The 144179-nt window shown below is 35.7% G+C and overlaps 1 protein-coding gene across 4 annotated transcripts; it reads right to left on the bottom strand.

Moving 5' to 3' along the window:
* Positions 1-5257: 5257 nt before the first annotated feature.
* Positions 5258-102086, bottom strand: LOC129940229 (microtubule-associated protein futsch). 4 transcript variants are annotated; one of them, XM_056048487.1, is made up of 8 exons: positions 101293-102086; positions 95486-96530; positions 53970-54068; positions 33070-33242; positions 32783-33005; positions 32558-32716; positions 12833-32488; positions 5258-9602 (listed from the first exon to the last, which is right to left on the bottom strand). In XM_056048487.1, the coding sequence occupies exons 2-8, from the start codon at positions 96063-96065 to the stop codon at positions 9433-9435; spliced, it is 21060 nt and encodes a 7019-aa protein (XP_055904462.1). In that variant the 5' UTR covers positions 96066-96530; positions 101293-102086; the 3' UTR covers positions 5258-9432. The 4 variants fall into 4 exon arrangements, with proteins under 4 accessions (XP_055904462.1, XP_055904465.1, XP_055904463.1 ...); XM_056048490.1 differs by lacking the exon at positions 101293-102086 and adding an exon at positions 98082-98833; XM_056048488.1 differs by lacking the exon at positions 101293-102086 and adding an exon at positions 97809-98833.
* Between the last annotated feature and the right edge of the window lie 42093 nt (positions 102087-144179).

The raw sequence follows: 144179 nt of genomic DNA on the forward strand, positions 1-144179 counted from the left end.
TTGAAAGTTAACACAGTTTTCAACTGAAGAAATTTGGGAATATAGTTTCAAATCATCTGCGAACATCAAACAATTAGAGAATTGCAGACAGTTCGGAATGTCATTGACAAAAAGATTAAAAAGGCGGGGTCCCAAATGACTTCCCTGAGGCAGTCCTGATAAGACTTCAATAAAAAAGGTTTGATTGCCTTCGATTTTAACAATCTGTTTTCGATTTGACGAATAAGATTCTAACCATTTAAGAAAACCGAATCTGAATCCCATCCTCCCCAACTTTCTTAATAGAAGTCTATGATGGACTCTATCGAACGCTTTCACAAAATCCGTGTACGAAACATCGACCTGCATTCTTTTTTCCAAAGCAGATAAACAAAAAGTTGTAAATAGACAGAATTTATCACCACTATGTAACATATTAAGTTTACTGACCTTGTGAAAGTGTTGAACTTAAAACTAACTTTTATTGATCATTTTGCCTATATTATTAAAGAGGCTAACGAGACTGGTTTTATTCAAAAATTTTCTCGATAATTTCGTGATCCTAATGTTTTTAAAACTCTTTATTTATCATTCGCAAGATCTACGTATCTTATTATGATTGTGTTGTATGGGAGTCGTATTATGCGATTTAATTAAATTGATTGAAGTCCTTTCAACAAAGATTTATGAATGATTTACGATAGTCGAATCGAATTCGACATCCATAATGTACATAGATAAGATGTAAGTTTTAAGATTTTTAATTGCTTTGTTATTATTTTAAGAAATATTTACAGTTAGTATTAACGAAATAAATAAATAAATTTGTCCTTTGGACCTTTCGTCCTTTCGCTGGCCTGGTTTAGTCAAGTCAAAACCGAAATAAGTTCAAGCAAGCCAGAAAGGCCTGCAACGCCCATATTCGACGGACCAAATTTTTACTTGACCAAAAATTATGGCAAAAAATACTGCAATGTCCCAAAGGCAGTAAAAAGTAATTTTTGGTCATTTGTAAAAAATATGAGGAATTCTTCCTCTTCCTCGGTTCCTACGCTCGTTGTGAATGACACTCCATTTGTTAGCTCTTTAGAGAAAGCAAATCTCTTTGCCAGGCAGTTCGCCGTTAATTCTACTCTGTTAGTGATTCTATGGGACCAATCTGTGTGGCAAGAGTCCTTAGAGATCTAAATATATATAAATCCGCTGCTCCGGATGGTATCACCGCTATTGTTCTGAAGAGGTGTTCTTCAACGCTGGCAAAACCACTGCGTAAGCTTTTTCATCTGTCCAACTCCTCAGGTCTCGTTCCAAACGGATGGAAAACCGCATTTGTCCAGCCTATTCCCAAAAAAGGCGAATCTTCCTCACCGTCTAATTATCGACCGATTGCACTTACGTCCCTTCTTTCCAAGGTCATGGAGACGCTGATTAATTATCAGCTCAAGAAATATCTTGAAGATCGAAAGTTTCTTAATGACCGCCAGTATGGCTTTCGTAGCAATAGGTCCACTGGTGATCTCATGGCTCATCTCACCGAACAGTGGAGCAAATCTTTACATAGTTTTGGAGAAAGTAAGATTATTGCACTTGATATTTCAAAAGCATTTGATAGGGTTTGGCATCAGGCTCTCTTAAGATGTAAGAAGTTTTTCTCTCCTTCTGATCTGGCTGTTATTTACAAGACTTACATACGTCCAAAGCTTGAGTATAACTACCATATCTGGGCTGGTGCTCCTGCAACTTGAATAGTATTGAACGTAGAGCATTTAGATTGATTGGTGATATTACCATCATAAGATCATTTACGTCACTTGAACATCGTCGAAATATATATGTATGTCAAAAAAAGATTTACTGTAGTTTTCCTTAAAACATTCATTTTATTTAACAAAAAACATTACTTTATCTATTGACGTAAATAAAAGATTTGCTATCAAATGAAATTTTGGTCAAAAAAGTACAGTGGTAACAATAATTGTTTTTGCTATTCAAAAAGTATAAGTTGCTTTCTTTTACATAGCTAGATGACTTACCTTTAAAACTGACTTAATAAATCATTAATTCTTTTTCATGGGAGATATTTATAGGTAAAGAGATTTTTTATATATTTTTATATATATATATTTTTTATATGAGCAGAGTTTTTATTTAACTTTTATTTACCGTTAAACAAAAAAATCACAAATTACTCGTAAATACTTTTTCATTTACAAATTTAAGGAACATAGTTTTTGATGTACTTACATTCAATAACAATAAACTTAACAATACAAAAATTAAATAACATATGATATCTATGAATATATTTTACTTTCCAATAGTTTACATTCTTTCAATTTGTCGTTTAGTTATCGTCATCAGAATAAAAACTATCTTCTTCTTCTTCGATATCATCATCAATAATTATTTCTCGACAGATATAGGTGTAGCATCTCCTATGAACCAAAGCGGTTCTATTATGTCGCCTTTGCCTAACCAACCACACGCATTGGGATTTAATTGACTGCATTGAGGTTCAGTAGCATTTTGCCACATGGAATTGACGTAAATCATCCTTAGAATTTTTTGTTTTAAAGATATCCAGCATGGTGGTAACATACTGGAATGCAGTGCGGAACCTAGTGTTGTTAAAAATATCTCAAAGTTTTAAGTTTATGGATATTTCCAAGCAAAATAATTAAAATGTCAGTATCCGACGATTTTATCATTACTTTTGAGTTGTTTGATAATTTACTTAAATGATAGACAATTCTCGTATCGGCTTCCTCGTGGTGACATAAATAGTCCTTTTCAAGAGTCTTAACAATATTATTGTTCGAACATGTAAATGAGAAACACTGGTCTTCAAAAGTTAGGAACAGCTTCTTATTCCCTAAATGCGAGCAGATACTACTACTTTCATAGTGACTACATAAAAATACAACTAAAGCTTTTTGAATTTTTTGTTACGCAAATGTTTTAAAAAGTCATTTGGCCTTATTTGTGATGGTCCAAGAATTGTGTAGTTTGCACTGATTTCGTGGCGGTTATTCGCTCGACATCTTTGATTGATGGAGTAAAGTAACGATCAAATATCAAGTGGATATGAGTAGCACTGGTGTTGCAAATTGTTTTTAAAAATAAGCTCAGATAGTTTGTCAAACCTCTGAGGTAAAGAAGGCCCTAAATGATGCAGGAGATAAAACCTATCTATGAAATCAACATCAACGTTAGAAGGAGGATTAGATACATGGAAGGAACGTAATTTCTTTGCAAGTATTGACTTATCTGTCTTCAGCATTTCTCCCGTACAATGGCACAATGAAGGTGGTACTGGTGATAATGGTGATAATGAAAGACAGTACTCCATGTCAATTTTCTTTTCTAAAGCAATAGCAAGCAATCTTCCAAATATATCACGCTCCATTTTCACCAAAACGTTCTTAGTACCATTTTTTGCTTTTAAGTGTTTTTTTTTTCAAACACTCCGAAGCAAAATTTTGTATGTTTATTCTTTTGATGGGTTTTTCAAATCTTTCGGGATTTTTATTACAATCAGCTATGAACTCATGTTTTTTCGCTTCTCCCATTTGGTTTAAATTTAAGAGGAAATTCATTGCCTCTTCCGAAACAGCCCTTTCTGTAACTACGTTAAATAAACTTTTTTCGTCTACCGATTTATCGAATGGATTGATGTTATTTTTGAAATTTGAAATTATGTTCTCTAAGGTTTTTCTGTCAGTTAAAATCCTAAAACTTTCGAGTTCATGAACTGTGTCATCGTTTTTAGTTGAATTTATTTCGCCAAGCATAGTTGATTTTATTTTTGTTCGCAGACTATGACTTAAAGCCTTACGCTGGCGCGCATAAATGGAGTTTGTAAAATGGCTCATACCAGTTAAAGAACTTGCAGCATCTGCATTTATCGTCTGCTCAAGTGTCAAATCAACAGGTCTCCTTGAAATATTAGATTTAGTTATTTTTACACCAAAAGCTTGGAGAAAGCTTGATGATTATAAAGCTTTGCTTATCAATATCAGTTCGAACTTTATTAAATGTATGTTATATGGTATGTACCCACTCGTGATTAAAACTTTTAAAGAGAACTTTGAGAGGATTAACTTCATGTTGACCTTGGTGTTGATCAAACGTTATAGTCTTTGCTAAAAAACACATTTCTTATGTTTTTGGTAAATTAATGAGCATCACCGGATGTTTTTTACAGTGCGAGGAATGTATGCTTATATTTTAATATAAAAAATAGTCTTTTATTTACTTCAACAGATAAAGTAATGTTCTTGGTTAAATAAAATGTTTTAAGGAAAACTGCAGTAAATCTTTTTTTGACATACATACATAAATAGATTTTTTATAAATGTAAAACTATTTTATTAATTTTCTACAGGCTCTGAGCTTTAATTTGATATAAAATACATAAAATACAATAAAATTCGATGAACAAAGCCAGATAAATTATTAAGTTATAAGGCATTACATATTTGGTGGATTTTTTTTTATAACGGGGCTGCCGAGGAGTTCGGCCCAGTTAAGACATGGCAACCCTATATATTCATAATCAGTAGACTCAGACCTTTCATTTGATACCAAATTTAACCATTAACTGGATGGGCTAAGTCATGGTCGAAAAATACGCACCTTGAAATAGGGCTGCCAAGCGCTTCGGCCCACTTTTAGTTAGGCAACCCTATATATTTCGATCTATCTCGTCGAGCTTTATTGTTTGGCACTAGTTTCAGCCATTAACTAGATGGGCTAAGTCTTGGTGAAAAAAACGCACCGGAAGTGCCCCGGTTTAGACGTCTTCGGCCCAAAATCTGATAGGCAACCCTGGGGCATTATTTTTCTCTAGAGTATCTCTATTTAGTAAGAGGTATTAGATCCATTGAGAGAATGAGCTAAGTGATCTGACGGTCGCCTCTTGGACTATAATACTCGCGCTTCTAGGAATGCTAACCAATATACCCTCGAGACAACATCTTCGCTCGTACTGTCATGTACAGAGATTCGTTCTTTAGCCGTACTATGCGAATGTGGAATGCCTTGCCACACTCTGTCTTCCCCAGCTATTGCAATATTCAGGAATTCAAAACCAATGTGCACCGACATCTCCTTTCAACCCCTCTCTTCCTTTCCTAGTGCTCACACTGTGTCTACATAATAAGGGTAATATATCCCTTTTTAATCTGCGATTCACTTACCTACCGTACGCCGAAACCAGCCGTTCCATTACCTGTTGGACATTCTACTCAAAACTCGAAACAAAATCAAAGTAAAAATCATTTATATACGTTTTGTATATATAGTATATATATATTTAAATATATATATACATGTTTTCTTTATTTGGAGATAAGCTTTGTCTTCAAGAAAAAGCATTTAAAAATTTTACTTTTTCACATTTTCTTATGCTTTATAATACTTAATTTATTTTATGTACTTAGGGTAATAATTAATTGCAATAAGATATGAAAATAACAATTTCTCATCAATAAACTTCAAATATAATATGCAACGGAAAAAAAATGTAAACGTTATTTATTAATACGTTACTGGGCACTAGGTAATTGAATGAAAGGCAAATTCTGAATAATTCCTTTAAAATTTATTTCATAAACAAACAAACTCTGATGGTACTACCGTAAAAAGATTTTAAATAGTTTAAATAATATTTTTTTTTTCAAAACTTTTTATCATTATTATTTTGTTTAAATATATAAATATATTTTATCTCCCCTCAAAAAGTAGTACGTTAACAACAAATTTTTTTTTTAGTTTTTTTTTGTCTATACATATTAATATATTTTTTTTATAACCACTAATACATTGTTTTTTTTTTTTGTTCGTATAATTGTTTAATTTTCTTTTTTTAACCAATTACAATGTTTAAATAGTTTTTTTTTGTGAGTGCATTTGATTTTTTAAAATTTTTTATCCTGTTTGCCGTTAAGAAGTATGTAATGTATTTTTTTTTGATTCTACGAATAGATTCATTAATATTATGGTGAATCTCGATAAATGCTTTTAAAAACTTTAAATTGTCTGCTCTGCGCCATCATTCTTTTTTTTTATAACATATCATTAAATTGCATTAAATTAAAAAATATTTTCTTCAGCACTTGGTTTATTTCTTTTTGCGTACGTTATTATTTTTCATTTTGCTTAAAATATAGTATAATTAAATCACCATACAATTTAATGTATTTTTATTCTTTTTTTTTAAATTTTTTCAATAATTATATCAATCAAAAACTATCTACTATATTTTTATTTTCTTTTTGTTAGTTTCTTATTTCAAAAAACGTATAAAACAATTCGGTAAAAAATAGTTTTCTTTGTTCTTTTTCAAAAAAAAAGAAAATTTGAAAATTTGTTTTTATTCTTATTTTTTTTTTTAAATATTTTTATCTCGAAAGGTTGCTTTGTTGATCTTGTTTAACTTAAAAACATCTCACATTTTAATAAGAGAGCGATGTGTATAATGCTGCTAGATAAGTTCTGTAAAACATTTAACAACACCTCAAACAATATTATCACAAACAAATTTGTTATTATTTCTCGACTAATAAAAATAGTAAAATAGTAGCATGTTCGAAGCTTAGTTTTTACCAAAGAGGTTTAAACTAACTATCCCTGTCTTTGCCATTTTCGTTTGTTTCTAAACAGTTTAGTGAAATACTTATTTTATCACATGTTCTGTAAGTTTAAAATTGTATTTATATTAAAATTATAATTTGACAAAATAAACCAAAAGTTAATATTGGAAAACAAAAATTTACTTAAAATTTAATTGTGTCAGCTTTTAAAACATTTTCAAGTAAGAAGACAGTTGTTTAAGTTAGGAAGCTATAAAAATGTTAACAGAAAACAACAATAAGATTATTACATTTTTATGTTTTTAATTCCTCGGCATTGTTATCAAAGATTGTAGACTTTTCAAGACATTCCAATATTTAAAAAAAAACTAATTGTGTTTCAATAAAAGCAAGCCTAAGGCAAAGTATTGGTCACTTGGGTCAAGGCCAAATGGTCAAGCTAGACTTTAAAGTGGGTAAAGTAAAGTGGTACTAGTTGGACTATGCCCTAAAGTTCACGATTTCACAATGGATCTGAAAACGGTATGGAACGAGCGTACCTTGTCTTGTAGGACTTTCTTCTTTCGGAGTAATTCGAATGCAGTCCAACTAGTCCCACACCCTACCCTCTAAAGTTACATCTATCCTAACTTTCACATCTTTGAAAATTAGAACGTTTTTTTTTGAAAGTTTAAAAGATTCTGCCAAGGCGAGTTTATCAACAAAGTTGTCTACACAATTCATTTCATTTGCTGTAACCTTCCAAAATTAATCTAAAATTGTTGTTAAAAAATTGTTACAAAAACTTTTTTTTTAAAGTTTTCTAAATCAAAATTTTTAAACTATTAATTAATTGTGGACGGTGCACAATATTATGAGACATTTTTTGAGTAATGATTTGTCTTAAGAATATTTTTCTGAAAAGTGTGTGGATAAGTAGCTATATGTTTGAATTTGGAGAAAATGTATTTCCTAGTTTAAGTTTTTTTGTTTTTTTTTTTTTTAATTTTCTTTATAAAGGAATTTACTTCTTATATTACCTATTTTTTTCTTAAAGTTAATTTTCTTATAATTTAGTTCTATTGTAATGTTTTGTGTTTGTTTTTATTTTTATTTTTTTTGTTTTTTGTAAATATTTTATGGCGGACTGATGTTTTATATATTTTTTTTAAGATACAAAAAATTATAATAAAACTTAAATTGGTTAAAATAAAATAATTATATTGTAATTTGAATGACCTTTGCAGAACAGCTGCCATATCCAGTTAAACTTCCATTTGTTTCTTACTTTTCAAGCATTGAAGGTTATTATTTCATTTCTAACATCAACATTACACAAAAATACTTGAGTTATATGATTTTTAATTGTTTTGTTTTTAAACAAGTATAGTAATGAATTCATTTGATTTTTTTTAAATATTTTTAAAGATTTTTCTTTTGTTCAACATTACACAACATATAAATTACACATAGTTACAGTTATTTATACGCAAGTGTAACATATATAATTAATTAGTTTTTAATTATATTTTTATGTTTTTGTTTTAAATGTACATCGAACATTTATATTTTTGTAAATGCACACGATTATTTTTAAATTGTTTTTTGTTTATTTTTTTTTTCTTCCTAAACATGCTATTTTTTTCAATTACTTATTTAGTTCATAAATATTTCGAGTATTCTAATGTCATTGTTGACAGTTTACATTACGAATGTTCTAGCAAGATCGATCGGAAGTGGTATTAGAGACATGATTTATTAAAAAAAACAGGAAGTCCTGTCATTTCATAAAAGTCTATATCCTTTTTTACCAACAACATTGTATGTTTGAGTAGGCCAGTTGTCAGTTTTGACGTTTAAAATGTTTAAACTTCAAAGTCATAATGAATATTGTTGACAGCTTGTTGAATAACATTTAATATCAGTTATTGCTCATAAATCTTTGAAAAAAATATAATTGGAAAAATAAAAAAAAGAGTATATAAAATGAACTGTTACTTGTCAAGAATGTCCCTTTGTGTTTTTGTTTTACATGGCACTTTCCCATGGAAAAAAAAATTATAAATTTTTAAAAAAAAGACAACTTAATAAACATTGAAAGTTAAGTTTTATTGTGTTTTTTGATTTTTGTAATATATTTTTGTAGGTATACATTTTAGGCATTTAAAGTTATGCTACGCAAAAATAAAAACATAATATTATTATAAATAACTTAATTTAAGCTCCTTGGGACTTTCATTGCTTTGCTTCACAGAGGCACATCGATTATAGTTTGTAATGTGTTTTTTTATTTTTTTAACATTTTATTTTTAAATTTAATTTGCTGGGAGCAAGTATAACTTATTTTTGTATGTATATATAAATATATTATATAATAGGGAACTAGAAAATAAGGTAACATTCGTTTATAAAATACATAATCTCATCTTGGATTTGCAAAGCTAATGGACAATATAGCATTGTTCTTTTTTGTGTTTTTAGTTTTTTGTTTGTTTGTTTGCTTGTTTGTTTGTTTGTTTGTTTGTTTTTTTGTTTGTGACTATTGAGTTCCTTATTGCGATAGTGGATTGTAAAGACAGCTGGTGTACTTATTGAAAAAAAAGCAAATAATCACACCTAAAGACCGCCATTACTTGTATACATCTCGCATCCGGTTCAGCGTTGTTTGTACCGCAAAGTGAACATCATTTTCCTTTTCTCATGAATTTAGTTTTAATTTTGTTTAATTGCTTCGTTTTCTCGGATATTGTTTTTGTTAAGTTGTTTTCAATTTAAAATACAATATACTTGTAATTATTTATATGCAAACAACTAAAAGCAATTAATTGGTAAATTCTTGTGAGTCGATCCTAGGGGAAAATGCTATAAACATCCCCGTGGCCTAGAACTCCAAACGGTAGGCAGAGCATGATGTTTCGTGATCTTGAAGATTGATAGTGCATCTCGATGCAGATGGCGATAGATCGATGTGGTATTTAGCTAAGAGTTCTTCGTTTTCAGCTACCCAGTAGCCAAGAACGTCAGTATCGTAAGTTGGGATGATTGTAACCTCTGTGAAAAAAGAAGGCATTTAAATTAATATTTTAAATCAATTTAGATAAAGTAAAGAATGTCAAATGAAATTGTGTTTATTCAAACATTTAATTTTAGCTCTATACCTCTGTGTTATTTAATTAGCTAAAGCTTACAGACGATTGACTGATCTTTCAATTAAAAACTTTCTCAAACGCCTTAGGACCTTACCAATATTAAATTGCTTTATATATGTCAAGGCATCGTCGGGTTAAATTTTAGCAGCAACTATACAGGTTTAGGAGACATTAGAGACTTGAAGTGAAGGAAAGTTTCTGGTATCTGTTTGGGCAGCTGCCCAAAAATTGCCTTCCAATTGAGGCAACTTTATTAGAAAGTTGATTGTAAAGTTAGTAAAGACAAATTTTCCTAACTATCAAGTCAAGTCTGCAAATGAAAGCTGAAAGGTGGAATAATCGGGGAAAGCAGCCTGCACGACAACACTTCGGACAACGGACTCAGGCTCATAGATTTTGTTGCGGGGCAAAACGTTATAGTAGCCAGTACGCGTTTTCAATAGAGACCATAGAGGGCCATAGAGACATTTCAGGAACTATAAGGCAGATGAACGGTACAGTGCAGCCCATCTTACCACGTTTGACACATACTGGCATACCAATCGCTACTTGTAAACTGTTGCTAATGCAAGACGCTGTGAGGAGGGCAGGCACCAGGTGGAACAACATCACTACGTGTGATATCACATCTGGAAACACTGGATTTAAAACGTTCAAGGTGCTAACCTAACGCGTTTTCCACACCTCAAGATCCACAAGGGAAATTGGAGTTCTCCAGATCAATCTACCGTCAACCAGATTGACCCTATTGCAGTTGACGCCAGACCCGCTTCCAGCATCATAGATGTCCAAACTTTCCGAGGAGCTAACATCGACTAGGAACACTACCTCACTGTAGCCAAGGTAGCACTTCGGGTTTCCAGACCTAAAGCAAAACAGAGAGTTGCTGGGAGAAGGTACAACGTCGAACGGCTACAACCGCAAGAGATCGCCAAATCCTTCTCTGACCGAGTTACAAGTAACCTCTCTCGACGTTCTCTGCCGCCAACACAATGTATCGGGAACCAGTGGAAACATTGCCAAGATGCAATCAAAGAAGCCGCCTCTGAAGTCCTGGGTTTCAAGCAGCTATACCAACAAGGAATATCTGGTTTGATTAGGAATGTTGAAGCCAAATGCAGCCGAACAACAGGCACGCAAAGGGGTGCTGCATAGAAGGATGAGAGCTGCTCATGAGCTCTATGAGCAGAAGAGGCGAGAGGAACACCGACTTCTCAGAAGGAGAGAGAGTGAGAGCATGAAAAGCGTGCTGTCGAAGATTTTGAAAGGTTCAAAAGTAGGAATGAAGTTCGAAAGTTTTATGAGTAGGTGAAACGGAGTTCACAAGTCTATAAACCTAGACCCAAAGGCTGCAAAGACAAAAGTGGAAAAATCATAGTGGAACCGCAGTCAATTCTGAGGATATGGAAGGACCACTTCTGCAGGCTGTATAACGGCGATGAAAAACTGAAATCCGCTGTAAGGCAGGATGATCCATTCAACATAGACGACGAAAGCCAACAATCCCGTCCTCCAGATTTAGACGAGGTAAAGGTTGCTATATCTACGCTGAAGTATAATAAAGCGACTCGAGCAGATGGCTTCAATGCCGAGATCTTCAAAGAAGCTGGAGATAATTTTGTTAGGAGCATATACACCAACTTATCTGTAAGATATGGTCGGAAGAAAGCATGCCCGATGAATGAAAGCTCAGTATTGTTTGCCCGATCCCGAGAAAGGAGACCCTCTTAACTGCACCAACTATAGATGAATCAGTCTACTTAACATCGCCTATAAAATCTGCTCTGTCGTAATGTGTGAACGTCTTAATGTTCACGTCAACAACCTGATAGGTCCGAATCAGTGGGGTATTAGACCAAGAAAGTCTACAGTCAATCAAATATTCACATTACGGCAGATCCTGGAAAAACCCAAGAGCATCAAATCGATACCCACCAACTTTTCATCGATTTCAAGGCTTTATATAACAGTATCTACTGGGAGGGGCTGTATAGAGCTACGTCTAGATTTGGCATCCCTGTCGAACTCGTCCGTTTGTGCAGGATGACTATGGATGAGAATTCATGCTGCTCCATGAAGGTTGGAAACTACTTAACAAAACCTTTCGTTTCAAAAAATGTTTTAGACAAGGTGATGCGCTGTCATGGGATTTTTTTAACATTGAACTTGAAAGAAAAGTGCAGAACTCAAACGTCAACACTAGAGGCACTATCTTTGAAAAGTCTGTCAAATTACTAGCATAAGCTGATGACATTGACAGAATTGGAAGAACTCAGCGTGATGTCAATGGGGCTTATGTGAGTATTGAGGCCGAGGTGGCAAAAATAGGTTTAACGGTTAAGGAGTGCAAAACAAAGCACATGCTGTCATTAAGAAAGGACTTACCACACTGACGTCTTGGGCAAAACTTCACCATTGACAGACGTAAATTTAAGGACTTCGTCTACCTACGCTCCGCTATTAACGCAGAAAACAACATTAGCGCTGGAGCAAACAAAAAATAACTCTTTTTAACCGCTGTTTCTTTGGGCTAAATAAGTAATTGAGTAGCAAAGCCCTCTCTCGAGAGCCCAAGTGTCGCTATATAAGACCCTGACTATCCTTGTCCTGTTGTACGGTGCAGAAGCATGGACTATGACAAAATCATCTGGCATCGTTTCGAGAGAAAAGTATAGAAGAAGAGTGTAGGAGAAGATGGAGCGACGAGCTGCTCGGGCTGTACATCGACGTAGACTTAGCCAGAAGGGAAAAAGTCTAACGACTCAGAAAGCTGGGTCACGTAGAGCGCATAGAAACCAATGCTTCCGCCCAATTCACGACACAAAAAACATCAATAGTTGGGGTTTTTGACTGATATTTTGACATGAACTTGATTTAACAAGGCAATTGTCAGGGCATTGACAACTACTGCCAGACTACCAGAATTAAGGGTTATTCCCGAAGGTTTCCATTACGTTTTGCCCAAATGGATTTGGTTTTCGTCATGAAATCTTTAGAAACATTTCAAAAAAGTATCAGACACTAGAAGGTAGTTAGCTTATTGAAAATTTTAGCTAGATTACTGTAAGAGCGTTTTAAGTTGTTAAGTAATGTAAGTTCAATCTGAATATCAAAACGTTTATTAATACTTACCTAATTCTTTATCCTCCCATGTTTGTTTGGCCTCGAGCAGTGCGTTGTAAACCTCACGGCTAGGTTCAGTTCCAGAGAATACATAATATCGGGCGCGTACACGTTTAAAGAATTCCACATGTGAGTAATATGAGTTTCCATTGTGTGGAACGTATGTTAAGTCCACATACACAGGACTTGATTTTCTTGTTTTGCTTGGAGATTCTGATCGTTTTCTAAGGTTTTTCTCATTGTTAAGCTTTGTTTTTGCAGCCACCATACGTCGTTCTTTTTTAGGAGTGGTTCGAACGTCGTTTTCAGTTGGAATAGGCGCAGGTGATGGAAGACCAAGAGGTTTACCCCATTCTTTTAGAGGATCCTTGGGCTTCACATCGGATTGGTCTTTTTTCTCTTCATCTGTGCTGGAAGGTAATGTACCCTCGGCACCTTTTGGTTTTTGAATATCACCTAGCGGGAATTTGGGTTTAGAGATAGTCTCTTCGATTGTAGATTTCGATGGCGAGTATGAGTATTTTGCCGTAACGCTAGACATGACTTCAGCTCCACGCACTTGTCGGTGCTCTTCTAGGGCCTTTTCAAAATCAAGATCAGCTTCGTCAAGGAACTTGTGATCGCCGCTATGTCGAGCGAGCCAAGTTTGGCTGGCACCTTCACTACCTGATGATTGGCTAGCTGGGGAGTCTGTGAAGGTTCTGCTTACAATAGTTCGTGTCGTTTTGATTGGAATAGGATCTGATTTTTCAGTCACTGTTGAAGATGATGTTGTGAGTGGACCAAATGAATCTGGAAGGGCGCCGTAAAATGATGTGCTCATTGGGTCTACAATTTTGTGTGCCATTGAAATTGAAAGGGCAGACGAATGTTCTTCACTGCCGTATTGTGGCGGAATATCATCCTGGCTTTCGTCGATGTCCAAATCAGATTTTTTACTTATTCCTGAACTTGACCTTTGGAGATCGTAACTATGTGCCTGAGAAGAGGTGATACTTCTTGGCGATGGTGGAATTTCGTCATCACTATAAAGTCTTTCATCTTCGCTGCCAGGTGTTGAGCTACGGAACTCTGATCTCAACATAGCTAACTCCTTTGGCTGTAAAGGTACTTTGTCACTTTCACTAGTGGTTCTTGTTGTTGTGACGGTTACTTTCTCACCAGCAGGCTCACTGGTATCTGTTGTTGTAACAGTTTTTTCTTCGGTTACAATTTCTTTTCCATCGCTAGAAATTACTTTGGTAACGGTGGTGATGGTTGTTGTAATAACCTTTTCCGTGCTTCCACTTAATGATGATCTTTCTAGAGATGCCAGTTCAGATAATTCCGGAGCAGTAGTTCTTACATCGTCAATTGCTCTGAAAGAAGTTGTTGTGTGAATGTCGTCATTGGCGACTCTTGGAAACGGAGATGTTGGTTTGGGAGATGATTCAGGAGTTTCTGTTATTGATTCTCGGCCCGCTGGGGTGGGAATGGAACGACTTTCTGATGTTAAGGCACCTGGGCTTGATTTTCCAGAAACATCTCTTGGAGAGGATGGTACGGATACCCCGCATGTTTCGCCAAATTGCATTGCAGTAAGACTACTCTGCTGGACAGTATCCTTGTGTTCTGAAATGAAAGTGGATCTTATTCCTGGACTAACTGGTGCAGTTGGCGGTGTTTTTCGGTCTATGGCATCTTCTGGGGATGCATCTTCTTTAAGAATAGTACTGAATGTTGTTTTTTTATCAAATTCTTGACCCATTGACTTCTGAACAGTACGGTAGGTTTGCGTTTTAGTTTTTGAAAGTTTCGATAGCTCTTGGGTCATATCACTGAACGATTCTTCTTCTTCTAATGCATCAAAGGTTTGGCTCTCTTCTGAAGGCTTATAAATACTGGTCATCATAATTGTCGCAATGGATTTTGAACGATTCTCCTTAATATTCAAGATGTCATCATCATCGTCATCATATCCATCTTCATGATCACTTAGAGAACAGGTTTGACGACCTTCACTACTTTGACTTAGGGTTGATTCTCTGCGTGAAATATCCTTTGTATGTGAAAAAGTATCGGAATATTGTTCAGATGTTGATTGCTTTTTAGATATTTTTTCCCTATCATCAAATGCATCCATTTTCTTTGTAGTAACAGAAATGGCACTGCTGCTCGATAACACGGAATCGTCTTTTCTAATTACTCCCGATTTTGAGTATGAATCTGACTTGTGAATTGTTGTGGATGATTCTTGGGAGCCAGGCGCAACAAACACGGCTTGAGATCCTGAAGTTTGTTCACTTTTTACAACTTTCGATTGATTAACCGACGACGATGTTTCTTTTGACTTTGAAACAAGTGAACTTATCGTTGAGTCAATTTGCGAACTTAAAGATTCATGGAAAGCAACTGATGATTTGTCTTCTTTTGTGCACTTAGTGGTAGACAGTTGTTTTGTTGTCAATATTTCTTCAGTTCGAGAAGACTTCGATTCTGATATTTCTGAAGATTCTGATATATCTTCCTTGATGCTGGAAACAGAAGAAGACTTTTGGGTAGCAAATGCTTTTGAAGAAAATTCTTTCTCGCTAACACTAATAGTCTCTGAGGAAGTGCTTTTTACTCCTCTATCTTCAGCTTCAGAAAAGGAAATAGTTTTGGCTTGCTCTACAAAGTCAGCCTGTTCCATGGATGACAATTTTGTTTGAGCAGAAGTTAGTCTCAAAACATTTTCATCAGAAACATTCGTTTGTAAAATTTCTGATTTCTGTGTTTCTATTAACTGTGTGAATTCTTCCATACCTTTTCCACTCACGGCAGTTGTTTTGGTTTTCGTGGAAACTGCAAAACCACCATCAATTTGTTCATCAAATACTGATGTCTTGCTATGAGATTCAGTTGATGTTGCTGAAGACGTAGATTTAAAAGCTTCTTTATCAGCACTTGACTTACCTTCATCTAATTTATCAGATAAGGAAATGCTTGTTGTTGTTGTTGTAAATATTGTAGCTTCAGTAACATCCACTGATGAAACACTTTCAATTGGTTTAATAGGTGAAGTTTTTTCACTTATAACAGATTGGACTATGTGAGCTTCAACTTTTGATGTTGATTTAGTCAAATCTTTGTCGATACATACTACTTTCTCGTCTCGTGAAATTGTTTCTGTAATTTGCTGGTCTTTTCCAATTAAGGTGGAAACAGCTTTTGTAGTCGTTATAGACTCACGAACAATTTCTTGGTCTTGCTCGGTTGGTTCAGGTGAAAGCTTGCCAAGGTCTTGACTAGCAGATGAATCAGGTCTTTCGTCAAAGGTGCTTTCATCTCTGGTTAGGTCCTTTTCGCTTAAATTACTAATTGCTGATTCTCTTCTCAATTCAGATTGATAGTCAGCTACACTGCTTGCTGATTCTTTTCGGTCCAATGATGCCAGTATTGTTTGTCCTATTTGCATCTTTTCCGAAATTTCAATTTTGTCCTTTTCTTCAAGAGAAATAGGACCCGACTTAATATCTGGAGACGATTTTTCAGACTCTGACTTCAAAATTTGTTCATCAGTCTTGATATTAATTTCTAACTCCTTTGATTCGTCGGGAGAAACTTTTCCAGACAGAACATCAGGTGTTGAGCTGGGAGTGAATACAATAGACCCTTTTGGACATATTTCTATCTGTTCACCTCCATCCTCACTACTTGCTGTAACTAACATTCTTTGAACTGTGGCGGCATCTTCCTCTTTAGTTTTTAAAAGCTTTTTCTCCAATTCCTGTTCGTTGAAGTCAGGTATAATCTCAGTGATGGGTTTTTCGGATTTCAAAACTTCTGCCACATTGGCAACGATTTTAGCAACTTCTTCTTCCCTTGGTGAAACTGGACGCTGTGCTTGCAACACAGTTGTTATCTGGGAAGTATCTGAAGCTGTTTCCCTAGGCGGTGAAAATCGATGCTCCTCATCTTCCTCTTTAATATCATGCAATATAATTTCATCAAGACCAGGTGAATCAACAGTTGTGATATGTGTCTCTCGTAGTTCAGTATGGAAGCTCTTAACTTCGTAAGCAACCTTTAAAGCCTCTACAGTTTCGCACAATGTCTCTTGTTCAATTTGTTCTGTTACCTGCTTTACTTTTATATCACCTAAGGAACTATCTTTTTGAACGCTGGTAGCTGAATCCTCCGCTATTGTCTCGACTGTTACAGCCATTTGTTTCAGATCGTCACAAATGGAAGATGATATTTTAACGGCTTGTTGAATATCTGATTTCAAACACTCAACAACCTCTCCCAAAATTTCTCCAGAACCCAATTGTTTTTCAGTTAAAATAGTTGGCCCAACAACATCAATGGGCGACGAAACAGTTTCAAACTTCACATCCTTTTGATCTGCAATAAGAGAAGTTTTGTCAACAGTTTCTGGTTGTGGCTCAACAGATTCTGGCCTAGATGCTTCCTTGGATGGTGGTGCTGACTTGTCATCCTTTTGGCTTTCAACCGGAGAAGTTTTGTCAGTTGTTTCTGGTTGTGGCTCAACAGATTCTGGCCTAGATGCTTCCTTGGATGGTGGTGCCGACTTTTCATCCTTTGACTTTTGACTTATAACGGATTCCGGTCGAGATGCTTCCTTGGATGGTGGTGCTGACTTGTCATCCTTTTGGCTTTCAACCGGAGAAGTTTTGTCAGTTGTTTCTGGTTGTGGCTCAGCAGATTCTGGCCTAGATGCTTCCTTGGATGGTGGTGCCGACTTTTCATCCTTTTGACTTATAACGGATTCCGGTCGAGATGCTTCCTTGGATGGTGGTGCTGACTTGTCATCCTTTTGGATTTCAACCGGAGAAGTTTTGTCAGTTGTTTCTGGTTGTGGCTCAACAGATTCTGGCCTAGATGCTTCCTTGGATGGTGGTGCCGACTTTTCCTCCTTTTGACTTATAACGGATTCCGGTCGAGATGCTTCCTTGGATGGTGGTGCTGACTTGTCATCCTTTTGGCTTTCAACCGGAGAAGTTTTGTCAGTTGTTTCTGGTTGTGGCTCAACAGATTCTGGCCTAGATGCTTCCTTGGATGGTGGTGCTGACTTGTCATCCTTTTGGCTTTCAACCGGAGAAGTTTTGTCAGTTGTTTCTGGTTCCGGTCGAGATGCTTCCTTGGATTGTGGCTTGGCATCCTTTTGGCTTTCAACCGGAGAAGTTTTGTCAGCAGTTTCTGGTTGTGGCTCAACAGATTCTGGCCTTGATGCTTCCTTGGATGGTGGTGCCGACTTTTCATCCTTTTGACTTATAACGGATTCCGGTCGAGATGCTTCCTTGGATGGTGGTGCTGACTTGTCATCCTTTTGGCTTTCAACCGGAGAAGTTTTGTCAGCTGTTTCTGGTTGTGGCTCAACAGATTCTGGCTTAGAAGCTTCCTTGGATGGTGGTGCTGACTTGTCATCCTTTTGGCTTTCAACCACAGAAGCTTTTTCAGCTGTTTCTAGTTGTGGCTCAACAGATTCTGGCCTTGATGCTTCCTTGGGTGGTGGTGCCGACTTTTCATCCTTTTGACTTACAACGGATTCCGGTCGGGATGCTTCCTTGGATGGTGGTGCTGACTTGTCATCCTTTTGGCTTTCAACCCGAGAAGTTTTGTCAGTTGTTTCTGGTTGTGGCTCAGCAGATTCTGGCCTAGATGCTTCCTTGGATGGTGGTGCCGACTTTTCATCCTTTTGACTTATAACGGATTCCGGTCGAGATGCTTCCTTGGATGGTGGTGCTGACTTGTCATCCTTTTGGCTTTCAACCGGAGAAGTTTTGTCAGTTGTTTCTGGTTGTGGCTCAACAGATTCTGGCCTTGATGCTTCCTTGGATGGTGGTGCCGACTTTTCATCCTTTTGACTTACAACAGATTCCGGTCGGGATGCTTCCTTGGATGGTGGTGCTGACTTGTCATCCTTTTGGCTTTCAACCACAGAAGCTTTTTCAGCTGTTTCTAGTTGTGGCTCAACAGACTCTGGCCTTGATGCTTCCTTGGGTGGTGGTGCCGACTTTTCATCCTTTTGACTTACAACGGATTCCGGTCGGGATGCTTCCTTGGACGGTGGTGCTGACTTGTCATCCTTTTGGCTTTCAACCGGAGAAGTTTTGTCAGTTGTTTCTGGTTGTGGCTCAGCAGATTCTGGCCTAGATGCTTCCTTGGATGGTGGTGCCGACTTTTCATCCTTTTGACTTATAACGGATTCCGGTCGAGATGCTTCCTTGGATGGTGGTGCTGACTTGTCATCCTTTTGGCTTTCAACCGGAGAAGTTTTGTCAGTTGTTTCTGGTTGTGGCTCAACAGATTCTGGCCTTGATGCTTCCTTGGATGGTGGTGCCGACTTTTCATCCTTTTGACTTACAACAGATTCCGGTCGGGATGCTTCCTTGGATGGTGGTGCTGACTTGTCATCCTTTTGCCTTTCAACCACAGAAGCTTTTTCAGCTGTTTCTAGTTGTGGCTCAACAGACTCTGGCCTTGATGCTTCCTTGGATGGTGGTGCCGACTTTTCATCCTTTTGACTTACAACAGATTCCGGTCGGGATGCTTCCTTGGATGGTGGTGCTGACTTGTCATCCTTTTGGCTTTCAACCCGAGAAGTTTTGTCAGTTGTTTCTGGTTGTGGCTCAACAGGTTCTGGCCTAGATGCTTCCTTGGATGGTGGTGCTGACTTGTCATCCTTTTGGCTTTCAACCGGAGAAGTTTTGTCAGTTGTTTCTGGTTGTGGCTCAACAGATTCTGGCCTAGATGCTTCCTTGGATGGTGTTGCCGACTTTTCATCCTTTTGACTTATAACGGATTCCGGTCGAGATGCTTCCTTGGATGGTGGTTCTGCCTTGTCATCTTTTTGGCTTTCAACCGGAGTAGTTTTGTCAGTTGTTTCTGGTTGTGGCTCAACAGATTCTGGCCTTGATGCTTCTTTGGATGGTGGTGCTGACTTGTCATCCTTTTGGCTTTCAACCACAGAAGCTTTTTCAGCTGTTTCTAGTTGTGGCTCAACAGATTCTGGCCTAGATGCTTCCTTGGATGGTGTTGCCGACTTTTCATCCTTTTGACTTATAACGGATTCCGGTCGAGATGGTGGTTCTGCCTTGTCATCCTTTTGGCTTTCAACTACAGAAGCTTTTTCGGCTTTTTCTAGTTGTGGCTCAACAGATTCTGGCCTAGATGCTTCCTTGGATGGTGGTGCTGACTTGTCATCCTTTTGGCTTTCAACCACAGAAGCTTTTTCAGCTGTTTCTAGTTGTGGCTCAACAGATTCGGGCCTAGATGCTTCCTTGGATGGTGGTGCTGACTTGTCATCCTTTTGGCTTTCAACCACGAAAGCATTTTCAGCTGTTTCTAGTTGTGGCTCAACAGACTCTGGCCTTGATGCTTCCTTGGATGGTGGTGCTGACTTGTCATCCTTTTGGCTTTCAACCACAGAAGCTTTTTCAGCTGTTTCTAGTTGTGGCTCAACAGATTCTGGCCTTGATGCTTCCTTAAATGGTGGTGCCGACTTTTCATCCTTTTGACTTACAACAGATTCCGGTCGGGATGCTTCCTTGGATGGTGGTGCTGACTTGTCATCCTTTTGGCTTTCAACCACTGAAGCTTTTTGAGCTGTTTCTAGTTGTGGCTCAACAGATTCTGGCCTTGATGCTTCCTTGGATGGTGGTGCCGACTTTTCATCCTTTTGACTTACAACAGATTCCGGTCGGGATGCTTCCTTGGATGGTGGTGCTGACTTGTCATCCTTTTGGCTTTCAACCACAGAAGCTTTTTCAGTTGTTTCTGGTTGTGGCTCAACAGATTCTGGCCTAGATGCTTCATTGGATGGTGGTGCTGACTTGTCATCCTTTTGGCTTTCAACCACAGAAGCTTTTTCAGCTGTTTCTAGTTGTGGCTCAACAGATTCTGGCCTTGATGCTTCCTTGGATGGTGGTGCCGACTTTTCATCCTTTTGACTTACAACAGATTCCGGTCGGGATGCTTCCTTGGATGGTGGTGCTGACTTGTCATCCTTTTGGCTTTCAACCATAGAAGCTTTTTCAGCTGTTTCTAGTTGTGGCTCAACAGATTCTGGCCTTGATGCTTCCTTGGATGGTGGTGCCGACTTTTCATCCTTTTGACTTACAACAGATTCCGGTCGGGATGCTTCCTTGGATGGTGGTGCTGACTTGTCATCCTTTTGGCTTTCAACCACAGAAGCTTTTTCAGTTGTTTCTGGTTGTGGCTCAACAGATTCTGGCCTAAATGCTTCCTTGGATGGTGGTGCTGACTTGTCATCCTTTTGGCTTTCAACCACAGAAGCTTTTTCAGCTGTTTCTAATTGTGGCTCAACAGATTCTGGCCTTGATGCTTCCTTGGATTTTGGTGCCGACTTTTCATCCTTTTGACTTACAACAGATTCCGGTCGGGATGCTTCTTTGGATGGAGGTGCTGACATTTCATCTTTTTGACTTACAACTGATTCCGGTCGAGATACTTCCTTGGATGGTGGTGCTGACTTGTCATCCTTTTGGCTTTCAACCGGAGAAGTTTTGTCAGTTGTTTCAGGTTTTGGCTCAACAGATTCTGGCCTAGATGCTTCCTTGGATGGTGGTGCTGACTTTTCATCCTTTTGACTTACAACAGTTTCCGGTCGAGATGCTTCTTTGGATGGTGGCGCTGACTTGTCATCCTTTTGGCTTTCAACCGGAGAAGTTTTGTCAGCTGTTTCTGGTTGTGGCTCAACAGATTCTGGCCTAGATGCTTCCTTGGATGGTGGTGCTGACTTGTCATCCTTTTGGCTTTCAACCTGAGAAGTTTTGTCAGCTGTTTCTGATTGTGGTTCCACAGATTCTGGCCTAGATACTTCCTTGGATGGCGGTGCTGACTTGTCATCCCTTTGACTTACAACAGATTCCGGTCGAGATGCTTCCTTGGATTGCGATGCTGACTCGTCATCCTTTTGGCTTTCAACCACAGAAGCTTTTTCAGCTGTTTCTAGTTGTGGCTCAAAAGATTCTGGAAGGGATGCTTCTTTTGATGGCACTGCTGACTTATCATCTTTTTGACTTGCAACAGGAGAAGTTTTGTCGGCAGTTTCTGGTTGTAGCGGAGATGCTTCCTTTGATGGCGGTGTTGACTTTTCATCTTTTTGAGTTGCAACCGGAGAAGTTTTCTCAGCAGTTTCTGGTTGTGGTTCAACAGACTCTGGCCGAGATGCTTCTTTGGATGGTGGTTTTGACTTTTCATCCTTTTGACTTACAACAGGTGAAGTTTCGTCAGCAGTTTCTGGTTGTGGCTCAACAGATTCTGGCCGAGATACTTCTTTTGATGGTGGCGCTGACTTTTCATCCTTTTGACTTGCAAGAGGTGAAGTTTTGTCAGCAGTTTCTGGTTGTGGTTCGACATATGCTAGAAGGAATGCTTCTTTTGATGGTGGTGCTGACTTTTCATCTTTTTGACTTTCTACAGGTGAAGTTTTGTCAGCAGTTTCTGGTTGTGGTTCGACAGTTTCTGGTCGAGATGCTTCTTTTGATGTTGGTGCTGACTTTTCATCCTTTTTGCTTTCCACAAGATAAGTTTTGTCAGCTGGTTCTAAGTGTGGTTCGACAGATTCTGGCCGAGATGCTTCCTTTGATGGTGGTGCTGACTTTTCATCCTTTTGACTTGCAACAGGTGAAGTTTTGTCAGTAGTTTCTGGTTGTGGTGCGACAGATTCTGGTCGAGATGCTTCTTTTGATGGTTCTGTCTTTTCATCCTTTTTGCTTTCAACAGGAGAAGTTTTTTCTGCAGTTTCTGGTTGTGGCTCAACAGATTCTGGTCGAGATGCTTCTTTTGATGGTGGTGCTGACTTTTCATCCTTTTGACTTGTAACAGGAGAAGTTTTGTCAGCTGGTTCTAAGTGTGGTTCAACAGATTCTGGCCGAGATGCTTCTTTTGATGAAGGCGCTGACTTTTCATCCTTTTTGCTTTCCACAAGAGAAGTTTTGTCAGCTGGTTCTAAGTGTGGTTCGACAGATTCTGGCCGAGATGCTTCTTTTGATGGTGGTGCTGACTTTTCATCCTTTTGACTTGCAACAGGTGAAGTTTTGTCAGTAGTTTCTGCTTGTGTCTCAACAGATTCTTGTCGAGATGTTTCCTTGGATGGTGGTGCTGACTTTTCATCCTTTTGACTTGCAACAGGAGACATTTTGTCAGCTGGTTCTAAGTGTGGTTCAACAGATTCTGGCCGAGATGCTTCTTTTGATGGTGGCGCTGACTTTTCATCCTTTTGACTTGCAACAGGCGAAGTTTTGTCAGCAGTTTCAGGTTGTGGCTCAACAGATTCTGGCCGAGATGCTTCTTTTGATGAAGGCGCTGACTTTTCATCCTTTTGACTTGCAACAGGCGAAGTTTTGTCAGCAGTTTCAGGTTGTGGCTCAACAGATTCTGGCCGAGATGCTTCTTTTGATGAAGGCGCTGACTTTTCATCCTTTTTGCTTTCCACAGGAGAAGTTTTGTCAGCTGGTTCTAAGTGTGGTTCGACAGATTCTGGCCGAGATGCTTCTTTTGATGGTGGTGCTGACTTTTCATCCTTTTGACTTGCAACAGGAGAAGTTTTGTCAGCTGGTTCTAAGTGTGGTTCAACAGATTCTGGCCGAGATGCTTCTTTTGATGGTGGCGCTGACTTTTCATCCTTTTGACTTGCAACAGGTGAAGTTTTGTCAGCAGTTTCTGGTTGTGGTTTGACAGATTCAGTTTGAGATGCTTCTTTTGATGGTGCTGTCTTTTCATCCTTTTTGCTTTCAACAGAAGGTTTGTCAGCAGTTTCTGGTTGTGGCTCAACAGATTCTGGCCGAGATACATCTTTTGATGGTGGCGCTGACTTTTCATCCTTTTGACTTGCAACAGGCGAAGTTTTGTCAGCAGTTTCAGGTTGTGCTTCTACAGATTCTGGCCGAGATGCTTCTTTTGATGAAGGCGCTGACTTTTCATCCTTTTTGCTTTCCACAGGAGAAGTTTTGTCAGCTGGTTCTAAGTGTGGTTCGACAGATTCTGGTCGAGATGCTTCTTTTGATGGTGGTGCTGACTTTTCATCCTTTTGACTTGCAACAGGTGAAGTTTTGTCAGCAGTTTCTGCTTGTGGCTCAACAGATTCTGGCCGAGATACTTCTTTTGATGGTGGCGCTGACTTTTCATCCTTTTGACTTGAAACAGGAGAAGTTTTGTCAGCTGGTTCTAAGTGTGGTTCGACAGATTCTGGCCTAGATGCTTCCTTGGATGGTGGTGCCGACTTTTCATCCTTTTGACTTATAACGGATTCCGGTCGAGATGCTTCCTTGGATGGTGGTGCTGACTTGTCATCCTTTTGGCTTTCAACCGGAGAAGTTTTGTCAGTTGTTTCTGGTTGTGGCTCAACAGATTCTGGCCTTGATGCTTCCTTGGATGGTGGTGCTGGCTTTTCATCCTTTTGACTTGCAACAGGTGAAGTTTTGTCAGCAGTTTCTGGTTGTGGCTCAACAGATTCTCGTCGAGATGTTTCCTTGGATGGTGGTGCTGACTTGTCATCCTTTTGGCTTTCTACAGGTGAAGTTTTGTCAGAAGGTTCTGGATGTGGTTCGACAGATTCTGGTCGAGATGCTTCTTTTGATGGTGCTGTCTTTTCATCCTCTTTGCTTTCAACAGGAGAAGTTTTTTCTGCAGTTTCTGGTTGTGGCTCAACAGATTCTGGCCGAGATGCTTCTTTTGATGAAGGCGCTGACTTTTCATCCTTTTTGCTTTCCACAGGAGAAGTTTTGTCAGCTGGTTCCAAGTGTGAATCGACAGATTCTGGCCCGGATGTTTCTTTTGATGAAGGCGCTGACTTTTCATCCTTTTTGCTTTCCACAGAAGAAATTTTGTCAGCTGGTTCTAAGTGTGGTTCGACAGATTCTGGCCGAGATGCTTCTTTTGATGGTGGCGCTGACTTTTCATCCTTTTGACTTGCAACAGGTGAAGTTTTGTCAGCAGTTTCTAGTTGTGGTTCGTCAGATTCTGGTCGAGATGCCTCTGTTGATGGTGGCGCTATCTTTTCATCCTTTTTGCTTTCAACAGAAGAAGGTTTTTCTGCAGTTTCTGGTTGCGGCTCAACAGATTCTGGCCGAGATACTTCATTTGATGGTGGCGCTGACTTTTCATCCTTTTGACTTGCAACAGGTGAAGTTTTGTCAGTAGTTTCTGGTTGTGGCTCAACAGATTCTCGTCGAGATGTTTCTTTGAATGGTGGTGCTGAATTGTCATCCTTTTGGCTTTCTACAGGTGAAGTTTTGTCAGAAGGTTCTGGATGTGGTTCGACAGATTCTGGCCGAGATGCTTCTTTTGATGGTGGTGCTGACTCGTCATCCTTTTTGCTTTCAACAAGAGAAGTTTTGTCAGCTGGTTCTAAGTGTGGTTCCACAGATTCTGGCCGAGAAGCTTCTTTTGATGGTGGCGCTGACTTTTCATCCTTTTGACTTACAACAGGTGAAGTTTTGTCAGCAGTTTCTGGTTGTGGTTCGACAGATTCTGGTCGAGATGCTTCTTTTGATGGTGGCGCTGACTTTTCATCCTCAGGAGAAGTTTTGTCAGCTGGTTCTAAGTGTGGTTCCACAGATTCTGGCCGAGATGCTTCTTTTGATGGTGGCGCTGACTTTTCATCCTTTTTACTTGCAACAGGTGAAGTTTTGTCAGCAGTTTCTGGTTGTGGTTCGACAGATTCTGGTCGAGATGCTTCTTTTGATAGTGCTGTCTTTTCATCCTTTTTGCTTTCAACAGGAGAAGTTTTTTCTGCAGTTTCTGGTTGTGGTTCGACAGATTCTGGCCGAGATGCTTCTTTTGATGAAGGCGCTGACTTTTCATCCTTTTTGCTTTCCACAGGAGAAGCTTTGTCAGCTGGTTCTAAGTGTGGTTCGACAGATTCTGGCCTAGATGCTTCTTTTGATGGTGGCGCTGACTTTTCATCCTTTTGACTTGCAACAGGTGAAGTTTTGTCAGCAGTTTCTGGTTGTGGTTCGACAGATTCTGGTCGAGATGCTTCTTTTGATGGTGCTGTCTTTTCATCCTTTTTGCTTTCAACAGGAGAAGTTTTTTCTGCAGTTTCTGGTTGTGGCTCAACAGATTCTGGCCGAGTTGCTTCTTTTGATGGTGGTGCTGACTTTTCATCCTTTTGACTTGCAACAGGTGAAGTTTTGTCAGCAGTTTCTGGTTGTGGCTCAACAGATTCTGGCCGAGATACTTCTTTTGATGGTGGCGCTGACTTTTCATCCTTTTGACTTGCAACAGGCGAAGTTATGTCTGCAGTTTCAGGTTGCGGCTCAACAGATTCTGGCCGAGATGCTTCTTTTGATGGTGGCGCTGACTTTTCATCCTTTTGACTTGCAACAGGTGAAGTTTTGTCAGCAGTTTCTGCTTGTGGCTCAACAGATTCTGGCCGAGATACTTCTTTTGATGGTGGCGCTGACTTTTCATCCTTTTGACTTGAAACAGGAGAAGTTTTGTCAGCTGGTTCTAAGTGTGGTTCGACAGATTCTGGCCTAGATGCTTCTTTTGATGGTGGCGCTGACTTTTCATCCTTTTGACTTGCAACAGGTGAAGTTTTGTCAGCAGTTTCTGGTTGTGGTTCGACAGATTCTGGTCGAGATGCTTCTTTTGATGGTGCTGCCTTTTCATCCTTTTTGCTTTCAACAGGAGAAGTTTTTTCTGCAGTTTCTGGTTGTGGCTCAACAGATTCTGGCCGAGATGCTTCTTTTGATGGTGGTGCTGACTTTTCATCCTTTTGACTCGCAACAGGAGAAGTTTTGTCAGCTGGTTCTAAATGTGGTTCGACAGATTCTGGCCTAGATGCTTCTTTTGATGGTGGCGCTGACTTTTCATCCTTTTGACTTGCAACAGGTGAAGTTTTGTCAGCAGTTTCTGCTTGTGGCTCAACAGATTCTGGCCGAGATACTTCTTTTGATGGTGGCGCTGACTTTTCATCCTTTTGACTTGAAACAGGAGAAGTTTTGTCAGCTGGTTCTAAGTGTGGTTCGACAGATTCTGGCCTAGATGCTTCTTTTGATGGTGGCGCTGACTTTTCATCCTTTTGACTTGCAACAGGTGAAGTTTTGTCAGCAGTTTCTGGTTGTGGTTCGACAGATTCTGGTCCAGATGCTTCTTTTGATGGTGCTGCCTTTTCATCCTTTTTGCTTTCAACAGGAGAAGTTTTTTCTGCAGTTTCTGGTTGTGGCTCAACAGATTCTGGCCGAGATGCTTCTTTTGATGGTGGTGCTGACTTTTCATCCTTTTGACTCGCAACAGGAGAAGTTTTGTCAGCTGGTTCTAAATGTGGTTCGACAGATTCTGGCCTAGATGCTTCTTTTGATGGTGGCGCTGACTTTTCATCCTTTTGACTTGCAACAGGTGAAGTTTTGTCAGCAGTTTCTGGTTTTGGCTCAACAGATTCTGGTCGAGATACTTCTTTTGATGGTGGCGCTGACTTTTCATCCTTTTGACTTGCAACAGTTGAAGTTATGTCTGCAGTTTCAGGTTGCGGCTCAACAGATTCTGGTCGAGATGCTTCCTTGGATGGAGGTGCTGACTTGTCATCCTTTTGTCTTTCAACAGGAGAAGCTTTGTCAGCTGGTTCTATGTGCGGTTCGACAGATTCTGGCCGAGATGCTTCTTTTGATAGTGGCGCTGACTTTTCATTATTTTCACTTGCAACAGGTGAAGTTTTGTCTGCAGTTTCTGGTTGTGGCTCAACAGATTCTCGTCGAGATGCTTCCTTGGATGTTGGTGCTGACTTGTCATCCTTTTGGCTTTCGACAGGTGAAGTTTTGTCAGCAGTTTCTGGTTGTGGTTCGACAGATTCTGGCCGAGATGCTTCTTTTGATGGTGGTGCTGACTTGTCATCCTTTTGGCTTTCAACCGGGGAAGTTTTTTCAGCTGGTTCTAAGTGTGGTTCGACAGATACTGGACGAGATACTTCTTTTGATAGTGGCGCTGACTTTTCATCCTTTTGGGTTGCAACAGGTGAAGTTTTGTCTGCAGTTTCTGGCTGTGGCTCAACAGATTCTCGTCGAGATGCTTCCTTGGATGTTGGTGCTGACTTGTCATCCTTTTGGCTTTCGACAGGTGAAGTTTTGTCAGAGGTTTCTGGTTGTGGTTCGACAGATTCTGGCCGAGATGCTTCTTTTGATGGTGGTGCTGACTTGTCATCCTTTTGGCTTTCAACCGGGGAAGTTTTTTCAGCTGGTTCTAAGTGTGGTTCGACAGATACTGGACGAGATACTTCTTTTGATGGTGGCGCTGACTTTTCATCCTTTTGGATTGCAACAGGTGAAGTTTTTTCTGCAGTTTCTCTCTGCGGCTCAACAGATTCTCGTCGAGATGCTTCCTTGGATGGTGGTGCTGACTTGTCATCCTTTTGGCTTTCGACAGGTGAAGTTTTGTCAGAGGTTTCTGGTTGTGGTTCGACAGATTCTGGCCGAGATGCTTCTTTTGATGGTGGTGCTGACTTGTCATCCTTTTGGCTTTCAACAGGAGAAGTTTTGTCAGCTGGTTCTAAGTGTGGTTCAACAGATTCTGGCCGAGAAGCTTCTTTTGATGGTGGCGCTGACTTTTCATCCTTTTGACTTGCAACCGGGGAAGTTTTTTCAGCTGGTTCTAAGTGTGGTTCGACAGATACTGGACGAGATACTTCTTTTGATGGTGGCGCTGACTTTTCATCCTTTTGGATTGCAACAGGTGAAGTTTTTTCTGCAGTTTCTCTCTGTGGCTCAACAGATTCTCGTCGAGATGCTTCCTTGGATGGTGGTGCTGACTTGTCATCCTTTTGGCTTTCGACAGGTGAAGTTTTGTCAGAGGTTTCTGGTTGTAGTTCGACAGATTCTGGCCGAGATGCTTCTTTTGATGGTGGTGCTGACTTGTCATCCTTTTGGCTTTCAACAGGAGAAGTTTTGTCAGCTGGTTCTAAGTGTGGTTCGACAGATTCTGGCCGAGAAGCTTCTTTTGATGGTGGCGCTGACTTTTCATCCTTTTGACTTGCAACAGGTGAAGTTTTGTCAACAGTTTCTGGTTGTGGCTCAACAGATTCTCGTCGAGATGTTTCCTTGGATGGTGGTGCTGACTTTTCATCCTTTTGGCTTTTGACAGGTGAAGTTTTGTCAGAAGTTTCTTTTGATGGTGGTGCTGACTTGTCATCCTTTTGGCTTTCAACAAGAGAAGTTTTGTCAGCTGGTTCTAAGTGTGGTTCGACAGATTCTGGTCGAGATGCTTCTTTTGATGGTGGAACTGACTTTTCATCCCCTTTGCTTTCAACAGGAGAAGTTTTGTCAGCTTTTTTTAAATGTGGTTCGACAGATTCGAGCTCTGCATATTCCAGTTTTGGTTTGTGGGTTGTATCAGTAATTGATTCTAAACGTAGTAATTCTATTTCCTTTTCATTTTTCCGCGACTCAATTTGCAGTTCCTCTAGCAAACTCTTGCAAACAAGGTCTTCTTTTCCAGGAGCTTTCTTTTCATGTAAATTATTTTGAGTTTCTACTTCAATGGCTTCTTCAATTGTTTCTGGACTTTCGAGGGAAGTCGTGTCTTCTTTTTCCTTCAATTCTGTTACTTTCGCTCGAATTGCTGGTATATGCTCCGGCAATTCATCATCGGAGGTTATCTCACTTTTCTCCTTTTCGTCTGGACTAATTGCTTTCGTTATTTGTGACTCTTGTTTTTTAACAATATCTTCTAATTCAACAAGATCGGTCTTTACTTCTGTGGCTTTGACTTCACTTTTAACTTCAATTGTTACATCATCCTTTTTGTTCTTCTCTAGTTCATCAAATTCTACTTGCAGTTCTGTCTTTGCTTTGTCGGCACCAATTTTTAGCACATCTTTTTCATCTTTTAATTCTTCGTTTTCTTTTGATGTTGCTTCATTTCCTTCGTCTTCTTTTTCCTTCTCTTCTACTTCTTTTTCCTCTTTTGATGATAAAGGTTTATTGGTATCTTGGGATTCCTTATCATCATACACTCCGAAATCAGCTTCTTCATGCATGGGAAGATCAGCAACTTCGTCGGGAGTCTTAACAACGTCCCGCATAAGATTTTGTTGAGTCTCAAAAGTCATTTTAAGTGGAAGAACCCGTTCAGAAGCATTTGGTGTACCCTTAGTTGTCATAGGTTTCGGGTGAAAACGAACTGCTTCAACCTCTTTTGTTTCTTCTTTTATGTGCTTTTCTTCAATTACTAAATCCTCTTTTATCTCATCTAGTGGAATTCGTTCGTCCTCTGGCAACGTTGGAGCTGTTGTTGCTCCTGATTCAATTGTTGCAGAGAATTTTTCCTCAGGAAGACTTTCTTGCAAATTAATTTCTTTGCCGGCATCGTGCTCTTCAATAGGCTCATCTTTGGTATCGGATGTTTTCTTTGCACTGCTTATTTTTTCTTCTGGTGAAGGGGAAGACAGCTCCTCAGTCTTAATTACTGTTTCTTCATTCCGGGCTTTCACTATTTCTTTGGCAGAAGAAATTATCTCTTGGACCTCAGCTTTGAGATCAGTTTTTTCGGGAGTTGTCAATTTAGCTTTTTCCTCGATTGAATCAGGTTGAATGTCAGCGTCAGCGTCTTCTTCGGCTTCTTCTTCTTCATCAGCTTCTTGTTGTTGTTGTTGTTGTCTATTTCTTCTTTCTTCAGCTTCAGCCTTTGCAATTTCTGCTTCTATCTCCTCTTCAGCGCTCTTCTTACGTTTTTTCTCAGATTCCTGCGAATCTCGTTGATGTTTCTGGATTTCTTCTTCTTTAGTCATACTACTTTCTTGCTCGATGATTGAATCTTCTGTATATTGCTCAATTTCTTCTTTTTCGATTATGAGATACTCTTCATCTTCATCCGCTTCTGTTGTACTATCTTGTTTGGCAATTTCACGGCGATCTGATATCAGTTCAATTTTGCGTTTCTTTTCATCTCTACTGAAAACGGCTTCAATTTCTCGTACAACTTCTTGCTCTTCTTTTAGATCATCAAGTTCACGTTGCTTCGCAGCATCTAATTCTTGAGAAGTTACCAAATCTTGAATTTTCTTACCAGCTGGAACTTCATCTGCGCTTGGTGTGGAAACCAAGCTAGAATCAGTCGTACCACCTTTGTCTAATCGAGATTTCTTCAATTCTGTTCTTGGTTTCATAGCTTTAACTGGACTTCCTGGAGCTCTTTTAGTCGGTGAAGTTCCACGAGGACGCCTTGAAATTGGTTTTCTTTCGGTCTTTTTAGTTTCTTTTTTCTCACTCGTTGTAGTAGTTCTAGTTGTTTCCCTTTCTCTTCGTGTGGCCGATATTTTTGAAATATGTTGCTTGGATTCCAACACTTTACGGTTGTTTGCATCTTTCGCACTTTTCGCTGGTGTACTGCTAGGACTTGACTTAGCTACTCTTGAAACAACTCTTGGCTTAATTTCTTTTTCTTTTATTGGGTGTGAGGGCTTCGTTGTAATATCTTGCCTACGTGGAGTATGCGTTGGAGATACTTTTCTATCTTCTTTCTTAAATGCCTTCTTCTCCATCGATTTGGGAGGCTTGGTATCAATTCGTGACCGAATAACTGGCTTGACTTCAGCCCGTGGCTTTTCAGTTTTTGCTTTGGGTTTTGTTTTAATAATTTCTGGGGCTTCGTCTTTGGAAGCTGGTTCAGTTTGTTGTGGTTGTTGCTGTTGTGGCTTAACAATCATCACTTCCACTTTCTTTTCGGTAACTTCCTTGTTGTCTTGCTCATCTTTCTTTTCTTCATCTTTGTTCTCTTGGTCATGTTCCAATTCTTTAGAAACTTTATCGATTATTTTAATTTCTTCTTCTTTATCCATGACTTTTTCAATTTTACTTTCTATGGCTTCTATTGTCGTGTCTTTTATTTTATTGTCTTCATGTTGCTGGATAGTTGAAGTTGATTTAATTTTTGTTTCAATCACATTTGCATCTCGATCTAGTGATTTTGCAACTTTGGACGGAACAACTGGTTCGGCAATGCCCTTTTCTAATGGCCCGGATTTAAATACTCTACGAGTTGTAACCGTTTGTATAACAGGAGCAATTGATTTGGCAGTGCAAGTGGAGTATTTCATAAATTCCAGATGCTTCAGTTTTTCTAGACCTTCTTGAATCTTGTAATCAGGTGTGCTTCCTGGGAACAAAATTCTTGTTATTGTATCATCCGGATCAGCAGGCTGCCACACCAATAACGAACAAATTGATACAAGATTTTGGAGCGGAAATTGGAAATCTCTTGTATCCCTGGCAGCAAAAAGCTTCTGATCTCCGGCATTCCACTTTTGTAAAAAGTCCTTCACTTCTTTTGAGTCCCTAGACGGACTTATCACATACATATCTAATGTACCATGTCCCACTTTATGGTAGAGGTTGATTGGCTCTGAGTTGCGATAGCAAGTCTGTGGTTTTAAGTCTAAGGCTTTCACTCCGCTGACAAGGTTATGGCCACGTTCAAATAAATCTACTAGAAGCGGATCCTTATCCTTGTCACCATCAGGACTAGGTAAACTTTTGCGATCAGGAATATTGCAAAAGAAATGTCCAATTTGTGGATAGACATGCGATTCACGTTTACGTTCAATGACTGCCGCCATTCCATTGATATTGCTGTTGTTAATACGTGTCAAAAGAACAGCATCTAAACGGTCAAGATGGCGTGCGAAATCCCAAAAGCAAGCTTTTCTGTTAAAACCTCCATCGACTGCAAAAAAAAACAATAGTACAATTTAAGACTTATAGTTTCGACTTAAAATACAAAGGCCCAACGTACCTAACATATTAAATCCGTTTATGCCAAAGAGTGCCGCATCACCTTGACCTCCTGGAAAGACATATAGTGTTGGATGGGTAAATCGAATATTTCCCACTACATCTGAAGTTTGCAGTAACTCGCTTAAGGAAGCCGGACTCAGTAATGGGGCAAGATAGTCTAAAGAGAATGTTGTGTTTTAAACTTCTTCAATTTATGTATATCAACCTTTATAGTGTATCTTACCAATAAATGCATTTATACTCTCATTACTTGTGCTCAAGACATCATTTGGATTTATTCGAATCCTACACAGCCTTGCAAATGATTTGTCTGGTAAGGTATTCCACAGTCCATTATCGGCACAGTGAATGTTCATTGTGATTGTATCAGGATAGGCACGCAACACCCTTTGTACATCATGTTCCTGAAATGCTTCTGAAAAATCTGCTACTGAAAAGGTTCCGTCCTGTATAGAAAATTTGCTCATTATAAAACTTATATCCTTTTTTTGATCTTCTTTAAATCCATACCTGTAGTATCCAGGAACCATTGCCTGTAAATGTGTAGCCTGCATGGATTATATGCCTGTGCCTTGTAAAACTGCTCAATAAATTTCTCATGCATTGTATCAGAGTGTTGTATTGAGGGTGAATTAGTACTTCAGTGACTAGGTTTTCACTAGCGTACTGAATGAGTCTTTCGCCTGCGAATTAAAAAAACGTATATAATATTTCTTCCTCTTAAGAAGAAATCAGCGTTAGGTATTCAAAAAGTATATTTTTAATATGTTGTAACTTTTAGAAATATGAAACAACCCTGTTTCCAACAAAGACTTACAAAGATCCTTTTTACTTACTGATCTATTCATTCTTTTTAAAAGAACCTAAAGTCTTGAAAAAAAGTGTTTAAGAAACTAAATAATTTAGTTGACGCAAGAGCTCGTAGAGAACCAGGGCGAGTAGTGTCAAGAATTAAGGGGACCTACAGTTTTTGAACCGCATCTTCACGACTAATTTACGAATACACTTTTCATGTCAAGGATCGCATTACATGTCTTGCATAGAGTAAGCCATTAGATTTTCTTATCAGTTTTTCCTGCTTGGACACTAATATTTTACTTTTACAAAAACTCGAATTTTCGATTTAGTATTTTCTTCTGACGAAATTAGCACTCTTGTTCTAGAATCTAGATCAGAAATTACTAATATTGATAAATAGCACACCCACTTGGACATTTTTCTTGACTTAAGTAATACCTTACTGAACACAGTAATTTCTTTGATTGCTTATACAATTTTGACTTCAGAAGAGCTTATTTCCAGTTGTTGTCTAAGAATTAACCATTTCTGGAATTGCTGACACTTTGGCATTCTAATATTGACGAAGCAGTTTCAATTTTTTATAAGATCCTTAATAGTTGTTTAGAAAAAAATGTAACTTTAAAGATATCAGGAAATGCAAACTTTAGACACACTTGGTACACGAAAGAATTGCGTTTACTTCGTAACAAAAGAGATAACGCCTGGAAAACTTATCTTCAATCAAATTCTCTGTATATGTTGAATTCTTTAATGAATTCAAGTTTCTTACTAATTTTTATACGTGCACCTCTTTGAAAGAGAATCCTAAAAAATTTTGGAATTTTGTAAACTCGAAGAAAAGATGGCTTTCCAGTTAACTTCACTTACAAGAACCTTTCATTAAATAAAACTGTTGATATCTGTTACGCTTTCGTAACAAATTTCCGTGAGTCATTTGTCAATAGCTCTGAAGAAGTTGATGAAGTATATTTTCATAATCTTCAGTCCTTTTCGCAAACTAGCTATAGTGACATCCTTGTGGTACAGAGTACGGTCCTTGATCTTTTATCTGCGTTGAATGATGACTGTTTAGCCGGTCCAGATGGTATTCCCCCATAGTATTAAAAAAGTGTAGTAATGCCTTAGTTGAACCGCTTACGTTCTTATTTAAAGTTTCTCGAAAAACAGGCAAATTTTCAAGTATATCGAAGCTATCTTGCATTCCTAAATTGTTTGAACAAGTTGTTTGTATAAGTGTACATTTTTTTAGTAAAAATATCATTTGCAAACATCAACATGGTTTTGTGAAAAATAGATCAATCGTTACAAACCCCCTACATTCTCAAACATATGTACAAAAGCTTTAGAACAAGGTTATGAAGTTTACTGTCTATACACTGACTTTTTTAAAGCTTTTGACCAACTTAGCCACGGAATTATTGTATTCAAACTTAAAGCTCTTGGTTTTCCAACATTTTTCTTATCTTGGATCAAATCATATCTTGAAAGCAGATCCTATGAGGTAAAATTTAGAAACTGTCAACAACAAAAGGTTGCTCAATCTGGAGTTCCGCAGGTAAGCCATCTGGCCCTTTTCTGTTAATTCTGTCTATTAACGACGTATCGTCATGTCTACGCTCAATGGAAGTTCTCATTTTTGCCGATGACATGAACATTTTCAAGATAATAAAGTCAACCCAAGATCGTGTGCTATTACAAGTCGACATTGATAGTTTCACATTTTGGTGTGGCAAAAATAGCCTTAAACCTTTAAAATGCCAGACGATAACTTTTACTACATAACGGATCCTTAGTGTATTTGATTATTGAATATAACAGCAAAAACTCTGTCGCGTCTCCACATTTAAGGATTTAGGTGTTTATTTCTGTTCCAACTTAGAGTTTACACATCACATTAATTTTATTGTCAATCAGGCTTGGTTTTATAAAACTTTGGGCAAAGGAGTTCAATGATCCCTATGATACTCTTTCTTTGTACAATTGCCATGTTCATCCTCATCTAAACGTTCTCGTTTTATTTTTTGTTCTGTAATAGTTTAATGTTAATTATGTTTTGTATTTTGTGCCTGTGTTAGGCTATAATTGTATTATTTTTTACTAACAACTAACACATGATCTAATGATGAGCCTCTGATTGTAGTTTTTTTTAGCTTACTTTTTTCTGAAAATTCTTAAGCGTAAAAAGCCAACTCTTTAAAAAACATTCAAGTTAAGAAATGTCTCCAGAACAGTTTTTAAAATCTGGCGAATCATGGCTTCAGAAAGAGTTTCCATCCTTTCCATCGTTTTCCAGTGGCGATTTTTGGTGTTTGGAAATGGGAATCAGATGGAAGTGGAGGGCAACCGCGATATAAATAAGACTGTTAAGTAAATCCAAAAGCGAGTACTACCGATGTAGTGCTAACGTGCATAGTTATGGAGGGCACAACAGTCCGTTGAGAACTAGGGCCTAGTGACTTACAACACCCAACCATTCTTGTGTGCGAGTATTGTTGTCAGGTATGGAGGGGACCTAAGGTTTTAAACCGAATCCGAACAGCTTACTTGAGAAATCAGTTTTCATGACAAGAATTACTCTTGGATAATTTGTCAATTCCTCGCAAGAGGCAGTGCCCGTGAAAAACTTTAGATAGCATAGGCAGGGATTGAACCCAAGATCTTTCGCATGACAGTCCAACGCACTAACCATCGTGCTAAGGGTACTAAACATGCATATTTCATATCATATGTACTAACTCGAGAACTTCTTCTCACAGATATGCCGCTCAGCTTTTTTCGAGTTTGAAAAAGAAAATATTGAAACAATATAAAGAGAGTTCAACCGAATAGACAATGAAATTAACAACCTTGCAACTTCAAGCATAATTTTAAATTCGTACACCTTTCCCATATATAGGAACTATGTATATGGCAAGTTTTGCATTCGTACGAAATTTCGAACTCGAGATTTTAATCAAACATGATTTTACGATGGTAGAGAAGTCGAAAAAAGTGAGTCCCGCAATTCCTTCCATCTGTCCTGTCTGTCTGTCCACGCTCCTCCAGCCAAACCATTGGGTCGATTGAGTTCAAACTTAAAAGTTAAGGTTTTCAGTAGATTCGTGTTAGGCGTTTTTTACATTTGTTTTTAAGATCAAAACTAACAGTGGTCCAATTCGAACTCTCTCAAAAACGAACCGATAGATTTTATGTAAATTTTCTCTAAAATTTTATTTTTTAACTTGGCTTCTTTAGAAAAACATATTTTTGTATTGCTCCGGAAAGGTACCGCTCATAGAACCGTTTGTTAATTTTAATTTTCTCAGCAACTTATGAACCGATTTCAATCATTTTGTTTTTAAACGAACTCTTATATTGCTTTAACAATATTTGATTATCGAAAGTGCAATTTTGTTTTGTTTGGATTTAAAAAAATATTGTTTTTTTTTATTTGAATTCTATATCTCAAAAGCGGTTCAACATTTTTTTACGAAATTAAAATGTAAAGCGTATATTTAGTAGTGTAGTATTCAGGTGTATTACCTTGGTACCTTTGAATATATTATTTTAAAATATTATTCTTCAAGATTAAGGTTGTTTCACATATATTTTACTTGCCTTCGTTTATATTAAATAATAAATACTTAGTACAAGTTAAAGAAACGGCTAGAGAGTAAATGTATTTTCTATTAGAATCACTTGTTCAACGTTTACACATTATACCTGTATAGGTATTACGTACAACCTCTACAACAACTGCTCACGTGTTACTTCATCCAAAACGCACAAGATCCTCACTGAAAAATACACATGAATAGCAATTTCTTATACCCGCTCGTATGCTTCCTTCCTTATCATCATAACCATGTCTTCATCTATCTGCATAAAGCTGAGCACGCCAACGAACTATTCTTTATTCGTTTTAGACACCTACCTAACTACACAACTAATAGGCGATCGCTTTACTATTTAAACATACATGTTCTGCCTCTTTCTTATCTTCAGATAATTTATTTGCCATCTTAGTTCTTCTAATATGAAATTAAAATTAAGCTATCCAAAGGAAAAAGCTTTGAACGAACTAAATAGTTGAATACACAAACAATTGTTTTCGTTAAGTATGCTTACAAGTATTTTTCATTTCCGGGATGAGTTGTGGCTTGGGATGAAACTAGCTTACCGGCAAAAAGGGGTGTGTATTCGATAAGTTCAATCAAATACACAAACCATTCCCCTTAACATAATATTTTCCCAGTAATTCATATTTTTATTATAATAAAAAGTAAAGTTTTTTCAACAAATGCTGTGATGGAAAACATGTCTAGTTCATTTAGCTATATAGGCAAAGCTTCGCCTAAAGATATGAATAATCTTGATCTTATTCGTTTGGATTGCAAACTCTTCGCGGCGCTGGCATAATAGACGGTTTGCCAATGGCTATTGAACAGCTTTCGGAAGATGTCTTAGAAGCCCATCAAAAGGATAAGATAATTTTTCGAAGTGTGGTGGGTTTCCAGGAAAATGTCCCGCATCGCAACCAATACTGATATTTTGCATAAAATGTTGATATCCTCTGATTTTAAATAAATAAATAAATTTCGCCATTTTCCAATCCGAATTTATAACATTCTCGTACTACCACCTGAAGTAATGGAAATGACTTTTAATTAAATTGTAAATATTTCTTATATAAAAACTAATGTAAAAACACCAAATCAGAATTAAGTCCAGCTAATGACCATTAATGGAACACTGTGCGAACGGTCTAAAAGTGCTTTAGCTTTTTGTACTGTAACTGCAAGATGTTCAGCTTTTTTGGAATGAGTTTCAATGCTTTATATATGTAGTTCCATTTTCTATAATGGCGTTGTTTTTACTTGTCAGATACCTTAATATGACAGTTTCAAAAGTGACAGCTGCAAAAGTAACGAGCTATTGAAAACAAAAAATTCTAATTGGAAAAATCTAAAGTAACGACAAAATGTGCAAGATAAAATTTTTAATGTCTATATAAAATTTCTATTTCATGTTGTTCTTTTCCGGCCTTGTCTTGTCGACATTCTGCTCTTTTGTATAATTTGTCTTGGTTTTATTTTATTTTCAGTATAAGGTCATCTTCATTGTCAATGTTAATTCTAAAGAAAATAGTTGATATATAATTTTGAATACCTTGAAATCTTCATCTAAACAATATTTACTTATTCAAAGACTAAAACAAACATCGGAATCTATTGTTCTTCGTCGTATTTTTCGCCATAATTATTATTGACCGTCTTCTATTTGTTTCTTTTAAAATTTTCCTTCCTTAATTAATGAGCTGAGCTATCATCTCACTGCTTAGTTCCAATGCGAACAGAATATGTATAGAATTATATTTTCTGTTTTATTTAGCATTTTTAAGTAAACAGTATTTGTTAAAATTAATGAGACACCTGGTGTTTTTATTTCTTCTAAGAACTTCGTTGGTAAGTGACGTAAGGTTTTTAGTCATATTTGTAGTACAATCAGATATAAAGGCCTTAGTATATAAGATGTTCAAGACCTTCAAATTGTTTTGCTAATTTTTTACTTATTTAGTTCTCAGCTACTTTAATTTTTGGTATTCTACTAAAACGGTAATGAAAATCAGACATTTCTTGGTTTCGGTAAAGTTTTCAGTTTTGAATTGTTGTAGACTCATGTAATTCTTCCAACAACTGTTTAAAACATTGGAAAATGAGGCTTAGCACATTTTCGGCTTCCTGATTTTGTCAGTGTAAAAATAAATAAATTGGGTGGCGCAACAGTCCGTTGAGAACTAGGGCCTAGTGACTTACAACTCCCAACCATTTCTGTGTGCTAGGAGGGGACCTACGGTCTTAAACCGAATCCGAACGGCTAATTTGAGAAAGCACTTTTCATGACAAGAATTACTTTTGGAGAATTTGTTAATTCCTCGCAAGAGGCAGTACCAGCGAAAAAGACTAGATGACATAGGCTAGGCAGGGATGGAACCCAAGACCTCTAGGATGAGAGTCCAACGCACTACATGCTGTACTTAAAAAGACACGACCACTGCCGTAGTTTCCGAAACCAAAATGAAAGGGAAACTCTGATTCACTTTTTGTGTTTATGTTCGGTCTGGCCTTTTTTAGAATCTCAATTATCGTATGAGCAATTCCTAACGATTGTGATAAACTTTCCGAAATGAAAATCAAAGACCTGATTTCCTTTTTTGAACGTGAAGAAATTGTCCATATAAATCAGTTATAAAACATTCGTTTTCAACACATAGGTTAACCGAGCTTATGGCATCAAAACGACGCAGCGTTTTCCAGTGATAATTGAGTTGCACAGCAATGTCTACTTATGACTTCCATTTCCTTTGTTTGAAAAAATGTTTTCTATTGAAAAATCAAGTTTTAAAAGTGGCACCGAACACAAAAATGTGGTTTGGAACCTGGTTTTTCATTTGAATTGATTTCGGAATTCTCAAAATTAGTTTTTATTGAGATGATTATTTTGTGTTGGAAATGGTAGGTTAGGTTCAAGTGGCTGTCCGTAATAGAGAAGGGCACACTTGGGCCAATTAAATGGGTCATTATGATACTACATGAGTTTTGAGGCTTTCTTCTAAGCTCAATGAAACCAGTTTGAGTCCCTTACGAAATGTGAGAGGCTGACTGTGCTAATATGATTTAGCTCGTTAAGATCGTTATAGAAGAATTCTCCTAGGTAATACTTGGTTTTTTGAGCTAGTGCAGGGCATGTACAGATAAGGTGAAGAACTGTTTCCTCCTCTTCCTCATACACACAGCTTCTGTGAAAGTCATTTGAGAATACGCCTGTCCGAGTGGCGTGCTTTCCTAGTAGACAGTGCCCTGTTATTACCGCGCCGATTATCAAGCTTAAATGCGATCTGCTTATAGATAGCAAGCACCTTGAATCTGGAGCAGGCCAGATGGTTTTTATGACCTGATACAGGGTGATGATATTCCTCTGCATTAGCAATAGTTTACGTATGGCGATATGTATACCAATATTTGCCAAACGTGATAGAATGGGTTGTACTGTACCATTTCTGGCGAGTTCGTCTGGCTTAGAGTTTCCTGGAATGTCTCTATGGATGAATATTTAACTTTTGTGCCATATCCATTAGAGATGATCGACAGTTATGAACGATTAAAGATTCCAGAGATTTTATAGCGTCCTGACTATCTGAGCAAATACGGATATCAGATATTGATATCACGTTTTCTTTGATCAAGAACAAGACTTTTTTTTATCGTCAAAAGTTCCGCCTGGAACACGCTACAGTGATTGGAAAGGGAATGAGAGACTTAATTTCAGTTGTATAAAAGCGTACTAACTCGTCTTCCAGAAATGCCCTATCCTCCCAGAAAAATCTGGAAGGTATAGAAATCTGGAAGGTTCTTGACAAGAAATACTCTTGGAGAATTTTTCAATTCCTCGCAAGAGGCAGTACCCGTGAAAAGACTTTAAATGGCATAGGCAGGGATCGAACCCAAGACCTCTAGCATAACAGTCCAACGCACTTACCATCATGCCACGGGTACTGCGGTACGATCATCATTAAATTTTCACATGATTATTAGCAACACCCGTACCCGTAGTACCCGTGGCATGATGGTTAGTGCGTTGGACTGTCATGCAAGGGGCTTGGGTTCAACCCCTGCCTGTGCCATCTTAATTTAAAAAATTAATTTTCGCGGGTACTGCCTCTTGCGAGGAATTGACAATTTCTTCAAGAGTAATTCTTGTCATGAAAAAGTGCTTTCTCAAATTAGCCGTTCGGATTCGGCCTTAAATTGTAGGTCCCTTCCATTCCTGACAACAGTACTCGCACACAGGAATGGTTGAGAGTTGTAAGTCACTAGGCCCTGGTTCACAACGGACTGTTGCGCCACCCCATTTGATTTGATTGAAAAAATTCCCTTAAAAAATCCAAACTTTTTAAGGCTCTAAAGCCTAACTTTTATGAGTGACTGTACAAAGTTCACAATTGTACATATTTAACCATATAAGTCCTAGAAATACACACCTGAATGGAGCTCACACTGTTGATTCGCAGGATAGCAATAAATGTTTACATTTAAACAAAAGCATCTCCAGGACAGCGTATACAATCTTACACATATACATATAGTCATTCATAAGGATATGTTACGATTTGTCTTATAAATGATTTATTTTGTGCACATCATTAAAAAATGAATGTCTCCATTTGAACGCAAAAAGTGAGAAAAAAAAATAATCAAAGGAATTGCATTTCATGAACAAGTCAGGCATTCTTCATCTTCGTCAAGCCCGTCCCGCACTAGAGAGTTTTTGTTTTTGGTTTTTTTTGTTTTGTTTTGTTAGAACAAGGATGATAGACAATAGGATACAAAAATGTATGAGTATTCATTTGTTTTGCGTATTTTTGTTAGTTATGTATTGTTCAACACAGCTCTAGACAGAGATATATTTCAATGAGTTTGGGGGGGGGGGGGGGGGGATATGAAGAAAATACAAGAGAATGGATTCAAAAACATACATTTTGTCTGTGGTTTGAATGCAAGGAATTGTCAAACCCAACCGAAATTGGTAACAAGTCGAACACTTTATCACTTAGCTATTTTGCTCCTTTTGAATTGTCCTTAAACTATTAAAAAGTCTGGGACCTCTCAATTCCAATTATTGTTGAAAATTGGAAACTGCCGCATTCTTAAAATCAGTTGAAACTGAATAAGTCAACAGGTTCAGTAAAAAGGTGTTTCCATAGGGTTTTCCCATTAGAGATTTTATTTTGAAAAGTCCGCTATTTGGGCAGCTGTCATTTTTGAGGCTATCATGTTTTGTCATTTTAAAATTTAAAACTACGGATTTACTTTAAATGGAACGACAAACTCTTTAACAAAGCATTGAAATTGTTAAAATAAGTTAAAAATGGTTTTGAAATTAACTCTTATCTTGAAAATATTGTCCTAAATTTTGCTATATATATTTTCTACACATATCTATGAAGCTTCTTGTAATGTCATGGTCTTTCAAAGGCAAGTCTCTCATATTCTTTTAGCTTTTTACATGTCATCTTTAAATTTTCATAATACGAGTATATCTTCACGACAATTTGAAAAGAAATGTTTTTGAGAAGCAAAACAAAAACGTATTCGTTTCTATACACATCAGTATTCAGAAATATGACATATAGAGGCTATTGTTAAGCAAAAATAGCCGTTGTTATGGGTTTGATTGCCGACATATTGTTTTATTTTGCGTATGAAATATACAATTGTACAAATTCGTAAAACAAAACGAACGAAACAAAAAAAGAACATAAAACATGTCCTTTTCTTATTTATCGTAAGGTTTTAGTATTTTGAAAATTTCTCTACAAAAACAAAAGAATTCATTTTTATGTTACATTGTAACGGAGGAAAAGGTACATTATGTAATTTAAAGATGTAAGTAATCTATGAATATTTTAAGTGTTAAATGCGTAAGACCAATATCTTAAGTGAAACATATACAAACTTCAATTAAGCACCTACCATCATCATGTTTCGTTATATGAGCAAAAGTGAAAATATTGCCTTCAACGCCTCCAAAAAAACAGGCATTAACAACGTTAAGAAGTTTTGAAACCTATTTTCAAACTTCACGTAATCAAATCAGTCGAGTGCTTTGTTTAAAAAAGAAGTCTCTGTCGAAATGAAGCACCACCGCGGTTTCTGTAAACAAGTTCGTAAGATTGGCATGGTCGTAGTACAGTGTGTCAACTTGCCATCGATCTTAACAGTTCTACCACGTATTTCATGCACAAAGATCTCCAATTATTAGCTCTCGAGATCCAATTGACACGTCCATTCGCTTCTTTTTCGTTTCGAAGATTGAGAAGCTTGAATTTGACAAAGGTTTTGTGGGAATTGCGAAAAGACACCTTTTTTGAAGAGTCTCATTTTTGTTTTGCAACAAAAAAGAATTGCCGCATGGGGGACCTAGAAAACCCAAACTTCACTGTCAAGAAGCCACAGAGAGTAGGCGTTTGATGCGGTTTGTGGTGTGGCATCATTTAACCATTTCTCTTTAAAATGATGATGGTAACAAGGTTTTGGTGAACGGTGGTCGTTAAACAACCATGTCAACCTACATTCTTGTTCACTTGCTTAAAGAACAAAATTAGGGCGACTCTAGTTCATGTATAATAGCGATCCATACCACATAGCCCAAGAAACAATCGATCTCTTGCCCACTAAGTTCCCAAATCCTATTATTAGCAGTCTTGGCTGCCTCTTAGATAAAATTTTAACCCTTTGGACTATTTTTTACTAAAGCAATCCATTGGTGTAAGCCAAAATCTATAAAAGGTGTCCTAAGTAATGACGGTTCGTGAAAAAAATCATAGCAAACAAACCTAAATACGAAAAACGGATCTATTTACATAAACTGTCAGAAACTCAGTAGTCGAATAATAATTAAGCAAATTACTGAGCTGTAAAAAAATTGGCGCAGTCACGGTTATTTTGATAATAGACCGCTTTATTTTTGCAGAGATATTAGGTGCCTCAAAACCTTTGAGATCGTCACCAAATAGCGGTTGAAGACTTTTTTCAGTGAAAGGGATCACTTTAAATGCTTAAACGGTGGGGCAGCGCGTCTTTTAATTGAGAGTGATCTGGTCGTATACCAAGTTTCACGATACAGCACGAGCGAATGAAATTTGTAGATTAAACCGAGGCCGACTAGGGTATAGTTCTCTTCACTGATATAAGTTCAGGTTTCGTCTGCGCTCACCAGATGGACGTAAAAGAGTGTGGAGAAGATCAGGTGAGAGATTCAATTTGACCACAGTTTCCCAGCGATCAAATTTCTGGGAAGGTTACGTCATGGTGTGGGCAGGAATTTCCGTGCACGGAATAGTTGGGCTGTACATAGTGGAATGATCAATGAACTCCAATTATTATATCACCAACATTTTGGAAGAATATATGGCTCCTTTCGTACCATTTATTGTTAAAAATTTATGGCTGATTTAAGAAAATGCGAGACCTCACCTTGCCATGTGCGTTACGAACTACTTGGAAGAAGTAGAAATCGATGCGATGACTTGGTCTACCATCATAACGAACATGCATTCCATTAAACAAATTTGGGTTCTGCAGCACAAAATTATAAGGAAGCGCCCTGCTCTTCCCGATACACTTTGTAGGATGAGATCTGATCAAAATGAGGAGTAAGATAATTCGGAGGACGCGATTGGCAAAAACCTTATTCAAGGGATGCCGAGCCGAAGTGAAATAATGCTTTGATAGATGTTCACAACTAAGTGAACAAAAAATCATGAATTTTATGTTTTATTTAAGTTCTTCCTGTTCGTTTATTTTGCACATAAATTCATAAAATGTTAATAAACAATACTGAATTAAAAAAAAACGCTTTTTTTCATATTTGAAACTATTTTGAAATTTCAAGATACGCCACTTTTTTGTAACTCAGTGTAGAAGTCTCAGTAGTCATTTGTAATTATAAGTTTTGTAAATTGTAAATTTTAACAGTTAGCAAATTTACCTTTTTAACCAGACATTTAACTCCCAGTCGATTCCTTGATAAAGTTCCAAAACCAATTAATCTGATAAATAACTCTCGGTTTATATTTGAAACCATGTATTTAGAATATTTGGAACTTGACTTCCTAAAATTTCCTTAGAACTCTGTTTCAATTTGTTATTAAGTTTAAAGTTTGTAAAACAAACTTCTAACCATGAATTGACTATTTTCATAGAATTTGGTAAGATTTGATGACCAAATAACATTTATCTAATTTAAATGTTCGTAGACCGTTTAAAATTTGATGTATGAAACTATCTGTCGACATAATGTCCATAGGTAGTTCTCTCATGAAGTCTTAAGGTTCATTACTATCCACAAATAAAAGTCAATAAAACATTTCGATGCCAAAAATCATATTTTTTATCAGAAAACTGCGGCGAGCTGGACTTGGCCGCTACCACAAATGATTTTTCTAATTATATATTATTTTCATTGCTCATTCAAAATTCTGGTGGTATTACTTCAAATAAAAAAAATTTCTAAACCTAGTTGTAATTTCCTAGACCCCCAAATTTAAGAGCCTAATAAATCAAAGTTCTGTTTTAAACTGAGATCTTAAACAGGATTTTAATGCTCGAGAACTTGATGGAGATGAAATGAGTTAGAATTCAATAGTTCTAATTTTTAAACAAACTGAGTTTTAGAGATTAGAACTTTGTCAAGAAATTGGCCGTTAATAGCTTAAAATTTGTCTCCAACACGTAAAATTACCAAATTATATTTAACTGTTTGTTCTCTTTAAAAATTGAAGCTAAGAAGATTTGGTCGAGTAAGAAATTTTTCCCCAAAGAATATAAATTGACGCCCAATTTTAGAGATCCTATTATTAAGGGCTTAACAATTTACTAGTTAGCTTTTTTGATAAATATTTACCAATTTACTAAGTGATTCTTAAATGTTAAACCTTTCTTTTCGTTTTGATAACTAGAAAATTGATCATTGCCCTTTATTTAAAAACGTGCATCCAAACATGTCATGCCAGAGGTCTTTGGTTCAAATCCTGCCTGTGCCATCTAAAGTATTTTTCACGGGTACTGCCTCTTGCGAGGAATTGACAAATTCTATAAGAGTAGTTCTTGTCACGAAAAGTGCTTTCCCACCCAGGAATGGTTGAGAGGTTCTAGTTCTAGACGGACTGTTGCGCCACCTAATTACTTTATCCAAAAATGTCTAAACAGTAACAGCTCGTGAAAACAACGGACCTATTAATGTGAATTCTCAACTAATTACTATCCATTGCTCTTATAAAAAATATTTGAGCAAATGTCATAAGGATTTAGTAAAGTGCTACAAATTAAAGTAGCCATTCCATGATTTAAATATTAGTAAATAGTTAAGTAGTACCCGTGGCGTGGTGGTTAGTGTGTAGGGCTATCACGCCAGAGGTCTTGGGTTCAGTCCCTGCCTGTGCCACCTTAATAAAACAAAAACGTAACACGGGTACTGCCTATTGCTAGGAATTGGCAATTCTCCAAGAGTAAGTCTTATCATGAAAAGTGCAATCTCAAATTAACCGTTCGGATTTGGCTAAAAACTGTAGGTCCCCTCCATCCCTGACAACTTTACTCGCACATAAGAATGGTTGAGAGTTGTAAGTCCAAGTTCTCAATAGACTATTGCGCCACTTAATTTATTTTTTAAAATAGTTAAGAGATAGCTAAAAAGGCTTTAACACTTTACTAAATCGTTTAAATTTTTCGCCACTGACTTTAACTTATAACACTCTTGTTCCTCTTCTAATGATTCAATAAGCCACAGTATCGTGCTTCTGGCTGCCTCCAGCAAAGCAATTCTAAACATTTCGATTTAATCTATTATCTATTCTCGGAATATAAATATAATCCTTTTGTATAAAACCCTTTTCTACCGAATTTGTCTCCTTTTTACAATAGACTCTTTTTTTCCATTATTATATCATCGACTAAAAGGGTATAAGGCAATACATTTTCAAACCACTATGCCTACCGACAACAACAAAGGAAAAAAATTGAATTGGTCCCCAAAGCTAAAAGTTGAATTGCCATTGTAATACAATTGTCTATTACTTTCAGGACCGAGAGCAGCAGCCACAAACGCGGAACAAAACTATGAAATTGAATCCCGCCAACGGAAATGTGGGTTTATCCTTTTCAAGTAGGCTTTGCTGCGCAAATATTTGCCAGCTAATATGATTCCGTCGGATTCCTCCAGCCAGGACCACTTAACTCTCTTTACAACTATACCTACCGTACATATAGACAATATATGTACTTACTGTACGACATGACTATAATACTATTGTAGGATATTTAAAGGGATTTCGAGAAGACTTCTCCAAAGTGGTAATGGGGATTACATCTAAAGGTACATATAATAGTATATATGTACGAGTATGTGTGAAGGTAGTCATCGTATTCATTCCATTTGTTGAAGGTTTTGAAAATGGTGCCTATAGTTGGTTAAATTGCTTAGGTAGGTAGTTAAGTTATGCCTCTTATTGGAACGACTCTTAAAATGAGGACCATTGAATAGACAAAGTTGTTATATGGTAATGTTTTGAGATCTTCATCGTCTCGATTATATCTCTTAGATATTATTTTACATATTTAAGATTAAGTGAATGTATAATTTAGTTTAAACACATGTATAGAACTTATATATTCATGCCTAGCCTAAGTTGAACCTAACTGAAACAAAACACATTATAACCACATCGACAGTTTTCGGGTCACTTAGTTATATAAAATATTACTACGCTATAGTGTTTTAAATTTCTAAATAAAACGCAATATTTCGTTTCCTTTTGTAAGAAGAAGAAAATTCAACCTTTTTACCACATAATTTCTTTCCACGTCCTTTCATATTAATAATTAAACTCTAGAATTTATGTTAGTAGGTAAGGTACGTAGCTTAGTTAAAAGCTCCTTCGTATAGTACATATTTTTAAACGTTTGTTCGCTTCCTGAAGGGTCTTTCCTTACATTGTACACATACAATCGTATACAAACTTGCATATATCGCCATTTACAGTAGCTAAAATGTAGCTGATGCTTGCTTGAGTCTCTGTGAAATTAAAATCAAGTGCACTTTAAGAACTTTATTGCACTAGAGTACCCTAACATGTTAAACGTAATATATTCACATACAAAATGGTATACTCTCATATATAGAGCTTCATAAAAGAAAGGATAATGCATGAGGAATGAAATGAAAATGCACCACTGCTTCGAACTGTTTTGTACTTTTAGCTTTTAGTTCAAAGCATAACCTTATCATAAAACAAATTAATGATTAACTTACATTTAAAAAAATATCATTTCAAAGAAAACACTGGAAGACTTTGTTTAAATTTTGTAAAAGAGTATTTTTTTTTTTAATTAGGTAAATTCAGAAAAGGAAAATTAGAGCTTGGAAAAAATGACTACAGAATAATTCAATTGTAATTACTTGTAATTTAAGTCTTCATATACTTTTAGAATTACTTTGAAATGTAATTGAACAATTGAAACTAATAATTACATGTAATTAAAAAGTATCAAAGTAATGTTGAAATGAGCAGTAATGATTATTTATAGTAATCAATACACAAAGTGTCATTAAGGGTTTTTCAACTGACGCGGGTAGATTTTGGCGCCATTTTGTTTTGGTGACATCTGTCAAATCTTTTGTTTATTATTCAGTTGGTTATGCCAAATCATCATTTAACAGCACGTTCAAATGATAGAACTTTAATATCAGTCGACTCTTCAACGTTTGGTGGCCAAATTTGATGCGACTGGTTCAGTAAACAATCAGCCAACACCCATACCATGCCGAGGAGTCATTGAAAATTGGACCACTCGGATACGTCCACCTTTAGAAGCCGAGGCGGGCATTTGAATAATTTCATATTCCACACTTAATGGCATACATTTGCCTTTCAAATAAAAGAATAATTTTGTTAGTACCTCACACACAGCTTGTTTTATTCTATTTCAAAATCCACCCACGCTTATTGAAAAACCCGTTACCAGTAAGTGATTGAAATGAAAGTTGAAAAACTCTGCTAGTTGCTACGGGTTATTGCTTATAAGAACTTCTGTAGGTCTTTTATAAAACATTATTCCATTGTGTTTGATTTTTTGCCGAAAATTTAAAGTTTGTTGTTTTAAAAATCTATTTGAGTAGGATTGAGCTTCGCACTGCAAAATTTAACTAAAATTGTCTTAGGCTTGGAGAACAGTTATACAAATTAAGGATATAGTTTACAGGAATTTTTTAAATTTAAGAATAACGAACTTGGGTGTTTTGAATACAATTGAAAAGAAAGCTTTAAAAATGAAAGGCAATCGTTCTCTGACTAACACATTTGCTACATTTAAACACCACAGCAATGTCTAGGTTAGGTTAGGTTAAAGTGGCTGTATGGTCCAAAGTATGGTCCGTTGTGATACCACATGGATCAGTTGATCAGCTTAACTCGTCGAACCAATTGGAGCTCCGAATGAAGCGTAGGAGACAAATAATATCAGAATTATTTAGATCGCTGGTATCGTTGAAGTAGTAGTCTCCAAGGTGGGTTCTATGTCTTTATGATAAGGCAGGACATATGTGCAGTGCACAGAAGATGAGAGATTGTCTCCTCGTCGTTCATGCAACTCCTAGCAAAATCATTTGCAGGGGCTCCAAGTCGAATAGCATGCCTTCCTATCAAGCAGTGCCCAGTCAGGACACCTATAACGTAGCTAATGTGCAATATGCTCAGAGAGATTAATTGTTTTGAGCGCCTGGCGCGAAGATTAGGCCAAATTAGTTTAGTCGCTAAACAGGTGATGGTGTTATTCCACCTGAAGTTTGTTTTCTTTATGGTATCTTGCTTTAGCATGAGTTCACATGTAGCTAAGGGGATACCTATGCTAGCATTGTGAGCCAGCAGAGGTAAAGTTGTTCCGCTTTTTGCAAGTTCGTCAGCTTTGCAATTTCCTGGAATGTCTCTATGGCCCGGCACCCAGAAAAGGTGAATATTGAACGGTGTAGCCATCCCCGTAAGAGATGATCGACAATTAAGGGCTGTTAGTGAGTTAGTGGAAGCAGAGTCTAGGGACTTTAACGCTGCTTGACTATCCGAGAAGATGCGTATATCATTATAGTTGATATAACGTTTTTTCTAAGCCATTATAAAACTTCTTTTACAGCCAGGATTTCAGCTTGGATAGTTTATAGGATCATCGTTTAAAAATGATGTATTCTCCCAAGAAGACCTGGGAGGTATAGTCACTTTGAAGCTATAGTTATTAAACTGGGGATGGGGTACCTTTGGTATATTCAATATTACTGTTTATAGTTCTGAGCGAGTTCAAAATAGTGGTCTGGCCAATTCCATTATTGATCCACAGAAAGGAGGATTGAAGCCGTATGGCTGTATTGGCGGCCGTTTGCTTGCTGAAAATGTCCAGCGGTATTAGATGGAACAGAAAATCAAGTGAGGCGGAAGGGGTAGAGGGAAGTGCTCCTCCCATACACAGGCAGGCTGTTTGTTGGACTTTGCTGAGTTTATCGCGATTTGTCGCTATATCTAGCGCCGTCCACTATATCGCTACTCCATAAGTAAGGATCGGCCTTATGACCGAGAACAGCAAGGTCTAATGTCTATCATTGTTCTATCGATATTTTCAAAAAAAAACCTGCTCTAGTAAAATATCTAGTTAGTTTCCCCAAACAATTCAACCGTAATATCCGTAAGTCTTAGAAAGCTTATCAGTTCACCCTTGAGCCCGATTTTGGATGCTTGTAGTTTATTAGAGGATTTCTTTAGAGGATTTAACAGCACTTCACGAATGTAGAATGCTTTACCATAACGTGCAATGTTGTGAAGACATTAAAAACCAATGTGCATTATTATCTCCTTTTTAATCCTGTTGTCCTTTCCTAATAATCTTATAAGCGATTTCTTAATATTGGTTGACAAAATACTTATATTCGTGGGTTTTCTGATAAATATTGCTCAACAATGCAAATTCTTTCGTATAGCTCTTCATTTTTACTAGTTCTGAACTGTCAACTGTCCACTGTCACACTAAAACTAAATATATTAGGTGGCGCAACAGTTCTTAGAGAACCAGGGCCTAGTGACTTAAAACTCTAAACCATTCCTGTTTGAGAGTAATGTTATCAGGGATAGTGGGAACCTACAGTTTTAAGCCGAATCCGAACGGCTAATTTGAGAAAGCACTTTTCATGAAAAGATTTACTCATAGAGGATTTGTCAATTCCTAGCAATAGGCTGTACCCGTGAAAGAACTTAAGATTGCTCAGCCAGAGAATCCCAGACTTCTATGATAACAGAACCTTTGAAATAGATGACGAAGATTTGTAAGATTCGTTAAAAAAACCTTCAAAATATTGAATAACTGAGTTCAATGAAAAGTTTGTCAATATCTGTGTGTTTTCGAGTCTTAACAGCGTCAGCGCTAAGATTTCTCTTTATATCCACCGAAGTGAAATAGGCAATGCAATGTTATGTTTGCTATTTTCTTACAACAGGCGACTTACATAAAATTTCTCAACTAACAGCAAAAAAAAATAACTTAAATGATTTTAAAGACCTTGGATCTCCAGCTAGCACATTCTATTTTTTACCTTCTAAAACCCATTTAAATAAAATTGTACTAGAACTGTAGTAGAATATACCTTAAACCTGCTTCTTACTAAACGACCCGGCACCCAACAAAGGTGAATGTTAAATTGCTGCGGCATCTCTATAAGAGACGATCGACAATCGAGGGCCGTTTGAGCTTTGGTTGAGACACCTTCAAGAGATTTAATAGCAGCCTGACTGTTAGAGAAGATGCGGATATCAGAAGTTGATATCACGTTTTCTCATAGCCAGGTGAGAACCTCTTTAATCGCTAAAATTTCCGTTGGAAGACGCCAATAGGTTATGCGAGGTTGAAAACCCCATTTGCTTCCTATGGCTTTCTTGCAAAGGAAAAGAGCTACTGTAGCTTTTTTAACTCCTGAACTCCAAACTAATTTTTTGTCCAATATCAGACCAAGATATTTGGCTTCATCGGTAAAAAGTAGTGGTACACCTTTTATTGAAGGAGGTACAATTACGAGGTCTGTTTTTTGAGGATTAATACTAAGTCCGCAGTGGCCCATCTAGTGAGCATATTGAGTGCGTTTTGAAGGAGGTCTCTCAGTGTATTACAATGTTCTCCTATGACGGCGATAGTAACATCATCGGCCACTCTGTAGCCTTTCCTCTCAAGGAGAGGGGACAGAACACCACCTTGCGGAGTGCCTCTACCGACAGACCTTTTCGTACAAAATTCCCTAAACTTAGAATTGATGATCCTGCATTTAAGCATTAGAATAATCAACTCACAGAGTGAGTATTCGACGTTTAGGGTCGTCATAGCAGAAGTGATAGCGGATGTGTCAACGTTATTGAAAGCGCCCTCAAAATCCAGCAAGGCCACCATAGTATATTCCTTTTGCTTTAGGGAGTATTCGATAATTCTTACAAAGTGTGCAAGGCTGTTTCTACCGAAATGTCATCATAGTCAACCTCTTTTTTAGAAGAATGACGAACGCTTTCGAATGTCAGATGTCAGTACTTAAGTCATCTAACAGTGTCTGAAAGAAAATTGTTACGTGAAAATGTTTTAAAAGTAATCCAGGGGCCTATTTAAATTTTCAAAAAACTTGTACAAACTCGATACATTTAATGTTACAAAATGAACCTTGTGATAGTTCTTTTCTAAATCACCAAAAGTTCTAACTTACAAGTAAAAATATGTGACGTTTGAATTATTCGGGTTTCTTTTTCACCGAAGAATTTTTTAACAAATTTCCGCCTTGTTTTATATGTTTTGTATGTGGATCAAGACCTATGTAACTTTTGGTACAATTTTTTGTTTTGAAACAGTGTGTTAAATAGATTTTATACCTGGTGAAAATGAATGCCATCTTAAAAAATTGCTTTAATAAATTACAGATCAAAAAATTGTTCTTGTAAGTTGTACGGTTGGTGAAATAGGCCCAGGATTTTTTTTGTAGATGGAGTTGCAATATTTTAAATTTTCACTTTACTTACTTTTACTAACAAAACTTTTAATCTCTCTTACAATATCTGTCAACGGGTGGACCAATTTGTAAAAACTGACAGTTTTCGGTTTGAAAATACTTTTAGAAACGTCAGGGGCTTGTCAGCGAACAACCCCGAAAACACACAGTTTTTATTAAAAGGCATTTAGCTATTGCTATAGATAATCATCATTTGGCAAACATGTATTGTCAGAAAACTCATTTCAAGGCATTCAATTTCATTTCAACAGTTCTGAAGCTTGTGACAAAAATATGTAAGCCCTTTTATCAGCTTTACTCAAACGCAAATGTGTTCAATCACCTTATCGATATTTTGAGTGGAACTGCCTTCACAATTTTCTTGTTTGTAGGAAACAGGTATCAAAATCGGATATCGCTAAGCAAACAAGTAGCATGCTTCATATTCGATTGCTATTTATATACTGTACAATATTCATATAGCATCACAAATGGCGCATTTCTCAGAAGACGACGAACATTGATGATGATGATGATGCTGATGTTATATGTCCTTATTTTGTGCTATTTCAATTCATAACATCTACTAAAGCTACCTTGAATGAAATCTGACATGGTTTATCATATATACCTACATACATATATAGTCATATGTATTAACAAGGATTTATTGTAGACATAAACCTAAAAATACTGTCAAATATAATGGAATATAGTGCATGTAAATATGTATGTATGTATGTATATTTATTTTAGCCCCTTAACGTTCGTAAGTTGTTACTTTGTTTCTTTATTTATTTTTTTTTTTAATTTTTGTTGTGAAGCAAAGCTCGATATATAAGGTACTTGCACACGTTTTCGTCCTTGTTGCATCCACCTATAATATATCTACATACATATACATGCACGAGTATATATTGTAGAATATAGATATAGATGTATCTATGTACATCATGGTCGCTTTTGTATGTTGGAAAATCCAAACCAAAAATGTTGTTTCATTTTTCACTTACCGTGTCGAGCTTCCTCCCCCTCTGGGGCATGTTGTGTAATTGTATTGAGTTCATCCTCTAGGTCGACATGACAATCGGATACATCCCAAGAGAGAAATCCTGTAAAACAAATAAAAAAAAAACAATATTTTCTCATTTCACAATTTTATACATATACGAGTAGATATATAGATAAACATAATGTTTCAAAATAGAATGAGATGAAAACGAAAACGAAATGAAAGCTAAACATTTTCCACAAGAGGTACACAATCGCGTGAACAATTAAGCTGTTTATTTAAGCAGACGTGTTCTGATTGCTAATTAAAATGCTTCATCCCTTTTATTTGTTTTTGTTGTTGTTTCTTGTTTTCCTTTTGATCCTTCTTGCTGGCAGATGGATATTAAAATGTACATCATGCTGCATTTGAGGGATTTTAATTTTCGGATTTATTTTGATGGAAGAATTCCTCTTCAAGAAGACAAAACAAAAATCTGCTTTCCATCATATTGGTAGTATTGTTAATAATTAGGTAGTTGAACAATATATACACTGCACATACATAGGTAGGTATAACTTTTAATCTATATACTGTATCAAGGTTATCTATTTCTTCCTTTTTTTTCTTTATTTAATGTCATATAAATGTATGAAGCTATAATCAAACAAAATAAATGTCCAACCAACACTAAGCATTTGTCTAATCCAATTTAAACAGAATCCGGAAAGTGTGGCACAGAAAATAGAAAATAGAAAATTGCGTATACGCACTGGTGTACCATACCTATTTTTGTATCGACTATGAGGCTTCTTTTAATTTATGACTTTAGTTGTAAATACATTATGTACTTGAATATATGAACATACATAAATAAAGATAGACCATTTCGTTTTCTTTGGAAAAAATGGTTGTCAACTGGGTTTTAGATTTAAACTGAAATAGAAAAATGTATTGAAATACTCTCATATCCCGATAAAATAATATCATTATATTCGATAATTTGTTTATATAAAACCTTGCATAGTATAGATACATATGTACAAAGGACATTATACAAACACATTTGCTGATTATTTTAGTGAACAAAATAATTGGATAAGGCCCACGCTAATAACTTCACATTGGCGACTTTGAAGCTATTCAAATTTTGAATTTAATTAAGTTTACAAAGTATATTTTAGATATTGATTTGCAACGTAGAGGGTATGGAAATGTTTCCAAATATCAAACTAATTGCAATAACAATAGTATGTTGTATGTAACATTATTGAGCTACAAAAATAGGGACTTGAAAATGAACCTAATTAAATTTTTATTATAATATTGTTTCTTTCTAAACTTGCACCGTCACTTGTCCGAAAAGCTGGGGTCCCCATTTAGGTTAAATGTTGAGAAAATTTTACATCGTAACCATACTAAGTATTCGACCTTTTAAATAAGTGCACCTGACTCAATTTTACATGTTTTACATTCAGCATCGTTTTGGCCTAAAGGAGTAATAGTTCATGAATTTATAAATAAGTCGAACAACCCTTTTCGTCAGTATCAGACAAAGCTGAACGGTGCACATTGGTTTTGAATTTCTGAATATTGCAATAGCTGGGAAAGACAGAGTGTGGCAATGCATTCCACATTCGCATAGTACGGCTAAAGAACGAATCTCTGTACTTGACAGTACGACCGAAGTTGGGCTCGAGGGTATATTGATGAGCATTCCTAGAAGCGCGAGTATTACGGTTGAACTGTTTAAGGGGAGGAATGCAGCTGGCTATTTCTCTAGAGCATAAACCATTAAAATAACGGTAACACAGGGTGGGACAAGAAAAATTTCGACGATGTTCAAGTGACGTAAATGATCTTATGATGGTAATATCACCAATCAGTCTAAATGCTCTACGTTCAATACTGTCCAAGAGTCTTAAGTAAGTTGGAGAAGCACCAGCCCAGATATGGGAGTTATACTCAAGCTTTGGACGTATATAAGTCTTGTAAATAACACCCAGATCAGAAGGGGAGAAAAACTTCTTCCATCGCCTTAGAAAACCCAAACATCTTGCGGCATTTTTGGCGACATCGCGTATGTGATCGTTCCACAAAAGGTGGTTGGTGATACACATACCAAGAATATCGAGATGTTCAGTTTCCTCGATGCAAGTGCCATTTATAGATAATGGCAGGGGGTATATTTCGCTTTAACGATACAAGACAGCATTGCGTTTTCGAAGCATTAAATTCCACGCTGTTTTTAGTCCCCATTGAACAATGGTGTTTAGCTAGGAATTTAATGAGCTTATCATGTTTTGTCGTTGCAGTTCCACATCCGAAGAAGAGGGGTGTGAATCTAAAAACGAATATGAAAAGCTAAGAGTACTATCGTCAGCGAAACAATGTATTGGATTAGATGCTGCAGACAGGAGATCATTAATAACAATGAGAAAGAGTGTTGGAGATAGAACAGAGCCCTGGGGCATCCCAACATTTATTTTGTGGTTTTCAGACTTGAATCCATCCAGCTTAAAAAGATATTAATCTACTACCAAAACGTAAATGGACTACGGACAAAGACCAAAGGATAGGGGAATTCCAAAACACACCTTTTATGAATGTTGAGCATCTCTCGTGCAGAAGAAACTCATTTGATAACAGTACAAACTCGAATGGTAATTACTTAATCGATTTAATTGAGGATTTTGGGTTTTTGTCTTGACTGGAGTATCAAAAGGTGGTAATATAGGAAACTTTACTTTTATTAGCAGTCAAGGTTGCTCTGATATCAAGTATTGCCTAGCCAGTAAAAGATTTAAACGTTATTTCTGCTAACTATTCATCACATCTTCCCATTTGTGTCTCATGTGAGTTTAAATCAAAACTAATTAATTCTCAAGAACAAACCGATTCAAAATTGCGCTGGATTGGTAAAAAATATAATATTTATAGGCAACATTTGAATCAACATTCAATCGATCTTTCGCTATCGTTTGAGAATACAATCGATGAATCAACTAAGTCTATTATTACAACCATAAGGAAGTCACGTTACCTTTTATTTACATCGAAGAACTAGACACTCAGTTTTCAATGCCAAAACTACTTTTTGCCTTAGAAAAAATGAAAAAAAAACAAGGCTTCGGGTTTAGATGGCATCCGAGTCGAATTTTTGAAAAATGCCAGCTCACAATTCTCTTCTTACTTAACCGAGTGTTCAACAACGAAAAAATACCAAAGAATTTCAAAGAGTCATCCATTTTAGTGATCTATAAAAGGGGATCCTAATCTCCCCGAAAACTACAGAGGTATCTCTTTTCTCAATTCATTACGAAAACTGTTTACTCAGATGCTATATCTTAGACTTATACCTTGGGTTAAAACAAACAACAAAATAAGTTGTTTTCAGACTGGGTGCCGAGCTAACCTCTCTACAGTTGATCAAATTTTTACTCTAACTAATATCGCTAAACGTTTTTTGGATAAGGAAACTAATCTCTATGCTTTTTTTATAGATTATCAACACAATTTTTAAGAATATATGAGAAACGTCTTTCAAATACAACAGCGGTAGGTTCTAATGGAAGAATCTCTTCGCAGCAATTTAAGACGGGAGTCGGTGTCCCGCAAGGTTGCGTTTTGAGTCCTTTTATCTTCTCACTTTTTATTAACGAAATTGGATACAGTATTTCAGGGGGTGTATATTATGGAGATTTGCTTATTAAGGTGCTTTTGTAAGCGGATGACCTTGTCATTCTTACTGATAATCCGGTAACTCTATAGCTGCAAATTAACAAGCTTAAACAGTATTGTAACTTTTGGGATATTCAAATAAATACTTCAAAGTCGAAGATTATGGTTTTTAGATCTCATAATCCTAATGTCAGAAAGGACCGTTCTTGGAACCTTAATGGTGAAAGAATAGAGGTAGTTAAAAAATTTAAATTCTTAGGTTTTACAATAACACAAAATTTAAGCATGGGACCTATATAAAATATACAACATCAGTTGCGAAATCCGCCATTAACTGCATTTGGTTAAGTTTACAAGTATTTGATGCAACAATCAAAGGTTCACCCTGTTATACCAATGAAGATATATTTCTTCAAACGTGTATTTAAGGCCACTTTAAACACACCTTACTATACAATACATGTCGAATCTGGACTACTTCCAATTTTCTTAAAAACCTTAAGGGATGTGCGGATTATATTGTCAACGTTTTAAAGTGATTTTTGAGATTATTATAATCTTCAAAGAAAAGTACTCATAATTGCACTTCAGCGTTGTTACAAGCCATTCAAAGGTTGGCAAGTATTAGCTGCTAAATATAATACAACATTGGATTTAGCCTTGAATAACTTTGGTTCATGGAAGGATAAATTCTATGACTGCATATCAGTAGTTGACAAACAAATTCTTCAAAATTCTCTGAACCGTGCTAAAGAGTCCATGTTAAGAACTGTATACAGCTAACTGAATCATTGTTTGGCGGAAACCAATTATTTTCGAAAAGTGATTGGAAAGTTCTTATCTGCATTGTTACTGAAGCTATCGCTTACAGAAATAATTATGTAAACCTCTTTTAGAATCAATCTATTTTTTTGTTTTAGCTAAACTAAAAGCCCATCTTTCAGTTAATATTGAATCCCTTGATCTACCATTACTTTGGAACCTGAAGACGAAGTACTGGTTGTTGGTGATTTTAATTTACCCAATCTCAATTGGATTCAAATTGAAGACGATAACTTCAACGTTCCAATAAATGCGTCTTCTTCAAATGAGCTTTTATTATGTCTTCATTAGGTTTAAGTCAACTGAACGGTGTTAAGAACTGTTTTGGAAAAAACACTCGATCGGGTATTTTTCTCCAAAACCAAATATGCTCTGAAGCAGCTGTGATTTTTTCTGCTGTCAAAATTGTGGACGAAGATCGCCATTATCCTGAATGGCTTCACCTCATATGCTGTCTTATAACAACAAACTAGAATTCAACTTTAGTAGGTGTAATTTTTAAGACCTTTTTAACTTATTATCACTTATTTTGTAACTTAAATATTGATATGTGTAACATTTTTTATTTAACTGTTTTTGACTGTTTTTCCAAAACTATTCCATTTAAAAAGACTCGAAATAACTTGAGTGTTCTACCATGGTTTGATACTCACATTAAAAACTTAAAAAAAAAAACATGGAACAAAGCTTGGATAAAGAATAATCAAACAGGAACTGATGATGATTATAGGACGTTCATTATAATAAAACAACTTTTCACTGACTACTCGAACATCCTATATGATGACTACATTCGGAAAATTGAATTAAACCATAAAAGTAATTTTAATAAATATGTTTTTAGATCACAAAAATGAATATGAACCCCGATGTAATGGTTGGGCTCATCAGAACATGACCATTACACCTCGTCTTGACGCATATTTTCCCAAATAAATCGAGATTCCATATAATCCAAGATACATAGAGCAACTGGGAATTATATAGTTGCCAGGAAAAAACAATTCGACTGTTAACAGTCAAATATTTCTTAAAAGTTATCCTGACAATTTTTGAAAATTGCATGTGAGTACCCTAATTTAATGACTGATTCGACATCAAATAGACCCGAGAATAATTGCCAGCAAGTTTGCAAACTACTTCAAAGTTGCTTTTGTAGATTATAATACTATTAGTTTTCCTTACGCATCTACCACTGTTTTAATTGTCCCTAACTTCAATTCTATCAATTTCGTTATAAATAAAGATATTGTCCTCAATAGTATCCTACAACTTGACGAATGTTTTAGTCCCGACGCGACGGTGGTGTACCAACATCCATTTTGAAGAAATGTGAACACGTGTTTGAGTAACTCGCTGTTTCCTTTTATCTGGGAGATCTCCTTCATAATACCAGTACACAAAAAAGGTCCTAAAAACGAAATAATGAACTACTGAATTATTGCTAAACTATCTGTAATGCTTAAACTGTTTGAGTCAATCGTTTGTAGCGTCTTTTCTTTTCACTGTTAAAAAGAGTTAAACTACTAATCTGTTTCACTTTACGTCCTTCTGCTAAGATGTTTTTGAAACCCGTGAACAAGTAGATTGTATCATTACTGATTTCAGCAAGGCCTTTGACAAATTGTGTCATAAAACATAACTTTTAAAACTATCACAACAACAACTGTTTCATAAACTGGATCTCTTCATATTTGCAAGATAGACGTTATAGTGTTAAACTTCGTTATGAGTGTTCCAGTTCATTTGTTGTAAATTCTGGTGTCCCACAGAGTAGTCACCTTGGTCCTGTTCTATTTGTTTTATTTATAAATTACTTGGTTTCGATCATAAAAATAGTATTGTTATAATAGTAAACGGACAAATTTCATCAACATCAGTTCTTGGTAGTTTGAACTTTAGTGTTAGTCGCTCAAGTATAAGACTCCAGGAACCATTGAATGCTTATTTAAGCAGATCAAACTATGGTGTACATAGTCCCTTAAATTACTTAATTAAAATATTTAATAAATGTCACTCTTGTATTAATTCACCAAATGATAATATAAAAAGTATAAATTGCAAATTAATATTTTTTAACAGTCTAGTTTAAGTTTTTAGATTTAAAGTTTATATTAAAAGTAATAAGAATTGGTAACGAATTAAAAAAACAAGGATTAAGAGGTCCTAAATTCGAATCTCAACTTAAAACTTTCCTATCATATTTTTACCCGTGTTTTGTTGGAAAATCTATCCATAGTATAATAGGATTTTAAACGAATAACACTAAACAATATCCGCAGTATGAATACTACCAATAAAAGTTAAAGTAGAATCTTACTACGGATGGGTTTTTGACATTTATACGAGTCTCGAATGGATCTTATGTGATTTCGTTCTCAAATTTTGGTACGATTGATATTGCATTTGTATCTCGATGGCTGTGTTCGTTGAGTAGTTGTGCATTGGGAATTGTGTGTTTTCCATTGGGGAAACAAATCAATCTTATACTGCTTATATTATTTAGTTTTGTTAATGAAAATGGACTATTTAGCTTCAAGCTCGCTTCAACACCACATGTTAATGTAGTAGTCTATGAACAAACCCCCTTCTTGAAGTTTTTATTTTATGCCAAATTGTTTGGTCAAAACTTTGAAATCGAGCGCCAAGTGTGAAAGCATTCCTGGGATGAACTCATTCCCGCTGGCACTAGACTCGATCAATTCGAGCAAAAGCTGCTATTGTTAAATGAACTTTTTTTTAAGAATCTCAATTTCCAGATGTTTTCTTTCCATTTCTTCTCGAAAATTGTACATTTTATTAGTTTTGGTTAGTTTTTTTTTGCTGAATTTTTTTTTTATTATTATTCTGACAATTCTTCTTTCAGTTGTACCAATTCTTAAATACACAAATCTAGCTACTGCCGATGGGTTTTCTTGGAAATGTTCTACTCTACTATTTATAGAATGCCAAAAAAACACGCCCCTTAAATAATGCTAATTATAATCAAAGCCGGGGTCTTTAAGTTAAAAGTTAAAGTTTAAACTCAAAATATCTCGTAATAATAAATTGTTTAATGATTTTTAGAAGTAAAAATCTTATTTTTCTAGGTACAATTTAAATAATTTTAGTATCTTACTTAGTTTCTGGAAGTTCTAGTCTTTATTGGACTCTATATGTAGTTTTAAACAAACCTTGATTTCAATTCTTTTATAGTTTTGACAACTACATTATAAACTTAAAATAAAGTGCTGATTCCGAATCCAAACTTTTACTTTACTAGTTGCTCAAGTTTTGAAAGTACCCGTTTTCAACATAAGAGAACTCTTTAGACTTAAAACTTACTTTCAAACCTCTTTTTATGTTAAAAACCGGTTTATCATAAAGGGTTAAGTTTTTTCTTCAAATTTTTTAAAAATGGTGAAATCTAACAACTTAAGAAGATTTTACGAATATTATTTGAAATAATATAAATATTTCAACTGAACATTTAGTAAAAAGATTACAAATTTGGAAGACCATTACGTATTTTATTGAAGAAAAAATCTACGTTATAAATGTCTTCAAAAACCCTTATATACTCGTTTTTCGAATTTAAAAAAGTAATATTTCAAAAACTTGACTTGATACGAGTACATTTGTTTTGAAGTCGGAATTTCAATTAAGGCCATCAAAAACCATTGAAAAAACGCAATTTTTCAAACTCTTTTGAATTCTAATCTCTCGATTTCACGGACAATAATTATCCGATGATTGGTAAAGGGTAAAGAATTGATACTTTGGTCCACCCCCATCTTGAGTACATATCCCAGATATAAACTTCTTTTTAGGAGATTCACAAGAATAGGAAAGAGTCTGTTTCGCCTTAAAAGGGCTTTAAAATGGTTTGATCCTAACAGCATTCGTCCTTATGAACATAGGATAAAACTTCTTTAAAATCCAGGTACTAACCCAAAACAGGGTTAATAATGATTTTGGCTTTGTTCAAGAACTATTAACTGGTGTAATAAATGCATCACAATTAAGTAATAATTCTTTTGTAGAAGTTTTAACAACCATGTAGTTAATCACAAAACCCCTAGTCTAACAATAAATGCATGTTTTCTAACACCACATTTACTATCGCATGTCTCAGCCATTTACTCGCATGTCTAAACTTTTGAATATAAGCTCCAAACAGATCCGATATTAAAAAAAAAGAGAAATTAAGGAAAGACACATACAATTAACAGTAGCCATGAATTACATATTTAAGGACATTTAATCCATTAATCTTATCTTTAAAAAACCTAAAGGTGTTAAATTATGAGATCTTAGTGGCTGATTTTCATCACGAGAATTAACACGGTCAAAAAGCTCTTCTTGCAAAACATCATCATGTTGAAAACAAAAGCTACCCACATAAATAACTTCTAATTCCTGACTTAAAGAAAAAAACATTAATCAAAGCACGGAAGCGAAATCTAGTAACAGTTTATGGTCAAATCACAACACTCTCCCAGCCTGTGGCATAAAACAGAACAGAGAGTTGAGGACTTTTTTTGTAATCAGCTTTACCTGACAATTCTGCTTATAAATGTAGCTTCCGAGGCGAAAATGTGCTTGATCAAATTTTGAGGATCCTTAGCATCCAAGGTCTTATGCCAAATACGGTAATATGTCATTTGTGGACTGCCTTATTCCACATATTGAAATATGTGAGTTTTCGTCAACACCGCGGGCTATAGCAGCAATATTATTCTTAAGCAGCGCACATGTTTCCAATTCTTCACATCACTCTTCAATTTTTTCACCAATTTTTCTATCGCCGGATAAGTAGCAGCTGATTCAATTCTTTGAAATTCTTCTTTTTACAACTTCAATGGGTTGATGTATCGTTCGATTTTTATTTTCAAATGGTTTAATTTTTAGCTGTCAAATGTTATATTATCACAGTTTCAAAAGTGACAGCTTCCAAATAGCGGGTTTTTCAAAATGTTACCTCTTATTCGAAAACTCTTCATTTTAATATTTGTTTAGCTTCTTAAAGGCTGAATCACAAACACGCTTCAGCTTCGGCTTCGTCTTCGTTACGGTGGGCCTGCTTCGAGGTTGCTTTGAATGACAGTTCTATTATTTCATTCCTCCAAAGAGCAAATATTTTGATTGTTGACATTTTTTTACAGCTGTTGAGCTGTCAGATAAAGCAAATGTTCAGATAATTGAACTAGAGCTTCCGTTTGGAGTCACATAACGTTCTTTTCCTTACGATTGTCAAACGAAACGTGAGGTCGAAGCTCCATTGTGGTAGCATGCAATGAACTCCTATGGCTGAATTCGTAAACGTCAGGTGAAGCCGAAGCTGAAGCATGTTTGTGATTCAGCCATAAATATTAAAAAGCAAATTATTTCAAAAATCCTTATTTTAAGGAAATTGGTCAGTTTAATTTTTTAAATTTCAGAAATGTCTGTATTCGCAAGAAGCCGACCCATAGAATCCATCATGTGCATTGCGGCAACATATCCGTTGACATTGACGTTTGAAACGGATTGGAGTGCACCAATGGAAGCGTTGCATTGCGTTATTTTGACAGCTAAATTCAAATTACTTCAAACTACTAGGTCTGTTCAATTCCTTAAAGTATAAGTTGCCGCAACGGATGCGACAGATTCTATGGAGCGATCCCTTCAGAAATACAAACAGTCACTAATTTACCGTTCTTGTTGTCAAACTCTGACAGTAAAGTTTGTTTGTTTCTATTTTTCAAGTTTTATCCATTGCAAATTTTAAAAAGGAAGAGAAGAAATTCAAAGCTTATTTTATTGCTAGGAGATATTAAATAGTGAATTCTTCTTATATTTCAATTCTGAATGAGAAAATTCTTAGAAATCTTCAAAATATAATCTGGTCAAAAGATAGGAATGAAACTAAATAACACGTTTTCCAAAATGAACATAGTCAAATTAATTGTTGTTTTGAAAAGAAGCGTCTGTTTTAAATTTGAATAGTTCTCTAAGCTGAATAAATATAAACACACGACGAAGCTTCGAGGTCAGTTGAGTTTTGCTCAATTAATCTTATTTTCCCGAAATTAATGAAATCCTGCCAAGAAATTGTTATAAAATAGAGTTTCATTCATCATATTTTTTATAATCATACTAAAACACCAAAATGTATGTTTTTTGAAAATTACATTTGCATACAGGCTGCTAAATAATTGTCTTGAATATGAATGAAAGTCTCAACTTACTGTTTGCCTTCATTTAAATTTTCTATGCAAAATTGATCCAGTAGAGTCCATGAACACAAATCCTGAGAGAGATTCGTAAGTCCCTTCTTCATTTGTGTAGAACTGAATTATTAATATTTTTTTCGTATTCATCCTTAAATCAAAAAAATAAAAATGCAATAAGAAAAGATACATTGTCCGTTTCTCGTCTTGTTACCAGAGAGTGAATTTCGTTTTTCTGTGCGGATCCCAAAATGTTTGTTTTACTCGCAGATAATTTACGAACTTTATCGCCTTAATGTTAAGCATCATTATTTTGTTCTTATAGTCAATATAAATATCAAAGTATTGTGTATGGTTCGTAACTAAAGTACATCGTTTCAAAGCTACCCTACCGTCCTCAGAGTTCAAGAGAACAATGAAACGTATTACTTTATTTTATAAATGTCTCATTATACCGGTAACGATCCGGTATTTAACCTTTTTTGCTGCCAAAGTAGTTTCTATATCTCAGAGGAAAAATTAAATGTCTGTACGTAGCTCTTTGAGACTTGAGAGTTTTTCTGTATCAAAATATGGGAATTACGGTTGGGAGGTTTTTAATTTATGGATTAATTAAAAACGATGCAATGGTATCTTTAGTCAGCTAATTTTTAACAACAAATCAACATTCCCGCACGCATCAATAAAACTGTTTGGAATTAAAAAGTGCAATTAAATCTTCTATCATAGAATTTATTCATTCAATCTTTTTCTGCTTTACTCATATTTTGCCAGAGATTTTTTTCTAAATTAAAAATATATTTTGACTTTATAGAGTTGAAAATTTGCTATTGAAAATTTAAATCAGCTGAGAAAAAGACGAAGTAATGTATCAAAGGGTTTTCCAATAGGGATTTGACAACTTCGATTTTTGTTTAATAATACCCTGGTCTTACAGTTTCGAATATCGAAATGTTGGAGAAAAACAGAGCTGTGTAAAGCATTCCACATTCTCGATGTTCGGTAAAAAAAAGAATCTCTATACTTGATAATACGTCCGAAATTAAGCTGATGTGGTTTGAGGGGAGGAATGCAATGGCTAATTCACATAACCCTGTCTATAAAAATATCGGTAGAACAACGAAAGGCATGAAACATTGCGACGGTATTCGATTAACGTAATTCTTTTGGTTATATTATTATCGCCTATCATTTTCAAAGCTCTTTTTTGGATTCTGTCCAAAATGCTTGAATTTGTTTTAGAGGCACATGCCTTTGGGCGTTCTATATTCAAATCTTGGACGAAGGAAGGCCTTGTAAATTATAGGCAGATCAGAAGGGTTGACAAATTGCTTATTTTTTATAATAAGCGCACACTCAAGGGAATATTACTACCCTTAATTTGCAGAGATACAGTGTGAGCACTATTAAGAGGAGAGAGGGTTTGAAAGGAGATGTCGGTGCACATTGGTTTTGAATTCCTGAATATTGCAATGACTAGGAAAGACAGAGGTAGGTAAGGCATTCCACATTCGCGTGGTACGGTTAAAGAACGAATCTCCGTATTTGACAGTACGGCCGAAGTTGGACTCGAGGGTATACTAATGAGCATTCCTAGATGCGCGAGTATTACGGTCGAATTGTATAATGGGAGGAATGCAACTGGCTATTACTCGAAATCATAAACCGTAAAATAACGGTAAAAAAGGGTCAGAAAAGAAACCATACGACGATGTTCAAGCGAAGTAAATGAACTTATGATGATATTATCACCTATCAATTTAAATTCTCTGCGTTCAGTAAGGGTTTTTTAATCCCCATTAATTAATGCTATTTAGGTCGGAATTTTATGAGCTTATCATATTTTGTCGTTGAGTCTAGAAACCAATATGAAAAGCTAAGAGTACTATCGTCAGCGAAACAATGAATTGGATTGGAAATTGCAGACAATAGATTATTAATAAAAATGAGAAAGAGTGTTGGAGATAGAACAGAGCCTTGGGGCACACCAGCATTTATTTTGAGGTTTTCAGACTTGAATTCTTCCAATACTACTTGTATTGAACGATCCGAAAGGTAATTACTAATCCAATGAAGCAGGGACTCATGAAAACCGAAACCACGCATTTTCGATAAGAGAGCTTGATGCCAAACCCTCTCAAATGCTTTTGAAATATCAAGTGCAATAACCTTACTTTCTCCAAAACGATGTAAAAATTTGTTCCACTGTTCGGTGAGATGAGCCATGAAATTAGAAGTGGACTTATTGCTTCGAAAGCCGTACTGGCGGTCATTAAGAAGCTTTCGATCTTCAAAATATTTCTTGAGCTGATAATTATTCAGCGTTTCCATGAATTTAGAAAGAAGGGACGTAAGTGCAATCGGTCGGTAGTTAGAGGGTGAGGAAGATTCGCCTTTTTTGGGAATAGGCTGGACAAATGCCGTTTTCCATCCGCTAGGAACGAGACCTGAGGAGTAGGACAGATAAAAAAGCTTAAGTTGTGGTTTTTCCAGCGTTGAAGAACACCTCTTCAGAACAATAGCGGGGATACCAATCGGACCAGCGGATTTATGTGTGTTAAGATCTCTTAGGACTCTTGCCACAGTACGAGTGCGAAAAAAGATTGGTCCCATAGAATCACTAACAGGCGGAGTTATAACACTCACTGGTAGCGTAGAATTGGCGGCGAACTGCCTAGCAAAGAGATTAGCTTTCTCTAAAGAGCTAACAAAAGGAGTGTCATTGACAACGAGCGTAGGAACCGAAGAAGAGGAAGAATTTCTCATGTTTTTTACAAATAAACAAATTTTTACTGCCTTTGGGACATTGCAGTATTTTTTGCCGTAACTTTTGGCTATGTTAAAATTTGGTCCGTCGAATATGGGCGTTGCAGGCCTTCCTGGGTTGTTGGAACTTTTTCCGGCTTTCCTCAGTACCTACGGTTGGCTTTCTAGCAACGGAAACTTACCTCTTTGGCCCTAATAACCTTTTGACAGCTCGCATCAAACCATGCGTTTTCCTTAGGGCTGATACTTTTACTTTAAACCCTGTTCGAGGAGAATTTAACTTGCGATCATATCAGCCCTGGCGTCAACGTCACTATCTATTAAGCATAGTGACCAGTTAAAGATCCTGAAGTAATTATTGAGACCGTCCCAGTTGGCTTTCTCGTATTGCCAAACGGTTCTCTTAGGAGCTCTTTCTTTAACTGAACAGTTTTGACACGAGGAATTTGCTGATATTACACAATGGGCAGATGTGCATAGAGGAGATAGAACACTAATAGTGTACTTATTACGGTCAGACTTAAGAAACAAGAGTGTTTTCTGCTCGACCTTCAACGTCCGATATTCAGGTGGGCTCGTTGACCAGCTGAGTTAGGTGGCTCAACTCCATCTGGTATTATCTGGCCTGAATGTTGAAGCCATGAAGAATTGTGTACAGCGAAATCGCCGGTGACAATGATTTCAGTGCGAGGATAGGACGAAACAATTCTTTGGATGGAATCAGACAAAGCATCAAATTCACGAAAAGTTGATACTCTGTCTAAATTAGGGCTTTGATAAAGGAAGCAGTAGTGAATGATTTGGATGTGGCTGGCGGCGTAATTTGTCCGTACTGTTTTGAAAACGACGTTAGTGAGGATGTCAGCGTCAACAGCGAGCGTTACATAACGATGATAACTAATTTCTTATGGCCTCAATTGAACCTTATGGACCTAGACGACAGCAGGACGGCCCTACGTGCCACACAGCAAACGCCACGACATCTTAACATGACAGTTACCCGCCCTTATTGAAAAACCCTATAGATGGTTCCACAAGCCACACAGTACACTGTCAAATCGATTTATTAAAGAATAAATTTACTGAGCGTTTTATCTCAAAAAATGGAAAAGTTGATTATCCATCATGTTCGTGCGATTTAACGCCACTAGGAGACGTAAAGTCATTGCTTTATGCCAACAACCCGAAGACGTTGGATAGCTCAGAGCCAATATTAAACACGAACTAGAATGTTGCCGAGGGATTGAATGGTTGTCAAGTCATAATTGGAAATATTGTAAATTTAATTTGTTTATAATTTTTTTTTAAATTTGAAGAATTGACTTTATATTTTGTAGTAATTCCAGCTGTTTACAAATTAAAATTAAAAATTAAGTAAAACGTGTTAAAAAACTAATAAGTGACTTAAGATTCTTAAGTCAAAAATGAGAACTTTGCACAATTAATTCGAAATTCAGCCCGTAATTTCCTTTAACGAGGTATTGAAATTATAACTTTCAGCCCTCTTGCTTTTTGTATTTTCAATGGTTCCTCAAAGGTGCAGAAAAACAATGCATATGATGTTCATTTCGAAAACACGATATGATATTGACTTAGTTCATATTGACATGTGAAGTAGTAATCTCACAATGTAAGAATTGAAAAACGTTCTTCTTCAGTTTATTCTGCTAAAGAAAATTCAACCCCTAAAACGCTTCTGCAATATTTTTACCATGTATAAACAGAAAGCTTAAAACGCATGTTTTTTTTTAAAGTTCTTTAAAACCCTACAATCTAAAATCTTTTGCATGATTTCAAAACGAGTAATAGGGATATAATCTCTAAAGAAAAAGGAAATTGACAACTTTGCACCTCTAACATAAATTCCATCAGATAAAAGTACGTGTTTAAGTATACAGATGGCGTTATGTTCTACTTTTGTCAATAATCTTTTCAAATACAAGACTTCAATTCTACCCGCTTAGCTGAAGGTCTCTATAATAAAAGTGAAAAAATAATAATTCGTTATATTTGCAGGATTTGGGTCGAGTGATATTTGTAAAGGATCCCATCGATTCGTAATCCGTTAAAGGGTGAGAAAAATAAAAATGTTTATACTATATTCAAGCAGTCCACTTGAAACTCTGTCCATATTGATATGTTTCTTGTTGTTTTGTTTAAAGTTCACAACTGAACGAAATGTTACCAAAGAAGTTCACAAAAATTTAGCCTTAAAATTGAATTCAGCTCAAGATGCGTATAGATTCAATTACTTCCCAAAATATGATTTTGTTTTTGGTTTAGAACTGAGACGCTTTTTAGTTATTGTTTCGAGAGATTTTTTAAAAGTCCTTTCTGAATCTTTAGGTGTTATTTTCTGTAAATCTATATTTATTTGAAGTCGATATATCGAATGGTTTTTGAAATATGGGTTATGAAAATTGGTCCCTCAACGAACGGATCTATGAAAATTGGTCCCTCAACGAACGGACGTACGAACTAGTACACACGCAAACACCGACATTTCTCTAAAATCCTCCAATTTAGAATTTAGAGACTTTGAAACGTCAACATTTTCAATTCAACATATCAGATGGATTTCAATCACTTTCTACGGGAAGTTAATACTTTGTTTTTATAGGCACTAGTGGGAAGTTATTAGCCTCTTTTCTTTCATTAAATCGTTCCTTACTTTTCTTAAGTGTTTATTTAAAATTTCGTTAAAATTTAAAATTCTATAAACTTAAATTGGGAAAAAAACTTATAGTTCCTTGTATATAAATAAAAAGTATCTAAATGTTCGTACCTACAATGATTATCGTATACACACTATTTCACGTGCGTCGTCGTCGCCTCGCGTCGGCCGCGTCATACCAACTTTCAAAATAATTAAAATAATCTCATCTATTTGAAAACTCGTATAATGTTTTCCAACACAGTTGACACAGAGGTCTTGTTTTGCTTGGCATCACATGACATGACGTTATAAGACTGCAAAAAGAAATGCTATAGATATAAAGATACACTTTTATCATACACCACGAATTTATTTTAATTTTAAATTAAAATCCACAAAATGAAGGCCTCTCTCTTTTTTTTTTTGTTGCCTTCAAAGACGATGGAAAAAAAAGGAAATACATGTGAATATCAATATGTGTAGTTTTGTATATTTTTGTACGTATAGAATTTTTGAAATGTTCTGATATTGAAACAGGACCTTCGCAGGACTTGAAGGATATTTTAAATTCTCAATTTACATTTAAAAAAAAAACGAAGTGGAAAATGCCATACATTTATTAAAATTGCCTTTTTACGGAGTTTATCATTCGTGATTGATTTTAAAGTCTCATTTTATTGAGAGTGATTTCAAGTTCAATTTGGAATTTTGACTCCAAATTTTATATTAAAAATTATAAAATTCATTGCAATCGGATTTGAAAACAAGAATATGAACATTGAAAAGCGGCGGGTGCAAATGGTATTCCTGTTATTTGGCTAGCTCGTCAGCCCGTCCATTTCCCACGATACCACTATGGCCCGGAACCGAGATCAGTGTGACACCGAGGTTAATATTCAGGCTCTCAAGTTCATCGCGACATTGTTGGACCAATTTAGAAGAGGATGTGACGGAGTTAATAGCTTTGACAGCTACCTGACTGTCTGCGAAGATAGTCGCGTTTCGGTTTTGGTTAGGGCTTTGTTTAAGTATCTTACATGCCTCATTTATTGCCAGCAGTTTAGCCTGAAAAACGCTAACAAAGTCAGGAAGCCTAAAGGATTTAGTTACATTTAGGGACTCAGAAAAGATACCAGAACCAAGTATGCACTCCATCTTTGAACCGTCAGTAAAGATGGTTGTGTCGAAACCTATCGACACGATGTCATCCTGATGGCATGGGGAATATGGGAAAATAACCTTGAAACCCTTACTAACTAGTCAGTGTCTACCGAGATAATATCTGAGGGAATCAATTTCGTTGTGTTGCTGTGAACATAAGGTTTTGAGAACCAGCTGTTTGATTCCTTCAGCCTAATAGCGCTGCAAGAAACTATGTATTTAAAAAAAGGTCGACTGGTAGAAGATCCAAAATAACGTTTAAGGCGTTCGAGACGCTATAATCTTCCCGATACATAAAAAAGAACTATCGTGGAATTTCTTTTCTTAATTCGACTTATAAGATTTTCACAACCCTCTTACAGAAGAGACTCACAAGGTGCATTGCAGATCTGAACCTGTTTAAAGAGACTCAGGCGGGCTTTAGATCAGGGTACTCTACAATAGATAATATTTTCATTGTCTGGAGGCTAGCTGAAAGCTTTATTAAACAGGGAAGAAAATTGTATTCATTCTTTATTGACTTCAAAGCAGCATTCGACTCAATCAACTCAAGCATTCTACAAGCTATGTAGTCTGGGCTTGTCTCTGAAGTTCGGACGCGCTCTTGAAGAGCAGTATAGAGGAACAGGCTGCAGTGTGGAACGGAGCTGAGCTTTCCGATTTTTTCATAACCACCTCCGGAGTAAGACAGGAGTGTACATTGAGTCCCATCTTGTTTTCGCTCTTCAAAGATGACCTTGTAGATTATCTTCCAGGTGGTGTTGATTTAGCAGGATAGTAATTTTTGCGTATTCTCCAGAAACCATACAACTTATGATAAATAGAGTATACCACTACTGCTGTCTTTGGAACCTTACAGTCAATACTAAAAAATCTAAGGTGATGATCTTAAATAAAGGGGGTGGACTAATTGCATCGAATGAAAAGTTGAATTGCAACTTAGAAGATAAAGAATGTGTTAACGAATACAAATACCTAGGAGTAATTTTTTTAAGAAACCTGAATTTGGAGAAACATTTTAGTGAGAAAGTACAAGAGGCAAAAACTGTAAATAATATTTCATGGAAAAGATGTTTTATGAACGAAAACATAGCTCACAGTAGTAAATATAAGGTATTTGAAGCAGTTGTAGAAAGTATCCTTTTGTATGGCTCACAAGTATGGGGATGCAAAAATTTTCACACGGTGGAGAAACTCTTAACACATTATGTGAAGAGAACATTTCGTCTGCCAAAAAATTATCCAAATTAGGGGATTATGCTCGAAACCGGACTATGACCTCTTTTTAAAGACCCTAAAGATGAAAGCGGATTATCTCTTCCACGTTTACAGTATGAACTTACTAGTAATAAAAGCTGTAGAAGACCAAAATCACTGGTACAGTTAGTAGTCGAGTATCGCAGAACGATGAAAGTTAAATTTTAATTTAAATGTGGAAGATGTATCGCACAGTAAAGATCTTATGTACTAGGATATAGCAGCAGTAGATGAGAAGTGTAGACCAAAATATGCAGCTGAAGCAGTTGGGTCCTTGTTCAGAACAACTTACAGTAGGCTCAACCATAATCTCGCAGGAAGGAACTACTTCCAATGGTCAAGTTAGGAAGCGAACTACTCAACCTTAACTTCATACCGCACAGACCCTATTTACCACTGCAGTGTCCTATTTGTAATTTCGCAAAAAGAGAGAACGTCATACATTTCGTCGGAACGTGTCCTTCTTTAAGGGAAACTAGAAGAAATATTCTTGGAAGTGACTTTTTATCAGAGGTACAAGTTCTTAGTATGCTGAACGAGATGGATGTCTTCAAGCTCTTTAACTACTGCAAAGTTGCGTTAAGATATAGATCCAGAATTATGAATGACGACTCCTGACGCTTTAAATTTGCTAGTAATTTTTTTTGTCTCTCTGTTTTTTAAATTGGCCTTTTTAAAATGTTTGTAAAAATCAATTATCTGTCTATCTATCTTAATATAAAATTATTGTTTTTGCCACAAAAAACTTCTGTTTGTTAAAGAGGAATAATCTTCTCTCCTTTGAAACCTTATGGTAAATGAAATCCTAACTGGTCTACATTCAGTGGGTTTGAAAGTGATTGCCTATGCGGATGACGTTGCTATAGGTGTTTCATGAAAGCATCATAACACCTTAAAATAACTCTTACGAATTGTCTCAGATAGACTAATACTTTGAGCTGATGGGTGTGGACTGGTTTATAACCAACCGAAAACCTAATTAGTCCTTTTTTTGAAGAAATACAAAATTTCATTTGTGAAAGGAATCCAATTAAAGTTCTTAGACGGCCCTAAGCACCTACCTGAGTCTTATTTTAGACAAAAAGTTAAATTGGAAACGCAATTTACAAGGAAGAGTCAAAAAAGCTACTGTACTGCTCTTTTCTTGCAAAAAAGCTGTTGGTAATAAAAGGGGGACTTACAACCTCGAATCACCCACAGGCTATACACATTGGTAACCAGGCCGATTTTACAAAAAGCACTGATACCCTACTCCAGTGTTTTTCAAATAAAAGCCTTTTTAAAGGGGTCTCGAAGATTCTTACGAGGAATTCTAAAAAGTCGAGAAAATACTGCAGTTGAACAAACCAATGAAGTTAAAAAACGTTTATTAAGAAAAATGGTAAAGGAAATATTCATTTCTGTCAAAAAACAAAAAACAAAAATAACCTATGAGATATAATCCATCTTAAACATTTGTATCAAATTAATTAAAAGGTATCTTAATGCGAGGGTTGCGCTTGTTTTCAGAGATCGATTCCTCCCAACGTGGATCCGTTTTTGCTACATTGAGAATTAAATCGTTTTCCAAATTTAAGCGATTTCTTTCCTTAGTTTTAATTTTGACTATTGAGGCAAATGTCAATTCGCATATCCAGCATATGCTAATTTCCTTTTTAACCAAAAGGTGTCCAAATTGAAAGACTTAAATACCAATTGCAGCATTCCATCGGCAGATAGATCCAGTAGACTTTCTCGAGCTTCATTGCCAATTTTGTCTCCTTTACAACTGCATTTAAAAACTGATTAAAAATCCACCTTGGCCCAATATTCTTCGATATCTCTTCCATTGAAAAGTAATGACACATTTCTTCTTTCAACTTTTCTAACACCATTTTCATGCTAGGTATAAAATCCTTGATATTTATCTTACATCCGACTTCTTCAACAAAAGATTGTGTCGAGGAAAATGAATCTAATTGGTTTTGATTAAGAGACAATGACCAAAATTCAATTTTATTTGTAAAGTCATGGATTTCGTCGTTAGCAGTGATGACATTTTCATCCCGCCTTTGAAAACTTGTATTCAAGATATACAAGCAAAATAGTTGAAGATGTCAAAATTCGAGTTATCGAAGTTCGAGCTATCGAAGTTAAATTACACCTCTTGATATACTTAGCAAACAAATATCTGCAAGCTCTGCTATTCGCCTCAAAGCTTCGTCGCAGTGGATTAACAACAACATTAGCCACTCCGTAATTCTTAGGTATTCAGAATCAAATCAGCAATTCGACAGACACATCCAAATTTCTATACCTTCCAAAACTTTCTGAAAGGATAGGGCATTCCTGAAAGGCGAATTAGTTCACTTTTATACAGATAGATCAAAAACAAAAGAAGGGGTTGATGGAGGTGTGTACTCTAAATGAATTAAATTAAGTCTCTCTTTCCAACTTCCAAATCATTGTTGAGTGTTCCAGGTGAAACTTTTAGCGATAAAAAAGCTTTGTCCTGGCTTAAAGAAAACGTGATATAAACATCTGATATCCGTATTTTCTCAGATAGTCAGGGCGCTATCATATCTCTGGACTCTGTCTCTTCAAACTCTATAACAGTCCATAACTATCGATCATCTCTAATGGAGATATTACAACAGCTTAATATTGACCTTTGCTGGGTGCCGGGCCATTGAGATATTCCAGGAAATTGTAAGGCAGATGAACTTGCCGGGAAGGGTACAGTACAACCAATTCTACCACGGTTGACAATTGCTGGTGTCAAAACCTAGCACTTTTTAATAGGAAAGCACGACATGCGACTAGGCGTGTTCTCAAATGACTTCAGAAGCGGTACGGACCATTAAGAAGATGAAACAGTTCTTCACCTCCTCTGTACGTGCCCTACTCTAGCTCAAAAACGCAAGAATTACCTAGAAAAATTCTTCTACAACAATTTCAGTCATATTAACATAATCAGCCTCTCAAGTTTCGTAAGGGACTCAAACTGGTTTCTTAGAAAAAAAGCCTCAAGATTCATGTGGTATCACAAAAGGCCATTAAACCCGGCCTAAGTGTATTCTTTTTCATAATGAACAGCCACTTTAACCTAACCTTACCTAACCTAAAGAGAAATACAAGAACATTTAAAAATCTTTGATTCACTCAAGTCAGTTTTTAATTTCCATGGTAACGTCTGTGGAGAACTTGAGTACGTAACTCTTGTAAGAGAATTGAGAAAGTTCAAAAAACAAAACTTTTCGATGAAGATATTTGATCGAAGAAATAAATTGTAAAACTAACTTTGATATCCCAAAGTTACAAAACAAAGTGCTTGCTATTTGATATAAGAACCCTTGAATGTTGACGTTCATGCTTTTCGTTTATAGCTATTAAAGACAGTTTAGCCCCTCACAAAAAATGTCCTGATTTATTAAATCTGATCAAAATTCGTGCTCTTTAAAGAAATGTTTGGGAAGCTACATATAATTTATTGGATGAACTTATTTAAATTTATTATGGCCTTCGAAGCTATCATTGGTTTCCATTTTCGAACATTTTATTTCAAGATTTAAAAGTGATTAGCAAAGTTGAGTTGGAGAAATTGTTTACTACAAAAAATTCTTCATTTAAACCACAACTTTTCTTCTAGATCGTTTTTTAAATCGTTTTCAATGATCAGCTGATTTTTGAGTCACTAATTCGGAACGAAAGCTTTCCATTTGATTTTTATTTGCCACTTGTCAGTTTTACTTTCAAATATCATCTGGATCCTCAAATGCTTGATATTTATCATTGTTCAATGAAAGAAATTTTCAATGATAGCTATGTCAGCAAAATTTCAATGATTGGTTTCAATGATAGAAACCAATGAGCTATGGAAATGCGTTCCATTTTCCTTTAACTGTCACAACTCTTACCTCAAATACTTGATTCCAGTCGGAAAAGTTTTGTTCAATGATAGAAATTCTCAATAATAGCTACAATCGAACTGTAAACAAAATTTCAATGATTGGTTTCAATGGTACAAACGAGCTAAAACTTATTGAGCCAATATTTCTTTTCGTCAGAGAAATTAATACCATATTAAACGTAACAATAATTTAAACTTAGTTAATTCGCAACCTTGAAATTATAGTTTATTTTAAATTTTTCAATGATGGAATCATTTTCAATGGACAGCTTATTTTGTATTTTATAATTAGGAGGAAACGCGTTCCATTTTCCTTTAAGTGTCACAACTCTTACCTCAAATACTTGATTTCAGTCGGAAAAGTTTTGTTCAATGACAGAAATTTTCAATAATAGCTACAATCAAAGTGTCCAAAAAATTTCAATGATTGGTTTCAATGTTATTAGCTAATGAAAGCTTGTGCTTTCGTTCCATTTTCTTTTAATTGTAACAACTCTATCCCCAAATACTTGTGGTATATTGAAAAAATGACAGAAATTTTCAATAGTAGCTATTATCGAACTGTCCAAAAAATTTCAATGATTAGTTTCAATGATAAGAACCAATGAACTTTGAGCCAATATTTCTTTTCATCAGAGAAACTAATAATGTTTGACGTTTGTTGTGCAGTACAAATTTTAAACGAAGTTAATTCGCAACTTCAAAATTTTACCTATTTTATTACTAGGTAATTAATTTTCAATAATTAAATATTAGTCTGAAAGAATTTAATATCTGATGGAAAACAGAGCTAAGAGACATAAATCATGAATTTGTCTCTGCGACCATAATATCCTTGTTGACTGTTCCATTTCATTTATTCAAAGGACATTCATAAAATAATGATCCAAGAATGTGAATATGAGTGTTACATTGCTCAAATCACGACTCTTACAAAGTTTTATCATCGCATTGCCACTTCTTCGAGGCCGACAAGGCGCAGAACTATACTCATACATAAAAACACACACCACAGAGGAAAAACTTGACAGCTAAACCAAGCACTTGCTCACTTGCAAATGGATATGTCCTTTCTTATCCTTTTTATTATGAAGTATTTGTGGTTTTTGTTATTTTGTTTTTTTTTTTTTTAATTTTAAATGTATGGTTCACTCTTTTGGTGATATTTTTTTAATTTAGATTTCGGCATTGGTTGAGGTCGCATCATTGACAAAAACCAACATGACGACTATATATGGAATCTCTTGTAGCAGTACAAAGGGATTTTTTCTTCATCGTCCTTGAGAGCTTTTCAGCTCAATATACTGTATGTTTTTTGTTTGGCTTTTTTAAACATTTTTTATAAAGAAATCGCGTCACTGTTTTAATTTGAGACATCAAAACTTTGATGTGATATTTTAATTGCAACTTCTAACAACGAAGACTTTTGATTTTTTATAAATTTAAGGATAATGTCGTCCTGATGAATATAGTGAACAGTTTCTTGTCAGTTTATTTTAAGCGGCTCTTCGTGCTTTTAGCTTTAAGACCATGAAATTTTAAAGGAGAACATCTGAAGTCTATTAAAAAAATTCCACATTCGTGAAGTGTGGCTAAAGAAAGAAGCTCTGTACTTGTCATTACGCTTGAAGTCTACATTTATAGTTGAAAATCCTAGCAGTATGAGTATAAGTTGAGTTGAGTTATTTCAGGGAAAGACTTCAATTGGATATTTTACTTGTTTATGTTAATTATTGAAATTACAGAACGACAATTTATAAACCGGACGCAAATATGTCAATTTCAGCCGCATATTAAATTTTCCTATGACTGAGTTGAATATTTCTATACATCCGAGGATTTTGATGACATAATTTACTCTCAAAATATCCAATTTCCCGTTTACTTCAGGTAAAAGAAAAGTAACGAACATAACATCGTCGTCGTCGTGTGTAAAGTGTCACTCTCTATAAGTATATAAAATTGTCTACCTTTATCCCTGTGATTCAATCTGACAAGGTGGCATTATTTACATAATTTTGTATATATATATAAACGGCATGTGATGTGCGGCCCAATATTCATACACATAAATACCAACAAATATTTGTTGTCAACATCACTTCAGATAGGAAAATTGAATCGACCCTGATCCTTGAACCAATGGCATTTAGCCTGGGCGTGAAATTGAAAATGTAATTGAATTTCCCGATCCAAGAGCAAAGGGTATTTTATTTTATCCTAAAAATGAAAAATTCAAAAACTTCCTCACTTTTCACTCTTCTACACTTGACAATATATTCTGTTTTTATTACCAAAAAGCTGTGCCAACTTACCAAGTCTATGAGGCACATACATATACGAGTATCTAAAAAATTAAGCAAGGTCTTAAATATCTCGTCTTCATAAACGTCATATGCAATTTCGTCACTTTAATAAAATTTCTTAAGACGAACTTTTTTGCTGATACAAAATATAATTAAATACGAAGGTTTTGAACTTTAAGTTTCGCCGCCCCATATTCCAAAATACACTATCGAAGAGGAGATGTTCTCAACATCCTTTCTGAATAAACAACTTTATTTCATACTTTAAGGACGAAAATTCAACAAAATTTCATGCGAAATAATTGTAATTGTTTCATCCTTCCCCCTTTTATATTGAAGGAAGTGAAAGGAAGAAGATTCTTCACCATTTATTCGAATAAAGCAAGTTCAAAATATCCATGTTCTAGACATTGAAGAAAAAATGTTGTTTGAAGAGTGAGTACCGGGTGGAGGCCGGGCGGGGCCGGGCAGGTCAAAATAAGTTGTTATTTTCTTGCCGAAAGCAAAACAGTCTTAACGAGCATTTCAGTTGGAACAAAAATAGCGCGCATGAGAAATGCAAAATAAAAGGGATTTTCTTAAACGAACCTTCCCCACTAACCCTTAGTGGGGTGCCCTATACCGGGCACGTTTCTACTTAAAACTCTTGTGGATCACTATGCGCATATATAATATATACGATACACAAAAGTAGTAAACCTAATATGAGTTTTTGTAAGTTTTTCTTGTATCATGTTTCTTGTGTGTTTAATTTATCTGCATTGCAGTGATTGTGATTTGTGAGTTAAAATTTATTATTCACTTGTAAAAAATAAAGGACTTGAATAAAAATAGAGTCTTATATAAAGTGAACGCATATAACAGAACTTGGCCAAAGAGAATGCACACACAAAACTCGAGCAGTATGTTAATTGTGCTATATAGGAATTGCTCGTTCAATTAAAAAGTCAGGTAAAAGTGGGGCTTAAAAGACTGACGTGAGTAAAACAAATTAAAACGTTATATTTAGGATTTTTCAATTCGATTTTTTGTGTTGAATAGATACATAGCTATTTGGGTAGCTCTGTAACTTTTGAAGCTGTCATCTTTTGACAGTTAAAAAATACGTTTTCCATGAGTAGTGGCATATCTTCCACTAAAATGAAATTGATGTCTTTCAAACATTATTAGTTTTTTATTCTCTTAAGGTCTTTAAAATTGTAGTTATAAAGATCATAGTCTTCGCGTAATGTGTCAAAATTAGCTACGTTTGAATCATCAATTTTGTAGAAAGTTTTTTTAAAAAGATATGTTTTTTGAAATTCCATTAACTTGCATGGCAAACTTTCAAAGTATATTTTGACAATTAAAATGACAGTTGAGTTCGAAAGGTGTCGATTGCCAGCGCTGTCGACACAGAACAACGAAATGACCCTACACTTTTGTATTCCAACTTAATAACAATTCAAAAAGAGTCTGGGATGCGACCCACACTGATAACTTTTCATCTCGTATGTCGATTTGTCTTGCTTAAAAGGTTTGTAGGTTTTTGTGTTTTGTTAAAACATTTGTCAGTTATTCTTAAACATTCAAAAATTACCAACAATATTTTGCATATAATTTAATAGCTTGATTTCAAAATCTATTTTTTAACAAGATTTTTAGTTGGAAACCAATTTTTAGCAATTTTAGAATAGCATTTCTTAAAAGTTTGTATTTCTTACATAAACAAATAAAAATTGGATGAATGAAATTATTTTGAAGTCAACATATTTTATTGTTTATGAGATATCGAGAACCGAACATCAATTTTTGCCAAATTTTCGTACTATTTTTTGTTGATTTAATTTTTTTTTATAAAAAACGGACTTTTGGATCTTTATAAAAATATTACTAAATGTCAAAAACAATATTTTCTGGGAGATACAAATTGAAAAGATATTTGAGTCAAAAGTAAATTTTTACCAAGTTTTAACATTGTTTTTTTTTTTTAGGTTTGAAATGTTTTTTAAAAAAGTTGTCAATTCGATTTGCTCAAAATTATACCGAATGTTAAAAACAATATTTCTCATAAGTATAAAATTAGTTGGAAGTCATAGTTTTAAATGTTTGAAAGATATTTGAGTCGAAAATCAGTTTTAACGAACTTTTAGCAATTTTTGTTTAGGTTTGTATTTTTTGTAAGAAAACTGTCCATTAGATTTTCCAAAAAATTTTACGGATTGTTGAATACAATATTTTTTGTAAAATAAAATGAAATGGAAGCCATTACCAAAAATCATTTTTTACCAATTTTTTTTTTATATTTTTGTAAAAAATTGTCCATTAGATTTTTTTCAAAATTTTACTGAATGTTAAAAACAATATTTTTTATAAAAAAAATATTTCGAAGCTAATATCTCAATTTTTTGAAAAGATATTTGAATCGAAAATCAATTTTTACGAACTTTAAGTAATTTTTTGTAGGTACTATCAATTCGATTTTTTTCAAAATGTTACTGGAGTGTTGAAAACAATATTTCTCGTAAGATAAAATAAATTGAAAGCTGTAATATCAAATTTTTGAAAAGATATTTGAATGGAAAATCAATTTTTACGAACTTTAAGTAATTTTTGTCCATTCGATTATTCTCAAAATATTACTGAATTTTGACAACAATATATTTTAAAAGATAAAATTAGTTTAAGGCCAATATCGCAAAATTTGAAAAGATATTTGAGCCGAAAATCAATTTTTAACAAGTTTTTTTTTCATTTTTTTTTTTAACTTTTTTATTTTTTGTAAAAAACTGTCCATTAGCTTTTTCTCAAAATTTTAAAGAATGTTAAAAACAGTATTTAAAAAAAAGTAATTTGAAGCCAATATATCAAATTTTTGAAAAAGATATTTGAATTTAAAATCAATTTTTACCAACTTTTAATAATTTTTTTGTTTAGGTTTTTATTTTTTGTAAAAAACTGTCAATTCGATTTTTCTCAAAATTTTACTGAATGTAGACAACAATGTATTTTAAAAGATAAAATTAGTTTAAAGCCAATATCGCAAATTTTTGAAAAGATATTCGAGAAAAAAAAATTTTTACGAACTTTAAGTAATTTTTGTTTTGGTTTGTTTTTTTCTGAAAAAACTGTCAATTCGATTTTGCTCAATTTTTACGGAATGTTGACAGCAATAGTTTTTAAAAGATAAAATTTAAGTTTAAGCCCATACTTTAAAGTTTCGAAAAGATATTTGAGTCGAAAATCAATTCTTACGAACTTTTGTAAGTTTTTTTTTTTAGGATTTTATTTTTTGTTGAAGAAACTGTCAATTCAAAAAACTATTTTTAATTAGTGAATATTGAAAACAATATTTTTTTGTAAGATAAAATAAAATGGAAGCCATTATCTCAAATATTTAAAAAGATATTTGAACCAAAAATAAACTTTTGCCAACTTTAAATAATTTTTGTTAGGTTTTCATTTTTTGTAAAAAAAACTGTCTATTCGATTTTTCTCAAAATGTTACTGACTGTTGACAATAATAGTTTTTAAAAGATAAAATTAGTTTAAAGCAAATATCTCAAATTTTCGAAAAGATATTTGAATCGAAAACCAATTTTTACCAAATTTTTTAATTTTTTTGTAGCTTTTTATTTTTTGTAAAAAACTGTCCATTCGATTTTTCTAAAACATTGACAGAATGTTAAAAAACAATATTTTTTTATAAAAAAAATAATTGGAAGCCTTTTTCTCAATTTTTTTTAAAAGATATTTAAGTCGAAAATCAATTTTTACCATCTTTTTTTTATTTTTTTATTTTTTGCAAATAACTGTAATTCGATTTTTCTAAAAATTTTACCGAATGTTAAAAACAATAATTTTTATAAAAAAAAGTAATTTGAAGCCAATATCTCAATTTTTTGAAAATAAATTTGAATCGAAAATCAATTTTTACGAACTTTTAGTAATTTTTGTTTAGGTTTTATTTTTTGTTAAAAAACTGTCAATAAGATTTTTCTCAAAATTTTACTGAGTGTTGAAAACAATATTTTTTAAAAGTTAAAATAAGTTTGAAGCCAATATCTTAAAATTTTTAAAAGATATTTGAGTCTAAAATGAATTTTTACCAACTTTGTTTGGGTTTTCATTTTTTGTAAAACAAACTGTCAATTCGATTTTTCTCAAAATGTTACTGAGTGTTAAAAACAATAAATTTTATAAAACAAATATTTCGAAGCCAATATCTCAAAGTTTTGAAAAGATATTTGAGTCAAAAATCATTTTTTACCAATTTCAAGTAGTTTTTGTTAAGGTTTTTATTTTTTGTTAAAACGCTGCCAATTCGATTTTTCTCAAAATGTTACTAAGTGTTGACCGCAAAAGTTTTTAAAAGATGAAATTTGGTTTAAAGCCCATATTTTAAAATTTCGAAAAGATATTTGAGTTGAAAATCAATTTTTACGAACTTTTAGTAATTTTTTTGTTTAGGTTTTTATTTTTTTGTAAAAAAAACTGTCAATTCTATTTTTCTAAAAAATTTTATAAAAAAAAGTAAGTTGAAGCCAATATCCCAATTTTTTGAAAAGATATTTTTAGATTTTTCTCAAAATTTTACTGAATGTTAAAAACAATATCTCAAAGTTTTAAAAAGATATTTGAGCCAAAAATCATTTTTACCAACTTTAATTGATATTTTTTAGGTTTTCAATTTTTGTAAAACAAAACTGTCAATTCGATATTTCTCAAAATTTTAATGAATGTTGACAACAATATATTTTAAAAGATAAAATTAGTTTAAAGCCAATATCGCAAAATTTTAAAAAGATATTCGAGTCAGAAATGAATTTTAACCAACTTTAATTAATTTTTTAAGGTTTTCATTTTGTGTAAAAAAATCTGTGAATTTGATTTTTCTCAACATTTTACCGAATGTTGAAGGCAGTATTTTTTATAAGATAATCAGAAATTAATTGTAAACACCTTTTTTTTTAATTTGTTTAGCTTTTTTATTTTTTTGTAAAAAACTGTTAATTCGATTCTTCTCAAAATTTTACAGAATGTTGAAAACAATTTTTTTATAAAAAAAAATAATTTGAATCCAATCTCTCAAATTTTTGAAAAGATATTTGAGTCTTAAATCAATTTTTACCAACTTTTATTAATTTTTTTGTTTAGGTTTTTATTTTTTGTAATAAAACTGTCAATTGGGTTTTTCAAAAGTTTTCCAATGTTGAAAACAATATTTCTTGTAAGATTAAAGAAGTTAGAAGCCATAATCTCAAATTATTGAAAAGATATTTGAGTCCAAATAATTTTTTTTGCGGACTTTTAGTAATTTGATTTTTAAAGCTTTTATTTTTTTATAAAAAAAAACGTCAATTCAGTTTTTCTCAGATATCAAAAATATAATTCTTCGTTTCAAACAATTATTTTGGAAATAACATTATTTTTTGTTTGTAAAATATTCGAAGTGACAAATATTTTGTTTCAGTTATTTTGATTTATAAATAAAACCGCTGATCGGATTTTTTCCAAAAATATACTAGTTTGGTATCACGCTTAAGTATATATTATTTAAAATTTAATTCAAGTCGCCAGCGCTATTTTTTGTGAGATATTTTGGGTTGACTAAGTTTTTCAATTTTTTTTTAAATTGCTATTCAATTCAATTCGACAGATCGGATCGATATTAATAACCTCCTATGGGAACTTAATTAAATAAGAATTATGTTATAAGAGACATTTTAGTTTTTAAAGTCTTTCTTCGATTTTCCTTGCTTAAGAACTTTTATCTTGTTAGATTATGAAATGAAAATTTAAGTGTCATTAGTTCAACAAATATCGACAGTCATCGTTTCATACACTACTCGTATATAATCCTTACGACCGCCATCGGAACTTCTCTGACTTTTAAAAAACCCAGTTTATATTCAAAAAGCTTTGGACAATATTTTACCTGTTTTAGGTATCAACTTATATACATACTTGTATATTAAAAATAAATCTTCCCTTCTAAAATGAAGACTATAAAAACTGCGTTTGGTGATTAGTGTCCTAAAATATGCTTAATTTTAACAAACACCGTGCCGTGGGCCTTAATATTAATGGCTAGGCAACTTTAATTGGAAACATAAAAAGTCTTTTCTATTAACCAGAAAAAAAATTATCACTTAATCTTTTCTTTGCAAAATTTCAAAGACCGGTGCAGGTTATTATGTAACAGACAAAATACGTTTATAAGCCAACTGGTCTAATTTAGCCCCATAAAATTTATATTTTATTTCTCGACTTAAAAGGAATCATTAACTCTAGCTGAAGGTGTTTCATGTTAATATACATACAGGCTTATAGAAAATCTTTAAGGATGACAGAAGGTAGAGGTTTTCCGAAACTTTTATATGTATTTAGAAGTCTATTGTGTCACAAGAACATTACGAGCCAGGGCCCTTAATTAATTCAATTAACTAGAAACTGTAGGTTTCTTTTCACAAGTATGTTATATGCCTTTACGTGTATATAGCTGCATCAACGTTAAGAAAATAAATTTCCTACAAAGGCTAGGTTAATAGATATGTATATTGTACATAAAGCTATGCACATACATATTTCTGAAGAACGTGGATACATGAATAATTTTCAGAATACTTTGGATGCTTTAATTAAATAGGTTTTTTTTTACTGAAAAGATTGCGTAATGCAATTCACAAAGTATGGACTATAACTAAATTATTTTAGAAGATTTTCCTTAATAAATCTAATTAATTCAAAATTATGAAAACCATCTGTTTCTGTGGTATGTTTAATAAAAAAAATAGTATAAAATTTTGGTTCTTTCTTAAGTCAAGTTATTCTTTTGTTGTTTATTTTATTATAAGAATGTTTCAATTTAGTTCAATAAACGTTTCCAAAAAACTTATTTTTGACACTTGACAAAATAAAAACTAAATATACCATTACTAAAAATGCACACAAAATTTTGCAGTCACCGTTCCCAAAACTAAAGCAATTTTGAGTCGAAATTTGGCTGATATGGTTTTCTATTTTAATTTCATAACTTTCTCTTTACAATGAAATAAATAAAAAGAAAAGTACTAAAGTTGTTTAAACAATTATGTAAAATACTGTAAGATTTTCTATTAGAAATGATTTACATAATTTGGTTAAAATTATACACAGTTTTCGGGTAAACTAAAGTAAGCGTTATTGTGACTTCTAATAAGAAGAATTTCACTTTTGTTAAAGAAAATAAACAAACCATCATTTTTTCCGAATATTTCTAAAATTAGTAAATCATTACAAGCGATTTGTTCATGTAATTGAATACAATTTTTTTGTTGCTTATTTTTGGTAATTTTAAATATTAATTATTTAATAATTTGTAATAGCTTTTGTAAACGCAAAATACAGCTTTTGATGTTGAACACATGATGTTCAACGAGAACAACTGATTCCATTTTAATTAAACGTGCTGTCACGTAAACTTAAACTTTTGTGAAAGATAATAATTTTATACAATGCGTGAACTTACCACGTCGCTTGAAAACGACGCCATATTTCTTACCGCTCTTTTGACATTTGTCTTCAGTAAGCTGTCATTTCGTAATGGAAAGTTATTCGAGCCAACAGCGAGTCGAAATTATTAAAATTTGCTACAGAAATGTGGAGTTAATGACCTCAACGTTAAGAGCGCTACGAGCAATTTATGGTCGTCATAATCGTTATAGCAGATCAACAATTGAGCGTCTAGCGGACAAATTTGAATCCACGGCACAGTACAAAAGCCGCTGAGGCTTCAGTTGCAGAAAGCCCAAATGAGTCTCTCGCACGTCGTTCCCAAGCGTTAGACATCTCTGTGACGTCTTTGTGGCGAATTTTGCGAAAAGATCTTGACCTTGAACACCAGAAGCGTCTTATGTTCCTGAATTGGTCTGAGCAGCAACTTGAAAATGATTCGGATTTTCATCGAAAAATCATCTTTAGCGGTGAGGCTCATTTCTGGGCGAATGGCTTCGTCAAAAAAACAAAATATGTTGTATTGGTCAGAGAGCAATCCACACAAACTCCATGAGTCATCATTGGATCCCAAAAAAATTACGATTTGTTGTGGTTTATGGGCCAGCTCGGCAGAGTCTTCATTGTTCCGCAAGTCTTCCGTGATAATCAAGACCGAATATTTTTTGCCCCAAATGGATGATATCGACTTGGAAGACATGTGGTTCTAACAGGACGGAGCCAGAAGCCACACAGCCAATGTGACAATCAACATATTGGAAACCAAGTTTAGAGAACTTGTTATCTCACGAAATGGTCCAATCGCTTGGCCACCTCGGTTGTGTGAATTGACGCAAAATAAAATAAATAAATTGGGTGGCGCGACAGTCCATTGAGAACCAAGGCCTAGTGACTTACAACTCTCAACCATTCCTGTGTGCGAGTAATGTTGTCAGGAATGGAGGGGACCTACAGTTTATATGCCGACTCCGAACGGCTCCGAAAGCACTTTTTCATGACAATAGTTACTCTTGGAGAAGTTGTCAATTCCTCGCAAGAGGCAGTACCCGTGAAAAGATTTTAGATGGCATAGGCAGGGATCGAACCCAAGACCTCTAGCATGACAGTCCAACGCACTAACCATCATGCCACGGGTACCGTGAATTGACGCAGTTACACATTTTACTGTGGAGCTACGTCAAGTCTATAGTCTATGCCAACAAGCCAAAGACGATTGATGAACTTCGTACGAATATCGAATGTGAAATGCAGTATCTGCCGATGTATGCTTGAAAACCGTGGAAAATTGAGTTCAGGGTCTTAATTTCTGCAAGCGTGCCCGTGGGGGCCATGCAAAAGAAATCGAGATCCATACATAATGGAATCAAACGTACTTTCACAGGAATAAGTAATTTAATTGATGTCTAAAATCGTTTTTGGTTTAATAACAAAAAAAAAATTAAGAGCTCTTATTGAAAAACTTGATATATGAAAAGGAAACCTTTTGTTAGGAATTTCATTGGAACTACTCTACCTTGTACATAGAAAACCTTCTTTGAGCTTATGCTCCGTTTTATTTAAGCTCCTTTTAGTAATTCGCTTGGTAATATTTACTAAAACTTACGTTAAGTTGTAATTTTTTACGTGTTGGCTTGAACATCATAAAGCAATATTAGATTAAATTCCAAAACCCGATCAACAGATGCCAATATTTAATATATTATTAATTTTAAATGTAGTAAACTGGCTTTGATTCACTGGGCCGTACAAAACAAGGTAGGCGACTTTTCGGTTTTACAACGCACCTCTTACAATATACAAAGGTAGCAGGGTTGCCATGAATAAAATAGAAAGCCTGCTAACAAATCTGGTATTATAATTTTTTATGAAGAAAAACTAATGGAAAAGTTACTCAGAATGCCTGATAACATTAACTTTAAAGACCTGTATGCATCTGCAAACAAAAAATACAAAGAGCTTTGTAAGCTTAAAGAACTAAATTTCTATCTCAGAAATATTGAAACAATAAACAGCGCTAAAAACGCAACTGATTTCTGGAAAGCAGTAACGCTTTTGAGTGGAAAGACGACTTTAATACCTCCACATTGACCTTCTTATAGCTATAATTGGTTTTCATCACTAAAAACTAATATTGGAATTTGGCAGGTCGTTTATAGCTTTCATTAAAAATGTCTGTCATTGAAAAAAAATTCCTGATTGAAAGCCACAGACAAATTTTTACTGACAGAAATCTGTAATTGGAACACAAATCAGTGGAACGATTCGTTCACTTTCGAACATAGAAGTGTCAGCTGTTCAGGAAAATGAATATCCGCCTGGAAAATGGAAAAATAAATTCGTAATTACACTTTTATTTCTCAAAAAAAATTCTTTGTGTGATTTCCGATCAATCAGTATATAATTTTCATTTCTAATCAAAGGGAAACACGGTCAAATATCGATTACAAAATTTCTCCGGATCGATTCCAATGATAGCTATAAATGGCGCCTTAAAAGACATTTTTCGAGTCTTCTTATCACAACTGAAATCTTACCGCTAATTCAATTTGCAAGTCTTTAATAGCCGATGAAATTCTTAATGCTCTATTTTCTCTATAAGAAGTTGAAGCAGCTATACGAAATTCAAAAGATGGCAAAGCTCCTGGGGAGGACAGAATACTTTTTGATAAACCTCTTGCCATCAAATTTCTACAACTTCTTACTGTCGAATTCAACAGCATTTTTGAGACGGCCAACTCTCCCGTGAGTTTTTGATCAGCAATCATCTATCCCTTGCACAAAAAAGGCAACCTCGAAGATCCAACTAACTATAGAGTCATTTCATTTTTAAACACTGCGACAAAGCTTTTTAGTTCAGTATTGTAAACTAGATTGATTATCCAATTGGATTGAAAGCAAGAAACTTTTGACCGAGTTTCAAGCAGGGTTCAGAAAAAATAACAATCGATCAAATATTTTCTTTAGTAAACATAGCCGAAATCTACAGGAAGAATTGCAAAAAGCTGTATGCATTTTTCGTCTACTTTCGGGCAACATTCGACACTATTTCTAGGGAAGCTCTCTTCTACAAGCTCTACCATTATGGAATCTCTTAAAAAATAATAGCAGTCATCAGAGGAATGGGAAACAACTTTCCGATGAATTTCGGACCTCAATGGGAGTTAAGCTAGGATGCGTTTTAAGCGCGCTACTGTTCAGTCTATACATAAACGATATAAGGAAGTCAGTGAGAGGCAGTATAGTACTTAGTAAAAATCTATTCATGGTCTTATTTATTCTGACGTAATAGTCTTCCTAGCCGAATCTATAGACGGAATGCAGCTGATGATGAATAGACTTCAGTGCTATTACAAAGTCTGGAAATTATCAGTTAACTAAGAAGCGGCGAAGAGAGATACTCTAGAATGGAAAAATGTACTTTTCAAGAAGAAGTCGTAGAAATAGTTAAGGAGTAAAGTATCTGGGTGTATTGATTGCCTCGTACCAAAATTTCGATATTTTCCGAGCAAAAGTAGGGGAAGCTGTTATTTGAAAACGACGTTTCACATAACCATATTAAGACTTAAGATAAACTTACAAAGAAAATTGTGAACAGTATTAAAATTTTTGAAGTCAATCAAACTAAACTAAACTAATGGAAAATAAAATATTTATTTTGTGTTGATAAATATCAATCCAAAGCTTTTAACTTAATAAGAAACGATCTGTTTGTATATTTTTCTAGCGCTTAAAGAAATATCGCCCAATATTTTATTTGGGCTACTTATAGCGCAATTATTATTATTGGACTTTCCTTCTAAATTTGTGTCGATAATTTTGGTAAAATATATCCCAATATCCAATAAATATCCCAATCTGGGAAGCCTGATTGGCAGATTTTACAATGTCCGAATATTATTTACCAATAAGCTGACAATAAAGCTGTTCTACAATTTATTGTCAGAAGTTGGCTAAAAAGCTACCAATTATAATGTTAGTTTTGGAAGATTGTCTAAATATCTTTTTGGCCAGCTCATTGGTAACGAAATTGTATGATTACTGTATTTAACATCATACAAGTTTTTCATAGTCACGTACGTCAGAAAACAGGCCTTGGAATAATTTGTGTGCTTTCACTATTACCGAAACATGCTTCGTCGGGCAATATTAATCTCAAAAGTTGTAGTTCTCGTTTTTTTTAAAGACTATATATCGCGAGAAGTTTCTTAAAAGTTCTTAAAAAATGTTCAAGTAGAAATGGTTAAAAAACATCTGGAAATTAAGATTCTATAAAAAAAGGTCATTTAACAATTGCGGCTTTTGCTTGAATTGATCAAGTCCAGTACCAGCGGGAATGAGTTCATCCCATGAATGCTTTCACACCTGGGGGGCGATTTCAAAGTTTTAACCAAACAATTTGACATAAAATAAAAACTTCAAGAAGCGGGTTTGTTCGTAGACTACTTCAGTAACTTGTGGTGTTGAAGCGAGCTTAAAGCTCGCCTCAATTTTTTATATACCTGAATCAAGTTAAAATGATTGGACTCAAATACCGTCGGGGATCGGAGTCAAGTCAAAATTTGTGAAGAAAAACCAGTGTGGACTGTGGAGTAGTTGGTTTTACAGATAATGCATTATGATCTGTTTATTCGCATGTTTGTCTACAAAAAATGTAGTTTTGTATTAATCAAATTAAAAAAACAATAATTGCACATGGAGTAGGTAGCATATTCTTATACATTGCTGAACTATTCAGTTATTCCTTGTTTAACACGAATCAAACTAACTCACTTGCACTTCACGCATCGAAAACATCGAAACACCATTTGCATTTTAGAAAGTACTGTCAAACGTAATTATTTTTAAATCTTCTTGTGCGGTGGAAACACCAAACAAATTTATTTAATTTAAACTTAATTATCTTTTCTATTGTTTTCTCTTGATTTTTTTCTCCAATGGAAAACACATAATTCCAAATGCACAACTACTCAACGAACACAGCCATCGAGATACAAATGCAATATCAATCGTACCAACATTTGAGAACGAAATAACATAAGATCAATTCGAGACTCGTATAAATGTCAAAAACTCATCCGTAGTAAAATTTTACTTTAACTCTTATCGGTAGTTTTCATACTGCGGATATTGTTTTTGTTATTTGTGTAAAATCTTACTAATACTATTGATAGATTTTCCAACAAAACTCGGGTAATATCAAACTAAGCAATCTTAAATTAAGTGACAACTTACGCTTGGTAAAATGAATTAAAAAAATATAATTCCTTAAAAGACTTGGTAATTGTCAAAAAACTATTTTTCATTATTAATATTTATTTCCATTAAAAACAAATAAAATTTGAATAAACTGGCCATCCTCTTTCGAATCTTGCTAACTATCATATGTGTATCTCTTTCTCTTTCTCAAATAACTAGGGCTACAGAATTATTTTCATTTAAGATTTAGGCCCAGTTTTTTAGTGCGAAATCATTCTAGTTTTAGAGATAAACTTGAGTTAACTCCTGAAACATGTTTTCCAGCCTATTATATATATAATCTATTATAATAGTTATTATATACCGGGTGTCCCACGGGAACCGGACGAAAAGAAGGGAGCCCTTTCTCCTCACTGGTGCGGTCGAGCGAGGTGGGGATGGGCTCGTTTGAAACCTCAGGTAGTGCCGTTTAGTTACCACAATGGATCGATCGTTGGGAAGCGATTCATCGTGTTTTCGCACTGGAGGAATTTATTAAAAACATTGAATCGGTGGTGGCAGTGCAGCAGGCTTTTCGAATCAGATTCAACATTGGACGTCACGGTACTGTTCCTTCAAGAAACACAATTTTGAGATGGGTAACTTCTTTTCGGAGTACAAGCAGTGTAATGAAAAAGAAACCACCTGGCCCCGTACGGACAGCTGCAACTGAACAAAACGTTGACTGAGTGAGAGTATCTGTTCTACAGAGCCTTGAGGCGAATTATCAAGCATAATTTAAAGTTTCATGCCTACAAGTTGGCAATCGTTCAGAAGTTGCAACCTACTGATTACGCACAGCGTTCTTTGTTCGCATTGGAGATGCTCTCGTTGCGTTGTTTGAAGTGAAAGACGATATGTTGCTGCTCATGAGCGATGAGGCGCACTTCCATCTCAATGGTTCTGTTAATCGACAGAACTGCCGCTATTATGCCTCTGAGAACCCTCAACGCCTCCATGAACGACCACTCCATAGCCATAAAGTAACTGTGTGGTATGCAATGTCAAAAAATGTATCATCGGTCAATTGAACAAGACCTACTAGAGCGCGTCCAACGAAACTTCTGGGACCGACTTGCCACCCGTTACGAACAAGATGGGCACCATTTGTACGACGTTATTTTTAAAATTTTCAAAACTTCTGATATTAAAAACATTAACTTTTGGAGTTACATTCATTTGTTTTTGATCCGGTTCTTTTGGGACTTAACTCTGAGTTAACCCTTCAAATTTAGTGAAATAACTCTGGTTTAAATATTTAAAAGATTTTAAAACATACTGAAATATTTCGTTTTGTCAAAAAATGAATAAATTGTTGTAATATTAAAACTTCGATTTGAGCGATAAGGATTTTCACGAAATTTGAAGAAATAGGATTGAACACACCGGCTGCTGGAGGCTGTCAACCAAAATTTATCCACTTCGATAGTGTTTTTGACAGCTGAATCGATAAATTTTCAGTGATACCAAATTATGATACCATTCATGAGATCAAAATTAAATCCCACTTAAAAACTAGTTAATGAGTTAACTATAGCTCTGGCTTTAACTTGGAGTTAATTAAGCACTGAAAAACTGGACATTAGTAATTAAGATTCTAACTTTAATACTTAGGATATTTTTTGCACTCAACATACAACTTTTGTGTAAACATTCATTTTTGATATGAACATGTTTTTCACTGACAGACCCAACAATTAAATAAAGTCATAAGCACCAATGGTGTACTCTAAGTGACAACTAAACCTTTGTAAAAGAAATTTCATAATAATATGCTTTAAAGTCTTGATTATTTTCAAAAATCTATAACAGGGCTATAGAGATTAGGATAATCTCAGTGCGAGACTTTAGAGTTAAACTCAAATTAAGTTAGGTTATATTGGCTGTCCAAGATGGAAACGGACACACTTAGGCCAGTTTAATGGCCCATTGTGATACCACATGAATCTTGAGGCTTCCTCCTAAGCTCAATGGAACCAGTTAGAGTCCCTTACGAAACGAGAGAGGCTGATTATACCGATACGATTTAGATCGTTTAGATCGTTAAAGAAGAATTATCCTAGGTAATTCTTGCGTTTTAGAGCTAGAGCAGGGCATGTGCAGAGAAGATGAAGAACCGTTTCTTCCTCTTTCTCGTCCATACAGCTTCTGCAAAAGTCATTTCAGAATACGCCTAGTCTCGTGGCGTGCTTTCCTATTAGTCAGTGTCCGGGTATGACACCAATTATCGAGTTATATGCGATCTGCTTAGAGAGAGCAAGCACCTTGAACGTTTTAAATCCAGTGTTGGCCAGATGTTTTTTGTGACTTGACACGTGGTGATGTTGTTCCACCTGGTGCCTGTCCTCCTCGCAGCGTCTTGCATTAGCAACAGTTTACAAGTAGCGATTGGTATGCCAGTACTGTACCGTTCATGGCGAGTTCATCTGCCTTACAGTTACCTGGAATGTCTCTATGGCCCGGCACCCAGCAAAGGTGAATATTAAACTGTTGCCCAATCTCCATTAGAGTTGATCGACAGTTATGGACTGTTATAGAGTTTGTAGAGACAGAGTCCAGAGATTTGATAGCGGCCTGGCTGTCAGAGAAAATACGGATATCAGATGTTGATATCACGTTTTCTTTGAGCCAAGACAATACTTCTTTAATTTAAACTCCTAAAACATGTTTTTCAGTCTTTCATAATCTTATAGTTAACTCTGAGTTAACCCTTCAAATTTAGTGACTTAACTATTAATTATTTTGATGATTTTAAACATACAAAAATATTTCTTTTTGTGGAAAAATAAATAATTTGATGCGTCTTGAGTGTTTTATACGAAATTTTAAGTTTAAATGTTTTGAGAAAAAAAAGACTTATCAGATTCCGACAAATTATTTAAGTTTAGAGAAAAAGTTTGACTTTCAATTATTCATTTTGTTTGACTTAAAAAACATCAAGAAGTGAGATTAAAAACAACTGTCAACTGTTGGCTGTCAACCAAAACTTCAAAATCTATCCACTTCGATAGTTTTTTTGACAGCTGAATCGATAAATTTTCAGTGATACCAAATTATAATATTACTCATGGGGTTAAATTTTACCCCACTGAAAAACTTGTCCGTGAGTTAACTCTGAATTCGGGATTAACTAGATCTAGGTTTAACTTGGTGTTAACTCAGCACTGACAAACTGGACATTACTAATTAAGATTCTTAGGATATTTGTTACACTCAACATACAACTTTTGTGTATATTTTGTATTGGTTTTGTTTTTGTCAGCTTTAAATTTATTTAGTTTGCTTTAGAAATTTAATTTCTTCACTGATAATTAAAATTTAGTTTTTCAAATTAAGTTCTTTCAGCCATGATATGATCCACATTGTATTTCACAATAGAAGCTATGATTTTTAAAACCGTTTACAAACATTTTCTTAAACATGACTTCATTTGAATTATTGAGAAAATGTATTATTAGAAAGTTTTACTATTTTGTCGGATTCTAGTTTTTTAATCCTAAAATTTAAGGCCTCAAAGTCTTATATGCAAAGAAAAAAGTTAACCATTTTCTTAACTAGGTTCTTATTGTTCTAAATTAAAGAGTTCGTTGTATCGCTGAGATTTTTCATTCAAAACATTAAAAATCAACGAATATTTTATAACTTTTAAGACTTATTTTAATCTACGTTATAGGTACTAAAAGAAATAGGTCTTCAAATTTACATTAAAAAAGAAGCAAAACAAAACTAGTCTTTGAAAAGCTTCATACGCAACTCAACTCAACTCAATTAAATCTGAGAATACTTTGCCAATTATAATTGAATTAAATTATTGCAATAACAATTTCTATAAGTTATTGTTTTACTTTTTCATCCATTCCATAGAATCATAGAATTCAATTGTCGTAGGAAAGAACGTTTTACATAATGAAACCAATCAATTAAGTAAGATGCAATGCATCTCAATCTCAAACCTTCATTGTTCTGCTCCATAGAGATATAAAGGCATGAATAATCAAATAAGATAACTATGCCCATGTCTTTACGAAAACAGCTTGATTGCAATATTCTTATAATGAGTTAAATTAATGAAATTAAAAGTAAGAGATTATGTGAACTTACCTTTTAATAGATTCTGTAAAATATGATCCTTGTGTTCGTCTGAGTGTGGCTCTCCCAATACAATCAGCAAATAACAGCCAGTCAAGGGACTGGGAGGTCCAACCATACCAACCAAACTTGATGGTCCACCATCAGCATCGGAGCAAGCAGTATCTATCGGAGCACGCCCGCCCTCCTCTTCGGCAACGCCAGCGTCACCAGCATTCAAATCTACATTTTCCTCATTACCGCCTTTTCCACCGCTGCCGTTGCCATTGCCATTGCCGCTACCTTTGCCGTTGCCTTTGCCGTTGCCAGTGCCGTTGGCTTGGGTCATTCCATTGGTGATAATATTTAAATTATCCGGAACTGGATGACCGCCATTGGCATTGCCTGCCACCCCACCTCCATTAATTCCTTCAGTTCCATTTCCATTTCCACCATCATCGCCATTGCCATTTCTTATAGCTCCATTTCCATTATTACTGCCAGCCATTGCCGGTCCCGATTGCTCTACTCCTGCTGAAACTGCTGCAACGTTCTCGGAAGCTATTCCAGCTCCGTTTCCAGCATTGGGACCAACAATATCTTGATCCCCCATCACAGATTATACTTTCGGCTTGGTTTTCTTTTTGATTTGAGTCTTCTTAAAAAAAAACTGACAAAAAGAGTTTTTATCGATTTGATATTAATTTGATCAATTAAATTGACAAGACTGAGTTTATTTTTTAATAACTTTTAAAAGCTTTAAACACTAAGTTCAACTAACAACAATTGTTGTTTCACTAAGGGCTGTTGTTTTTTTTTTTTGTTTAACACCACTTTGTATATTTTAATATTAACAAAATGTCAAATAGAATAATATTTATTTAATAACGCTGCACCTTGTGCTGGCTTGTTTTAAAATGGATGACTTTCACTTCAAAAGTTACTCAAGTCCTTTTGTTTTTTTTTAGGTTTTTAGTTTTTGGAGATGTTATTACTTAAATTATTTTTTAGTTAGACTCTTTTTTGTTTTGTTGAAGTTTTTTTTTTTTTATTTTGTTTTAATGTATATTCTGCAATGCTGTTTTTTCGGAGAAAGAAAAACGAAAAAAAAATTAGAGAAATTTACTATAAATAAATATTCTTTGTTAAGCAATAAAAAGGATATAATTAGGGGTGGTATTTAATTTTGGTTACGGCTAAACGAATGTTATTGCGGATGAAGCAAACGAAGAAAAGGTCTTTTCCATGAAGTTTGATGACTCACTCCAGGGGAGTTGTTTCTGCTTACGTTACGTATTCTGTTGTGACAAAGAAAAAAAAAAGGACTATTTCTTACGAAGAAGGAGATATTCTTAGAAGTCTCGAATCATTAATTCGGAAATCTTTTTTAATTTTCGTGATTAAAAGTTTAATTTTAGTTAAAGCTGAATCTTTGTTCTTTTGGATATCACAACTTTTTGAATGGAAAGTAATTTTGAAAAAAAAGATATGGCAAAGAAATTTAACTTCTTTAGTTTAGTGAATTTGTTTATACAAAAAAATTAATTTAATTGTTATGCAGAACCGAGTTATTTTCAAATTAATTATTTAATCTTTTTTTTTACTGGAGTCACTTTGTTTTTGAAAATATTGAAATTATCAATAAATTAAATTTGTTTTTAAAAATGTTTAAAAATTTAAAAAATCACCATCATACACAAGATCAAGAAGACGTATACAAAAATCTGGAACTAACTATAAATCTTCTAGGAAGGTATAAGAGAGCTCTCTGATTTTTTTATTTAAAGGGCAGACGAATACTGCAAACTGCATTGGATTTATTTTCGTACAACTAAAAAACACACTGCGGGTTTCTTGTTGTTTTTGGGTACCTACAAAAATGCAAAAGCATATACTATCTCTTTTTTTCCAGCTATAAAGTCGAGGCTTTATGTTGCAATATTCGACTCCTCGTGTGTATGAGATCCAAGCGTTTTTCCAAAAATAAATGCAACTAAATGTGCATCGGTGCTGACAATTTTAGTATATTAGCAAAATATACAAGCTATAAAATAAGCGGCGGAGACCGTTTTCATCATTCGCTTCACCCTTTATCACAGTCTTTCTTTTTTTTGAAAATTTAAGTCTTATTGTTTTTTATTTTTTAAACTTTAAAATAGATAAGATGTTTCACAAAAAAATAAAAATTTAAAAACTTATATATCCTACAAGAGTTTAGGTATAATATAGCCGAAGTGAGAAAATTAAGGAGAAGACCGCACCCGCCGATGTACAAAACTAAACTGTTTTAGTCTTGTAAAGTAGACGAACTTGTGGTTCGAAAACACTGCGTAACAGAAACAGAACCAGAACTAACCACAAGAACTTAAAACGGAAGAAAGCAATCCTTTTTGGGTGATAGGAGTCGTGTCCGGTTGAGCGTTGAGGTACATATACTCGTGTATAATATTTTTGCCTTGCCTTAGGGTAAGTTTTTTTTTTTTTAAACTGCTTATGGGAAGTAAGTATTTTTTTTCTTTTTTAAATTTTATTGATTTATTTGTCACGAGGTGGTGCAATATATGGCGCCCCTGTTATGTTCTTGAAACAAAGTCAAGTGGTTTTTATGTTAGGTATGATGGTATAATACCGCAGCGGCTAGTTCTGTTCAAAGTGAACTTTTAGATTGGCTACTTCTGTTCGAAATGAAAGCTCGACGAAGACTGATGAGGTTTCTGCATCGTTGAAAACTACAACGACGACCAAGACCACAACGACTACGAGGATATATCCAATATACGACGACATAGAACTGGAAAATACAATAACAAAATAGGGGGAGTTGTTGCTTAGACTTGAAAGAAGGAGCTTTTCATATTATGGAAGGGAATTCCTTTTTTATTTTATAATTTAATGTGGATTGTGGAAAACAATATTCCAGTGTTGCAACTTTGACTTGATTACCAACCAGAACAAAAACAACAATATTACGAGATGGTTTTGGGTCTTGGACTATCTAGGTAGGTATTTAACTTGGAACTATTCCAAATGGATATATAAAAGAAAACCCGCAATGAATTTTTCCGATAAGTTTTAATGGCGACACAAGATAGTCATAGTTAACTTTGCTGTAGGATTCTATATCTTACGAATTACGAGGGTATGCGGACATATTTTGAAATTTTCACTTAAATAATGGATCGGTATTCATAAATAGGGTTTTTAAGGAATGGTTTTTAAATTCACAACACTAATATTTAATAAATATCAAATAATGTAGATACTAACTGCTCAAGATTACACTTGCTCGCGATGTTATTTGCGGCTGGACTGATGATAACTTTCGAATTTTCGGTCCTTTTTGTACACAAAATTCTGTAAAAAGTTTTTTGGAAAAGTATCAAAAAAACGGAGTTTAAGTTGAGTGTTTTTTTTTTTTATAGAGAAAGTCAAAATTGTGTTTTTATTTTCTGTTTACTTTTACTCCAAGTTTTACCTTTTTTTTTGTGAAACAATAACAAATTATGATTTTTTTTATAAAGATATTATTAGTCACTCAAAACTCACTCGAAACATATTTTTCTGTCATGTCCTTAGAATGTATAATTCCTATTTTCATTTCTGATGAATTGTGTTTGAAAAATATGAACAATAAAAAGTCAATGAATTTGATATCTGAGGAAACACTTAATATTTCACTCAATCAAATTACAATTTTGTGCCAATTTATGGTAAACAGTTCAAATTACTCATTTTGGAGTACATAATATGAGTGCAAAAAGAGTTTTATGAGTTTACGTTGGTATTTCACTCAAATAAGTACTCGAATTTAATGTTTTTAGAGATAAAGTCTCAATTTAAAAACGATTCTACTTTGATAAACATTTTTGAAAAGTTCATACTTGAGTACATAATTCGAGTAAAACGAGCGTTTTATGAGGGATTATTGGGATTTCACTCAAATAAGTACTCGAGTGGAATGTTTTCTTAATGTTTTTAGAAATAAAGTCTCAATTTAAAATTGATTCTACTCTGATAAACATTTTTGAAAAGTTCATATTTGAGTACATAATTCGAGTAAAACGAGCATTCTATGTGGTATCACTGGTATTTCACTCAAATAAGTACTAGAGTGGAATGTTTTCTTAATGTTTTTAGAAATAAAGTCTCCATTTAAAATTGATTCTACTCTGATAAACATTTTTAAAAAGTTCATGCTTGAGTACATAATTTGAGTAAAACGAGCGTTTTATGAGGAATTATTGGGATTTCACTCAAATAAGTACTCGAATTGAATGTTTTTAGAGTTAAAGTCTCAATTTAAAAACAAATCTACTTTGATAAACATTTTTGAAAAGTTCATGCTTGAGTACATAATTTGAGTAAAACGAGCGTTTTATGAGGAATTATTGGGATTTCACTCAAATAAGTACTCGAATTGAATGTTTTTAAAGATAAAGTCCCAATTTAAAAACGATTCTACTTTGATAAACATTTTTGAAAAGTTCATACTTGAGTACATAATTTGAGTAAAACGAGCGTTCTTTGAGGAATCATTGATATTTCACTCAAATGAAGAATTTAAATTGGATAACTCTTAAGGTGTTGTGCCAGTTTAGTGTCAATTTCAAAATCATTTCATTGGGATAAACATTATTTGAGTATCATTTCTAAAGAGTTGCACGAAAAAGGATTCACACTAGAGTTACAGTGAGTTCAAATGTGAGTAAAATTAAAGAAGAGCTTTTTCTATTCTTAACAAATTTTATTACGTAGAAACATATAAGCATCTCAAAATAATACGTCATGAGTTAAACTTCAAGAAAAGAGCTCAAAACTTTTAGAAACATACACAATTCGTGTTGAGGTACTCTTAATATCAAATAGCGGTTTCGTTTATTTTCAAATAGAATCTTGTGGAAGAAGATTAGCTTCGGTGTGTCAAGAAGTAAAAAAAGGGAAACTTTTTCAAATACCATAGAATAGATAGATGTACCTATGTAAGTAAATAAAATTCGATATACTCGAAAATAAGTCGTAGAAAACGCGACGAAAAAGTGGTATACCTAAAAATATTTTAAGTAACAATCGTATCATCGTAGTCCTCTACCTACATAAACCTATACCAACATTTTGATATTATAGGTACGTCTTTTTATAATTAGAAGGTTTCTATATTTGATTTCAGACTAAAACGTAGAAACTATGGAATCACCAAAACCACGAAAAAAATGATACCCCCAGCTGGAGCAATAAAAATAGCACCAAGAACGAAAATTTCCAAAAAGAAAAAAGATATCAAAGGTGGTACCTTCCACCAGGATATGCAGCAATGAAGGAAACTTCCACTTCTGATGAAATTGCCGGCATTATAGCACAGGCGCACTTCACCAATTTCTAAGTTAGAAGCTATTCAAATGGATATAGTTACCGAAGTGGAAAAACAACAGCCCAATTTTTGAAGAAACACATGGTGCACTTGGAAATTGTTGGACTTGAAGTTTTTCCAACAACGTTTTGGAACGGATCAAAATGAAACGAAACGTAACGAAACAAATTTAAATTGAAACGAAACCATCTGATTCAGTTTCAGTATTGATTATATTTTCTTTTTTTTTAAAGCGAGAAAACAGCTGACAGGTGTATGATTTGAACTTCTTCCCCATGGCGTGTCAGTCAGCCTGTTGTTGTTGCTGTACCCCTTCAATTATGAAATTCTAAAAGTGGGGTGTACTGTTCGATTTTTTAACTCCTCTCACTAGGCCATATAACTAACTTAATAAAAAAATATGTACGTACTAAAATAATGTGAGAAAAAGGATGATTTCAAAAAAAAGAAGATATTTTTTATATATGCTCACCTTTATTTGACTGCTATAAGTTTTATACGCTGAATAATTTTATTGGACAGAAAAAAGCTTAAATATCTTAAATTTACTTTTGCCGAAAAGGTTATTTAACTATATTTTTAAATATATTGATGTTTTTTTTTTGTAATTTCACTGATTTTGCTTAAAGTTTTTTTTTTGTTTAATATATTCTTATTGACTAATTGAATAAATGGACTTTAAAGCGAAGAAGCAAATTTCTTTTATTAAGCTTTTATTTTTTGTTGGATAAAATATATATTGATAATATATTGAATGGTTGTGTATATTATTTGTGAATCGACAATGAAAATCAATCTGCAGTCTTAATTAAGCACTTACTCATAGATATAACGATTTTTTTTTTTTAATTTTCAAAAAACTTTTTTCTTTTTTGTATCTTTTGTCAAAAATTTAAACTTTTTTTTGTATCTGGAATCTGTTTTATTGAATTTTTATTTGGGAAATGTAGATATATATGTATGTAGGTATGGGGCGATGATGATGGTAACAATATTAGTATCCACTTTGAAACCAAAATAAACTTTAGACGGATTTTGGTACACGCAATTTTTTTTTCTTTTCAGTAAAGTTTATAATTTCGGTGTGCACATAATTTTGTGATAAATTTTCTTTGGCTAAGGAAAGTATTTTTTCCATATATATATATCTTATATATATATGTATGATTTTTCACATAGAAAAAAACTGGAGCTGCGTTAACCGGCTTCTTACTTTGCTTCTTAAATAGGTAGCAGTTTGGTTGGTACTAGGTGCAGTTCGTGTAGATTTTCTCTTCGAATCCACCGAGTCTAAAATCACGACGAAAATATTTGGCATGCGTCCGCAGTTGGTGGATGAGTTCGCTGCGGGGGGTGGTGATTTTTCGGGGTATGAAAAAAAAGGCTAGTTTCCCCTATAGAAACCAAAAACAACAAAACAAGAAATGTGAAAAAGTGACAGTTAGGGAAGAAATACGAAAGTTATAGGTTAGAACTTACAAACATAAGTAGATATTTAGTTGTTGGTAATATTTCTCGTGTTTCTTGAAAGGCCTGCGCTCTCCGAAGTTGCTTGCTTCTGTGCAGCTTTTTTTTTTTGTGTTTGTATAGAAGAAGAACATATGGTTTGAGAGATATCAATTCCTTTAGAGAACAGAACGTTTTTTTTAAAAAAAGGTCCGGAGAATTGTTTTAAACAGGAGTGCAGAAAGCTTAATAGATGTTAAATACTATACCCTGCTGATGATAGAATTTAATCAAATTCGACGAATGGAATGTGTCTATGTCTTGTTTTCATTTGCCTTTTTCCTTCAATATATACCAACGAAAAATGGGAGTCTTCCTTGGGTAAACGCGGTGGTTTTGGAGAATATGTGTTAGAGTAAGATTCCAAATGTATTTCTAGCTACTTATAGGGCACAGGTATCATCAATATAGGTAATGTCTAGATATTTCTTCTTTTTTTTCAATTTTATTCAATTAAGAAAAAAAGTAGACTTTAATTAACTTAAGGCTTTCACTAAATAAAACTGTAACTTGTATATGTAATTGTGGAGATATATGTAGGTAGGTGAATTGAATTTGTTAAATAAGCTACAGGTTGTTGAAAAAGAAGAAAGATCTAACATTAAGACACGCTCAAGACGAGCTTTGCACCCCAAAATATTTTTGTATTGTGTCTTTTACTATATTGATTTTGCCAGAAATGTTTGTAATGATGGCACCGGAATAGTACATAATTGAAACGCCATCAGCTTTTCAGTAAAAATTAAATTTCGTAATGGATTTACGACGACATTAATGTCATTGTTAAGAATTCAACTGTCTCTATTTTCGCTTATGACATGAAATTAGCGAAGGTTTTTTCTACTCCATCTGATTCTGTCTTACTCAAAAATGATCTCGACTCATTTCGGACAATTGGCAAAAATGCCAATTCCTTAAATTCACCCGTAGGTTAGGTTAGGTTAGGTTGAAGTGGCTGTCCAGATGTCATTGACGCACGTAGACCTCAAGGGTCCATTGTGATACCACTAATGAGGTTACTCATGGGAGAGTAATGAACTTAAACAAACCATTTTGTACTTTTAATAAAGTTAGAGAGACGTTTTGTGTCAATCGTTGCCAGTTCACTGGTGTTATCGAAGAAGGGATTACCGAGAAAGTAATTCCTTCTAATGGAGAGTGCTGGACATGTACATAGAAGGTGTTGGACTGTTTCCTCATCCTCCTCGTCCATGCAGCTTCTACAGAAGTCATTTGTGTAGACCCCTAGCCTCAGAGCATGTCTTCCTATGAGGCAGTGTCCCGTTATTACTCCAATTGTAGAGCTTATACTTTATCTGCTCAGGGATATCAAGCCTTTTGACCGTTTTAAGTCTATGCTTGGCCATATTTGCTTGGTTGCTAGGCAGGTGGTACTCTGCGACCATCTAGCATTTGTTGATTCTAGAGCATATTGTTTGAGAAGATATTGCATATATGCATGTAGCAAGTGGTGTTCCTATGTTATGTTTTTGTCGAGCAATTTCCCGGAATGTCTCTGTGGCCCGGCACCCAAATGAGGTGAATGTTAAACTGTTCCGTCATCTCATTCAGAGATGATCGACAATCGTTGACTGTTTGAGACTTTGTGGAGACAGACGCGAGAGATTTAAGAGCGACTTGGCTGTCTGAGAAGATTCGTATATCCTTACAAGATATAACGTTTTCTTTGAGCCAGGATAGTGCTTCTTTAATCGCCATTACTTCTGCCTGGAATACACTTCATTGATTGGGAAGTCTATAGGATAGACTGAGATTCAGTTGTTCCGAAAAGATATTACTTCCAACTCCGTGATCGGTCTTTGAACCGTCTGTATAGAAGTGTACCGCATCGTCTTCCAGGGGTCTCTCTTCTTCCCAGGAGGATTTTGAAGGGATGGACACATGGAAGCTTTTACCGAACCCCATTTTTCTGGTGGTATAGTCCAAGTGATCTGGGATAGATCTGAAACTGTCTAGAATAGTAGTATGTCCAGTATTGCTACTGGTCCATTGAGAGGTGGCTCTAAGCCTTACACATGAGTTGGCTGCCACCTTTTTGGAGAAGATGTCAAGCGGTGTTAGGTTTAAAAGGACTTCCAGTGCTGCGGTTGGTGTTGAGCGAAGTGCTCCTGTGATGCACATACCTGCTGACCGCTGTACTTTGATGAGCTTATTTAGATTTACCATTTTGTCCAGTGCGGTCCACCATACGACAGCTCCATAAATGAGTATCGGTCTGATTACCGAAGTGTATAGCCAGTGGGTTATTTTTGGGGAGAAGCCCCATTTTGATCCTATGGCCTTTTCACAAGTAAAAAGCGCTACAGTAGCCTTTTTCACTCTTTCATCAATATTTGCCTTCCGGTTTAGTTTTTTGTCTAAAATGAGGCCTAAATATTTAGCTTGGTCGGAAAAGCTTAATGGTATTCCTCTAATCTTGGATGGGCTAATCTGAGGAATTTTATATCTTCTGGAAAAGAGTATTAATTCTGTTTTATGTGGATTGACGTCCAATCCACATTGCTTAGCCCATTTTGTTAGCCTGTTTAAGGCATTTTGTAGGAGTTCCGAGAGAACTTGGGGGTGATTCCCAAATACGGATATTGCAACGTCGTCAGCATAGGCAATCACCTTGAAACCCTCTGCTTCCAATGTTGTAAGTAGGTCGTTTGCTTCCATGTTCCATTAAAGAGGCGAAAGGACCCCACCTCGGGGAATGCCTCGATTCACGGATCTGGTGGTAGTAAAACTTTTCATGTTAGAAATTATTGTCCTGCTTTTGAGCATGAGACTTATAAGATCTATGAGTGACTTCTCTAATTTCAGCTTATCCATTGCTGTTGTAGAGTGGAAATGAGACATGGTTTTAAGTTATGTCTGATGTAAATTTCAATCAATCTTTATAAGGTTTTAAGAAGGAAAGATGATAGGCTGATTGGTCGTAGATCTTTAGGGTTAAACTGTGTGGGGGTTTCCCTGCTTTAGGAATGAAGACTACTTTTGCCATTCTCCAGGCTTTGGGAATATATCTCAACCTTACACAGCTTGTCAGAATGTTCTTGTAAGAACTGACGAATTCAACAATTAAGCTTCGACACCAGAGTCAGCTGCTTTAATTTCACTTGAAGTGATTTCGAAAAGTATTCAAATTTATGAAATCGATCGTATAGACGAACCCTGAAAACAATTTTACTCGATTTTCCATTTAGATTTAAATTTCATTTCTCTCAAATTTGGGAACCTAGTTGATAGCTTAAATTATATTTCGGATTTGGAAGCAGCACCAAAATCTAACTTAAACTTATTTTTGCACAGTACATAAAAGCATAACATCCAAAGTTTCTTAAAACACCATATGAGATAAATTAACACCCATAACTCATTTAAGAGTTTCTGGAAAATAAGTGTGATACTAAAATTTGCAAACCATCACTCTATAGACGCGAAAAACGTTTCAAAAATATAAATGCAAAAACCTAGAAGATGAGAAAATTTGACAAGCAAATGTGATCTTGTGTGTAGAAAAATAAAACAGAATCTATCTCTTTTTCGGACTTAATTTTCAGAGAGAGTTGTTTGTTACTAGGCCCTAGTTTTCAACGGACTGTTTCGCCACCCAATTTATTTATTTTAAATAGTTTTTCAAAAGGACCGGGTATATGTTGAAAATGCCAATCGTGACGTTTGCTGTGTGGAACGTAGCGCCGTCCACATGTTGTCTGGGTCCATATGGTTCAATTTGGGCCATAAGAAAATAGTTATCAACTTTATGTAGCACTCGCTGTTGACTGTGACCGCCTCGCTAAAGTCGATTTCAAAAAAGTACTGACCAATTACGCTGCCAGCCCAAAGTCCACACAAAACATTAACTTTTTGAGGATCACTTGGTGAACCTGGCGTGGGTTGGGGTCGTCCCATAAACGGCAATTTTGCTTGTTAACACCGCCATTCATCCAAAAATGTGTCTTGTCACGAAGCCCAGTCAGCAAACAAACGGCGGTGTCTATGGTCATGAACTTTAAGCTCTTGGATCAGTTTGATCCTGTACGGGTGTAGGGCCAAGTCCCGACGCAAAATTGGCCAAGTTGAAGTTTGCTAAAGGCCGAATTCTTGTGCACGGAATAGACTGCCTCGGGTTCCGCTGTACACTTTCACGTATTGCGCCGATGTTCTTGGCCAATTTTTCCTTCCTTGAACGTACGGGTGTTGGCTGATTGTTTACTGAACCGGTCCTCTCAAGTTTGGCCACGAAACGTTGAAGAGTAGACTGAGAAGGGCTAACACGCCTACCGTTAAATGGGCGCATTGCGTGCAACGTTTTCGTTAAAAAACACTCATTTTGATAATAAAGTTTTATCATTTGATAGTGCTGTTCAATCGTGTAACTTGCCATGAAGATTTGGCATAAGCAACTGAATAAAAAGAGGCTGGGATCCGACAAACACTGACAACTTTCCATCCCGTCTGTCGATTTGTCTTGCTTAAAAGTTTGTAGGTTTTCATATTGTGTTCAAAAAATTGTCAATTCAATTATTTAAAAAAAATTGAAATTACCAATAATGTTTTGCAAATAATGAAATTTTCGACTCCTTGAAACATCGAGAAAAGTCAAAATTTTCAATTTGACAAATCCGATCCGACCGATTACAATAATTTCCAATGGAAATTTAATAAACAAAAGATTTGACAGATTTCACCAAAACAAAATGGCCTCCGCAGGAACCTTTTGAAAATATTTTGATCTTAAAGGATTCAAAAAAACAATCCAATTTGTGAATTGCTAAATAACCACCCATGAAATTCGTTTTAAAGGCGTTTCTGCACAATTTAATGTTACTTTTTGTTCAACTTCTATATGCCCGATGAAAAAATGCATCCGACGCTTAACGCTTTACGGACTATAAAGTTCAAATTTAAAAACGCTTGCTAACACAAACAAATCTTTTTTGCAAATGTTTCTAAGGTTCTAATGACCTTGAAATTTCGAAAACTGTCAAGGCCATCAATTTACCAACAAATCAAGACGATTACAAAAACTTTATTTCTTTTAAACCGATTATATCTCATTTTATCGAATAAGACCTTTTCTAAGTTTGTGTGTATTTTCTACGCATAATAATTTTTCTTGTTTTGTGGTTTTTTTGTTTATAATGTTTTCGTTTGAATTATTGATTTTATTTGTTTGTGTTTTGCTTAAGATGAAGTCCCCAAAATAAATTTTATTCTGATTTTGGGCAGAGTCCTCTTCGACTACCCGGATTGGTTTACCTGACTCAATTTTTATTTTTAATTTATTTACATTGTTTTATGGCATGCGATGGTTGATTTTTAGTGTTTTCAGTGACGTATTGTTACTTAACTTAGTTTGTATAAGTTAACCATAAAATCACGACATATTTGTCATAAATGCGGTCAGTTTCTCTTCGTGTGATTTTAAGTACTTAATATTTCACGAACCTTTTTATGTTCGTCTATTTTTATTTACAATATATATATGTTTCCATTATTAATTTCGTTTGTTTTTGGAAACTTGTAGCAGGGAAAAAGCTTAGAGTAAAATATCGGTAACTCATAAATTTGAATCTTTATCGAAACAAAACTCGAAACGAGACGTCTGTTAGCTATAGTTTTGTAACACAAATAAAATAGCTCTCATCTTTTATTATATTTTGTATACCCTTAATACTAAAATCTTTACCACACTCCTTCTTCCACTATTATTGCAATTATCAGGTATTCAAAACCAATATGTACGGACACTTCCTATTTAATTTATTTCAACATTTTCTTATCAACACTGTGTCATAAAAAGGCATACAATAGGGTTTAAAAAATGCTATTTTCAACTTTGTAAGGATTTGCTATTATATTGGTCGCTGAACAACAAAATAGTTTTTCATCTATCGGGTGTTTTTCTTAGACGTTTGTTCATCAAGAAGGAATCAAGAATTTAGCTCATAAAGACAAGGGTTGGTCATAATGTTTAAAAAATGATTTCGGGGAAGTGATCAACGCGGCAATAATGCGTGGAGTATTCTCTTCGAAGGTGCAATAATTCCACTAACAAATTAATTATTCAGCAGTGTTAAATCACACGATCTTAGAGGCCATGCCACAGGATCACGACTTGAGATAATGCTTACTAACTCACTTATTTAATTACTTAAGGTTGAGCTACTGTCCGGGGCGGACCTGGGCTTCAACCAATATGAGTTTCCAGCCACCTCGGTCCCTTGCTAGTTGCTAGTAGTCTCCATATTCGCACGCCAAGTTGGTTAAGGTCTTCACCCATCTGCGTGCGCCACCTGAACCGCGGTCTTCCTTTACTGCGCCATCCCTCGGGATTGTATTCAAAGACCTTCCGGGCTGGAGTATTGATGTCCATTATCTCTACATGACCATCTAAGCCGTTGGACTTTATGTCTACTAGGTCAGTGTCGCTGTACAGCCCGTATAGTTCGTCGTTATATCTTCTCTTCTAATCTCCATTTATGCATACGGGACCAAAAATCATTCTAAGACGCGCTCATCTTTCTTTGACAGGGTCCGGACCGCCATAAATAAGAACTGGGATGATGAGTGTCTTATAGATGGTGATTTTAAATGCGCGAGAGAGGACTTTACTACTCAATTGCCTTCTAAGTCCAAAGAAGCAGCGATTTGCAAGAGTTATAATATGTTGATGTCATTATCTAAATTTATAACGGTGCCTAAGCAGACCAAGTCCTTAACTACCTCGAAGTTATACTCTTGCCATGGTGACGTTATGTCCAAGACGTCGTTGTTCAATGTCCTTTTTTGATGACAGCATATACATACTTGGTCTTGCCCACATTGACCACTAAACATATCTTTTTCGCTTCCGTCACAATGCTCAAAACCACTCCACTGACATCACGCTTTGATCTTCCAATTAGGTCAATATCAACTGCGTATCCGAGTAATTGGATGGACATTTGGAAGATTGTGCCTCTAGTGTTGACGGTTGAGTTTTGCACAATTCCTTCCAGAACAATATTGAAGATGTCGAATGAGAGTGCATAGCCTTGTCCAAAACCTTTTTTTACATCAAATGCATCGGTGAGATCTTTTCCGACCTTGATAGAGCAGCGTGCTCCATCGTCATTCTGCACAAACGGATAAGTTTGACAAGGATGCCAAGACTAGACATTGCTCTGTAGAACTCTTCCCTATGGACGGGACAGAGCATTGGTTTCCATGCGCTCTACGGGACCCAGCCATCTCAGGCGTTGGAATTGTGTCCTTTTGGCTGAATCTATACGTCAGTGTGCAGCCCATGAAGCTCGTGGATCTATCTTCTCCATTTCTGTGTAGATAGCAGTGCTTAGGTGAACAAAGTCCTTAATTACCTCAAAGCTACAAATTTTGTCAGCCTCTGCCTCAATACACACTGACTTTTGAAAGACAGTACCTCTAGTGTTGACGTGGGCGCTCTGCACAAATCTTTGATGACGATGTCAAAGAAATCATCTTGTTGGAAGCCTTCTTTGACATCACAAGGTTCAGTTTAGTTGTATCCAACCTTTATGGAGCAGCGCGAATTCCTAATGGTCATCCTGCATAAACGGACGAGGTTGGCAAGAATGCCAAAACTAGACATGGCTGTATACAGTTTGTGCCTTTAGCTGCTGTCAGATGATAGGTGTCGATTCGAAATTCTTGGGTTTTTTCCAGGAGCTGCTGTAGACTTTCCTGGTTCAAAACCTATCAGGTTGTTGACGATGAGATCTAGACGTTCACATATTACGTCAAAAAGATTTTGTAATCGATGTTAAGAAGAGTGATTCATCTATAGGTGATGCAGTATAGGGGGTCTCCATTTTCCAATATGGGGCAAACAGTACTAAGGTCCCATTCATCGGGTATGCTTTCTTCCGACCATATCTTACTGATAAGTTGGTGCATACCTTAGATCAAATTGTCTGCAGCTGCTTTGGGGATCTCGCCATTCAAGCCATCTGCTCCAGCGGTTTTGTTGGACTTTAGTTGAGATATGGCAATCTTTACTTCTTCTAAGTCAGGCAGCCGGGATTGTTGGCTTTCTGAATGCATCATCCTGCCTCGCAGCGGAATTAGGTCGTCGTCGCCGTTGTACAGTCTGCAGAAGTGGTTCTCCATACCCTCAGCATTGACTGCGGTTCCATTATGATATTTCCACTTTCTTCTTAGCAGCCTTCGGTTCTAGGTTTATGTACTTGTGAACTTCGTTTCACCTGCTCATAAATCTTTCCTCCCTTTTCCTTTATACTTCAGAGGGTAATACGGTAAATTCATTCTACATTTTTGAAAACATGCGTCTTTTTTCTAAATTTAAAGAGAACTCTGGGAATGGGAAAACTTGCTCCTCATACGTTATTTTCGAGGCGCCAATGCATCCAAAGTGAAGCTGTGTCATCATGTTACCATTATTTTTTGTTTGAAAATGAGTCTGGGAACAGCGGTGGACATTACAGAGTCATTTAAACTCCATTTTTTTGTACCTAATAAAAACTTGTCTGACCAGTTAAACCTACTGAAATCGGATATTGATTACTGTTTTCAAAGCTCGTCATCCCGGCTCTCCGCCTTTTCCAATCAATTGAGGGATGCTACAAACGTTAGACTCGTTAAAGAATTTAAAAAAAAACATTAATTGTATGCTTTCTCTGTTTTCAACTTCACTCATATCCATTGCTTACGATGTAAGTAATCAAGAACAAATATATACGAGTGTGCAGCGTGAACTCGAGAGCCTAAGTGTCCAATAGCAGAAAATTGAATCGCTTCTCTATGACGTCATTAAAAAACCCGGTATACCGTCGTTTGATATCGTGATGAAATCTATGCGGCAAACCTGGGTGCTGACCCTCTGCAACAATCCACCTCAGTAAATACCATTGCCGAAGAAGAAGTAATCAACAAATGTGGCCATTTCTTGAAGTTATCCCATTGGAACTTAAGACTCAGTAGGGTTGAATCTGCTAACAACACATGGTTTGTGCTGAATAATTGTCCCGGATATGCTGATGCTACATGGATTCGCTGATATTTTAAACGAGAATTTTGTGTCAATATCTGCGAATGTCTCCAATTGTCTGGAAGAAGAGTCAAGTTCCTGATTCCCTCCAAATATAACTGGATGTTTCGTCACCAAAGAGGATATATACGACTTGGTCGAATGCTGCTTTCCAGAATGAAGAGCAATAATAATTTAATTAAGTCAAACAAACCCAAACCTAATCCCAAATCTAATCCTCAAAAAATATTGAAACCAACTGGACTCTTAAACACACAAATCTTTCCAAACTTTTCTCTCTCTAACCAATTTTCGTCCCTTAAACTGAAAACTTCTCCTACCTCTACAAAGCCACTATCCAAACGAGTTTCTTTTAACCCTTCTCATCCGGGTCTTGGTTTTCGCACTGCGATGGTTGATCCTCCTGCCGCAACCACGTATCCAAATTTCATCCAATCTCACACCCTTAACCCTGCTTCTTCTTCATCAGTTGCCCAAGAACCACAAGGATTCCATTACCCAATGATCCCTCCAAACGTCAAGTTAACTAAACATTTATCTGAGGCCGATACTAATGATCGGTATGTTATGTCCCGTCTAAGAGACCACAAAATTCACCATAAGGTTCTTCTTTACCTAGCTTTTCTGCACGACAAACCAGATTCTGTTTGCTTTGAAGATAAAACAAATACAAACATAAAAGTTTAAATCTTAATCCATGAGCTACAATCCGAAACAATCAACAAGATCTTAGAAAATTGAACTGACAGACAATGTGCTATTGCGAAGCCAGTGACTTGGTCCACCCATAACTTAGATAATTTATTTTATACCAAACAATTATCAATAACTGAAGATAATCAATTATTAGAGCTCATGGCAAGATGGTTAGTGCGTTAGACTGTCTAGCCAACGGTCTTCGGTTCAATACCTACCTGTACCATCTAAAGTTTTTTTCACGGAAAATCGTTCAAGAGTAATTCTTGTCATGAAAAGTGTTTTCTCAAATTAGCCGTTCGGATTCGGCTTAAAACTGTAGGTCCCCTCATTCCCTGACAACAGTACTCGCGCACAAGAATGGTTGAGAGTTGAAAGTCAAATAAATCAATAAACCTACGTTTTAATGATTTGTTCTCGACTTTCTTTTGAAACTCCTTTCCTCGTAGGAGGTACATCTTTTCCAAATTTGTCTTAAACCGAGGAAATAAAATGCTATATTTTGTATTCATTTGATACACTGTTACGAGAATGATATAAGCCTTGGGGAAATACCTTTCAACACTATTTCACCATCAGCCTGTCCTCATCTTCAAGAGCCAGAACCGGATGTGACACTGAAGAGACCCTGGTGATGTAATCTGATAGTACAGCACACTCATAACCTTTTATTTTTTTTTACTCATAGGCACTCTCAACCTGCCGTTATAACCTGGAATTCTTATTTCCACCAAGAGTTTTAATATTTCAAAAAAAAAGAGTAAAAAGGGTGTTAAAAATGAAAAAAAATATCATAGGTATCAACAAAGGGAGTTTTCCTTGCCATCGTTACTCTACCAAGCCGAGCTGCACCGCAGTCCTAAAACATAATACCTACTAAAGTTGCTAAGGTATATCACGCTAAAAACTGACTGACACCAAACGAAAACGACCACCGACCGCCTTGTTGTCTAAAGGACTCGCTTTGACGACCAACAACTACAACTCTCTGAACTCGGCGACATTCGATGGAAGTGACGTAGACGTTTGAATACAAACCAAACCGAACCAAACATCATCATGTCCTTTGAAAGAGGCCTTTTTCAGATTTTTGTGTTGTGGCATACCTACGTAAAAGCCACGACATACTACTTTATCGATTTTTATGTACATACATATATCCTTCCTTCTCAAACACAAAAATTCATATATGAGTGAGGGTAGGTTTGGGGTTTTTGGTGTTGGTTTTGGTTTTGGTGTTGGGAGTTGAAGAAGAAACGGCGCTGTCGAAGTTAAATTCGAAGACTGCAGTAAGGAATAAGGATAAGGATACTGCTGTCCCATATAATAACATCCTGTTTATGTACTTAAATCACATGTGAACAGCAGAAAACGTTTTACGTATGTTCACGTAGGTATTGAAATTTATTTTTACTTTAACAACATTTTCAATATATTTATGTATATGTGCGGTTTAAGTTATTTTCATTTATGGTAATTGAGACTTATTTCAAGTCCGCAAATTAAATGGCATATAAGGTGTTTCTTTTTAAAAAAAAGATAAGATAAGTATTTTCCAGCACAAATAGCTAAGAGTGCCACTTAGAAATATGTAGAGGAAGGTTTGTGCTTAAAATAAAAATTGTACATTTACTTTCGTTGTCAAAATATATCCATGAATATTTCAGTTAAAACGTGACAAACAACCAAATACCTATTCTACACTCTGACTCCTTTAAAAAAGCCAGCATGTTCATTTTTATCAAACAGAAAATAGGATATAATCGATCCAAACTATGAATTATGTCGCTCAAAGGAATTGTGAAAAACTTAACCGTCAACACTAGAGGCACAATCTTCCAAAGGTCCATCCAATTACTCGGATACGCAGATGATTTTAACGTAATTGGAAGATCAAAGCGTGATGTCAGTGGATCGGTTTTGAGCATTGTGACAGAAGCGGAGAAGATAAGTCTAGTGGTCAATGATGGTAAGACCAAGTATTAGCTGTCATCGAAAAAGAACATTGAACGACGACGTGTTGGACAAAATGTCAGCATGGACAGCTATAGCTTTAAGGTAGTTAATGACTTTTTCTACCTACCTAGGCACTGCTATAAAGTCAGACAACAACACCAGCGAATAACAATTGCAAATCGCTGCTTCTTTGGACTAAGAAGGCAAAGTCCTCTCTCGAGCATCTAAAATCACCATCTATAAGCCACTCATCATCTCGGTTCTCATTTACCTAGATAATAGAATAAAAGTCCAACGAATTGGATGGCTAGTTCATATGAGGTGAATGGACATCAACGTTCCAGACCGGAAGGTCTTCGAATTCAATACCGGTGGCACAGTAGAGAAGACCGCGACTCAGGTGGCGTAAGCATTTGGAGAGAGGACCTGAACCAACTTGGTCTGATGTGAAACTGGAGACAGCTAGCTAAAGAACGAGCTGGCTGGAGACTAGTGTTGGTTGGGATCCAGGTCCGCCCCAGACTATAGCGCCACCTTAAGAACCCTATTGGTCGAGGGTGTATACATATATATTAAATACTGTTTTTAGGGTGCGCCACCAGCTTCAAGAAAGAATAGTTCTGTTTTGTTCAGATCTGAGTACAAAATAATGTGTTCTTGTGCACGCACTAAAGGGGTTATGAATACCCTTAAATTTATCAAACGCAGTGCGAGCAATTAGAAAGGAGGATTTAATTAGAAAGAAGAAACCGATGCACATTGGTTTTGAAGATCTGCATATTGTAATGAGTGGAAAATATTGAGCCTGGTGAAGCATTCCACATTCGTGTAGTGCGGCTAAAGAAAGAATCTCTGTTTTTGACAGTACATCCGAAATTGGGATCAAGGGTAAACTGATGGGCATTTTTAGCAGTACGGGTATCACGGTTGAGGAGGGAATGCAACTGGCTATTTCAATAGAGCATTAACCTTGCGGCGGTGTTCAAGAGAAGCAAATGTCTCATCATGTGTCATCAAATGTCATTTTTAGATCTCTTTTTTTCAATTCTATTCAGAAGACTCAATACGTTATTGAAGCACCAGCCCAAATATGTGAGTTATACTCAAGTTATAGACGAATAAAAGCTTTGTAAATTATACCCAGATCAGAAGGGTTAAAAAAGTTCTTGCATCGTCGGAGAAAACCTAAACACTTACCAGCATTTTTGGCGATGTAAAATATGTCATAACTCCACAACAAGTGGTTTGTGATGCTCATACCTAGGACTGATAGTTGTCCAGTCTCCTCGATGCAAGAACCACAAATGGAAAGTGCCTTTGATGGAGAGTAACGCCTTTGCGATAGTAGACAGCATTGGGTTTTCGAAGCATTAAATTCTACACGGTTTTTGATTCCCCATTGAACAATGCTGTCAAGATTAGAATTTAATGAACTTATCATATGTTTCCGTTGGTAGTCCACATCCGAAGAACAAGGATGAGAAGTCAAAAACTTACATTAAAAGCTAAGGGTACTGTCATCAATTTAGTAGGTTAGAACTTTCAGACAAAAGATCAATTACAAAAATAAGGAAGAGCATCGGAGACAAAACAGAGTCCTTTGGAACACCAGCGTTTATTTTGTGAATATGGAATTTGAACCCTTCCAATACTACTTGAATTAAACGGTCCGAAAGGTTATTTCTAACCCCACAAAGAAAAGATTCATCGATACCAAAAGCACGCATTTTCGATAAGACAGCTTAATGCCAACATCCACTCGGGAAGAGACCAGCAGAAAAGGACAGGTGGAAAAGCTTACGCAGTGGCTTTGACATCATTGAAGAACACCTCTTCAGAACAATAACGGAAAAACTATCCGGGCCAACGGATTTGTGAATGTCAAGATCTTTTAGTACTCTAGCAACTGTACGAGTGCGAAAGAAGATTCGTCCCATAGAATCGTTTACGCTTTCAGCTACAGGAGGAGTCATGACACTCATTGTCAGCATCGAATTAACAGCAAACAGTACTCTAAGCAAATTGGCTTTATCAGTCAAGCTTACAAAAGGAATGTCATTGGAAACGAGTGTAGGAACTGACGATGACGTAGTATTACTCAATTTTTTTTCAAACGACAATTACGCAAAAAATACTACAATGTCCCAATGGTAGTACATTGGGAAATTGTAGTATTTTTTGCTTGATTTCTGGTTATGCAAAAATGTAATGCGTCGAATATGTCAGTTACAAGTTTATCTATCTTGTTATAATTTATTCCGATTTTCCTCAGCAGGGTTGGCTTTATAAATCCGAAAACTTGCATCTTCGAACCGAATAATTCACGTCACTATTGAGGAAGCATAGTGACCAGTTAAAGTTCCTGAAGAAGTCGTTGAGACCGTTCCAGTTGGTTTTTTTTTAACATGGGAAATTAGCAGATATTACACAATAGTCTGATCTGCCTTGAGGTGATAATACACTAACCCCATATTTATTAAGATTTAAGAGTATGCTGCTTTTAAATGCTTGACCAGACAAGAAGCCATACCTCGGGAACCTCTTCCACCTTCAACTTTATCCCTGACAAGACTATGTATTGTTATTAAAACAATGTTCTCCTAAGTTGTATACATACTGGTTTCTTTTGTTCAAAAGTAATTGTTTTTCAATAATCTTGAAGGCTTTGTCTAGCTGTTTCTGCTCTTCGAATATCTTTTTCATATTAACTTGTTTTTTTTTCGAAATTGTATTAAACTGTTTGGAAAAGCAGTAGTAAAGTTTTTGTTCCTGTCAATCAAAATGCACTTTCTCAATCGCTTTTAATAGCCTCAATTCAAATATTACGTTAAAATCACTTTGTCGTGTAAGGTTTTTGAGATAACTATTACTTTTAAAAATTAAAAAAAAAAACACATTTACACAGGCTTTTTGCTTTATCTAAGTTCATAAAGTAGATCCTTTTTCGACTGAATTCCTAATGGTTTTTCAAATTTATAATCACTTTTTTCGATATTCAGGTAAGATATTTATACTATTTTAAAAAATAATCTTTATAAGTTGCTGGATTTGACGCGTTTCAAATTAATCTTAAAGAAAAGCAGAACTATTTGTGCTTAAACAGTTTTCAACAGAAAAAGGCGAAATGTATTGAAAGTAAATTCTGTTCATGTGACAATTCCGTAAATTCAAAATCCCAAAAAAAGTGTTTAAACTAGTTATTTTTAAAACTTGAGCAGATATATAAAATAAAAGTTAGGACTTAAAATAAGCAGTTAAAATTAACTCCAAGACATATTTTTTAAAAGTATGAAAGTACAACGTTTGATTGATTTTGTTTTGTTTTAGCATTTTGAAAGGGCATACTTCAAAAATTTGATGCTTTATAAAAAATTAAAGGCGAGATCCGAATTGAATTCAGGACATCTTAATCCATTGAACAAGACTTATATTATTTTATTATTATAAGTGTAATCATAGTAGCGAATCTATATTTCTGGGCATGGAACACTGTTTACTAAAATTTGTGGGATGCCTTTATTCAAATGAATCTGAGTGTATACCTATCCTATATCCGTTCCGTATCAAACAGACGACTTGGTACTTCATAAATTATGAATACAATAGAATTTTTACTGTCAAGTTGTTGTGAATTTACGTCTAACGCTACGCCGAATGTTTGCATACGAGTATCTATCCTTGTTATTGTTCGTGTAAAAATGTTTAAATTGCGTGAAGCTAAATAGAACCGATTGTCAGATCTTAAAATAAACTGTCAAATGCCTTTTAATTTAAATTTCATCTATTCCCACGTTTTACAGATGTGTTTGAAAGTTTTACGATTTTATTATCAGTTATCAGATGGTTAACTGATTTAAATGGATAACGATCTAGTTAAATTTAACCGTGATTCCGTGTCTCAAAATTGTTATTCGTCCAAGTCTAAGGCTATGTAGGTTTTGTACGTCGTTACGTTTTTTTTTACTATAGCAATTTTTGTTTATATTGTGGGCATACTAAAATGGTTATAAATACCCTTATAATAGTTAGACACAGTGCGAGCAACTAGAAAAAGAGGATAGGATTAGAAAGGAGAAACCGATGCACATTGGTTTTGAATGTCTGCACATTGTACACATTGCGCCTAGTAAAGCATTTTACATTCGTGTCGTGCGGCTAAAGAAAGAATCCCTGTACTTAACAGTACGTCCGAAATCGGGTTCCAGGGTAAACTGTTAAGTATTTCTAGAAATACAGTTGAATTGTTTGAGGGGAGGAATGCAACTGGCATTTTTTATAAAAATAACGATAAAACAATGATAGCCATGAGGACTTGCAGGGGTGTTCATGAGAAGCAAATGCTTCGGTAGGAGAACGATTTTGTTTGTATTATTTTTAGAGCTTTCAATTCAATCCTATCCAAAAGGGTAAAGGGCGTTAGACCAAATATGAGAACTACACTCGAGTTTTGGACGAATAAAAGCTTTATAAAGTATATCCAGATCAGAAAAAGCTAAATAACTTCTTCCATCGTCGGAGAAAACCTAAACACTTAGCAGAATTTTTGGTGATGTCGAATATGTGATCACTTCACAAAGAGTGTAAGAAAGTTAAAAGCTGTTCAATCTCTTCTATGCAAGTACCACCCATAGAAAGTGGCATTGGGGGAGGGTTAGGCGGTGTTTGATTCCTCATTGGACAATGCTGCCAAGAAAATACAATTCGACTGTTAACAGTCAAATATTTCTTCTTCAATGCAATAAAAATAGCTACAATTTATCTTCTTTGAAGACTTGTAGCAACTATATAATTCGCAGTTGCTCTGTGTAGCTCGGATTATATGGAATCTCGAAAAATATGCTTTAATTTAAGGCAAGGTGTAATGGTCAACTTCTGATGAGCCCAACCATTACATCGGGGCGAAACGCATATGAACACTTTTATGCTGGTTTATATTTATTTTCATTTTCATGACTTTAAATCATATTTATTAAAATGGGAATTTAATGAACTTACTGCCGACATCCGAAGAACAAAGATAAGAATCCAAAAACGAATATGAAAAGCTAAAGTTACTGTCATCAGCGAAACAATTTAGTGGGTTGGAAATTTCAGACAAAAGATCATTTATAGAAATAAGGAAAAGCGTCGGAGACAAAACAGAGCAATTTAAAAAGAAGTGAATAATTTGGTTGACTTTGTGTATCTCTCATACTAATAACGCTAGCGACTTTAACTAAACAATGGGACGTGATACCAAACTGATATAAGCTCGAAAGAAATTAAGCACAAATATTGGAACAAATTTTACTTACTGACTTCTGATTCATTAACGGTCTCAACCTGAGACGTTGCGTTATTTCATCGTTTTCGGTCTCTTGCAAGTCCCTCCAGTCGATAGCGTGACCAAGCATTCTTAGGTCAGTAACCGCCTGGTCTTTGTAGCGGAGGTTCTGTGTTCCTATTCGTTTCAAACCGGGGAGCTGGGATTCGAAGATTTTTTTCGCTGAAACGTTTTTATCTATTCGCTCGATGAGGTCGGGCCAGTGTAGCCGGCGTGTTTAGGCTCTTTGGAATAAATCAACATCTTGATACAGTTCATACATTTCACGATTGAATCTTCCACTCTATTTGTCTACTTCGCCTAATGACCTTACGGTCTAGCACTCCGCTGCGTAAAGTGAAACTGTGGAAATTAAAGTTTTGTATAGGTTAGGTTGAAGTGGCTGTCCAGATGTCATTGACGCACGTAGACCTCAAGGGTCCATTGTGATACCACTAATGGGGTTACTCATGGGAGAGTAATGAACTTAAACAAACCATTTCGTACTTTTAATAAAGTTAGAGAGACGTTTTGTGTCAATCGTTGCCAGTTCACTGGTGTTATCGAAGAAGGGATTACCGAGAACGTTGTTCCTTCTAATGGAGAGTGCTGGACATGTACATAGAAGGTGTTGAACCGTTTCCTCTTCCTCCTCTTACATGCAGCTTCTACAGAAATCATTTGTGTAGACCCCTAGCCTCAGAGCATTTCTTCCTATGAGGCAGTGTTCCGTTATTACTCCAATTGTAGAGCTTATACTTTGTCTGCTCAGTGATATCAACCCTTTTGACCGTTTTAAGTCTATACTTGGCCATATTTGCTTGGTTGCTAGGTAGGTGGTACTCTGTGACATTTGTTGTTTCTAGAGCATATTGCTTGAGAAGATATTTGCATGTAGCAAGTGGTGCTAGTATGTTATGTTTTTGTCTAACATTAGGTAGAAGTGTTCGGTTTTTGGCGAGCTCATCGGCTTTGCAATTTCCCGGAATGTCTCTGTGGCCCGGCACCCAAATGAGGTGAATGTTAAACTGTTCCGTCATCTTATTCAGAGATGATCGACAATCGTGGACTGTTTGAGAGTTTGTGGAGACAGACGCGAGAGATTTAAGAGCGGCTTGGCAGTCTGAGAAGATTCGTATATCCTTACAAGATATAACGTTTTCTTTGAGCCAGGATAGTGCTTCTTTAATCGCCATTACTTCGGCCTGGATTACACTGCATTGATTGGGAAGTCTAAAGGATAGACTGAGATTCAGTTGTACCGAAAATATACCACATCCAACTTCGTGATCGGTCTTTGAACCGTCTGTATAGAAGTGTACCGCATCGTCTTCCAGGGGTCCCTCTTCTTCCCAGGAGGATCTTGAAAGGATGGGCACATATAAGCTTTTACCGAATACCATTTTTGGGGGGGTATAGTCTAAGCGATCTGGGCTAGATCTGAAACTGTCTAGAATAGTAGTATGTCCAGTATTGTAACTGGTGAATTGAGAGGTGGCTATAAGCCTTAAACATGAGTTTGCTGCCACCTTTTTGGAGAAGATGTCAAGTGGTGTTAGGTTTAAAAGCACTTCCAGTGCTGCGGTTAGTGTTGAGCGAAGTGCTCCTGTGATGCACATAAATGCTGACCGCTGGACTTTGATGAGCTTATTTAGATTTACCATCTTGTCCAGTGCGGTCCACCATACGACGGCTCCATAAATGAGTATCGGTCTGATTACCGAAGGGTATAGCCAGTGGGTTATTTTTGGGGAGAAGCCCCATTTTGATCCTATGGCTATTTTACAAGTAAAAAGCGCTACAGTAGCCTTTTTCACTCTTTCATCAATATTTGCCTTCCAATTTAGTTTTTTGTCTAAAATGAGACCTAAATATTTAGCTTGGTCGGAAAATCTTAATGGTATTCCTCTAATCTTTGGTGGGCTAATCTGAGGAATTTTATATCTTCTCGAAAAGAGTATTAATTCTGTTTTATGTGGATTGACGTCCAATCCACATTGCTTAGCCCATTTAGTTAGTCTGTTTAGGGCATTTTGTAGGAGTTCCGAGAGAACTTGGGGGTGCTTCCCAAATACGGATATCGCAACGTGTCGTCAGCATAGGCAATCACCTTGAAACCCTCTGCTTCCAATGATATAAGTAGGTCGATAACTACCATGTTCCATAAAAGAGGCGAAAGGTCCCCATTTTGGGGAGCGCCTCGATTCACCGATCTGGTGGTAGTAAAACTTCTCATGTTAGAAATTATTGTCCTGCTTTTGAGCATAAGACTTATAAGATCTATGAGTGATTTTCGTAGGGGGTATACAGATGACGCTTTGTTTTTTGATAGCAAATACTTTGTTTTGGTCTTACTCACTTCAAGGCCAACGCGTTTCACTTGTTCATCTGGAACTTTAAATGTTTCCTTCTATGGCTGATGATGTCGGCTTCGTCCACATAGCCAATAAATTGTTAAGACCTGTGATTGTGCCTTCCAGATTAACACCACTCTATCCCACTGTCTGCTTCAGTACTATTTTGAAGAAATTATATGCTGGCACAGCTCCTTGCCTGAACGCTGCACATGTCTGAAAAAGCTTGGATGATTTGATAACCATTAGCACGTTATTTTTTGAGATCCCTTTTGGAGACATCGCAAATAGAAGCACATGTTAACTTATACTATCATATACGGCCTTAAAGTCAATGAAAAAATAGTGCGCCTCGACTTGAAATTCATCTGCCTTTGCCAGGATTTGTCTTAATGTGAATATTTTGTCTATCGTTGATCTGTATGGCCTAAATCTATCACTGGTAAGTGCCTATCGTACGAACTAAAAGCAATTCTACCTCCAAAATAATTGTATTCATGGGTAAATAACGTTATTGACATCTGGTGAAATTTATAAAAATCAAAGTGCTGGTTTTTAACCAAAATTAAAACCTACAAAAAGTTATACCAAACGTTGGTAAATTTTGATCTTGAAAATATTTAAAGATATTGGCTTCAAAATAAGTTTTTCTTATACAAATAATTATTTTCAAAATTATTTTTAAAATTAATTGAAAAAAATTAATTCAATTGGCAGTTTTTTTGAAATAAAAAAAAAATAAAATAAAAGAAAATAAAATAAAATAACAATATCTAAAAAAAAAACTTGGTAAAATCTAATTTTCGCTAAAAACATTCCGGAAAAAAAAATATTGAAATCAAACTAAATTTAACATACGCAAAATATTGTTGTTAAATTTTAATAACGAAAACCTTCGAAAAACAACTAAAACCTGATAAAAAAAGGTTTTTGACTCAAGCATTCAAAAAACAAAGTGTGTTCCACAAAACTGTGTTACCAATATATTCAGCATTGTTGCAGCCTATTACAAAAAAAGGCGAATCTTACTCATCCTCTAATTATTGACCGATTGCACTTACGTCCCTTCTTTCCAAGGTCATGGAAACGCTGATTAATTATCAGCTCAAGAAATATCTCGTAGATCGAAAGCTTCTTAATGACCGTCAGTACGGCTTCTAAGCAATAGGTCCACTGGTGATCTAAGGGTTCATCTCACCGAACAGTGGAACAAATCTTTACATCGTTTTGGAGAAAGTAAGATTATTGCACTTGATATTTGATAAAGTTTGGCATCTTGCTCTCTTATCGAAAATGCGTGCTTTCGTATTTCATGAATCCCTGCTTCATTGGATTAGTAGTTACCTTTCGAATCGTTCGTTGACTTGAATGGATTCAAGTCTGAAAACCACAAAATAAATGCTGGTGTGCCCCAGGGCTCTGTTCTATCTCCAACACTCTTTTTCATTTTTATTAATGATCTCCTGTCCGCAACTTCTAATCCAATACATTGTTTCGCTGACAATAGTACTCTTAGGTTTTCATATTCGTTTTCAGATTCGCATCCCTCTTCTTTGGAATGACGACAAACAATGATAAGCTCATTAAATTCCAACCTAAACAGCATTGTACAATGGGAATAAAAAACCGTGGAATTTAGTGCTTCGAAAACGCAATGTTGCCTTGTATCGTCAAAGCGAGATATGCCCCCCTTGCCATTGTACTTTGGTCGTACTGTCAAGTACAGAGATTCGTTCTTTAGCCGTACTACACGAATGTGGAATGTTTTAAATAGTGTCTAAAGTTTTCTAATTTAAAACGATTTAGCTAAGCATTTTAAATTTCAAGTCCAACAGTTTACTAATTAAAAAATGATATTCCAGAACTACTCGGTTGAAACTTTCTCCAAAGTTCATTGAAATATTATTGAATTCTCGTGTATTCAATTCTGCTTACCTTAACTTTGAATATTCATTCTCCTTAAACACAACTTACTCGTACTCGTAGCCGTGCTTTTTATTTTTATTTATATTTTGTGATTGAAACCTTGAAAAAAATCATCGATATGAAGTGGTGTAAGGAAAAGAACAAAGAATAAGAGTATAAAAGCATTGCAAATAGAACAAACCACAATATGTTTCAATGACTTTTGAAAAACATTTTCCGAATAATTTTTATTTTCTCTCAAAGATCAAGGCTATTGCGAAAATCCAATACAATCATTAAAAGACAAATCCAATTCAAAGCAACCCACTCGTAAACTCAACTGAAAAGTTCTGATGGTTAAGATGGTTTTCAATGCCAAAAAAAAAAAACAAGACACAAGAATATAATTAAGATCTCCTAAATAAATACTTAGTTTCAAGTGAGATAACAATTTATTATTGACACAAGTAATGATACGAAAAACATTTTTCAAAAATTTCATATCTCATCTCATAGGATTTGGCTTTACGCCTCTCGCAATCACAATCCCAATATCCCAAATGTAAGCATTCAACTTTTTTTCAGTAGAGCCTTTTGTACTCGTTGTAAATGAACAACGACGAAAACGAATGAGCTTTCAAGTGAATCCCAGCATAACGTTGCATCTGCATGCGGTAAAAAAAGTTGTACATTTTGGTTGCATTTATATGATTCTAATGGAGTCGGATCCTGTGCCAATATTTCTTTTTATTTATATTTATATTTTTCATTTTTGTTGTTGGCTTTGCTTTAGGTAAGTCTATAAGGCAGTCTTTGTCGTGTCCTGCTCAGTTCCCTTGGCTCTCTTGCATGCAGGATTGCAGGAAAAACACATATGATTAGGTATACGTTGATACCTTGCCTACATAAGTATGAAGTGGCCTCAATTTTAAACAGCATTTCTTTGGCAGCGTCTTTTGTGTTCACATAGCTCCTCTATCCAGGGCCGTTTTAGAAAGCAACCTTAAATGATAACTTTTCGGGAAATATGTATAAAATTTAAATACTTGTTTAAAATTTTAATAGTTTTAAAATACTCACTTTTAACGTATCAAGAAATTTCAAAGTATAAACACTTCTGAAGAAGAAGGGTTACAATACTGAAAAGCTATCAAGTCCTTCTAATAGACTTTGAGGGCATAAAGGGATTTATCAATTTCAGTTCCCCATTTGAGTCTGAACTTATATTTCAAACAGCGTCATTAAAATTGTTGAACTTTTCTTAGGGCCTATTTGGGCCCCATAATATGCTCATAGAAATAGCTTGTTCCTGCAGCTGCAACATATCGCATTTCGTGGGGTCGGTCGGTTGATTTAATTTAGAGCTCATTCCTATTTTATTTATTTATACCTTTTTTTTATATATTTCCATTTTTCTTCCATACTATTCAAAACCATATGATGATGGCCTTTTGTGAATAGGACAAAGAGACGCTCCTCTAACATTTGTGCAAAAAGCCATTGCGAAAAAAACTTTGTTGTGTACAAAATTTTCCTCAAGGTACCTTCCCTAAACGAGGAATGGAACCACGTAATATAAGAGTATATTATTATTCTCACGAATTCTGTTTTAAAACCGTGAGGATAAGAAGAATATTGTGATGCAAGATAGGATAAAGCAGCTTTCTGCCTCATAAAACAAATTTGTATTGTGCATATGGGGATTTGATTTTGGTATAATTTGGAATCTTTAAGGGAAGTTTATACTTTTGTTCACTCAGTTTCGACGAATATAAGAGGCTCGTACTGTCTAGGCATCGTGCATTGTACATTTAAGCTTCTTCCTTTTTAAATAAAATGCTTATCAAATTTTTGAAAATCTTAAAACTGGAACGAAAAACTGTCAAAAATGTATATCGAAACAATCAAAATACCAAATACAATAGGTTAGTTTCGAGTTTTATTAAGACACACTTAGGCCAGTTATTGGCTTGAGGTTTAGATCGTTATAAAAGTTTTCTCCTGCAGCAGGTGTTCAGAAAGTCACATGAGAGCATTATTTTTTTGGTCTTCGTGACATTGCTGAAGTTCGCTTGACTAATGGGATTGAGGCCATTTTAGTGTCGTTATACCATCGTCAGGAATCCCTCTTGCTTTGACTTAAAGTCGTTGCTGAAAATAGCGGTTTCGGGATTTTATCTTCCACCGAAATTTCGATCGAGTCGCTGGTAGCAGAAGTTCCAGAGAACCCCGACCTAGACACACTCATAACTTTCATAATAAATGCAGCTTGTCAAAAAATGTTTGAAAGAAAAGTCATTACAAATAAGCAAAAGTGGTTGATAGAAAGTGATTGGCAGCAAGAAACCTTTCTTTTGGGAACTTAAAGTTACTTAGAACGTCTGATAACATTAACTTTAAAGTCCTGTATGCATCTGCAAACAAAAAATACAAAGAGCTTAAAAAATGAAAGGTTGACTTCAGAGATATTGAAACAATAAACAAGGATTAAAACGCAACTGATTTCTGAAAAGCAGTGAAGGTTTTGAGTGAAAAGACGACTTCATAGTTTGCAGCTCTACACATAGACCATTTTCGAGTCTTCTTAACACAACTGAAATATCGCCCCCAATTCAGTGTGGAAATTTTTAATAGCCGATGAAATTCTTGATGCTCCATTTTTTCTATCCGAAGTTCAAGCAGCTATACAAAATTCTAAAGATGGCAAAGCTCCTGGGGAGGACAGAATACCGTTTGAATTTTATAAACCTCTTATCCCCAAGTTTGTACAACACCTTACTGTCGAATTCAACAGCATTTTCGAGACGGCCAATTCTCCCTTGAGTTTTTGATCAGCAATCATCTTTCCCTTGCACACAAAAAGAAAGATCCAACACATTGCAGAGGCATTTCATTGTTAGGCACTATGGCAAAGCTTTTTAGTTCAGTATTGTGTACTAGATTATCCGATTGGATTGAAAGCAAGGATATTTTGACTGAGTATCAAAAAGGCTTCAGAAAAATCACTCAACAATCGATCAAATATTTTCTTTAGTAAATATTGCCGAAATATACAAGAAGAATGGCAAAAACCTGTATGCGTTTTTCGCGACTTTCGGGCACCATTCGACTCCTAAGGAAGCTCTCTTCTACAAGTTTTACAATTATGGAACTTCTTAGAAAATAATAGCTGTCATAGAGGAATGTATACAAAAAACGTGGCACGAGTGTGGGATGGAAAACAACTTTCCGATGAGTTTCGGACCCCAATGGGAGTTAAGCAAGGATGCGATTTAAGCGCGCTACTGCTCAGTCTATACATCACCGATATAAGAAAGTCAGTGAGAGGCGGTATAGTGCTAAGTGGAAAATCAATAAAATGGCGAACGATTGCTCAACAACTTTTTCTATATCAACTGAAGATAACCTTTCTTCGCTTAGTTCGAAATTTGATGATTTGTTGATAAAAATCGGAAACAGGATGTACGATTAGTTAACTGAGGAAGATAAATCATCATTATATAGAGCTTACTACAGTTAAGTTAAACACTTTTTGGAAAAAAAGACCTACTTCTTGGCCGAACACACCATGCCAAACTCAGCACAATCTTTAAAGTCAGAGGTCAACTCCTCAGCTTAAACTTTATTCCTCACTGTCCAGATCTTCCTTTATGGTGTGATCTATGCAATCGATGAGAACTTGAAGACGTGTTCCATTTTTTGGTAGAGAACACTGTTTGTTAATTCAAGACAAGCGGCCTGCTGCGTTTGCAACTTGCCAATTTTTGATGCTTTTAGATGGTCTGCATTTCTTTTTGCCTTTGGTAAGAGGTCAACTCTTATTTTGTTTGTTGTTCATATTTTGGTCCCACGAGTCGCGAAAAAAAAGTTGTCCGTACAGAGATTCGCATTATACAGATAAGGCTAGTTGATTCAGAGTTTATCAGGGCTCCCTGCAGCTAGACAGATCATTGGCACAGATCGTTTAACACCCTAGATCCAGACCAATTGTGATAAGATATATAAAGGAAGGAGGAGTAGGGAAGGGAGTTAGGTTTGGATCAGTTCACAGGAATTAAGCAATGCTTCAGAAAATAAGTCGTGGGAGGTAGGATGGGAGTTTTTGACATCCCGCTATGGAAACCGAAACTCCGATAATTAATGATAACTCGTTGACGAGTTTTAGGTCTTGTACCCGGACAAATATTGGTTTCTGGAATGTGAGGACTCTTTTGGACGCAAGTAGTGCAGCTCCGTACAATGCCAGATTCCTCCAATTAGAGAGAATTTATGCGGTACAGGATAGATATCTTAGGGTTAAGCGAAGTGCGATGGTTGGGATCGGCAAATACAAGTCACCGACGACGCGTAACAGTGTCCTTCTATACTCTGTTCATGCTCCTGGAAGCAGTCGAGAAGCTGGAGTTGGGTTAGTCCTTACAAAAATGGCAATTAAGAACCTTATTTCGTGGGAGACCCTTGGGGAAAGACTTATCAAAGCTAGGTTTTTAGAGTAAAGTGCGGCCCGTCACCATTACACAGTGTTACGCCCGACGACGGAGCTCGCATCTAATAAGAGAAAAAATGCTTTTATAGTCAAGTAGAATCCGCTTACAACAACAAACCGCGTGGAGATATTATTTTGGTTATGGGAAACCTCAATACTAAGGGTGGCAGTAAGAACTACGGGCTAAGGCATGTGATGGGTGTTTACTGTTTCCGGAGTCGGCAGTTGCCATGACAATGGTAAGAGGTTTATTGACTTCTGCAACGCCAATGACCTTGGGATTGGTGGCGACGGAAGATGTGCTGACATGGGACCTGCCCGTGACCACCACTTAATCATAGCTACCCTAAGTCTACATACAGCTACAGTTAGAAGATCCTACGGAATAGCACGAGCCCCCAAATTTAACTTTGCTAGATTATAGGATCCTATGACCCGTCAACAGTTCAGGGACCACCTGTATCACGAAATAAGAACAATCATTCCAAAAAAAAAAATAATTGCTATTAAAAAGGCAACTTATGATAGATCCAACTGCACGATGATAGGTTGTCAGAGGATATTGAAATCCGTAGCGGAGTCAGACAGGGTTGTATTCTGTCGCCAATATTGTTTTTGTTGGTGATAAGCGATATACTAAGCGCAGCTTTGTCAGGTAGTAGAGAGATTCAATGGGCTTTGACATCCTATTTAAAGCACTTGGATTATTTGAACGATGTTTGCTCACTCTCTCATAGGATCATGGATCTCCATCAAGTGACAAGAAGTGTGGAGAGAGAAGCAGAAGTCGTAGGTCTGAAAATTAATTTCGGCAAAACAAATATAATTAGCCTCGGAACCCGGCCATACCCTCAAGTAAATGTTTCCTCGCAACCGGTAAAATAAGTGGAGAGCTTTCAATACCGTGGAAGTATCATCTCCATCGAAGGCGGAACCGAACAAGAGGACATCTGCCGCATCCGCAAAACAAAAGTGGCGTTTGGTATACTGTCGGAAATTTGGAGGAATTTATTAGCTTAAGGTTAGCTGGAAGGTTACTTCAGCCATTACAAGGAAGCTGCAAACCTTCTTAAATAGATGTCTTCGTAACATCCTCAGTATTTTCTAGCCAAACCGTATATCAAATAAGGTCCTTCATAGGAGGACAGGTCAGAAATCTATATCTTACGAAGGCGTAAGTGGCAATGGATTGAACAAACGCTTTGAAAAGGTAACGACTGCATTGCAGGCCAAGCAATGCAGTAGAACCGCCTCACACAAGAAGAAAGAAGAGTTGGATGACCGAGAAGCACATAGCGCAGGACAGTCGAGGAGGAATCAGCGTCACTAGACAAGAGTTGGAGGGAGCTAAAACACATCTCCGGAAAACAATCGTCGATAGTCAACTTAAAATTTGGCCAAATTGTCGCATAGCCAATATGAACAACCAATTACCAATTTCGGGTAGTCAGAAGTTGTCAATAGAACAACTTTTGTAGTCAATATGACAATTTGGTTGTCATATTGACTATCGAGAATTGTTATATTGTCTATCCGGTATTCAAATTACATTACGGTTTTCAGAAAAAAACTGTCACATTGACTGCCGCAGTGGTCATATTGACTGCCACATTAGTCAATATGACAACCGTAGTTTCAATTTCCTTTGACCAATGTTATCTTATCAATATTATCAGATGTAAAAAATTTCGGATCCCAAAATTGACAACTGAAAATTGTCCTACTGACATTGCGCTTATCGGTTGAAAATTGACAGTCAATTTGACTACCAAAATAGTTAAAAGGTTGACTTTTTTCGTTCTGTAAGGATTGTTGAGAGGTTGAGGTATTAGAGCGCCTTTTTGTTTCAGGACTTATCTGGAAAAAAGTTCTCCAGTATCGTAGATCTTACTCAGTTTCTACACCTAGGAAAGTTGCGTACTCAAGTAAATAGAATACAATTAACAACATTAAGTTTGTTTAGTTCTCAGAATCGACTTCTCTAGTCTTCAGCTTCCTGCTTACAAGTATTTTCAAAGCCATGAAGTATCACTTGATAAAAAGACCAATCTTTTCACTTATTGACAAACAGTATAGCCACCGAAAAAATTTCCTCGGTCTTGATTTCTCAAAATCAAATTTGTGATTTTATTAGAATATGTTCTGGAAAATAGCATAGAGTTATTTCGTGTTGGCGATAGCAAGGTCAGAAACTCCTAAAAATAGACCGCAGCAGTTCTGTTATCTGTCGCCAACGAGATGAACAATTCTTTAAATCATTTGAATCCTTATTTTGCCAAATTTTTAGAATGTTCTTACGTTGGAAAGGTATTGGATGCCCGAAGTCCTGTTAAACGAGGTTGATAATATTTCAAGTGATTAATCTTAAATTTACTCTATTAATCAAAATGTTGTTTTTATTTTATTAGATGCATAATATGTTTCCACCACGGTTGACAGTATTCAACCCCTTTCCAGGAAGCCAATTTAAAAAAATAAAATAAAAACCAGAATGGTCAGAAAATCCAACGGGAATTGGGTCGTAAAAGCGACAATGAGGCTCGCATTTAAAGAAATGAAGGAGTCAAACTTTGGGAGCCTTCTGGCGACATTCCTATTCAGTTTCAGTTTGGACTTTTTTCTTTTGCGAATAAAAATACAATTTTAGATCTGAGCCTGTCGGCAGTCTGTCTAGTCTGGGCTCGGGGTGAGTTATTGTGGTGGTAGTTTAGTGCCTGCGCCTGGTCGTCGACGTCGTCGTCTCAAAAAAAAAGTCAAACTACTGCACAATTCAACAAACTATAAGTCTGCATCAGCTGAAGAGTTTGTTGTCGCAGTCGCAGCATCCATACCCATAACCCATTCCACAACTAAGAACCAGAAGAACATAGGTATAATAATTGTGAAGCTGAAAAAGAAGACACAAAGTCTTGCTGCCGTTTTGGTTTCACTCGAAGAGGAAGAGTCCTCTACAACCTTTCAACTTTTCACTTTACTCAAACGGCAAACGGGGAGAGAAGAGAAGTCAATTGTGTGGCGATTCACGTTCCACCAACAATGTTTTCCCATTTACCACCCAGAAGTTTTCAGTTTAAATGCAAGGCTTCCGAATGGTTTGGGTTATAATCATTATTTTCCGTAGGATTTGTGAGAATATTTTGTGACTTTTTTTTTCTTATTTGGGATTTTTTTTGTTTTGTTGTAGCTTTTTGTTGTCCACAACTGGTTTTGTTGTACTTTTATGGGAGGTCTACAAAAGCGTGAAAGTACCCACTTAGGGTTCACTTCGTTTTTTACTCTTTAAATTTGTTTACAATATATTTTCAACAATTTGAGGCAAATCTATTAACTAAATGAAAATTCCGATGTTGTCTTGACGTCTTTTCAATACTTTACTTTTTAAATTGAATGAATTGTATTTTTTATGTATTTTTTTTATTATCAATCATTAATTAAATAAATATACCTGAAATGCCACCTCATAATCCTCGATTAAAGATTGGTTCACCTATTTTTTCCTGCGTTATTTGATTTACCTCCGCAAGGCTCAGCAAAGTTTTATCGAATCGCTTGAAACCACAGAGCTAAACGTAGCTCATGTGGAGCAAGTCAATTCCGTTATAACCAGAGAAAATATTTTGTGGGCCATCAATACTTTTTCTCCATATAAATCCTCAGGCATGGATGGCATACTGCCAATTATGCTTCAAAGTTGCATGATATGGCAGCTCCATGGCTGGAACAAATTTTCAAAGGATGTCTCCTTCTCCAACATGTGCCCATGTCGTGGGGACAGGTCAAAGTAGTTTTTATCCCGAAAGTGGGTAGGCGAGGTCACGAATCCGCGAAGAATTTCAGACCAATAAGCTTAACATCTTTTGTGCTTAAAACCTTGGTGCGCATTCTTGATTACCATATTAAACAAATCCTAGTTGGACGACCTCTCGAAAGCTCTCAGCATGATTATCTTAAGGGCAAATCTACGGAGACTGCCCTACATGAGGTAGTGCGTGCTGTAGAACAAACAATCCATTATAAAGAATTTACTCTTGCCACCTTCTTAGACATAGAAGGTGATTTTACAACGTCCCTACCGAATCCATAGAAGAATCGCTCGTTAAGTTCGGTGTAGAAGACTTCATTCGAGAATGGATTATTTCCATGCTCATCGGTAGGAAGATTCGAGCCACTCTAGGCAATACAATCGCAACAAAGCACGTGAGTGGGGGGAACACCCCAGGGTGGTGTCCTTTCGCTTTTTCTATGGCTTCTGGTCATGGATACGATTCTCGTGAAATTCGAGAGATGTGAAGTGAAGGCGGTTGCCTATGCGGATGATTTGGTGCTATTGGTGTTAGGGAAGTACACCCCTGCGATTAGTGAAATCACGGAGTCAGCTTTGAAGAAAGTTAGCAGCTGGGCCACGAGTATACGAAATATTGAAGTAAGGGTTAAGAAGGCCTGTGTTGCCTGTGTTGCCCACTTTCGGCAAAAAAGTGGGGACTTCAGTCGAAGATGATTTTATAGACGTACATATATGGTTCGACTGTTTGGTGGCCTGCTCTTAGCAACGCCTATAATATTGATAAGCTAAAGAAGGTTCAGAGAACAGCTTGCGTGGGCACCACAGGGGCCATGCGTTCTTGCCCAACGGACCCCTTAAACGTTATTTTCGATCTTCTACCAATCGACCTTTTTATTAAACACATAGTTTCCTGCAGTGCTATTAGGCTGAAGGAATCAAACAGCTGGTTGTCAAAACATTATGCCCACAGCAACACAACGAAATTTATTCCCTCAGATATTATCTCGGTAGACACTGACTACTGCACTCCTACTTTGAGCCTTAGTAAGGGTTTTAAGGTTATTTTCCCATCCAGAGAAGATTTGGAGGATGACATCGTGTCGATAGGTTTCGACACAACCATCTTTACTGACGGCTTAAAGATGGAGTGCGGATTTGGTTCTGCAATATTTTCTGAATCCCTAAATGTAGCCAAATCCTTTAGGCTTCCTGACTTTGCTGGCGTTTTTCAGGCTGAACTGCTGGCAATAAGGGAGGCATGTAAGATACTTAAAAAAACCCAAACCAAAACCGAAATGTGGCTATCTTTACAGATAGTCAGGCAGCTGTCAAAACCATTAACTCGGCCACATCCTCATCTAAATTGGTCCAGCAATGTCGCGATGTGCTTGCGAGCCTAAATATTAACCTCGGTGTCACCCTGATCTGAGATCCGGGTTAAAGTGGTAACGTGGGAAATGAACGGGCTGACGAGCTAGCCAGGCAAGGATCGGCCCTTCATAGGAAATGGTTAACATTCCTCTTGGAAACAAATGATCTTTTATGCAGGCCAAGGCAAGACATAGCCAGGATTATTGCGGTTTGTACCGGACATTGGCCTATAGGAGTTCATGCAGAGAAGTTGGGTATATCTTACAACACCTTTTGCCGTAGTTGTAGTGACCAAAGAGAAAGTGAAACGATAATCCATTTCCTCTGCAAATGTCCTGCTTTGGCAAACACCAGAATGAAATGCTTTGGGAAAGCATTCTTTCAAGAACTTGATGAGCTATCTGAGACAAAGATTAGAGACCTAATCTTTTTTCTCAATGTGACAAAATGGCTCTAACATAATCGCTATGAAGCTTCTCTATCAATCTATCCTTTTCAATCAAAGGTCAAACGAGTTTTTGGTATCAAATCGGCGCACTACAGTGCTAATTGGATCTCAGGCTAGGTTGCCTTGAGATCGCCATTTCTACCTACCTACCTTGATTTACCTCAATTATACAATATTCTTGAAGTTTTTCTGTTACCACATATCCTTTAGAAGGTTGCAGTTTCCAATGCGTTTAGATTTGTCCATGTCTATAAACATTAAACAAGTCCCAAGGCCAAACAATGTCCATTTAGGGTTTAGATTTGTAAAATCCATGTTTTTCTTATTTGCAGCTATATGTTGCATGTAACGTGAAGGAAAACCATCAAATCCTTTTCGTTAGCGAAATACAGGTTAGACCAAAATATTGTGCACCGATTAGTGCACCTCTGTCGGGTGCCGGGCCACATAGACATCACATGAAATTGTTGAGCCGATGAACTCGCTTAAAATGGAACCGTCATACCTTTTTCATCTGAAATGGAGAAGATAAATATACCGTAAACCTCTGCTAAAAGAAACAGCTCTTACGATAACAAACTCTAGGTGTCACAATTCACCAAAGTGCGCAGCCACAAAACCCATATGGCCTTCTCTGGACCTAAAGCGCTCTAAAGACTTGTTATCTCGAAGCAGACTTCATATGAGCTCGCTAGTAGGACACTGTCTTATGAGAAGACACGCAATACGACTTGGTGTAGCCTCAAATGACTTCTGCAGGAGCTGTATGGATGAGGAAGGAGAGGAAACAATCTCTCACCTTCTCTGCACTTGCCCTGCTCTTTCACTTAGACGCAAACTTTATCTGGGAGACTACTCTTTCGTGAATCCCAGTTAACTAGCTAAAAAGGATATCAAATATCTTCTTCGCTTTATAAAAAGCTCAAAATGGTTCGACTAGTAAGAAGTAATTCTCTAGATTCATGTGGTATCACGATGGGCCTTTTCTTTTTGCCTAAGTGCGTTGATTATGAATCCGCAGCCACTTTTACCGAACCCAACCTAGTGCTGAAAACAAAAGTATTAATAAAGGGTGATTTTTTTGAGGTTAGGATTTTCATGCATTAGTATTTGACAGATCACGCGGGATTTCAGACATGGTGTCAAAGAGAAAGATGCTCAGTATGCTTTGACATTTCATCATGAATAGACTTACTAACGAGCAACGCTTGCAAATCATTGAATTTTATTACCAAAATCAGTGTTCGGTTCGAAATGTGTTTCGCGCTTTACGTCCGACAAATTTTGTTCAGCGATGAGGCTCATTTCTGGTTGAATGGCTAGGTAAATAAGCAAAATTGCCGCATTTGAAGTGAAGAGCAACCAGAAGCCGTTCAAGAACTGCCCATGCATCCCGAAAAATGCACTGTTTGGTGTGGTTTGTACGCTGGTGGAATCATTGGACCGTATTTTTTCAAAGATGCTGTTGGACGCAACGTTACGGTGAATGGCGATCGCTATCGTTCAATGCTAACAAACTTTTTGTTGCCAAAAATGGAAGAACTGAACTTGGTTGACATGTGGTTTCAACAAGATGGCGCTACATGCCACACAGCTCGCGATTCTATGGCCATTTTGAGGGAAAACTTCGGAGAACAATTCATCTCAAGGAATGGACCGGTAAGTTGGCCACCAAGATCATGCGATTTGACGCCTTTAGACTATTTTTTGTGGGGCTACGTCAAGTCTAAAGTCTACACAAATAAACCAGCAACTATTCCAGCTTTGGAAGACAACATTTCCAAAGAAATTCGGGCTATTCCGGCCGAATGCTCGAAAAAGTTACCCAAAATTGGACTTTCCGAATGGACCACCTAAGACGCAGCCGCGGTCAACATTTAAATGAAATTATCTTCAAAAAGTAAATGTCATGGACCAATCTAACGTTTCAAATAAAGAATCGATGAGATTTTGCAAATTTTATGCGTTTTTTTTTTTTAAAGTTCTCAAGCTCTTAAAAAATCACCGTTTACATCTGAATAATAAATATTATTGTTAGATGATTTTAAACTATCCGCCCTACCAAGCTCATTTATATGTTTAACCCTCCCATGGTATCAACTAAAAACTTTGTAATTTAAACTTATTTGTTACAAACTTGAATAAAAATAATAATAAATTTAAAATTTAATTCTTTTGTATTGGTTTTTGCTTTACATCAACAAAAACTGTACGAAAATGTTGATCAATTGTGTTCAAAGTTCTTCCTCTTCAAATCCCAAACGAGTGAATTTTTATACCAGCTTTAAGGTTTCCGTATTCGTTCGTAAATAAAAACTCCATTGTAATAAGAGGTAACGGTAGTAGAACATCACTCATGAAGGTGGCCATGCTTTTTTACAATTGGCATTTATTTAAAAAAGCAATGTGGTGCCTACCGTTCCCCTTAATCAGTTTACAACAATGTAATATGACGAAAAAAGTTAGTCACAGCAACGCGTGGCTGGTCAGCTAGTATATTATATTTTTGTGCCTTCAAAATTACTTTATTTTATAAAAAAAGATTGTCATCAATATTAGGTAATGGTTTAAATGAAATGCAATTAGCAGTTTTTTATTAAATGAAAAAAAAAATCAAAGCCTAACTTTAATTCAATATTAACTTTTCTAATAAACTTGTATTATGGTTACTGTGTAGAAAAAATGTGTAAGTTGTATTTTAAGTTTCTTTGAGCTCTTTAAAAATATTTGTTTAACATAGAATGAAGTAATTTCCTTGACCACCATTTAGACATACAATTTTTTCTAGACGAAATTCTACAATTATTTATAATTATAAACGTTTAATTCAAACTTTACACTCAATTATATCCCACCATTGCATTAGTTTGAAAGTTTAGTGTCTATGTATTTACCAAGGATTTTAGCAACAAAGATATAGAACTTAACAATACTACTCTAAACAAATTATACAACTCTTAAGCATTGCTGTTAAATTACACGTTACAAATAATTAATTTTTATATTTTTGTACTTTGAATGAGAGTCCTTTGAGATTTCTTAATGTTTCCATATTAAACTAGAACTAGACCCATGGGTAAAATTTCACCTGAAAATCAACTGATTGAGATTAAAGTTACTTTATTAAAATTGTTTGCACAAATACATAATCACTTAATTGTAGATGTCCTCGTTTAGTTAGTTTTGTTGATATTATTATTATAATTGGTGGACTCATGTCAATATCTTTCTTTGTTATTATAAAATTGGAGTCGAAAACCATTTCTTATCAACTTTCTGTTTTTTATACAGGATTTTGTCTCTTACGAATTTACTCCTTTATCCAAAGACTCTGTTAACAAATAGAACTTGTATTTTAAAATTGTACCAATAAAAAAAGTTTGCCGTCAAAAATGTAAATGCCCTTTAATTAATCGGAAAAACCTTGGGTTAGATTAGGTTGAAGTGACTGTCTGGCAGAGTTGAAAAACTGCAGTCTTGGGACTGCAGTTAAGTCACTAATAAGACTTTTTTTCTTTAGTCTTTTAACTTACAAAAGTACTTTAACTGTAACTTAACAGTCAGCAGTTAGTACTTACTTTCTGACTTGGCAGTTAAAAAAAGCAGTTATCTGGCTAAAAGTTAATTTACTGCACTTCTTTAAACTGGTTTTAGTCTTTTTAGTCAGTAGAAATTTCTTTGTACTGGGGTATTAGAATTTTCAGTCAGTAAGTCTTTTCGCTGCTATTAATTAACTCTAAGTCAATTAACTTTTTTTTAGTCTAATGACTTCTTTTAGTCTTTATATTAAGAGTACGTCGTTTGAGAATATATTCAAAAAATTTGAATATTGGTGTGTTTTGTAAACGCCTTTGAAAATGTTGTTCAGATTTGTCATACATTCTATAGCAAACCTCATTGTTATAAGCCAAACAGCATTGTTACCTCATTGCATAGGTACCTTATACATATTTCATATTATTTTCAAAATCCCTGTAGTATCTTAGTCAAAATACAAAAAAAAATTGAATTGCCTAAAAGTTAATTAACTGCAGTAAAAAGACTTACTGACTAAAACTTCATAAGTATTATAAGACTAAAAAGACTAAAACCAGTTAAAAGAACTGCAGTTAATTAAATTTTAGTCAATTAAAAGCTTTTTTTAACTGCCAAGTCAAAAAGTAAGTATACTGACTGCTGACTGTTCTTTTTGCAGTTAAATTCCCCACTCGCAGTATTTACTTACATTAAAAAAATTAGTAAATTAACACTGACTTAATTGAATGCATTACCCAAAAGACTGCAGTCTTTACAACTCTGCTGTCCGGGATGGAGTAGGACACACTTAAGCCAGTTTACCACATGAATTTTGAGGCTTTCTTCTAAGCTCAATGAAATCATGTTGAGTCCCGTACGAATCGTGAAAGACTGACTATGTTAATATGATTGACATCGATAGATCGTAATAGAAGAATTATCTAAGTAATTTTTGCGCTTTTGAGCGAGAGCAGAAGGTGAAGAACTGTTTCATCCCCTTCCTCATCCAAACAGCTTCTGAAAAAGTCATTTGAGAATACGCCTTGTTGCGTGGCATGCTTATCCAATCGATTATCGAGCTTATATGCGATCTGTTTAGAGATAGCAAGCACCTAATTTACATGTATCGATTGTTATGCCAGCATTATTCAAACGTGGTAGAATGGGTTGTACCATTTCTGGATAGTTCATCTGCCTTACAATTTCCTGGAATGTGTCTATGGGCTTACACCCAGCAAATGTGAATATCAAACTGTTGTGCTATCTCTATTTACTTTAATCTCAATTTCCAAGTTTAAACTCAATTGACCCAATAGGGGCAAGGACAGATAGACGGATGGAATCGGGGGACCCACTTTGTTAGAAAACTCTACCATCGTTATTTCATGTTTGATTAAAATGTTGAGTTCTATATTTGTTACAAATACAAAGCTTGCCATATATGTAGCTCCTATACGTCGCAAGTAAAAGAAACTATAAGTTACCAAAAATATTCTCCATATGACAAAATAAGTTTAATTTCAATATCTGTTTTTTTTTCCCGACATTTTAGTCGAACACATTAACTATAAAATTTTAGCAACTTTTTTTGAAAGTTTTTATTTCTTACACATTTTACATACTTAGTTACGTAAGGTGGCGCTACACTCCTGTGTGAAATAGGGCCTCACCCAACGAACTTCTTTATCTAGCTCGTTCCCTAGCTAGATGTCTCCAGTTTCGCGCTCCAAGTTGTGTGAGGTCACTTTCCACTTGTGCGCGCCACCTGATCCGCGGTCTTCCTCTACTGCGCTGTCCTGTGGGTGTGGATTCGAAGACTTTCCAAGCCGGACTATTGGTTTCCATACGCTCTACGTAACCCAGCCATCTTAGTCGTTTGACTTTTACCCTTCTGGCTCGTCGTTTCATCTTATCCACCACTCCCCTTTGATGCATACCGGATCGTAGATCACACGAAGAACTTTTCTCTCGAACCGACCCAAGGTGATTTTATCCGCTTTTGTCAAAGCCCATGCTTATGCACCGTATAGCAAGAAGGGGATGATAAGGGTCTTATATAGCAACTTTACCACTCAATTGCTTTCTTAGTGCAAAGAAACAGCGGTTAGCTAGAGTTATTCTGCGTTTTATCTCAGCGATGGTGTTGTTTTCTGCGTTTACAGCGGATCCTAGGTAGACAAAGTCCTTGACTACCTCAAAGTTACGTCTGTCGATGGTGACGTTTTGATAAAGACGTTCGGTGTTGTATGTCCTTTCTTGACGACAGCATGTACTTTGTTTTGCCCTCATTAACCGTTAAACAAATTTTGGCCGCCTATGCCTTAATACTCGCAAAAGCCCCATTGACATCACGCTGAGTTCTTCCGATTATGTCAATGTCATCAGCATATGCTAGAAATTGGACAGACTTTGTTGACGAGTGAGCTCTTCACTATTCTCTGAGCTCTTCTTTATTCTTTCGATGTTAAAAAAATCACATGATAGCGCATCACCTTGTCTAAAACCTTTTTTGACATCGAAGTTTAGTTGTTTCCAAACTTTATGGAGCAGCTTGAATTCTCCATGGTCATCCTGCACAAAGGGACGAGTTTGGCAAGGATGCCAAAACTAGACATGGCTCTATACAGCTCGTCCCTGTAGATGCTTTCATATGAAATCGATGAAAAGATGGTGGGTGTCGATTTGGTGTTCTTGTTTTTTTTTAGGATCTGCCGTAATGTGAATATTTGATCAACTGTGAACTTTCCTGGTCTGAAACCACACTGATAAGGACCTATTAGGTCGTTGACGATGGGCTTTAGACTTCCACATATTACGGCAGAGAAGATTTTATAGGCGATGTTAAGTAGACTGATTCCTCTATAGTTGGTGCAGTTTAGAGGGTCTTCTTTTTTCAAGATCGGGCAAACGATACTAGGGATCCATTCATCGGGTATGCTTCCTTCCGACCATATCTCACAGATAAGTTGGTGCATGCTTCTAACCAAATCATCTCCAGCTGCTTTAAAGAGCTTGGCATTCAAGCAATCCGCTCCAGCAGTTTTATTAGACTTCAGCTTAGATATGGCAATCTTTACTTCGTCTAAGTCTAGGGAGGACGGGATTGTTGGCTCTCGTCGTCTATGTTGAATAAATCATCCTGCCTGACATCCGAATTCAGTGTTCGTCGTCGCCGTTATACAGCCTGCAGAAGGGGCCATTCCATATCCTTAGCATTGACTGCGGTTCCACTATGATGTTTCCACTTTCGGCTTTGCGGCCTTCAGTTCTAGGTTTATCTTGACAATGTTGCCACTGGTTTTCTATACATTGTGTTGGAGGCAGAGAACGTCGAGAGAGGTTACTTGTAACTCGGTTAGAGAAGGATTTGGCGATCTCTTTCGGTTGTAGCCGTTCGACGTTGTACCTTCTCCCAGCATCTCCTTGTTTTGCCTTGGGCCTGGACACCCGAAGTGCTGCCTTAGCTACAACGAGGTAGTGGTCCGAGTCGATGTTAGCTCCTCGGAAAGTTCGTATATCGATTATGCTGGAAGCGTGTGTGGCGTCGATCGCAACATGGTCAATCTGGTTGACAGTAGATTGATATGGAAAAGTCCAAGTTCCTTTGTGGATGTTGAGTTGTGGAAAACGCGTACTGGCTACCATGACGTTTCGCCCCGCAGCGAAATCTATGAGCCTGAATCAGTTGTCGGAAGTGTTGTCGTGCAGACTGTTCTTCCCGATTATTCCACCAAAGATGTCTTCCCTTCATAGCTTGGCATTAAAATCGCCTAGGACAATTTAAATATCGTAGCCAGGATACTTCTCATGAGTTTGTCTTGCGGATGGTCACGAGGCGCTCGTTGATGCACCTACAGCTCAAGACTTGTATTCTTAGTCTGACTCAAATGACAAAGCCACATCCAAATAAGCGCTGTTAGTTTTCTCGGTAGCAATCACCATAGTAAATATCGCAGTTTTTCATCCTCTTTTTGCTTGACCAATCTCATCGTATTTCCTGGATGACGGTGGTACCTGGTCCTTCAGGTTGAAGGTCGTGCGTCAGGGTGACCTCCTGACCACATAAACAAAACCCACTTGCGAAGCACCAACAAGCCTCGGATACGGACGGATTCTTTAACGAGTTGCTCAATTTTGTTATTTTTTTATGATTCAAATTGAATTAGTGCAAGTTTTTGTGAGTAAACTCCTCTCATATGCACAGGTATAACTCGAATAAAAGATCTTTCGGCCTTAGTTCTTAAACATTTTGATAAAAAAGTCTATAATTGTTAATGCTCTCGCACTTTCTTTGAAAGCCTACTTTTCGTTCTCATCAGTAAGCTGTATAATTTCATAGATTAATTTCTTCCAGTTTCCAATGATTCTTTCCAATTTTATTAAAGGTGATTCCACAGTCCGCTGCTAGCTTTCTCCAATATTTATATCAACCTTTTTTAAATTAAATTGCATTTTACCAGATTACTTTTGGCAGCATTAGATTTTGCATTTTCGATATCCTGATCAGATAACCTGCTAGACCACTTTCAAAGTATAACATATTCTTTGGAGTTTTATATGGAGTAAGAACATTTTTCTAAGAAAGAAACGAAGTAGATTTCCACCTATCATCGATTTTTTTTTGTGCCCCAAACTTGTGCACCGTAAAACAACAAAAAATTCGCAATTGCATTGAAAACCCTGTACTTTGAATTTAGAGCAATCTTCTTATAGTAAAATATTTGTGTCCAACTTGCAGCAATAGCTGATCTTGCCTTATTAGCTTTAATTTTTAAGTGTTTTTCCATATTGATATTAAAAGTTTACTCGATTCCAAGGCAACTGTGTACTCTTCTACTACTTCCAAATCTCTTCGATCGAACCTCCAATGTTGATGACTTGAAAGTCTCCCAGTGCCCTTCTAGAAAATCATAACTTTAGACTTATCTACGTTGACTTCTAAGCTCCATATTCTACAGTACTCTGACAATCTATTTATCATCAGTTGAAGCGATTTTGCCGTCTCTGCTATTTTGACAATGTCATCAGCTTATTAATAGCTTCAATTGTTGTATTACCAATTTTAACACCACACGGTAGCCAGTGTACCAAATCGTCCAAATACAGGGCAAAAAGCAACGGGCTAAGATTGCAACCCGGTTTAAGGACTCATTTCATTTCCAATTTTTTGGATTTATTTTGTCCATCAAAAACTTCTGCAAATGACTGTTGGTAAATTTTCTCTAAGACATTAACAATTTTGCTTCACACTCCTAAATTGTAAAACTTGAAGAACATCGCATTTCGGTCAATTGTGTCAGAGGCAGTCTTAAAGTTAACGAAAAATGCATACAGTTTTGTATTATTACTTAGCTTCCTTCTTTCCATACCATTTAATACGATAATGTTGTCTACTGCAGATGAACCTCTGCGAAAGCCAGCTTGGAAATCACTGAGAATTCAGTTGGTTACAAGATAGTCGGTGAGCCTCTTTCATAGGACTGAGGAATATATTTTTAGCGAAACATTTAAAAACGATATTCCTCGATGGTTTTTGGAATAAATAGGATCACCGTTTTTTAATATAGGCTAGATCAGGGCTTCGTGAAAATGATCTGGAGGAATACCGAAATGAAAGATAGTATTTAAGACTTCTGCTAACTTTTCCTTAAACCCAGATAAGTAATATTTAAAAAATTCTACTGGCATGTTGTTTGTCCCAGCAGCTTTACCATCCTTCATTGAGTTCAATACTATCTCCAGCTCCTCTAGTTTTATAACAGTGTCTAAAAAATTGTTCCCTGAATGAGGGGTGGGCGTATTTATGAGTACATTGCTCCTCCATCGAAGAACTCAAAAGGTTACTAAAATGCTTTTTTAAGGTGTTCACATTTGGTAGAGAATTTTTAACTTCCCATAGGAAGTTATTGTAATCGGTCCGATTTATCGAATTGACGTTTCGAGGTCCCTATAGTCGAAATAAAAGATTTTTAGAGAGATGTCGAAAAGGTTTTTTCGTCGTCCATAGCTGAAGAACCAGAAGAGATATCCAATTTAAATAAATTTTTGCTATACAGATAATAAAGCAGAAAGATGCAATTGAGTGGTTGGCTTTTTTTTTACAAAAAGGTTATCAGTATGGGTCGCATCCCAGCTTTTTTTACTCTTCGTTTTAAACCAGGCCGAATCAAATTGTTTGAAGTCATTTCTGCTTCTTTTGGTGTTATTATCTATAAAATACAATTTATTTGAAGTCGATATCTTTGACAGTTTTTGAGATATTTTTGACATAAACATTTTCCACAACGTACGGAAATACATGCATTTCACTTAAAACCATTTATTTCGATTCTAGGCGCCTTAAAACATCTTCGAAAAATGTCGAAATTTTCAATTCGACGAATCGGACCGCTTTCAATAGCCTCCTATATGAAGTTAATAATTAAAATATTCTTAACTAATGGCTAGTTAATTGGTTTGTATTTTATTAATCTTTTTTGTGACCATAGTTTTAATTTGTATGCAATTCTTAAAGTCAATACCTAAGTTTGTCCAAGTAAGAAATTTTACTAATATTCCGACGACAATGCAATGGTTTGGCTTGAGGAGACTTCCAAAATTGAATTTAATTGATATTAATTTTAAGTTTGTAATATCGATTCAAGAGGAAGATGTTCCTCTACCATTTAACATTTGCGTATACTTAGGCACATATGTATACATGCATATTACATTTGCTCTCAACTAACAACCGATCTAGGGCATAATGTTTGAACTTCTGAATTGGTATCTCAGAAGCCCCAAGTACCAACATTGCATAAATAAATAATGTACAAGAATAAAACAAGCACCTGTGTGCACGCAATTGAAAGTAAGTACAAACATCTTTTTTTTTCTTTAGACAAATTAAACGTCACTACAAAACCTTTTAGCTCATAATTATTATAATTTTTCTAGGTATAGATATTTACGAGTCCGTAGGTATATCATAAATTTTGTGTATAGCGGTTAAGGGTTTC

This window comes from Eupeodes corollae, chromosome 1, assembly GCF_945859685.1.
Source record: "Eupeodes corollae chromosome 1, idEupCoro1.1, whole genome shotgun sequence".
In the NCBI taxonomy this organism is placed as follows: domain Eukaryota; kingdom Metazoa; phylum Arthropoda; class Insecta; order Diptera; family Syrphidae; genus Eupeodes; species Eupeodes corollae.

What these genes read in the sequence shown, in the direction of transcription:
- LOC129940229 (XM_056048487.1), bottom strand. Translation starts at nt 96,065, where the DNA reads ATGGGGGATCAAGATATTGTTGGTCCCAATGCTGGAAACGGAGCTGGA. An exon ending in GGGGGAGGAAGCTCGACACG is followed by an intron (nt 33,243 to 53,969) that starts GTAAGTGAAAAA and finishes TTTAATTCGCAG; the next exon opens with GCGAAAGACTCATTCAGTAC. An exon ending in ATGGTTCCTGGATACTACAG is followed by an intron (nt 33,006 to 33,069) that starts GTATGGATTTAA and finishes TTTTCTATACAG; the next exon opens with GACGGAACCTTTTCAGTAGC.